This window comes from Oncorhynchus keta, chromosome 2 (genome assembly GCF_023373465.1).
Source record: "Oncorhynchus keta strain PuntledgeMale-10-30-2019 chromosome 2, Oket_V2, whole genome shotgun sequence".
Lineage (NCBI taxonomy): Eukaryota > Metazoa > Chordata > Actinopteri > Salmoniformes > Salmonidae > Oncorhynchus > Oncorhynchus keta.
The window spans coordinates 24,478,871-24,618,151 of NC_068422.1; the positions used below are offsets into that span (position 1 = coordinate 24,478,871).

A 139,281-nucleotide genomic window follows, 5' to 3' on the forward strand; every position below is an offset into this window, starting at 1 on the left:
TCAACAACAAGTGGGACACAATCATGAAGTGGAACAACATTTATTGGATATTTCAAACTTTTTTAACAAATTAAAAACTGAAAAATTGGGCGTGCAAAATTATTCAGCCCCTTTACTTTCAGTGCAGCAAACTCTCTCCAGAAGTTCAGTGAGGATCTCTGAATGATCCAATGATGACCTAAATGACTAATGATGGTAAATACAATCCACCTGTGTGTAATCAAGTCTCCGTATAAATGCACCTGCACTGTGATAGTCTCAGAGGTCCGTTAAAAGCGCAGAGAGCATCATGAAGAACAAGGAACACACCAGGCAGGTCTGAGATACTGTTGTGAAGAAGTTTAAAGCTGGATTTGGATACAAAAAGATTTCCCAAGCTTTAAACATCCCAAGGAGCACTGTGCAAGCGATAATATTGAAATGGAAGGAGTATCAGACCACTGCAAAGCTACCAAGACCTGGCCGTCCCTCTAAACTTTCAGCTCATACAAGGAGAAGACTGATCAGAGATGCAGCCAAAAGGCCCATGATCACTCTGGATGAACTGCAGAGATCTACAGCTGAGGTGGGACACTCTGTCCATAGGACAACAATCAGTCGTATATTGCACAAATCTGGCCTTTATGGAAGAGTGGCAAGAAGAAAGCCATTTCTTAAAGATATCCATAAAAAGTGTTGTTTAAAGTTTGCCACAAGCCACCTGGGAGACACCCCAAACATGTGGAAGAAGGTGCTCTGGTCAGGTGAAACCAAAATGGAACTTTTTGGCAACAATGCAAAACGTTATGTTTGGCGTAAAAGCAACACAGGCAATCACCCTGAACACACCATCCCCACTGTCAAACATGGTGGTGGCAGCATCATGGTTTGGGCCTGCTTTTCTTCAGTAGGGAAGAAGGGAAGATGGTTAAAATTGATGGGAGGATGGATGGAGCCAAATACAGGACCATTCTGGAAGAAAACCTGATGGAGTCTGCAAAAGACCTGAGACTGGGACGGAGATTTGTCTTCCAACAAGACAATGGTCCAAAACATAAAGCAAAATCTACAATGGAATGGTTCAAAAATAAACATATACAGGTGTTAGAATGGCCAAGTCAAAGTCCAGACCTGAATCCAATTGAGAATCTGTGGAAATAACTGAAAACTGCTGTTCACAAATGCTCTCCATCCAACCTCACTGTGCTCAAGCTGTTTTGCAAGGAGGAATGGGAAAAAATGTCAGTCTCTCGATGTGCAAAACTGATAGAGACATACCCCAAGCGACTTACAGCTGTAATCGCAGCAAAAGGTGGCGCTACAAAGTATTAACTTAAGGCGGCTGAATAATTTTGCACGCCCAATTTTTCAGTTTTTGATTTGTTAAAAAAGTTTGAAATATCCAATAAATGTCGTTCCACTTCATGATTGTGTCCCACTTGTTGATTCTTCAGAAAAAAATACAGTTTCATATCTTTGTTTGAAGCCTGAAATGTGGCAAAAGGTTGCAAAGTTCAAGGGGGCCGAATACTTTCGCAAGGCACTGTACATAGCATTCCTCCTCATGCCATGGTGATTTTTTTTGGTAGCCTGTCTAGTGCCTGCACAGTGAACTCACTGTATCATGATTCCATTTTAATCCTTCAAAAATATAAATATTTAATCTGAGCATTATTAGTGCCAATGATCTAAAGGTACATTTACATTTAGTTCATAATCAAATAAAGTGTATTGTTGCTTAACAATACATAATCTAACACATTTTTCTGTGTTAAATTGTAATTTATGTATAATGTGCATCTGGTTTCCTCCTGGCTTTGTATTCTTATTGTGCAATAACTTCTGGATTTATCTCATTTTGAACAGCAATGCCTTAAATGTTCAATTCAGCTATTTTGACTTTATCAAATCTTTTCTGGGTAACAATTAAGTACCTGATTTATTTTTAAATTAAAATCGTAAAAAATAAACAAATAGCTTCTTAGCAAAGAAAAACCTCTCGAACAAGGATTTTGCTAGGAGTGGTTTGAATGGGCAAGGTAAAACTGATAATTAGCTGTTATTGACAGAGAGTTTTGTAACTCTTTTCTTATTGGTCTATTAACTACTTTACTGCATGTGTTACCATGAAAGGCCAAAACTCCCTCCCACCAAAACAGGCAGAAATTTCAGCTGGACTTTTCAAACATCTCTTACACTAAAAGGGCATTATCATTTCATGGTAACACATGCAGAAAAAAAAAAAAATATATATATATATATATATAAACCACAGAAAAATCTTGTTTTTGACTGCTCTAGGCCTTTAAGATGGAGTTAATTGGAATTTTTCCAAATTAAATAGCTTTTGGGGTCTTGGCTATTTCACAGCACTTGGACACAGTTCACATACACTACATGACCAAAAGTATGTACAAACATGCTCGTTGAACATCTCACTCTAAAATCATGGGCATTAATATGGAGTTGGTCCCCCCTTTGCTGCTTTAACAGCCTCCACTCTTCTGGGAAGGCTTTCCACTAGTTGTTGGAACATTGCTGCGGGGACTTGCTTCCATTCAGCCATGAGCATTAGTGAGGTTGGGCACGGATTATGGACGATTAGGCCTGGCTCGCATTCGGCGTTCCAATTCATAGGGTTGAGGTCAGGGCTCTATGCAGGCAAGTCAAGTTCTTCCACACCGATCTCAACAAACCATTTCTATATGGACCTCACTTTGTGTTCAGGGGCATTGTCATGCTGAAACAGGAAAGGGCCTTCCTCAAACTGTTGCCACAAAATTGGAAGCACAGAATTGTCTAGAATGTCATTGTATGCTGTAGCGTTAAGATTTCCCTTCACTGTAACAAAGGCGCCTAGCCCGAACCATTATTCCTCCTCCACCAAACTTTACAGTTGGCACTATGCATTGGGGCAGGTAGCGTTCTCCTGGCATCCGCCAAACCTGGATTCAAGCATGATTCATCACTCCAGAGAATGCATTTCCACTGCTCCAGAGTCCAATGGTGGTGAGCTTTACACCACTCCAGCCGACACTTGGCATTGCGCATGGCGATCTTGGGTTTGTGTGCGGCTGCTTGGCCATGGGAACTCATTTCATGAAACACCTGACAAACAATTATTTTGCTGACGTTGCTTCCAGAGGCAGTTTGGAACTCAGTGTGTGTTGCAACTGAGGACACAATTTTTATGCGCTACATGCTTCAGCATTCGGCGGTCCCATTCTGTGGACTACCACTTCGCGGCTGAGCTGTTGTTGCTCCTAGACGTTTCCACTTCACAATAACAGTACTTACAGTTGACTGGGGCAGCTCTACCAGGTCCGAAATTTGATAAACTGGCATCCTATTACAGTGCCATGTTGAAAGTCACTGAGCTCTTCATTAAGGCCATTCTAATGCCAATGTTTGTCTATGGAGATTGCATGGCTTTGTGCTCGATTTTATACACCTGTCAGCAACGGTTTTTGGCTGAAACAGCTGAATCCACTAATTTGAAGTGGTGTCCACATGCTTTTGTGTCTATAGTGTACATTCCTGCTTATGAACTTAAAAGAAAAGTAAAGGCAGGTTGTAAGCTGACTGGTATATACAAATGTTTATTGTGTTACTGTGAGTACACTAGTCTAAAACTGTGCACTATTTCAGTTTAAAACTAAATGACACATTTTTAAAGTAGATTTATTTATCTTTGAAATGTAATCTCAATAAACAAAATGAGTTCTGATCCACAATCATTGTAGACTAATCATAACATGTTTAGCTATGCATGATATTTTCTGACTCTCCAGGGGTGTAGAAATTCTCAGGCTAACACATCCTCCAGTCGCAGCAGTAGCCACAACTGGCCCATCTCTGGCCTGCGCTGGGTGGGAGCCTCCAAGGAGCTCCTGCATGGGGGCCTCAACCTGTTCCCCGTCAATGACAGCGTGAGGGGACGCTGCTCCAGTCCAGAGAAGGATGCTGAGCAGATCGAGGAGGAACAGCTTGAAGACGTGAGCATACTCTTCTGTTGACCTTATCTGTCTCATTGTTGTCTTTGATTTGATTCGATTTTCTTTAGATTTTGAGGTCTCACTTTGTTGACGTCCCACTTATTGGGTATATTGTCTCCAGAGGTCAAGATCAAAAGCTTGTACTTAAGCTGCTGAAAGCTACAGATTTCAACTTGTTCCTTTCTCTCCCTCTTCCTTCTCTCCCTCCCTTCTCCCAGGATGGTTCTGTCCATTTCTCTGAGGGAGAGGGGATGCCCAGGAGGTTCAGGCATGACAGAGGAGACATCCAGGAGGACAGGAAACTGCAGCGATGCAGAGCTCAGCAAGCAGGGCCCAGTCCCCAGTCCCCCCCACATAGCACTGAAAAGTTTGCTAGCTCCGGGAAACGGGTCCAAGCTGGGGCTGCCGACAGGACCTCGTCACACGATTCGGTCATCTCCAAAGTGCCCTTAAGAGTAAATCTGCACGCCCTATGATATAATGTATTCCATTTGTTTTTCAAACTTCAATTCCTACTAGTGCTAAAATGCAAGTCCCATGGTATAGAAGCTTTGTGGTAGAGGTGTCCCATCATTTTTCATTTTGTATCCAGGCCAAGTTCTTTCTGTAGGTCGCTCTGTTGAGATACAGGCTCATTTGTACTCTAATTGTGTTTTTCCCCACTTAGCTACAGATCAAAGTTTGCGGCCAGAGGGGCAGTCTGGGAATCAGCATTGCAGGAGGGAAGGGCTCTCTGCCTTACAAGGAGCGTGATGAGGTCAGCCTTATCGCAGGAGCAGCAGTGCTGTCAGACTTGATGCGACACTGCTGCAACTCCAATCGAAGCACCACCTCCTGCATTATAACCATAGCTAATAATAATATCTGTGGAGTGGCATTTATTAATGGCAGAAATGTTAGCCAGCAGTAATATAGCAGAATATTTACTTAAGTAGTTGATATTACATTTCAGTGGTAGGTCTCAGCTGACTTATTTAAGAAGCACGAGAGATGCAGACAAATCCAGATTCAGATTATTGGAGGCGCAGTGAAACCACAGTTGATTAAAAAATGTCCTTTGATCATGTTCACTATTTAAATGCCAGTTGTTGTACTTCTACTAGTGTATATTTTCCTTTTTCAGGGCATCTTTATTTCCAGAGTGTCGAAAGGAGGGCCATCAGAAAAGGCGGGGGTCCACATTGGAGACAGAGTACTGGAGGTTGGACCCAAACATCCTCCCATGTTTATAGTCCCTGTAGTTTTAGCCGTTATGATTATTTACATGTAGGTCTTTTGACCACCATATGATAAATCACCAGCCCACATCCCCTCCATACCAGGCTTAGTAAAAGAGGCCATTGCAATTCACCTCCTGGCCAGCGGAGGGCGCCATTAGATGGACACAAACTTTTGGCTGCAGTGTTAGACAGCCTCTTTTTCTGCATGTACAGTGAGGGAAAAAAGTATTTGATCCCCTGCTGATTTTGTATGTTTGCCCACTGACAAAGAAATGATCAGTCTATAATTGTAATGGTAGGTTTATTTGAACAGTGAGAGACAGAATACAACAAAAATCCAGAAAAACGCATGTCAAAAATGTTATAAATTGATTTGCATTTTAATGAGAGAAATAAGTATTTGACACCCTCTCAATCAGAAAGATTTCTGGCTCCCAGGTGACTTTTATACAGGTAACGAGCTGAGATTAGGAGCACACTCTTAAAGGGAGTACTCCTAATCTCAGTTTGTTACCTGTATAAAAGACACCTGTCCACAGAAGCAATCAATTGATTAGATTCCAAACTCTCCACCATGGCCAAGACCAAAGAGCTCTCCAAGGATGTCAGGGACAAGATTGTAGACCTACACAAGGCTGGAATGGGCTACAAGACCATCACCAAGCAGCTTGGTGAGAAGGTGACAACAGTTGGTGCGATTATTCGCAAATGGAAGAAACGCAAAAGAACTCTGTCTCCCTCTGCCTGGGCTCCATGCAAGATCTCACCTCATGGAGTTGCAATGATCATGAGAACGGTGAGGAATCAGCCCAGAACTACATGGGAGGATCTTGTCAATGATCTCAAGGCAGCTGGGACCATAGTCACCAAGAAAACAATTGGTAACACACTACGCCGTGAAGGACTGAAATCCTGCAGTGCCCGTCTGAAGTTTGCCCATGAATATCTGAATGATTCAGAGGACAACTGGGTGGAAGTGTTGTGGTCAGATGAGACCAAAATGGAGCTCTTTGGCATCAACTCAACTCTCCTTGTTTGGAGGAGGAATGCTGCCTATGACCCCAAGAATACCATCTCAACCGGTCATAAATGGAGGTGGAAACATTATGCTTTGGGGGTGTTTTTCTGCTAAGGGGACAGGACAATTTCACCGCATCAAAGGGACGATGGACGGGGCCATGTACCGTCAAATCTTAGATGAAAACCTCCTTCCCACAGCCAGGGCATTGAAAATGGGTCGTGGATGGGTATTCCAGCATGACAATGACCCAAAACACACGGCCAATGTAACAAAGGATTGGCTGTTTTCTGTCTCTCACTGTTCAAATAAACCTACCATTAAAATTATAGACTGATCATTTCTTTGTCAGTGGACAAACGTACAAAATCAGCAGGGGATCAAATACTTTTTTCCCTCACTATATAGGCTACTGTTACAACAAAGTTATGCTGGTTTGTAGAACAAACAATATTTTGCTCTTAAAGCAAGTATACACAAATATCTATATCTAGAGAGTAGATATCAATATATGAGTGATACTGATATTGGTCAAATAATTGACCTTTCATTGGCACTACAAATGAAATGTCAAACTCTTAGATCAAATGTGGATATGAATTGTGGGCCCATAAATATACCTGTTTATTTTCAGTGAATGCACATTTTGATGCGATAGCTTCTATTACCCACCCTTGACCCTTGACCCCTGCTTCTACTTTTGTTGGCATCCAACCGGACCATTTGTCACTTGTCCATCCAGGTCAATGGCCTGGACATGCAGCAGGTCAGCCACCATGAGGCTGTCACTGTCCTGAGGAATGCTGGGAGCTGCATCAAGATGAAAGTCATGAGGGAGAGGACTATCCCGCGCCTCCATGCCTGCCGGGCCCAGCAGGAAAGCACTGTTGCCGTCACCGCGGAGACTGACATTCTCATGAGCTGGCAGCTTGTTGACCTGGAGGATGGACGCCAGCGACCCAAGGCCAAGCAGCCAGGTTCGGAGCCCTCTGTGGATTGTGACCTGACCAAGAGGATTGCGGCTGGAATCTGTAACGGCAATGGAGGGGTGAGTGGAGTTGACCACTAATGGCTCTAACTATAATTGTGTTGACAAAATAAAGGTGAGGCAGAACAGAATCATTTTAGGTTGGATATTTCACAGGTATCAGAAAGTCCTCAAGATGTCCTTTTAAAACGACTCCATTATTATACTGTCTTGTGTTCTCTGAAAATTCTCTCCAGCTAGGTTATGGTTTTCATTATTGTTCGTGTCTTTGTTTCTTTTCAGTCTGATCTGCAGAGCGATCTTAATTGGTCCTTCTTAAAACGAGAACCGGAGGTCTCGTTTAAAAGCAATGCACTTCAAGTGTTGAAAAATACCATGACGGTAAGCAAAAGGATCTCCTCAGGGGTCAAAAATATATGTCCTTTCCTCACCCTCTCTCCTTTATCTGCACTAGTCTGGAAAAACTGACAAGGTGAAAGCCAGCTAGTGGAAGCTCATCATTAGGCTGGTTTTCACCTGGTCAAGTCTTTAACAACCAGTCCAGTTAATGGGAAGGAGACTAAGGCAGGACAGATTATGATATATTTTTTTAAAGACTTTCTGATGCACATAGCTGTGGGAAGTAGGGGTGCTGGGGGCACCCCCTAATAAATGTAAATGATCTTGCCAAAATGTGTCAAAAAATATTTTCCACAAAACTCCTGTCTGAACAGTCATTAAGAAAACAAAAATACTACACCAGAGAGCGTAATTCAGCTACAGAGGTTCAATAGCTTCTAAAAAAATTGCTGTGGATTAAGTTTTATCACAAACACTTACAGGCGGGAAGGCCACAATTTGGGCAGTACGAGCGTTAAATGTAGAACAGCTTGTTGCATTGTGGCCATAGACACAATCCATACAATGATTTTGGAACCTCTAACCCTGGCACTGACTGTTAAACTGATGGGTACACTAGCAATAGCTGCCAGTCCTGACTTGAATGGGAACTGCCATCTATGGATTATATTTGTATGGCTGTCAGTTTGCCCTTCACACTTTTCAAAATACAATAGCGAGAAAAACAGACCTACTGTTTGGAAAGCAAATGACTACGAATCTGTCAATTCTAAACAACGTTTGAGCTATTCTGAGTGAGCAGCACTGTTTTTCAAAGTAGCTTATCTTGATATATTGGAACAAGTGAAAGTTTATTTGTAGCATACTATATACAGTATATATCAGGATGTCCGATAGGAGACAGACCAGTCATGCATATGCATCGGGTGCGTAACCCATTAGGGAGTACACCTATGCCGCCATCAATAAACAAGTCATATTGGCCAAATAAGCCACGTCCTTAAAAACAGCCTTTAACAAATTACAGAAAGACTATTCCTTGTTTCAATTGCGGCCATTCTGACCTTGAGCAAGTCAGTTAACCCCCAATAATAACTGCTCCCTGGGCGCTGATGACGTGGAAGTTGATTAAAGCATCCCCTCTCTGATTCGGAGGGGTTGGGTTAAATGCGGAAGACGCATTCAGTTGTGCAACTGACTAGGTATGCCCTTTCCCTGACATTTGTTTGTTTTTACATTCCTAAAACAATAATTGTCCACCTCATGGTTCAGCTGTCAGAGATTTGAGCACTAAATGCATCAAGACATTATAGGCATATTTCTTTACCTTTATTTAACTAGGCAAGTCAGTTAAGAACATTTTCTTATTTTTTCTATAGGCTTAGGCATCCACTGTATGATATTAATCTAAAAAATAATATATATCAAACCCACAAATGCTGATGCTCCAGATACTCAACTGTATTGTATTGCTTCTTTAATCAGCACAACCATTTTCAGCTGTGCTAACATATTTGCAAAATGGTTTTCTAATGATCAATTAACCTGGTTGCTGATAATGGGCCTCTATAACTATGGAGATATTCCATTAAAACCGTCCGTTTCCAGCTACAATAGTCATTCATATACAACATTAACAATGTCTACACTGTATTTCTGATCAATTTGATGTTATTTTATTGGACAAAAAATTTGATTTTCTGTCTAAAACAAGGACATTTCTAAGTGACCCCAAACTTTTGAACGGTAGTGTATATAAATAAATGAAGAGAAGCCCAGAGAGAGAGATATGCAACGACACCTGCATGCATTTCTTAATCCATGTCAGATAGGCTATACAGATATGGGCATGAAGAAGGAGGCTAATTTGTTCATCAAAATATTATATTGTTAGATTGAGGACTACCAGAGTTATTCCTATAAACTTTCTTCCTCACCTCAAGTTCAACTGTCGGAGTCAGTTGGAGGGGAAGTGTGCACTGCCTTCATATCATAGGCCTGCAGTATAATAGGCTAATAACCATACCAAACCTTCACAAAAGTTTCTAAACTTTATTGGGGTAATATCAAAAGTAAGTCAAGACTTTGTTCATAGTGAAAATACGAGCAGGATATTATATTGCGGCAAACACAACATTACAGTTGAAACTTCATTTGACCAAAGAAAATATCCCAAAAGAATAAAACAAAACATATTTTGCTTTTTTAGATTTAGGTTATTAAGTAGGCCTTCAATAATAACAATGATATACAATAATAATAAATACAATAAATTGTATCCTACCTGAATAGTGAGTCACACAGTAGTAGCCCGCATTTGGCCATTTGTGTGGTATTAAAAAATATTCTGCTAATGTCGTCGATCCTGTAAATGACGTAGAATTGGATGAAATGCGTTTATAAAACGCAAAAAAAAATCCAGGCCCTTCTAAAAATAAAAATAAACATTTTTTTAAATGTCTGCTGAGCTACATGCCCGCCCCCTCCAGCATCTCCCACCTCAACACATCGTCCCACCGTGTCTATGCTGATGCAATCTTTGCAACTCGTCAGTCATCTCAGTGTCCCTTAGATGTACACTCTTGTTGAATAATTCATCATTTACAGTATTAGCACTATCAAGCGCCCTTAACGGGATTCTTCACTTCAAATGTTTGTCAGATGTGTTCTAAGCTCATAAGTGGTGTAATATCAAGTTTAGGTCATGTCTCACACCATCTGTTGTTTAGATCCTATTATAGTATACCTCAAGCCCAGATGAATCGAAAAGATACACACCGTCAAATATCCACATTTTATTCAGTGTGTCTTTTCCATTCATTTGGGATTGGGGTGTAAATTTAGACAACAGATAGTCAGATGTGGACTCATCACAACAATTGTGAAATGTCAGTATGCCTTCAAACTAACTCATTTTATTTCCCACCCATTAATGTTCAATTTCTGGGCAATTTCCTGCTAGATACCTCGGATTATCCTCACCCACCCCTCCACCTCAGACGAGGATGTAGAGCCCTTGACACAGGACCCTGGCAGTGAGCCATTCGAGGACTTTGAAGATCCTGACAGCCACATCCACTCTGAGTGCTTTAACAGTGCGCTCTATCCCCCCTGACCACATAACTAAAGTTTGCAATGTTGAAAACAACTGACTTGTTATCCACAATCCACTGGGCACAGATGTTCAACGTGTAGTTTTGATTTACATTTGGTTGAGTTGTAAAATCAACAAAAAATGTCACCATGTCATTGGATTTAGGTTAAGAGTTGGGTGAAAAAAATAAGAAATTCCCTTAAGTTGATGACTTTTTCCAATCAGTTTTCCACATTGATTGAACGTCAACATATTACATTTTTTTGGTTGAAATGATGTGCGAACTGTCTTTCTCCTGTCTTTTGTATAGATTGACTTGTTTAAAAAATGATATTCCAGCTAAAGATTTGTTTACATGATTAAGAAACTAGTAAAAATGTCCTTGCACTGCTATTTTGGGATGATTTACACCACTGTTTTGTTGAATTAATGTTGATGGCTGCTACAGTAAATGTTAAGACCATGGCAGGAATTAACTCATTAACTTGTGCCAAAACTCTTTGTTTTGGCACAACAATAGACTTGTTTTGCATTGCATCAGCCATGTGGGAGACCAACCACAATGAATCAAGACAAAAATAGTATTGTTACACTCCAGCTTCTCTGTTTCTGAAAGGGAGATTCACAAAACAAATGATAGTTATTTAGAGGAAAAATATCTGTACGACACTTAAAATCTGTTGTGCACTTTCAATTTAGAGGTTTGTGTTCAGTTGGGCAAAGTGTTATTCTTCTAGCTACCTCTACCAATGAGCCACTGAAGCAGATGTTTTGGCAAATGTTATGCCCCCCTAGCCACGAGAGAGATGTCCTTTTACTCTCCCCAATAGGAGCTTAGATAAAATGTCACATGAGTGACTATACAGTGGGTGTGTCCTTGCCGAGGCTCTGGAGACAGTCTGAACCCTGACCCCCTTCTCCTAACACCTGCAACCCAATGCTGTCTTTTCACCTGGTGGAAATATTTCTAATGTATGAAAGGCCAGTCAGTCTAATGTCATAACCTCTTAATACTTCTATACTGGTCTGAGTCACTCGGAAAGGAGTATTTCATGTAGTAGTTGTAGTGATGTCTTCAAATGTACTTTGAATTAAGAGAGTGTGATGTTGCGAAACAGATAGCAAATCAATTGATTTCACACTTCTCAGGTTTGATGCCTCACCAATGCCTTTGGTATTCTCACCACCGTGTGTACACGATGGCCACTTCTAATGTTATTTCTAAAAAATTGTGTATGAAGACTCTCGCCTGAGAGAATATTCTTGCTTACTCTTCAGTCCACGCTGAAAAGCACCAATGTTCAGGTTATGATATGTCAGTTGCGACATAAATCATTCTCGGCAGCAAAGCAATAAACCTCAGTCTTCCTTAACATTATTCCATCAAGTCTCTGCTGTCGCTGAAAGGTAACATTAGTATACCAGCAGAGGAGAGGCTTATTGTGGCGATAATGAAAGATTTATGTTGTGCCCACATTTTCTGCAAGAATCTTAGCCAGAGTTTTTAGTTATGCATTGCCTCTGAATAAACATACCTTGTTTACTGATTCCAATCTGTGTAAAAATCAAAGAAAGAATTGTACTTAACTGGATACCTGCTACTGTACTAGAATGTGGAACACTTTAGACCTCACTTTCCTTGTAAGATATGATTTTATTTTGTTCATTCTCACCTTTCTTATATTGCCAAATACTTAATTTCTCAATAAAAAGTTATCTGAAAGTTTTGTTTTGCAAACTTTTTTAAAGCTCTGTGAAACCTGTATTGAGGTAAGTGCAACTCCAAAAGGGTGTACATGTACAAATGACACAGCTACATATTTATGTTCCTCGTTTGAAAGGGACCTTTTATTTGACCTGTGATTAGTTTCTGCTGTGCCGGTGCACCTCTTGGATCCCATTGGCCACAACAGCTTGGTTTTCCCAGCTAGTCTACAGGATGCTCAATACTCTGCTCAAATAGCTGGAGTAGCAAGGTCACGACGCCTTTTTACCTTATCTTCCACACACACATTTTTTAAAACATGTAAAGTGTAAGGGTTTTGACTCTGCAATGCTGTACATGAAATAAACTTGTAAGGGTGGAGCTCCCTGACTTAAATGTAAGATTGACATTTTTTTAAAGAAAGCTGTCATTTCTACTGTATATAAACAGATGGCAGAGTATCATATTACTACAGATTATGTGTGCGTTTGTATTGGATTTAGACGTTATGTAATTACATCTGTTGAAGTGAAAATATACTGAATCTGGTTTAGTGAAACTGTCTTGGGTAGGGTGGAGAAGCAAGCAGGTGTTTTAATAAATTGTTACGGTATGAATCCTGAGACTGATGGGTATAGCAGTGCAAAGTAATTATTGACAGAAAGTTTACAAATTTGATGATAGATCATGTTATTGTTAAAGCATTATTGGTTTAATACATTGTCATTAATTTGTCATTCTCAGAGACTAATGTCTCACAATGACTGATATGTCGAGCAGCACGATGATATGTCTGGACAGACGCTGACTGATGACACCACAAGGGAAGGAAGGGCTGAGACAGAGCTCTGATGTTTTTGTTCACATTTCTTGGAAACAGCTATAGAAAGAATGAAGGTCTGCACTCAGCAATTTGAAGTGGAAAAAAATGTTATCCATATTTCTCAGGAAATACACACCACAATACATCAAAATGCAGTGGAGTGAGGGATAGCCTGTTGGTCAGGGTTATTCCTTAGTGTTCCTTCTGGCAGAAGCAGGTTGCTGTGCATTCATAGTGGTGCCATGGTGCAGAGAACATCCCCACAGCCACATACACAAGATAACATCAATTACTACTGGGTTGGGTTGTTATTTGCTGACACTAACATATCACTTTCTTTCGAATCAAGAAAGTCAAAAACGTATCGCTAAAATTATTTTTGAACTAAATAATGTAGATAACTGGTTCAAAGCAAATAGGTTGTCCCTAAATGGAAAATTATAATTCTATTCCAATTCAAATTGAACCTTTTCCCTCTTTCTTTTCAAATTCAGGTTAATCATTTTCGCCTTGAACTGCCACTGATCTGAACACCCCTTTTCTGTATCAGATTAGGCCAACATTTCCATCACTTACAGAAGTCAGTTTTTCTGAAACAGTCTCTCGGACCACCTCAATAACTGAAACAATTTCAACTCCTTCAAATACAAAATGAAAAAAGATCTACTGGATATTCCATACAATGACTCATCCCAATAATCGTCTGCCGATCTGTCAATGTTGATTTGACCGGAATCGATCTAATTTATTTTTTATCCCTGATACATCATGTTTTTCTTTGTGTAAATCCCCAACTATTTGCTTCTCTGTTTTAATAATCATGATATCATTTTTTGTTTTGCTCTATAAATATTTGAAACTTGCCCTTACAAGCCCCTCAGGTAGTTTTCTTTTGTTTACCTCTCCTGCACATGCACTTTTCACTTGGCTTTTAAACTCACATTGGTCACGTTCTCCTGCTCAGACGTTATGTGCCACGTCATTGACTGTGCAGTCGGGTACCAGATTGGTTTAACATGATGGGGTTAGCTGAAGCGTATAATACCTATCCAGACATTGTAAGATCTGGCGTCAGCATCCTGCATGCGCCCCTTGTCTTGTATTTTCTTGTGTGCAATTTAAAAAAAATAAATGTTGACATATGACTCAAAAGACAAAACCAATCAAAAACTGGATTCCTGGAAGAAGAAAAAAATACCCCAAAGCGAAAGAGCTTGTTTACAATTCATCAGTTGTTTATTTTGGTTTACACTGGTTTTTGTTGAGTACTCCCAATATATTACATACTTTGTTCTTGTAACATACAAACAATTATGTTTTTTGACTGAATACAGTCAGGGTTTGTCCCAGACACAGAAATTAGTTCAGGTAGGAGTAGAAATGAACTCAGTGCAGTGAAATACACCAATCATACTGTATATACTACCTATCAAAATTTTGGGGTCACTTAGAAATGTCCTTGTTTTTGAAAGAAAGTGCTTTTTTTGTCCACTAAAATAACATCAAATAGATCAGAAATAGTGTAGACATGCTAATGTTGTAAATGACTAATGTAGCTGGAAGCGGCTGATTTAAAAAAAACATTTTAATGGAATATCTACATAGGCGTACAGAAACCCATTTATCAGCAACCATCACTCTGGTGTTCCAATGGCACATTGTTTTAGCTAATCCAAGTTTATCGGTTTAAAAGCCTAATTGATCAATAGAAAACCCTTTTGCAATTATGTTAGCACAGCTGAAAACGGTTGTGCTTATTTAAAGAAGCAATAAAACTGGCCTTTAGACTAGTTGAGTATCTGGAGCATCGGCATTTGTGAGTTTGATTACAGACTCGAAATGGCCAGAAACAAAGAACTTTCTTCTGAAACTCGTCAGTATATTCTTGTTCTGAGAAATGAAGGCTATTCCATGCGAGAAATTGCCAAGTAACTGAAGATCTTGTACAATGATGTGTAAGAGGACAAGTACATTAGTGTCTAGTTTGAGAAACAGACGTCTCAAGTCCTCAACTGGCAGCTTCATTAAATAGTACCCGCAAAACACCAGTCTCAACATCAACAGTGAAGAGGCGACTTCGGGATGCTGGCCTTCGAGGAAGAATTTCTCTGTCCAGTGTATGTGTTCTTTTGCCTATCTTAATCTTCTGTTTTTATTGGCCAGTCTGAGATATGGCTTTTTCTTTGCAACTCTGCCTAGAAGGCCAGCATTCCGGAGTTACCTGTTATGCCTTAGACCCCCTCCCCCCAACACCACGTAAAGTATATTTGGTGAAAGATAAAAATCCAACTAAAATTGTAGCTGAGAGAGAACTTAGTGCTTTTGAAATGATACACTATGTGTGGGGCATTAAACACTGTCTGCTGACATCTGGCATTGCACATGTAAACACAATTACTATGACAGAATGGGTAGATGTAATGTACAAATTATGTAGATGTAATGTACAAATTATCTGACATTTAGCAGACGCTTTTATCCAAAGCGTCTTAATCATATTTTACATATGCGTGGTCCAGTAATTTAACTCCCTACCCTGGTGCTTCTAACACCATGCTCTACCAACTGAGCTGCAGAGGATATAGAGTACACACTTCTTCCTCTCATTATATTGCAGTTCCAGTCCTAGACAGGGGGAGGGAAATGAATGGGCAGAGGTGGACAGGGACAGCTGTAACAGGAATGAGGAATGTGACACGCTCAAGGGCTTAAACTCCACTCCAAGGTCTGCTTTCGTTGGCTGGTCAGGAGTGACACGGCCGGGTGGGGGAGGGCACATTTTAAAGCCTAACTTGTTTTGAGCCACCTGATGAGTCATTATTCGGAGACACTCAGTCAGGAGCAACAGTCTGCTGTCTCGATTTACTGTCAGATTTCAGGTGGATTTGACTTGTCATGGGTAGACGAACAGGTCTGCTCTGTCTGCTCTCTCTACTGCCGAATAAACTAAACCAGTTCTACTGCAGATTCACCACCCCATCATCATCTACCACCAACCCCCCACTGTCTTCCCTCCCCTACTCCTCTACAGGCTCCCCTCCCCTCTGTCCCAATAGAGTTCACCAGCTTTTAGTCCTAATACCCAGACATTATTTACCTCTGGTTCGTTCAGCCATCCCTATGGGGAAATTAATGGTGAAAGAATAGAGTTTTGGGATAACCGCAGAAAATAAGGTCTGAGGTTAAAACACAGGCTTAGGAGATCTTATAAGTTTTTTTTATATGAGATATCAGTCAGTTAACATGACTTTTATGAATTAGGAAGCCTTTGTGCTATTTTAAAATTAGAAATGTTTCAAAATTCACAAAAATGACAGTGTAGCCTAGTGGTTAGAGCATTGGACTAGTAACCGAAAGGCTGCAAGTTCAAATCCCCAAGCTGACAAAGTACAAATGTGTCAACTTGAACTTTCAGCCTTTCGGTTACTAGTCCAACGGTCTAACCACTAGGCTACCCTGCCGCCCTGAAAACACCAAAACTATGAAATAACACATGGAATCATGTAGTAACCAAAAAGTTTTAAACATATCAAAATATATTTGAGATTTGAAATTCTTCAAAGTAACCACCTTTGCCTTGATGACAGCTTTGCATTCTCTCAACCAGCTTTATGAGGTAGTCACCTGGAAGGCATTTAAATGAACAGGTGTGCCTTGTTAAAATATAATTTGTGGAATTTATTTCTTTATTAATGCGTTTGAGCCAATCAATTGTGTTGTGACAAGGTAGGGGTGGTATACGGAAGATAACCCTATTCAGTAAAATACAAAGTTCATATTATGGCAAGAACAGCTAAAATAAGAAAAGACAGCCGATCATTACTTTAAGCCATAAAGGTCAGTCAATACAGAACTTGACTGACAGGCAGTCGCAAAAACCATCAAGCGCTATGATGAAACTCTCATGAGGACGGCCACAGCAAAGGAAGACCCACCGTTACCTCAGCTGCAGATGATAAGTTCATTAGAGTTACCAGCCTCAGAAATTGCAGCCCAAATAAATGCCTCATCTCAACATTAACTGTTCAGAGGAGACTATGTGAATCCGGCCTTCATGGTCAATAAAGGACACCAATAAGAAGAAGAGACTTGCTTGGGTCAAGAAACATGAGCAATGGATATGTGGTGGAAATAGACTGGTGGAAAATCTGTCCTTTAGTCTGAGTCCAAATTTGCGATTTTTTGGTTCCATGTCTTTGTGAGACGCAGAGTAGGTGTGTCACACATTCAAAGTCATAGATGCATAGTCACTCATCCTGGCACTGCATATGGTGACGGGTGTCGGTTCTGTTTTTGTCTGTCATGTCTATTTACTTTATTTGGAGTTTTTTTCTCATAATATATCTGTGAAAATGTGATCGCATGTGTGGTTCCCACTGTGAAGCATGGAGGAGGTGGTGTGGGGGTGCTTCACTGTCTGTGATTTATATAGAATTCAAAGCACACTTAACCAGCATGGCTACCTAGTGGGACTATCGTTTGTTTTTCAACAGGACAATGACCCAATACACATCCAGGCTGTGCAAGGGCTATTTGACCAAGAAGGAGAGTGATGGAGTGCTGCATCATCAGATGACCTGGCCTCCGCAATCAAAATCAAATCAAATTTTATTTGTCACATACACATGGTTAGCAGATGTTAATGCGAGTGTAGCGAAATGCTTGTGCTTCTAGTTCCGACAATGCAGTAATAACCAACAAGTAATCTAACTAACAATTCCAAAACTACTGTCTTATACACAGTGGGATAGGGGATAAAGAATATGTACATAAAGATATATGAATGAGTGATGGTACAGAGCAGCAAAGGCAAGATACAGTAGATGGTATCGAGTACAGTATATACATATGAGATGAGTATGTAAACAAAGTGGCATAGTTAAAGTGGCTAGTGATACATGTATTACATAAGGATGCAGTAGATGATATAGAGTACAGTATATACGTATACATATGAGATGAATAATGTAGGGTATGTAAACATTATATTAGGTAGCATTGTTTAAAGTGGCTAGTGATATATTTTACATCATTTCCCATCAATTCCCATTATTAAAGTGGCTGGAGTTGAGTCAGTGTGTTGGCAGCAGCCACTCAATGTTAGTGGTGGCTGTTTAACAGTCTGATGGCCTTGAGATAGAAGCTGTTTTTCAGTCTCTCGGTCCCAGCTTTGATGCACCTGTACTGACCTCACCTTCTGGATGATAGCGGGGTGAACAGGCAGTGGCTCGGTTGGTTGTTGTCCTTGATGATCTTTATGGCCTTCCTGTAACATCGGGTGGTGTAGGTGTCCTGGAGGGCAGGTAGTTTGCCCCCGGTGATGCGTTGTGCAGACCTCACTACCCTCTGGAGAGCCTTACGGTTGTGGGCGGAGCAGTTGCCGTACCAGGCGGTGATACAGCCCGCCAGGATGCTCTCGATTGTGCATCTGTAGAAGTTTGTGAGTGCTTTTGGTGACAAGCCAAATTTCTTCAGCCTCCTGAGGTTGAAGAGGCGCTGCTGCGCCTTCTTCACGATGCTGTCTGTGTGAGTGGACCAATTCAGTTTGTCTGTGATGTGTATGCCGAGGAACTTAAAACTTACTACCCTCTCCACTACTGTTCCATCGATGTGGATAGGGGGGTGTTCCCTCTGCTGTTTCCTGAAGTCCACAATCATCTCCTTAGTTTTGTTGACGTTGAGTGTGAGATTATTTTCCTGACACCACACTCCGAGGGCCCTCACCTCCTCCCTGTAGGCTGTCTCGTCATTGTTGGTAATCAAGCCTACCACTGTTGTGTCGTCCGCAAACTTGATGATTGAGTTGGGGGCGTGCGTGGCCACGCAGTCGTGGGTGAACAGGGAGTACAGGAGAGGGCTCAGAACACACCCTTGTGGGGCCCCAGTGTTGAGGATCAGCGGGGTGGAGATGTTGTTGCCTACCCCCACCACCTGGGGGCGGCCCGTCAGGAAGTCCAGTACCCAGTTGCACAGGGCGGGGTCGAGACCCAGGGTCTCGAGCTTAATGACGAGTTTGGAGGGTACTATGGTGTTGAATGCTGAGCTGTAGTCGATGAACAGCAATTTGATTGTGATTGCAGTGTGATTGCGATTGCGGCGTCTGTAGACCTATTGGGGCGGTAAGCAAATTGTAGTGGGTCTAGTGTGTCAGGTAGGGTGGAGGTGATATGGTCCTTGACTAGTCTCTCAAAGCACTAGAATGGTCTAGAATGGTCCAAACACACCAAGACAGTCGTGAAGAGGGCATGAAAAACCCTCACGAATGTTTCATCACCACCTGGAACGGCAAATGCACCGCCCACAACCGCAAGGATCTCCAGAGGGTGGTGCAGTCTGCGCATCAACGGGGGCAAACTACTTGCCCTCCAGGACACCTACAGCACCCGATGTCACAGGAAGGCCAAAATGTTCAAGTACAACAACCACCTGAGCCCGGTCGCCCCGCTACCATCCAGAACAGGTCGGTACTGGTGCATCAAAGCTGGGACCGAGAGACTGAAAAACAGCTCAAGCCCATCAGACTGTTAAACAGCCATCACTAACACAGAGAGGCTGCTGCCTACATACAGACTTGAAATCATTGGCCATTTCAATAAATGGATCACTAGCCACTTTAATAATGCCACTAATAATGTTTATATATCTTGCATTACTCATCTCTTATGTACAGTGGGGAGAACAAGTATTTGATACCCTGCCGATTTTGCAGGTTTTCCTACTTCCTACTTACAAAGCATGTAGTCTGTAAATTTTATCATAGGTACACTTCAACTGTGAGAAACAGAATCTAAAACAAAAATCCAGAAAATTACATTTATGATTTTTAAGTAATTAATTTGCATTTTATTGCATGACATAAGTATTTGATCACTTACTAACCAGTAAGAATTCCAGCTCTCACAGACCTGTTAGTTGTTCTTTAAGAAGCCCTCCTGTTCTCCACACATTGCCTGCGTTAACAGCACCTGTTTGAACTCATTACCTGTATAAAAGACACCTGTCCACACACTCAATCAAACAGACTCCAACCTCTCCACAATGGCCAAGACCAGAGAGCTGTGGAAGAACATCAGGGATAAAATGTAGACCTGCACAAGGCTGGGATGGGCTACAGGACAATAGGCAAGCAGCTTGGTGAGAAGGCAAAAACTGTTCACGCAATTATTAGAAAATGGAAGAAGTTCAAGATGACAGTCAATCACCCTCGGTCTGGGGCTCCATGCAAGATCTCACCTCGTGGGGCATCAATGATCATGAGGAAGGTGAGGGATCAGCCCAGAACTACACGGCAGGACCTGGTCAATGACCTGAAGAGAGCTGGGACCACAGTCTCAAAGAAAACCATTAGTAACACACTACACCGTCATGGATTAAAATCCTGCGGCGCTCGCAAGGTCCCCCTGCTCAAGCCAGTGCATGTCCAGGCCCGTCTGAAGTTTGCCAATGACCATCTGGATGATCCATGGGATAAGGTCATGTGGTCTGATGAGACAAAAATAGAGCTTTTTGGTCTAAACTCCACTCGCCGTGTTTGGAGGAAGAAGAAGGATGAGTACAACCCCAAGAACACCATCCCAACTGTGAAGCATGGAGGTGGAAACATCATTCTTTGGAGATGCTTTTCTGCAAAGGGGACAGGACAACTGCAATGTATTGAGGGGAGGATGGATGGGGCCATGTATCGCGAGATCTTGGCCAACAACCTCCTTCCCTCAGTAAGAGCATTGAAGATGGGTCGTGGCTGGGTCTTCCAGCATGACAACGACCCGAAACACACAGCCAGGGCAACTAAGGAGTGGCTCCGTAAGAAGCATCTCAAGGTCCTGGAGTGGCCTAGCCAGTCTCCAGACCGGAACCCAATAGAAAATTGCCCAGCGACAGCCCCATAACCTGAAGGATCTGGAGAAGGTCTGTATGGAGGAGTGGGCCAAAATCCCTGCTGCAGTGTGTGCAAACCTGGTCAAGAACTAGAGGAAACGTATGATCACTGTAATTGCAAACAAAGGTTTCTGTACCAAATATTAAGTTCTGCTTTTCTGATGTATCAAATACTTATGTCATGCAACAAAATGCAAATTAATTACTTAAAAATCAAACAATGTGATTTTCTGGATTTTTCTTTTAGATTCATCTCTCACAGTTGAAGTGTACCTATGATTAAAATTACAGACCTCTACATGCTTTGTAAGTAGGAAAACCTGCAAAATCGGCAGTGTATCAAATACTTGTTCTCCCCAATGTATATATTGTGTTTTATACTATCTATTGCATCTTGCCTATGCAGCTCTGTCATTGTTCATCCGTATTTTTTTATGTATATATTCTTATTCCATTCCTTTACTTAGATTTGTGTGTATTAGGTAGTTGTTGTGGAATTGTTAGATTACTTGTTAGATAATGCTGCACTGTCGAAACTAGAAAGACAAGGATTTTGCTACCCTCGCAATAACATCTGCTAACCATGTGTACGTGACCAATAAAATGTGATTTAATTTGTGCTGACCCCAGTAAAAGCGCTGATGGAGGCGTCGGAGGGTTTTTGGGACCGCAAAATGTCCAGTCCCTACTCCTCCATGCATGCCTTGGAGCACAGCCTCCCACAGTACTTTGGGGACCACCACCTCTCCTCTCCTGTACCTGACTCCTTCCATGCTCGTTGTAGCACGCCATCAGCCAGCCACAGATCCTCAAACTTTGACCACAGCCCTCCACCTCTTCCAATGGTGGCCTTTGCTGCTCCTCCACCCAGCGGCCCCCGGCCTGTGTACCTTCGAATCCAAGCTGTATCACAACCGGCCGTGATTGGGAGTCCCATAGGGCGGTGCACAATTGGCCCAGAATCGTCCGTGTTAGGGTTTGGCTTGGGTAGGCCGACATTGTCAATAAGAATTTGTTCTTAAATAAAGGTAAAATAAGTATTTGAAGTGTTTGATGGACTCCACTACCGTGAGGAGCTCTCGCCGAGTGACACGCTTGTGTTTGTTGAATGTTTTGCTGACGTACGCCACCACTCTCCTGTGCCATCCCAGGCTCACAGAGAGACATGCCATGGAATTAGCCGGGGGAATGTAACACAAAGAGGTGCTGGGGGAAAGTCTCACACAGATGTGGGGGAGGGGAGCAGCCATTGGTCTGCTGTCTTATAGTCTGAGTATGGTGGTCATTGGGCTGTGTGAATGTGACAGAGGGGGCCATGGTGAATGCGGGCCTAACCTGAAAGATTAGTGTGCCGCCGTCTAGGTCTTTCTGGCAGCCTGTGCTCCTAAGAAAGTCAAACTCCAGGATACAGGGGTCCTGCACACCATCCACCATCCACACAGGACGATGCATAGTCCTGCCCCCTACTGTAAGAGTCATTATTCCCTTCCCTTTCATAGGTGCCAGCTCACCTGTGATCGTTTGGAGCTACACAGTTGTGGGCTCGAACTCAGTCCAACCTGGTACAATGTCCACCCTCACCCGGCTTACTGTGGACACAGTGTCCACCAGGGCAGAGCAGGGCACCCCCTCCACAGCGACAGGGAAGTCCCCAACACAGGTCCAGCCCACCAGAACAACAGACTCAATCCGCATGCAGTCGTCTGCTTCTGGGGCAAATTGAGTCTTGGTCACCCGACTGTGTCATTGGGCTCCTCCTGGCAATGTTGGGGTTTGGGAATGAAAGCCAGGGGTCTGCACCGCCCTGTCTATGCGGACCCTGAGCCCTCTGACAAGATATTAACTGTGGCTGGTATTAAATCAAATGCAGACAATGCATTTTAAGATAGAACTTGCAAAAGTATGTTTGATTGGCACAGCACCTATGCCAATCAAACATTTCTGAAAGCACTATCTGGAAAGACACTATCAGCCATTGATTGAATACCGGTTGTGTTTTAAAAATGTTTATTTATTTTTGTTGCTGTAATTTATAATTCAACATCTTGCAGCAGTAGAGAAAGGGAGAGAAAATCATATGTAGCCACAGTCTTTGGTGTTCAATGGAATGTACTGAAGTATCAGTTGTGTATCAGTGTTTGTGCCAAGTTGAAGTCTTTCCTTGTAAGTTAGCTATGGTCTCATGATAAACCCAGCCTTACTTGGCAATGGAGAAGATAAGAGAGCATGAAATAAACAAGGCTATTTCTGTCTGCCAACATTAAAGGGAGGAGTGGACACCTGCTCGTTGAACATCTCATTCCAAAATCATAGGCATTAATATAGAGTTTGTCCCCCTTTGCTTCTATAACAGCCTCTATCCACTCTTCTGAAAAGGCTTTCCACTAGGTGTTGTAAGATTACTACAGAGACTTGCTTCCATTCAGTCACGAGCATGAGTGAGGTCGGGCCCTGATGTTGGGCAATTAGGCCTGGCTTGCAGTCAGCGTTCCAATTCATCCCAAAGGTGTTTGATGGGGTTGAGGTCAGGGCTCTGTGCAGGCCAGTCAAGTTTTTCCACACCTATCTCGACAAACCATTTCTGTACGGACCTCGCTTCGTGCACAGGGGTATTTTCATGCTGAAACAGGAAAGCGCCTTCCCCAAACTCTTGCCACAAAGTTGGAAACACAGAATCAACTAGAATGTCATTGTGATGCTGGAGCATTAAGATGTCTCTTCACTGGAACTAAGGGGCCTAGCCCGAACCATGAAAAACAGCCGCAGACCATTATTCCTCCACCACCAAACTTTACAGTTGGCAATATGCATTGGGGCAGGTAGCGTTCTCCTGGCATCCGCCAAACCCAGATTCGTCCGTCGGACTGCCAGATGGTGAAGAGTCTTTCATCCTGCCAGAGACCATGTTTCCACTGCTCCAGAGTCCAATGGCGGAGAGCTTTACACCACTCCAACCGATGCTTTGCCCTGCACATGGTGATCTTAGGCTTGTGTGCGGCTTCTCAGCCATGGGAAACCACTTCATGAAGCTACCGACAAACAGTTCTTGTGCTACTTCCAGAGGCAGTTTGGAACACGGTAGTGAGTGTTGCAACACTCACTACGCACCTCAGCACTTTGCGGTCCCATTCTGTGAGCTTGTGTGGCCTACCATTTCTTCGTGGCTGAGCCATTGTTGCTCCTAGACATTTCCACTTTTCCACTACAATAACAGCACTTACAGTTGACCAGGGCAGCTCTAGCTTTGACGAACTGACTTGTTGGAAAGATGACATCCTATGACGGTGTCATGTTGAAAGTCACTGAGCTCTTCAGTATGGGCCATTCTACTACCAATGTTTGTCTATGGAGATTGCGTGGTGGTGTGTTCGATTTTATACACCTGTCAACAATGGGTGTTGCTGAAATAGACGAATCCACTGATTTTGAAGGGGTGTCCACATATTTTTATAGTCAACTGCGAATTTGCAAAAGCTTACAGTATTTTGTCAGCTCTTATATGTAGCATAGTAAAATACAAAGCTGTGTCAATTCAGAAAAATGACTAATAAAGCCAGTACTCCCAATATAAGCAAGTTGGTGGCATGGCATCATTGTGCTACCTAATGAAATGAAAGACCATGGATTGCGGTGCCATTTATTTATACCAGCATGATCCAGCTCTCTTAACTGTGAGTAAGGAACTGTAATCATTTACTTCATGTTCATTTCCTCAGGACTTTTTAATGATCCAGTACAAGTGCAATGCTTCAATATTAAACACTCAGTCTTTGTTCAGTTGTAATTAATACTGTATGCTACACACACTTCCTCATCATTTAGCTTTTTGAAGTTATGGGGTAAGGGAACAGATTAATTGGATGGATAAAAGGGAGACCGATAGAATGAATATACATTTATTTCGTTTTGACATAGATAGTACAGAACATGTTTTTATTACTAAATTGAGGGGAAAAATTCACTTGTCTGCATTTATTCTCTGTTCCTTGCTCATTCAGCCAACAAATATTAACTGTGAGCTCTTAAAATGTGAACAGGGCAGGGCTCTTTTCTCCCGCCTACATATTCGTACAGTCTGAATGAAGCTTCTGTTCTGATGCATTCCATTTTGAGAACTACATCCCAAAAGTAATTTGGAAAAACACACAGCATTATTCTCTTGAGCAGCTTTGGGCTTATTTCATGCAGCTCCGACCAGAATAACTGAAGCAGGCAGAAGGTAAACCACATCTCAGGTCTTCTTTACTCCATTGCAAGATCTTTTTAAAATGTTAAAAATAAATACTTAATAGGTATAACTAATCACGGTAGGTGTATTACTAGTGTGCGACAGTGCTACAGCAATCTAAGTTAACCTTCAACTCATATCATTTGATTTGAATTGTTATTGAATATGAAGATCATGGACATAAGATGAGAAGAAAAACGTGTTCTGTAATAAACAAAAACACTTGGTTCCTTTCTCATTTTGTAACGAGTTTCCTTCTCTTCTTCCGAAGAGGAGAGGCGAAACGGATCAGAGGACCAATACGCGGCGTGGTAATTTTCCATGGTACTTTTTTAATGCTTTAAGGTACACATGAACAAACTAACAAAACAAGAAATGTGAAAACTCAAATTACAGTCCTATCTGGTGCACACACAGAGACAGGAAACAATCACCCACAAACACACAGTGAAACCCAGGCCACCTAAGTATGATTCTCAATCAGAGACAACTAATGACACCTGCCTCTGATTGAGAACCATACTAGGCCGAAACATAGAAATTCCCAAAACCTAGACAAACAAACATAGACTACCCACCCAACTCACACCCAACTCACGCCCTGACCATACTAACTAAACACAAAACACAGAAAATAAAGGTCAGAACGTGACAGTACCCCCCCCCAAAGGTGCAGACTCCGGCCGCAAAACCTTGACCTATAGGGGAGGGTCTGGGTGGGCGTCTGTCCGCGGTGGCGGTTCTGGCGCGGGACGCGGACCCCACTTCACCCTTGTCTTTGTCCGCCTTATTTTCCGCCTCCGTGGCTTTCTCACCATGGCAACCCCTCTCAATGACCCCACTGGACAGAGGGGCAGCTCGGGACAGAGGGGCAGGGGCTCTGGACAGAGGGACAGGGGCTCTGGACAGAGGGACAGGGGCTCTGGCGCCTCTGGGCTGAGGGGCTCTGGCGCCTCTGGGCTGAGGGGCTCTGGCGCCTCTGGGCTGAGGGGCTCTGGCGCCTCTGGGCTGAGGGGCTCCGGCAGCGGCGCCGGACAGGCGGGACGCTCCGGCAGCGGCGCCGGACAGGCGAGAGGCTCCGGCAGTGGCGCCGGACAGGCGGGAGGCTCCGGCAGCGGCGCCGGACAGGCGGGACGCTCCGGCAACGGCGCAGGACAGGCGGGACGCTCCGGCAGCGGCGCCGGACAGGCGGGACGCTCCGGCAGCGGCGCCAGACAGGCGGGACGCTCCGGCAGCGGCGCCGGATGGGCGGGACGCTCCGGCAGCGGCGCCGGACAGGCGGGAGCACCTGCAGAGAGGAGACAGAGAGACAGCCTGGTGCGTGGAGCTGCTACAGGAGGCAGCGGCGCCGGACAGGCGGGATGCTCCAGCAGCGGCGCCGGACAGGAGGGACGCTCCGGCAGCGGCGCCAGACAGGCGGGACGCTCCGGCAGCGGCGCCAGACAGGCGGGACGCTCCAGCAGCGGCGCCGGACAGGCGGGACGCTCCGGCAGCAGCGCCGGACAGGCGGGACGCTCCGGCAGCAGCGCCGGACAGGCGGGAGGCTCCGGCAGCGGCGCCGGACAGGCGGGAGGCTCCGGCAGCAGCGAGGCTCCGGCAGCGGCGCCGGACAGGCGGGAGGCTCCGGCAACGGCGCCGGACAGGCGGGACGCTCCGGCAACGGCGCAGGACAGGCAGGACGCTCCGGCAGCGGCGCAGGACAGGCGGGACGCTCCGGCAACGGCGCCGGACAAGCGGGACGCCCGGCAGCGGCGCCGGACAGGCGGGACGCTCCGGCAGCGGCGCCAGACAGGCGGGACGCCCGCAGCGGCGCCAGACAGGCGGGAGGCTCCGGCAGCAGCGCCGGACAGGCGGGAGGCTCCGGCAGCGGCGCCGGACAGGCGGGAGGCTCCGGCAGCGGCGCCGGACAGGCGGGAGGCTCCGGACAGGCGGGAGGCTCCGGCAGCGGCGCCGGACAGGCGGGAGGCTCCGGCAGCGGCGCCGGACAGGCGGGAGGCTCCGGCAGCGGCGCCGGACAGGCGGGAGCACCTGCAGAGAGGAGACAGAGAGACAGCCTGGTGCGTGGAGCTGCTACAGGAGGCAGCGGCGCCGGACAGGCGGGACGCTCCAGCAGCGGCGCCGGACAGGCGGGAGGCTCCGGCAGTGGCGCCGGACAGGCGGGAGGCTCCGGTAGCGGCGCCGGACAGGCGGGAGGCTCCGGACAGGCGGGAGGCTCCGGACAGGCGGGAGGCTCCGGCAGCGGCGCCGGACAGGCGGGAGGCTCCGGCAGCGGCGCCGGACAGGCGGAACGCTCCGGCAGCGGCGCCGGACAGGCGGGAGCACCTGCAGGGAGGAGACTGAGAGACAGCCTGGTGCGTGGGGCTGCCACAGGAACTACCAGGCTGGGGAGACTTTCAGGAGGCTTGGTGTTAGGAGGAGCCTGAAAGACCGGGCTGTGGGGAGCACTGGAGCTCTGGTGCGCAACCTTGGCACCACTTCCCCAGGCTGGACAACTACTCGAGCCCGGACCCTCAAGAGTGCAGGCACAGGTTGAACCGGGCTGTGGGTAAGCACGGGAGATCTAGTGCTTACTACACGCACCTCTCCCCTAGGCTCCACTCCCACAGTTGCCCGGTACGAGCGGAGCGCAGGCAGAGGACGCACTGCACCCTCCCAGCGCCCCGGAGACACAGCACGCAGAGCCGGCGCAGGATAACCTGGACCAAGACTGCGTACCGGCGACCAGACCCGCTGAGCAGGCACCATACGCCCTGGCTCAATGCCCACACTCGCATGGCACTCTCGGGGCTGCCCTATAGCGCACCGGGCTATGGACACGCACTGGCGACACCGTGCGCTCAACCGCATAACACGGTGCCTGACCAGTAATGCGCTGCTCATAATAAGCACGAGGAGTGAGCTCAGGTCTGCTACCTGGCTTAGTATCACACCTCGTGTGCCCCCCCCCAAAAAAAATTTGGGGCTGCCTCTCGTACCTGTCGCACTGCCGTGCTGGCTCCTCATATTGCTGCCGCTCAGCTTTCGCTGCCTCCAGCTCTGCTTTGGGGCTGCGATTTTCCCCAGCCCGTGCCCAGGGTCCCTCTCCGTTCAGTATCTGCTCCCATGTCCAGGAGTCCTGTGATGGTGGCCTCTGTTGTTGATGCTGCTGCTGCTGTCGTCGCTGTCCTTTACCACGCCGCTTGGTCCGATTTTGGTGGGTGATTCTGTAACGAGTTTCCTCCTCTTCTTCCGAAGAGGAGAGGCGAAACGGATCAGAGGACCAATACGCGGCGTGGTAATTTTCCATGGTACTTTTTTAATGCTTTAAGGTACACATGAACAAACTAACAAAACAAGAAATGTGAAAACTCAAATTACAGTCCTATCTGGTGCACACACAGAGACAGGAAACAATCACCCACAAACACACAGTGAAACCCAGGCCACCTAAGTATGATTCTCAATCAGAGACAACTAATGACACCTGCCTCTGATTGAGAACCATACTAGGCCGAAACATAGAAATTCCCAAAACCTAGACAAACAAACATAGACTACCCACCCAACTCACGCCCTGACCATACTAACTAAACACAAAACACAGAAAATAAAGGTCAGAACGTGACACATTTACAGGTCTCAGAAGAAGTCTCATGCAAGCTTCTATCTTATACGTTTGTGCCGGTGCTGAAGACATTGCCAGTTAAAAGCACGGTCACGGAGGCTGTGAGAACAGGACTACTTAAAAGAAAACCCAAGGTGGTACCTGCCAACCACTTCCGTCAGTCACTTTTGTGTGCTCTCTCATCAATTTCTATGCATAAATACAAGCATGTTTAACATTTCAAATAATGTCCCTGTCAAACACAGGAGGTTGGTGGCACCTTAATTGATGAAGACAAGCCCGCGGTAACGGCTGGAGCGGAGTCAGTGGAAGGGTATCAAATACATCAAACACATGGCTTGATGCCATTCCATTTGCTCCGTTCCAGACATCATTATGAGCTGTCTTCCCCTCAGCAGCCCCCACTGCAGTGTCAAACATTATTAACAATGCACCAACTGAAAAGGAGGAACTTGTGATTAAGTCAATACAGCTACTTCAAATGTCAAGTGAAATGTCACAAGTTTATCAGATCAGAAAGAAATAGAAAATGTGTTTGACCTATTTCATGTTTGCACTATTTCCATAGTGGTCTCAAACTTTGTCTATAGCTTTTGTTGAATTTCAATGCACCCGATTAAGCAATGACCATGTTTAATTAGCAACCTCAGTTGTCAATTAGTCAGTCAGTGAGAATCATTTTTTTGAGTGAATCTTTCACACATTTGGAATTTTCAATGCTCTTCAATTACTTAATCAAGCACTCAGTTGGTGAAATAATTTAGTTCAGGCAATCATGAAGCAAGTCTGTTGGCTCTGTAGTGTAGGAATTGACTGCACAATGAAAGGGACAGAATTGCATCATGCTTGTTTTACATGAGGTGTGATTGTGAACTATATCCTTTTCTTAGGCAGGTAAATGCAGAGGAAATGGCTCAATGTGGTAGGGGCCCATTACCATAGATACAAATGTGAAGAGTTCAAACACTCTGTCTCTTTTCTTTACCGTGGTAACAAACAGAACACAAGTTATTTATTCAGAGTCCTTAGGATCTTAGAGGTGTAGAGTGGGGTCCAAAAGGATTGACACCCTTGATGAAGATTAGCAAAAATGACTGAATAAAATAAATAATTAAAATACTGAGCTATATTGTATGGTACATTTTTTGGTAATTATATTATTTTATGCTAATACAATCGCTCAGACTAATATATTTAGTTTAACAAGTAATAATTTCTGTTCTCAAAAAGGTAGGGGTCAAAATGATTGGCCCACCCTGTTTTCAATACCTTTCACTTTGCGAGTATAATGGCACGGAGCCTTTTTCTAAAATATTTTGAGTTGGAGAACACCCTGGGAGGGATCTTAGACCATTCCTCAATGCACAATCCTTCCAGATCCTTGATATCCTTTGTCTGAGCTTATGAACTGCCCTCTTCAATTCAAACCACATGTTTTCAATGGGTTTCATGTGCAGAGAATTTAAATTTTCTAGCCAATAAACCATTTCTTTGTGGATTTTGAAGTGCTTGGGGTTATTGTCTTGCTGGAAGATCCACTTGCTGCCAAGTTTTAACCTCCTGGCAGAGACAAACAGGTTTTTGGCCCAGGACCAGTGGAAGCAAAATTGTCCCATAAAATCAAAGATTTTATTATTATTATTATTTTCTGCTCATGGATTCTTATTTCGACGCCAAACCCACCAATGGTGTGCTTGGCCAACAACCTCGATTTTCCTGAGAGGTGACTCCTATAATTATATCAGTTAAGCTCTTACTCAATCAGTGAGGCATTTGATAGTGCATGAGTATAGTACACTATATATGTATACACACCGGGGCCTCCAACTCCTATTTCTATTCTGGTTAGAGACAGTTTGTGCTGTTCTGTGAAGGGAGTAGTACACAGCGCTGTTCGAGATCTTTAGTTTGTTGGCAATATTTCTCATAGAAGCCTTAATTTCTCAGAACAGGAAAAGACTGACGTGTTTTCAAAGAAAGTTCAGTGTTTCTGGCTATTTTGAGCCTGTAATCGAACCCACAAATGCTGATGCTCCAGATACTCAATTAGTCTAAAGAAGACCATTTTTATTGCTTCTTTAATCAGAACAACAATTTTCAGCTGTGCTAACATAATTACAAAAGGGGGGTAAAACACAGATGTTTCGGCATCACTGTGTAAGTGTGCACAGTGACGCCGAAACATCAGTGTTTTACCCAATAAATTACTGGAAGTTTACAGTACCAGTCAAACGTTTGGATACACCTACTCATTTAAGGGTTTTTCTTTATTTTTTTTACTATTTTCTACATTGTAGAATAATAGTGAAGACATCAAAACTATGAAATCATTATTTAAACAAATGGAAATTCCTCAAAGTAGCCACCCTTTGCCTTGATGACAGCTTTGCACACTCTTAGCATTCTCTTCAATTAACAGGTGTGACTTGTTAAAAGTTAATTTGTTGAATGTATTTCCTTCTTAATGAGGATGTCAGGGACAAGATTGTAGACCTACACAAGACTGGAATGGGCTACAAGACCATCGCCAAGCAGCTTGGTGAGAAGGTGACAACAGTTGGTGCGATTATTCGCAAATGGAAGAAACACAAAATAACTGTTAATCTCCCTCTGCCTGGGCTCCATGCAAGATCTCACCTCGTGGAGTTGCAATGATCATGAGAACGGTGAGGAATCAGCCCAGAACTACACGGGAGGTTCTTATCAATGATCTCAAGGCAGCTGTGACCATTGTCACCAATAAAACAATTGGTAACACACTACGCCGTGAAGGACTGAAATCCTGCAGCGCCCGCAAGGTCCCCCTGCTCAAGAAAACAATATACATGCCCGTCTGAAGTTTGCCCATGAATATCTGAATGATTCAGAGGACAACTGGGTGGAATTGTTGTGGTCAGATGAGACCAAAACAGAGCTCTTTGGCATCATCTCAACTCGCTGTGTTTGGAGGAGGAATGCTGCCTTTGACCCCAAGAATACCATCCCCACCGTCAAACATGGAGGTGGAAACATTATGCTTTGGGGATGTTTTTCTGCTAATGGGACAGGACAACTTCACCTCATCAAAGGGATGATGGACGGGGCCAGGTACCTTCAAATCTTGGGTGAGAACCTCCTTCCCACAGCCAGGGCATTGAAAATGGGTCGTGGATGGGTATTCCAGCATGACAATAACCCAAAACACACGGTCAAGGCAACAAAGGAGCGGCTCAAGAAGAAGCACATTAAGGTCCTGGAGTGGCCTAGCCAGTCTCCAGACCTTAATCCCATAGACAATCTGTGGAGGGAGCTGAAGGTTCGAGTTGCCAAACGTCAGCCTCAAAACCTTAATGACTTGGAGAAGATCTGCAAAGAGGAGTGGGGCAAAATCCCTCCTGAGATGTGTGCAAACCTGGTGGCCAACTACAAGAAACATCTGACCTCTGTGATTGCTAACAAGGGTTTGCCACCAAGTACTAAGGCATGTTTTGCAGAGGGGTCAACTACTTTTTTCCCTCATTAAAATGCAAATCAATTTATAACATTTTTGACATGCGTTTTTCTGGATTTTGTTGTTATTCTGTCTGTTCAAATAAACCTACCATTAAAATTATAGAGTGATAATTTCTTTGTCAGTGGTCAAACGTCAAATCAAAAACTTTTTTTCCCTCACTGTATATCCATCCTGCCATGCCCTTCTAAAATCTTCGAAAGCAAAGTTAACGAACAGATCACTGACCATTTCGTGACCACACAATGTTTTCTTGCCTCACATCATTATTTGGAAACGGTATATTGATGATATTTTTGTTCTATGGAGGGGTGATGCAAAACAGCTCCAGGCGTTCCATGCTTTTCTTAACTCCTGTTCTGAGCATCTGAGATTTACTATGCAATCTGATACACGTCTAATCCGTTTTCTTGATCTTCTGATCTTATGTGAAGATAATGTTCTATACATTGATCTTCACAGGAAACCTACTGATCGTAACAGTTTGTTGAGGGCTGATAGTTGTCACCCACTTCCCTTAAAAAATAGTTTGTCCTACCGCCAATTCTGGCGAATCAAAAGAATTTGCAAAAAACAGTCCGATTTCCACAGAAATATGGCTGAGACGCAAAGAAAGTTCAAGGAGAGGGGCTACAAGAATGATCAGATCAATATTGCCATTGAGAAAATTCAAAACAAAACGAGACATTACCTTTTTCAAGGTCAGTCTCGCAAAAAGACGCATTCTTGCGTTTTAACTACCCGCTATTCAAAGTGCTCTGAACAAATTAAGGGAATTGTTCACAAACATTGGCACATCCTAAAATCCGATGATAGTCTCGGTAATGTGTTTTCGGACCTTCCCTTGGTCATATTCTCACGGGGCAGAAATCTCAGAGACCAATTGGTAAACTCTGATTTACCACCCCAAGATATTCCTGAACAACGTCTATTTGCGCCCCTACTGGATGGAAATTACAAATGTAATGGCTGTGCTCAATGCAATGGCACTTATAAATTTAGAGCCTTCAAACACCCACAAACAGGGAAATCGATCCCAATAAAAGGTGTTATTACGTGCTCCACTAAGGCAGTTATTTATCTTATAACTTGTCCTTGTGGTAAAAATTATGTAGGTAAAACAAAGCGCGAATTAAAAGTACGTATCTCAGAGCATCATAGCACCATTAGGTGTAAAAACGAGGGGGTGACCGTGATAATGTATTGTTAAAACGAGAGGCTGCCTGGATCTTTAATTTAAAGACCCTTGCGCCCTTCGGTCTCAACGTAGACTTTGATCTGAAGCCATTCTTGTGATTATTGTGACTTTGCCATTGTAATTGTGTGTAAACTTGTATAGTCAAATTAATCTATGATCGTATGCTATCCATTTGTTTGTATGCTGTTCTTTGTATGACATCTTAATATTTGATTATTAACCAATGATATTAGGCCACTCCTGGCCATGATTACAGACACCTGTGTCTTTTGACACTATATAAACAAGTCATCCCGCAGTGTTTGTGATTATACCCTGATGAAGACAGCTTGGCTGTCGAAACGTTGGTATTACATTTTTGCATCTGAGCTCCAAGAGTGTGCGGCTCTCTTTTATTTTTAAGTTTCTACTCCGCTAGCCAGCGTTTCTTTTTCTTCTAGATCACTGACCATTTCGTACCATCTCCACTATGCAATCTGGTTTCCGAGCTGGTCATGGTCAATCACTGCATTCTTATTGGCAGACTCAATAGCCTTTGTTTCTCAAATGACTGCTTCGCCTGGTTCACCAACTACTTCTCAGACAGAGTTCAGTGTGTCAAATAGGAGGGCCTGTTGTCCGGACCTCTGGCCGTCTCTATGGGGGTGCCACAGGATTGAAATCTCGGGCCGACTCTTTTCTCTGTATATATCAATGATGTAGCTCTTGCTGCTGATGATTCTCTGATCCACCTCTATGCAGGCGACTCCATTCTGTATACATTTGGCCCTTCTTTGGACACTGTGTTAACAATCCTCCAAATGAGTTTCAATGCCACACAACACTCCTTCTGTGGCCTTCAACTGTTTTTGACTGTACTTATGTTAATCCCATGTGTAACTCTGTGTTGTTGTTTAAGTCGCACTGCTTTGCTTTATCTTGGCCAGGTCGCAGTTGTAAATGAGAAATTCTCTCAACTGGACTACCTGGTTAAGTAAAGGTGAACAAAAAAATATGGGACCAAATACTTTTGACTAATTTAACACACATGAATGTGTCTGATAGAAACAAACTGAACTTGTCCCAATAGTTTTGGTCCCCTAAAATGTGGGGACTATGTATAAAAAGTGCAGTAATTACAAAACAGTTTATCCAATATCTATGTACAGTAAATACACTCAAATTAAGTCTGAACTTTGACCTCATAGTCATTGTGTCATTTCAAATGTGTCACTGTCCCAATACTTTTCTAGCTCACTGTATATGCCTGTAGCAGACACTTTTATCCAATGTGACTTAGTTGCACGTGCATACATTTTATGTATGAGTGCCTCGGGGACTCGAACCCACAATCCTGGCAGTGCAAGCACCATGCTCTACAAACTGAGCCATACAGAACCACTTGAGGCCCACTTGACAAAGGAATAAAACTACGCAGATTTAGTTTAATACGGTATGTGAATGCGCTTTCATTCTCTCACCTGCATTAAACCAGAACCTTTCCCAAATCAATAGGGAAGGCTAATCTCTGCATTATGTACTGTATGTTGTGTCAGTCGATGTTTCCATCTCAATCTATATTGCTTTCACAGGCAATTGATGGTCAAGTGGATAAAGGAGATTCACAGGGCCCATTGGACAGGTGTATGAAAGAGGACACACATTGAGGAATCTGATTCCTAAGACACAGTGTACTTGTAGAATAAATAATTTTGTAAATATATTTTATGGACCTTAAAGTATTGTATACTTTGAACTATCACATAAAAATACCAGAAAAATGTACACATTTTATTGATTCACATTTAAATGCATTTCCCTTTGAGGAAAGTGAGAAAGTGTACTTAGAAAAGTCCATTGCTTTCTCTGAAGTGTTCTGAATGGATGTTGCTGAGCAGTCCCTCAGATGATTAGCGGAAAACAATTGTCAGTTCTAAAGTGCTCACTTCTATTTTAAGTGGTCCTCCAAAGCATATCTTGCAGGACTATAGTAACTTGATGATAAAGGCCATAGTTTTAGAGCAAAGTTACTATAGCCTTGCCTATATGCCGCAAGAATGCAGATTTATCTGCTGGTTCTCTCCACAGGTGTGTTCCCCTGCACATTTGCGACAGCAGTCAGAAGATCTGTACGCTGTCATTGACGAAGTGTTAGAGGGCCCCATGCCAATGGTGAGTTTTGTACTGATCTGCACTAACTTGAACCAAAATGACAGAGATCAAATTCTCTTTTATGATTTATTTTGCCATATCTCAGCACAAAACGTCCCCTGCCCTCGCATATCCCAGGGAATCAAAGGAAAAAGTTGCACCAAAGGTATGTAAGAAGAACTCACAGCAATAAGTAGAATAGAATAGAAGTTTATTTTTCCAGAAGGAACTTCAGTTGTGGTAAGTGGGATTAGATAAAGATAAAGACACGGTATGTAGTGAACCTATAAACAGCAACATTCACACATACAAATGCTTACAAGGTATATATACAAAATAAATATGTCACACAAATACATTTAATTTAAACACAGTGCTAATGTGGGTACAAAACTGTTAGTGGCTCTCTTGGTTTTCGGAGAGCCTGCACCCAGATGGCACAACTGCATATTTACTGTTCAGTGGATGTGTTAACCAAAATGATTTCTTTATCCCTCTTACATGTAAATGTCTCGTACACATGTATTTAATCTCTTATCTCAGACTTTGTTCAAATTGTCATGGATACGTTACTGGAAAGCAATAATGTTATAGCAAAAATACATGTGTTCTCATATTGTCACGCCCTGACCTTAGAGAGCTGTTTTATTTCTCTATTTGGTTAGGTCAGGGTGTGGGCATTCTATGTTTTGTTTTCTATGTTTCTTTATTTCTATGTTCTGGCTGGGTATGGTTCTCAATCAGGGACAGCTGTCTATCGTTGTCTCTGATTGGGAATCATACTTAGGTAGCCCTTTTCCCCTCCTTTGATTGTGGGTAGTTGACTTTTGTTAGTGGCACTATGGCCCTGTAAGCTTCTCGTTCGTTCGTTCGTTCGTTCGTTCGTTCGTTCGTTCGTTCGTTCGTTCGTTCGTTCGTTGTTTTGTTGGTGACATTTTAAATAAAAGGAAAATGTACGCTTACCATGTTGCACTTTGGTCCACTTCTTTCGACGGCCGTGACAGAAGTACCCACCACCAAGGGACCAAGCAGCGTGGCCAGGAGGAGCAGGGATACTGGGCCCGGGAGAAGAGAGAATGGAGGACATCTTAGACATGGGAGGTTATGGCAGGGGACAAGACCCTGCCATGGTAACAGGCTGAAGTAGAGAGGGAGGAACGACTTCGCTACCAGGAGTCACGGCAACAGAGCAGGCACGAGAGGCAGCCCCCTTCCAAAAATTGGGGGGCACACGAGGAGTTTGGCTGAGTCAGGTTGGAGACCTGAGCCAACTCCCAGTGCTTACCGTGGCGAGAGTCGTACTGGTCAGGCACTGTTTTATGCGGGTGGAGCGCACGGTGTCTGCAGTGCTCATTCACAGCCCGGTACGCTACCTTCCAGCTACCCGAATCGGCCGGGCTAGAGTGGGCATCCAGCCAGGTCGGAGGGTGCCAGCTCAGCGCATCTGGCCGCCAGTACATTTCTACGGTCCAGGATATCCTGCGCCGGCTCTGTGCACTCTGTCTCCGGTGCGTCTGCACAGCCCAGTGCATCCTGTGCCCCGCACGTGACGGGCCAAAGTAACCATCCAGCCAGGACGGGTTGTGCAGGCTCTACGCTCAAGACCTCAAGTGCGCCTCCACAGCCCAGTGTATCCTGTGCCTGCTCCCAGAGCCAGGCCTCCTGTGTGTCTCTCCAGCCCAGTGATGATCCATGGCACGAAGCCTCCAGTGATGATCCATGGCACGAAGCCTCCAGTGATGATCCATGGCACGAAGCCTCCAGTGATGATCCATGGCACGAAGCCTCCAGTGATGATCCATGGCACGGAAGCCTCCAGTGATGATCCATGGCACGATGCCTCCAGTGATGATCCATGGCACGATGCCTCCAGTGAGGAGTCATGGCACGAAAGCCTCCAGTGAGGAGTCATGGCACGAAAGCCTCCAGTGATGATCCATGGCACGATGCCTCCAGTGAGGAGTCATGGCACGAAGCCTCCAACGACGGCCTCCAGTCCGGAGCCTCCGGTGACGCACTATTTGGGTTCATTGTCAGTCATTGGGACGTAAAACTAAATGTGTGAGTATACATTTTTGTTTTGTTCCCTTAGTTATAAACTACACATCCCAAAATAAATGAGAATACTTGTTACTGTGCATCTGGAAATCCAAACTTGCTCCCTAAAGAACAACTAAATAAATCTGGTGGCCACATGGGAATACACCATATCTTTGTTGATGACTATTTACTGTCTGTAATTGAATGACTAAACAATGTATTATTCACTCCTTCTGATACTGTAATGTGTTTCTTTGTGATTTTTTTCATTTCTCAAATGCGTTTGTAGAAAATAAATTAATAGAAATATCCGGACAAAGATTGTCCTCTTGAGTTTGATATACAGGTTATGTACATGAAAAGCGAACAATAACAACTATATTTTGTTGCAAAAAACACATGCACTTAGGGTAGGAGGTATTTTTGAGAAGGGGATTTAGTCAAGCTTTCTGGTTGGAGACCTGTGGAGGATTTAGGCTTTTATGATACCCTCACGGTGGGGATGTTCCACCCCCTCTAAGTCTTAATGCCCAGGCCAGGGCCTGGCTGTTCTGCTGCCCTAGGCAAGACCAAAAAATGCCCCCCTCCTATACTCCCTCAAATCTAATCCCAGTAAGCAAAATTACATCTAAAATTTGTATTTTCCAGACGTTGAAGTTAGGTTCATTTTAGGTTCTGGATGAAAGGTGAAAAAAAAAGTGTTTTCCGGACATTGAAATCAGGTTTATTTTTGGTTCTGAATGAAAATATGAATTTTCCGGATGTTGAAATAGGTTCATTTTTGGTTCTGAATAAAAGTTTAAACAGATGTCATTTATATAAGTATTTTTTCTTTTACCAAATCAAGGCTGGTCTAGACCAAATCTGAACCAAATATAGACGTTCAGACCAAAAACTTAGTCCGGCGACATTGAAATCAAGACTAGTCCTGACTGCACCAAATCTGGACCAAATATAGAAGTCTGTTTGGGCCAAAATCAAGGCTGTTTCAGAACAGAACAAATCTGAACCAAACACAGACGTCTATGACTGGCTCAAGCCGGTCCCGACCTCACAAGAAAAAGGCATCTGGTCTGAACAGGACCGAAAGAAGACGTCAGCGTCAGTCCTTGCGTACTGAATGTGTAGCCTAGTGTTATCCCGCAATGGAATTTAATCAATGCCCATCCATGTGGTAGGCCTACAGTTTGTAAAACAGGCAGTTGCATTGGCTTTATTAGTAATGATTCCTGTGACTAATCAATTTGGCTATTAAAGCTCTTGAGTATCTCCTACCCAACTTTATCAGGAGTTATCCTGAGCCTATTTGCAATGATAATCAATGTGTTTACACGTCTTGACATGCAGAAGTATTTCTTTTTCACTATGATAAGCTCATTGAAAATGTATGGATACAAACTTGAAACCGCTGATCATTACAATTTAGTCCCCAGGGTGAAACTCCTGGACAGCAGCTGTGAGTAGCTTGATTGTCCATTTCATATTGTCCATTTTACTTTGACCCGCCCTGTGTTTAGGATATGGTCTTCGCTAACATGTTGTTATGGTGCAACGTTTTAGCGTCATATCCAGTTTCAAATCAACCATTCAGGCGAAGCACTCCTCCTGTAATGGAGAGCTTCTCATTTAGTCATCAGGAAAACAGTTGTTGTCAGTCTATTACAAACCTTGGAGAAGAGGGATGAAACCATAAGGAAGGAGATTTATCACAGGAGGGATGGGCGGAGATGGGACCAAACACTATCTGCCAGGCATTGGGAAAACCGCACCTAAATGTAATCAATGTAGGCAGCTTTCAGACGAAACTGACCTTTTGAAACTGGGGCAGCGCCAAAATGAGATGAATGCTTCAGAAACAGGAATGCAAGTGGGTGCAGTAGCTAGACAAAAGCAATTTCACACTCACCTCAGGGCATTTTTTCAACCACTTGCATGGGAAATATGTTTGGGCTTGGCGGTATGCCTCCGGTTGACTGAGTGAACAATACAAAGAAAACTAGGCCTTTCCTCCACTAAACTAAATACGTTTACATCTCTTTAAGTCATTTTGGCAAATACATAAAGAAGATTTTTTAATTGAGGAAACTGGAAACGTTCTGGAACACTTGTCAGCTAATAAATAAATGGGTCAGAGTCTGCATCATTCCATCTTAATAACTTTGCATTCCTTAATTTTGAAGTAACAGCACATGTCCCCCCTTCTGATCCCCCTTGTTTAGTTCTCAGACAGTTGTTACCTTGAATTCCTGTCTCACATTCCATTTCTAATCCCCAGTGTGTCCAACCCATCTAATTCAAAGTGCTAAAAGCTCTCAAACTTTCAACTCATGGTTCTAAAAGGTTACCATGGTGAACATGTTCTTATTTGACACATCCTTTGACGACAACACAGCACGATGAGATAGAGGTGAGAACGTAAGGGTACAGTGTATGTGCAGAAGGAAGGACCATACATTATAGTCGTCAGCAATTAAGAGTAATAATTTAATTTCCTACTGGATATATTTTGCACTGGCAGAAGCCACAAGTACAACTAAGCCTTATAAATGAATCCTACCATGTGTATCGAAAATGATACTGTTAAAAATAAAATAACCAAAGATTGTATAATGCTGACTAAAATGTCTGTCCTAGATATTTGTTTTGATCTGAATAGTTTATCCCTAATAACGTAGTATTAGAGTCAGCATGAAAACACTATCACAAATATATGAGGGCAATATCACTGAGCACTTCCAAGTATATAGTGTCAAGGTGAAAACACGCTTTTGAAAAACATCAGGGATGGTTTTGAAATGTCAATTTTCAATTGAAGCGGCTCGGACACAAAGCAAGGCTGTAAAAGTCATCAAGAAATGCCAACAACAAACAAAGTCTAAACAGAGAGGATCATTTCGGAGAATGTAGTATAACACTGAACATGAAACACAGTATGAAGTTTAAAGTATTTGTACATATGTGACTGATGTGAAATGGCTAACTAGTTAGCGGTGGTGCGCACTAATAGCGTATTGATCGGTAGCGTCACACGCTCTGAGACCTTGAAGTAGTGGTTCCCCTTGCTCTGCAAGGGCCGTGGATTTTGTGGCGCGATGGGTAACGATACTTTGTGAGTGACTGTGGTTGATTTGTACAGAGGGTTCCTGGTTCGAGCCCAGGCTGGGGCAAGGAGAGGGACGGAAACTATACTGTTACACATACACTTAGACATTGAGTGGGTTCTGCCACAAAAATCTCTGATTTGACATTTCATGGTATTTGTCATTACAAGGTATTCGCATAACTTTTTTTCCCCCATGCATACAACAATGTCTGCATACTCAGACTTCTCACTTAAATGTACACCTTGGTTACAGACCATAGGAACCCTAGACTTAGCATGAGTAGCAATATCAATAGGCTAGGTAGGTGGTTTAGTAACATTTGGGGTCTCGTCCGGGATGCACTGTATATACTGGGTATACCAAACATTAGGAACACCTTAGTAATATTTAGCTACCCCCGAGTTCCCCACTGTCAAACACTTTCCACAGGGATGCTGGCCCATGTTGACTCCAATGCTTCCCACAGTCGTGTCAAGTTGGCTGAATGTCCTTTGGGTGGTGGACCGTTCTTGATGCAAACGGTAAACTGTTGAGTGTGAAAAAAAATATCAGCATTGCAGTTCTTGACACAAACCAGTGTGCCTGGCACCTACTACCATACCCCCATTCAAAGGCACTTAAATCTTTTGTCTTGCCCCTTCACCTTCTGAATGGCACACATACACAATCCATGTCTCAATATTCTTAAGGTTTAAAAATGGTTCTTTAACCTGTTGCCTCCCCTTCAGCTACACTGATTGAAGTGGATTTAACAAGTGACAATAACAGATCATAGCTTTCACCTGGACTCATCATTCTGTATACTCCGTGTACTTTTTCATGTTTGATATCAATTAAAGTATTGGTTTCCAAATTTTGTCCACTGGGTCTGGTAATCATTTGGGCCTTTATTATAAAACAAATAAGTCACACGGAGATCCTTAAAACCATGGGTCTTCATTCGCTCCCTCACAACAGCTTAATTGTTATTTGCGGCACGCTTTTCTTTTAATCTATTGAATAAATCTAGTTTTATTCATCTGATCATACATCATTCAGCAAAATAACCACTGATTCATTACACTAGCGAGCATTAAATCATTACAGTCAAGCTGCAGGTACATTAACTCTTAAGGTAATTATACACTGAGTAGAGGCACAGGTAAACAGATTAGTCAACTGGAGGCCAATGTTTTGATACAGCGAACATCTCTTGAAGGGTATTTGTGCTATTAGGAATTCCCCAATTCGTAGTGTTGTTCCATTTTGCGTGGTGTCCACTGTCCTAGTCCCCCCAAGGCAGAATAATCATTAGTGAGAATACAGTTATGACTCAAGATGCAAAGAAGGGTATGGATCACATTTCTAGGTCACAGACAGGTGTTTCCAACATACTCATAGATCATGTATGCTCTTAGGCAAAAAGGTGCCGAGTAGAATCATATAGGTTTCTTCAGTTTGTCCCCATAGGGGAACCCTTTTTTGTGCTAGGTAGAACCCTTTGCAGAGGGGGTTCTTCATATAATCCTCTGTAAATGGTTCTACCAAGAACTCTTATCATCTAAAGGTTCTTCCTAGAACCCTCTGAACAGTTCCTCCAGCCTTATTATGCTTTAAAATGAAACTCTTTATGACAATTCATTACATACTTGTATATCTCAAGGTAGACTTTAACACGGTGGTGTGACTTACAGGCCTGATTATGCTTGCTCGCAAAGTGAAATGTAATTCCTATTTGAGAAGTCCGTCACTGGCCGCGTTTGACAGACATGCACAGGCACACAGAGAGAGAGCCTGCTCCGTTGTCAATTACGTTAGCAATGTGGGTAGACACAAGTTAACAACTTCGCTATCTTACATAGATTACACACTTTATTCTTACCTCCCGTCAGCAACAGTTTATGACATACAGACAAGCGTTTAGGTAAAGCAACGTTAATTGTACTTCATGTTATGGATGAGCGCGCTGTTTGTTTGGTTCTGTTCCTCTCTCTCCATTTCTGTAGCTTCCTGGTATGCTGGTATGAGGACGAGAGCTACGGCAATCAAGCTGGCTTTGTAGAGCCTGTCCGGAATGGCTCGTTCATGTGAATGGGCGTATTGGAAGACACCATGTCGGTAGGGATGGGATTTTGTAAATGTGTTATAATGTATCATGAGAAACGGATTACAAAGGTGCAATGTACATCATTCATTATGCTTAGCTGAGTGGAAAATATAGGCTTTGATGATGGTAATTACCTAATTAATTAGTGTTTAATATGTTCTGATGGGAATGGCTTCACCTACAAAAGGAGCCTCTCTTTCAGTTCAAAGGGACCCTTTTGGATTGAGCTGTTGATGGAGCAGCATTGTTTTTAGCTGTCCCATAATGTACATTTTTGATGGCAGTACTGTTGTTTTTCTTCCGGATTCACTATGTATATAAACACCCTTGCACAGAAGTACTTTTTCGGCTCCACCATCTTTTTATTTGATAGAGGTTAGGTTTTTCAGTTTCAGTTTAGGTTTTTCAGTTTAGCCTTCCGGCCTACTCTACATGTCACTATTGGAATCAAGCGAGAGTGAGGATATCCAACAATTGGAACATTTAATCACCCACAACCTGCATTCAGAATGACTGCCAGAGTAGGGAAGATTGATAGTCTCATCTATCTAAATCTAAACTGGAGCGATCATTTCAATAACCGTTGCTATTTGACCAACTACTAAAATGTATGTTATTTATCTTTGTATAGCATAACATTAATCAACCAATCAATGTACATTGATTAAACAATCAGATATTGAACAAACCATTCTGAAAATCAACATGCTATAGCATGCTGGGAAATATGATAATGATTGGTGTGGTTTTGAGTGTTTTACTCTACCACAAAGCAAAAATTACACAATCACACTCAACTTTGGGTATTAATAGTAATACCGGGGTTATTTTACACCACAAAGTGTTAAGTTAATTTAACTTCTGAAACAACACTAGAAATGTTCCACTGAAAATCAACACTAGGTTAAACTGGCCAATTTGCTGTGTACAGTACTATACAATACACTGCTGGTTCACTAATATTCCCTTCTATTCTCCTACTCTCTTCTCAATAAAATCACAGAATATACTGATTTGAAAGACAGAAATCATGGCAAAGATATCAATTATGTCAGTACTTTATATGAACAATGATTAAGGGATACTTGCACAAATATTCCCACATACAGTTTAAAACATCACACTTGTCTTTTTAAACTTAAATATTACTCATACTCCTGATGTTAAAGTTTAAACCCTGAGGTAAACACTAACGCACAGGCACTATTTAAAAGATTGGCTGGATTCACTTTCACTTTGATCTTGTTGTTCTGTTCTCTGTCCCTGGTTTTACTCTGGATGCCAAAACCGAAAGTCTACTCACCCCATTGTGACAATCCATGAGAATGAGGACAGACTTTAAGACACTTAACACTCAATTATTAATTTCATACTTTAATGAATGCTCTCCAGACGAGTCCCCGCTGACCTTGCATTGACATTACTTCCTGTTGTCATTTGATGTTTACTTCCTGTAGCTGTCATTTGCAGTTTCGATATAGCATTATGAGTTGGGAGTGCTTCTTCCCTCAGATGCGTTACAGAGGTTTTGTTTACTTTTACAAACTGGCTGCTTGGCCGAATTCTCTGGACATTTCATCCCATAGCTAAACAATCGAACCTTCGGAGCATGTGGGGATTCTCTACTTTACATTAAAACAATGTATGTAGCTGCAGCTCCTTCCGCTGCCACTTGCCCCTTGTTTCTGTTCTCACTCACCCTGCACATGATCGTATGTCTTTGTCTGGTGTACAAACTTCAACAAACTGTTGTAACAATAAACAACCTTTCTCTGTTGTAAATATAATTTAAAAAACAATCAAAATAACCGGCCACACACATTGTATTCCATGTGCGACAGACTGATCACTTGAATTGACCAAACACTGGCTCATGGCCAACGGTTAAAATGTCGCCTACACATGCAGAATGTTTGGCTGCGAATTTGCTCAGGAATAAACACTGTACATAATTTGAGAAGATCTAAGTGCACATTCCTATGAAACTGATTGTGATCAAATGGTTGACGTGCAGATGCTGCATGAATTATTTTACTGGTAAAATGTGAAAATTATACAGTAATTCACAGTTAGTAAAGTGAGAAACATGAAAGGAGGGTGAGCAGCAGTTACAGTTGAAGTTGGAAGTTTACATACACTTAGGTTGGAGTCATTAAAACTTGTTTTCAACCACTCCACACATTTCTTGTTAACAAACTATAGTTTTGGCAAGTCGGTTAGGACATCTACTTTGTGCATGACACAAGTAATTTTTCCAACAATTGTTTACAGACAGATTATTTCACTTATAATTCACTGCATCACAATTCCAGTGGGTCAGGAGTTTACATACACTAAGTTGACTGTGCCTTTAAACAGCTTGTAATTCCAGAAAATTATGTTATGGCTTTAGAAGCTTCTGATAGGCAAATTGACATCATTTGAGTCATTTGGAGGTGTACCTGTGGATGTGTTTCAAGACCTACCTTCAAACTCAGTGCCTCTTTGCTTGACATCATCAAAAAATCAAAATAAATCAGCCAAGATCTCAGAAAAAAAAAATCTGGTTCATCCTTGGGAGCAATTTACAAACGCCTGAAGGTACCACGTTCATCTGTACAAACAGTAGTATGCAAGTATAAACACCATGGGACCACGCAGCCATCAAACCATCAGGAAGGAGACGACTCCTAGAGATGAATTTACTTTGGTGTGATAAGTACAAATCAATCCCAGAACAACAGCAAAGGACCTTGTGAAGATGCTGGAGGAAAAAGGCACAAAAGTATCTATATTCACAATAAATTAGGCCTATATCGACATAACTGGAAAGGCCTCTCAGCACTGCTCCAAATCCGCCATAAAAAAGACAGACTACGGTTTGCAACTGCACATGGGGACTGATGCAGGAGGGACTGATGCACTTCACAAAATAGATGGCATCATGAGGGTGGAAAATTATGTGGATACATTGAAACAACGTCTCAAGACATCCGCCAGGAAGTTAAAGCTTGGTCGCAAATGGGTCTTCCAAATGGACTATGACCCAAAGCACACTTCCAAAGTTGTGGCAAAATGGCTTAAGGACAACAAAGTCAAGGTATTGGAGTAAGGATGCCTACAAACCATGACTCAGTTACACTAGCTTTGTCAGGAGGAATGGGCCTAAATTCAACAAATTTATTGTGGGAAGCTTGTGGAAGGTTACCCAAAACATTTGACCCAAGTTAAATGATTTAAGGGCAATGCTACCAAATGCTAATTGAGTGCATGTAAACTTCTGACCCACTGGGAATGTGATGAAAGAAATAAAAGCTGAAATAAATCATTATCTCTGCTATTTTTCTGACATTTCACATTATTAAAATAGAGTGGTGATCCTAACTGACTAAGACCGGACATTTTTACTAGGATTAAATGTCAGGAATTGTGAAAAACTGAGTTTAACTTGTTATAGCTGCAATCCCGCTAACGGGATCGATATGACAACTACCAGTGAAAATAGAGGGCGCCAAATTCAAACCACAGAAATCTCATAATTACAATTCCTAAAACACACATGTCTTATATCATTTTAAAGTTAATCTTGTTGTTAATCCTACCAAAGTGTCCAATTTCAAATATGTTTTTCAGCAAAAGCACTACAAAAAGCAGAAATAGAGATAAAAATTCATCACTAACCTTGAAAAACATGCATGTTTTGTTTGATAAGGTTCATATTTATATAAAAAAATCTGAGTTTACATTGACGTATTAGATTCACTAGTTCCAAAAACATCAAGTGATTTTGCATAGCCACATCGTTTCAACAGAAATACTTATCATAAATGTAGATGATAATACAAGTTATACACATGGAATTATAGATATACCTCTCTTTAATGCAACCGCTGTGTCAGAATTTTTTTAAAGCAACCTATGCAATAATCTGAGACGGAGCTCAGAACAGTAGCCAAATTAGCCGCCATGTTGTAGTCAACAGAAACCAGAGAATACATGATACATTTTTCCTTACCTTTGATGAACTTCATCAGAATGCAGTCCTAGGAATCCCAGGTCCACAATAAATGCTTGATTTGTTCGAAAATGTCCGTTATTTATGTCCAATTAGCTACTTTGGTTAGCGCATTTGGTAAACAATTCCAAAGTCACAATGCGCGTCCACTATAACGTGACAAAATGTCCAACAGTCAGTAGAAACATGTCAAACGATGTACTGAATCAATCTTTAGAATGTTGTTTACATATATCTTTAATAACGTTCCAACCGGAGAATTAGAATGACTTCAAATGAGCGGTGGAACGCAGGTGCTTCCCCTGTGAACGCGCATAGTGAAAGCATGGTCAACTAGTGGCAGTGGTGACTATTTCCTGTCTCATTCGACCCCCCTTCACATTAGAGTCATTAGACAAAGTTCTATTGACTGTTGACATCTAGTGGAAGGCGTAGGAAGTGAAAACTCATCAATATCTCTGTAATTCCAATGAGAGCTTGGTTGAAAATCTGCCACCCCCAGAAAAAATACAAACAGGAAGTGGAATTTCTCAGGTTTTTGCCTGCAATATGAGTTCTGTTATACTCACAGACATAATTCAAACAGTTTTAGAAACTTCAGTGTTTTCTATCCAATACCAATAATAATATGCATATATTAGTAACTGAGACTGAGGAGCTGGCCGTTTACAATGGGCACCTTTTCATCCAAGCTACTCAATACTGCCCCTGCAGCCATAAAAATATAAATGCATTTGGCTAAGGTGTTTGTAAACTTCTGACTTCAACTTTACATGGAGGTATTTTTTGTCTCTATGACATTCAGAGGCTGAGCTACGACGTTTAACTGTTTGCTTTGAATGTGAATTAGAAGTCATCCTGTTCTATGTGTGACCGACCGCATTGAGTTGGTCTATGTAGCAAAATTTGAAATTGTATTTTTTTTACATTGGATAAAAACACATACACAGAGCTACAAAATGGTATATCATACTCTGCATTTAAGGAACAATGGGAAAGTAATTATGGTTTGAAAATAGATAAACTTAGAACCTCACTTTTGAGAAAATGGTCTTTGAATGTTTTGGTGCCTACTGATGAGCTCTTCTTTGTCTACACCCATTAAGCATCGTTCACACCCTCTTAAACTTTAGCCCACCCATCTCTTTAAGGTTTTGTCTGAGCAATCCCTCTTAGCAGCAGCAGTCAAGCATACGAGCTAACTGGCTAACATTGACTAGCTACTTAGACACAAATGAGAGAACAGCTCACTGAAAGTTTGATTTGATCTGACCATTTTACTCATCCTAGCAGAGCCAGTTAGGCTGTTATGTTATCCAGAGCGTTGGTGACTGCAACTGTGCTGCTGGCAACAATATACGTTTTTTTGGTGATGTTTACTGACACCGGTCATATTCAATGGGTATTGAGCGTTCGTAAATTCATCAGTTATTCTGCACGCTGGCACACTCAGACGAGAGTGTTCTGAAATCGGAGTAGATCGCCAGAGCAAATTTACCAGCTATGTCTATCAACAGTTGTCGCAGTGACATTCTATTGAAATGGTTACTTGCATAGTGGAGTCTTTTGTTAAGACATGTGGCTTGATGGTATACCAGTAGAGGTATATGTGACTGACCGGCTCAAATCAGTCATATGTAGCAAAATATGAAATGTGTTTACATTGGATAAAAGTAGAGACTCAGAGCTACAAAATGGTATATCATACACTGTGCGAGGAGCAATGGGAAAGTTATTCTGCTTAGAAAGTTGATAAACTTGTTCAACTCACTTTTGATAAAATGGCCTTTGAATGTTTTGGTACCTACTGGAAAGCTCTCCTTTGTCTACACCCATTCAGCATTGTTCACACCCTCTTAAGCCAGCCCCAACCATCTCTTTAATGATTCACATGTGAAGTCATGTGCTAAACAGTGAGTAGTGTAGTAAAGATTAAGATTAAAAGTGGTAAAAGTAGTAGCCTACAATAAGAGGTAAACAGAAAGTGTCCGTATAAAAATATTTAGATTACGATTAACCAGACACACTTGTCTTAATTGATGGGTCATTTGAAATGCTATATCCCCCAGCCACATGTTGCCAAGTGGATGGGTCTCTACAGAAGGTGTAAACTGTACAGCCAAATGGTTACTTGCGTAGTAGCAATATCAGAAATAGACAGTGTCAATATGAATAAAATATACAGTATGTACAAGAACAATATCAATATCAGTGATAGATGAGTTAGTTATATGCATACAATCAGGGGTAAAGTGGCTGAGCAGCTAAAGATAGCATCAGCAACATACAGTGTGTGTGTTAGGAGAAAGTCACTTGAATAGAGGCACTGTAGATTGTGCTGATGACTGGTCCATCTGAACCATGCACGAACAAGGGAATCTATATTCGAAGAGCCTGTTTCTGTCCTGTCCTTGACTTTGGTGCAGGGCATGTGATGTCCATGATCTTTTTGAGAACTCCATGATCTTCTCAAAAACCTAAGTTTGTCTAGCTGTGTCCTGTCCAGGTGGTGCTTGTACAGGCAGACCATCTATGGGAGGAAGGATGTCAGCGTTGCGCAGCAGCTGAAACCTTGTCCTGACTGAGTCAGAACGCTCCTTGGCGACAACAACACCAGGCTCCAGAGCATTGAAGCTGTAGAACAGGAAATAACAACAACAAAAAATAGAAGACATTACAACCTTGCACTACATCAATTCACCTCCCAAGTTTAGATAAGAAGAATAACCTCATACAACGCAATGAAAATGATATTCACATGATGTGCTGGTACTGCTTGAACAGTGGCAGCGGCCTGAAGTACGGAGTCAGGTGTTGTTGCCAGCCATAGTTTTCCACCAGCACCGTACCATCCTCCAGTCCAAACAGCTGTGGGATCTTGACCCCTGTCACAGTGCTGTCCTTCACAACACCAGCAATCTCAGACAAAGTGTTCACTCTGGTCTTTCTGAAGCGCTGCTTGATGAGGCCGAAGCACCAGTCGGGGGCAAACTTGGTGTGGCCTGTGATCAGGTAAGTGAAGGTCCAGACTGTAGTGGAGCTTAAGCATGGTCCACCAGGCACAATACCAGAGCACAAACTTGTTCTTGTTTTGGCCACTGCAATTATCACAATTAAGGTCCACACGTGTTTCCCCAACTCCATAGTTGGTGAAGAAATGGTGCATGTAGTTGATGACCGCGCTTCTGCCTTTGCTAGATGACGTGCCTTCATCAATTAAGTAGTTGCTTCACAGCAGACACCAAACAAGCCACACTTGTGAGGAGTTAAAAAGTAGATGGGACCTGGCTGTATGGGTCAGAAGGATAGTGCACCTGCAAACAACAAAAGAACATAAAATTAATGAAAAGAAAATGTACTATAAAACATATTTTTTTATGGATCATTATCAGGTAAGTTTCACTTACCTACAAATGTGCAGAGCATCAGCACTGCATACAGAAACATCATCTCGGAAACTGGAAGTTAAAATGAAAACATGAAATAATGTGAGATCAATAAAAGTAGTGCCTATCATGGAGGTCAATGATTAAATAATGAAAGTGTGTTGTTTATGCTTTACATTCCAAGTGTTGTCATCGATTCTTGTAGAGACGCCACACTGCTGCTTTTGTCACATGGGATTGCAGCAGCTCTCCACCAAAGTGTTTGTGTCCTGGGATGGCGTCCTGGTAATACTATTGTGTTATCCTCTGCGTAGTTATTGATGAAGTTCACAATTTGCTGCAAGTCCTCATGCTTCAGGTGTAACCTGTGCTTGCTTGAGCCAGCTCTATTTTTGATGGTAGGCATTAGACCATTATCCTTGTATGACTGGTGGAGGAGAGAAAGGCTTGTTCTACTGATGCTGAAAGGCAAATTCCAGATACAAATATGTTGCCATTATTATACAATAGATTGCCATAATCACCGTCAGACATACCTGGCTAACTTGATGGGTCATGTAATCATCTGGCGAGGTGGAGTCTTTTGTTTAGACATGCTAGCTGAACAATGAACCATAATCCTAATCCATAGAGTACTAGCAATACGAACAGATTGTCATAGCTAAAGTTAACCAAATAGGTTCAATGTTAGCTAGCTAACATTAGGCTATAACTGGCAACATGAAATGGCATTCTGAGATTAAATTACTACACACAGATCATAAATGTAATGTTAGCTAACGAGCCAGCCATCTAACATCAGCTAGTTTACGTAAACTCACTCACTTTTGTACATCGCCTTGGTCCGTACAATTGACCTTCTTTTAGCGCCCCCAAAAACGTAATAGTTCCAGATCAACTGTAATGTCAATACCATTTTAAAGCACACTTTCTCCCCTTTCCAACAAGATAAATGACACGACCTAAATGCTGCCCGTTTCTGCATGATTCAAGAAGGCAATGAGCCCCGTTGAGTCTTTGTAAAAATGGCAGGTGGGGAAGCGAAACTAATGCATGATAGTGAGAAGGAGAGATGTTGTGTGGGAAAATTGCTTTTTTTCACTCGATCTGTCCAACTTATCACCTTATCGTCTCTAAAAATGTAAATAAAACACTACAAAGAGTTTATATAATGTGTAATTACATACCTATTTGAAGGTTTGTGTCGAATTTGAATCGGGTTTTTAGGATGGTGCTAAAGTGATCTTCAGAGGTAAACAGATTTTTTGAGAGTCGTTATCGCTTGCAGTGACGACGCAAAATATGACTAGGTATCCCCCTCTTACCCCCGTCACTGTCCATTTCTTGTTTTTAAACGATGAGAGAACTGCTACACCTGGTGGAGAGAGATTGTAAGACAGAAATAATTGCTTTATGCGTGCTGTACGTTACAGCATGACACGTCATGAGGTAACTGAGGGTCCGTTTTTTTTCAACTTTTCGCCAATACTATAGAGCCATTACCATGTCGATCAACGCTTGAATAGAAATTTAGTTCATACCTCAGATTTTGATGTCAACACAGTCGCTACAGTCCCATTAGTTTTCTTGTGTTGCGGTTGCGCACATTTGTATGGAATGGTGTGAGTTTACGTTAGCTAACAGTAAGATTTAACTTTGGGTCTTTTGTTCAGACATTTAGCTAGATAGCTAAACAATTAACCATAATCCCAATCCACAGAGTACTAGCAATACAAACCGATTGTCATAGCTAGCTAAAGTTAACCAAATTGGTTCAATTAAAAACGTATCATATCTGAAACTGTAGCTAGACTCTTACCCGTATACATGGATGAATGCTTCACGGCAGACTGCAACCCCTTTCATTAAATAAGACGTCCTGTGTTGTTTCCATTTTGTTTGTACAGCTTGCTTGGCCTGTTGTTGTGTCAAGTCACTCTGGTTCACACTGACCGTGTGCAATGCCATAAGAATCATCTTAAGCTTTAACCTCCACCCAAACTCTGACCATTTTAATCGCCCTAGCAGAACTGGTTAGGCTGTTTTCATGTTATTCAGAGCATTGGTGACTATAATTGTGCTCCTGTCAACAATTTAATTAAGCTTTTTTTGCAGACGTTCACTGACACCGGCCATATTCAACCGGTGTTGAGCATTTGTAAATTCATCAGTTATTCTGCACTCTGGCACACTCAGCTGAGAGTGCTCTGAAACAGTTTTTGCAGGGACATTCTATTGAAATGGATACTTGAATAGTTGAGTCTTCTGTTAAGTTTTACTATAAAATAAAAAATGTTAAAAGCCATGTTAGACAGGATTACCTACACAAACTGACCAGCTCAAATAGACAGAAGCGTGCTATATGGCAGACCAATCCAAACATCTCTCGGCATGTCCAGCCCACTCATTATCTCAGCCAATCATGGGTAGCGGGAAGGTTGCTCACTTTTTCTGTGGTTTAACCAACTAGACTCATAATTTAACAATTTTATTAATATTTACATATGGCATAGAAGTTTGTTGTTAAGGCACATGAGCCTTCGAGAAGGCATTTCTGCCCAAAAACCCATTTAGATTTTTGTATTATTTTACATTCAAATGGTTCTCCTGTGAAGTGCTGACCCGTGACATGTGCCTTGTTTCCTGAAACAGCTCACAGACTTTTTTAATATACTCAAAAATCCATTATTAGCCTGTTTTAATTACTTAATTAATTAAATGGTAGACTTAGGTACTCAACAAGAATGTCTGATTTCATTACTACTAAAACAGGACCCAGGTGGTAAGTATAAAGGTTCAGTCTGTTTAAAAAAAACTGGAGGCCTCTTACACTTCAATATTGTGATGCAAAAATCCTGGTGAAATGTACAGCTCGAAGAATAAAAAAGGTTTCACCAGATATTGTTCATCCTTATCAGACACTGAACATTTTTTTTACATGGACAGTATTTTGGAGATAATATACAATAATTACTTGAAACAATTGAACATTATGAAACATCATTGGGGCGGCAGGGTAGCTTAGTGGTTAGAGCGTTGGACTTGTAAACGAAAGGTTGCAATTTCAAATCCCTGAGCTGACAAGGTACAAATATGTCGTTCTGCCCCTGAACAGGCAGTTATCCCACTGTTTCTAGGGCGTCATTGAAAATAAGAATTTGTTCTTAACTGAATTGCCTGGTTAAATAAAGGTAAAACAAACAAAAAAAGATACCAGGCCTGGTCTTCATAGCATATTTTGAAAATGCGTTTCATAAAGTACAACTAGAATTTATATGTAAATTCCTGGATTACTTTAATTTCGGTAAATCTCTTATACAATGTGTTAAAGTTATGTACAGCAACCCTAGATGTAAAATAGCAAATAATAGTTACTTCTCAGAAAGAATTGAGCTTTTAAGAGGAGTAAAACATGACTGTCCGTTTTCTCCATATCTATTTATTAAGTCTATTGAAATGCTAGCTAGTAAAATTAGATCCAACAAGAACATCAAGGGGCTAGAAATCCAGGGGATGAAAACAAAAGTGTCAATGTATGCTGGTGATTCAAGTTTTTTCTTAAGTCCGCAATCCGGATCCCTGCACAGTCTCATTGAAGATCACTGTTCTAGCCTCTCTGGGCTAAAACCTAATTATGACAAGTGTACCATATTATGTATTGGATCGTACTTACAGATGGCATTCAAGTTTATTATTAAGGCACATCTTCCAGAAGGCATTTCTGCCAAAAAAAAACACATTTAGATTAAAAAACAAACAGTTTACATTCAAAGGACTCTCCTGTGAAGTCGTGACCAGCGACAAATCAAATCAAATTGTATTTGTCACATACACATGGTTAACAGATGTTAATGCGAGTGTATCAAAATGCTTGTGCTTCTAGTTCCGACAATGCAGTAATAACCAACAAGTAATCTAACTAACAATTCCAAAACTACTGATGATATAGACTACAGTATATACGTATGCATGTGAGATGAATAATGTAGGGTAAGTAACATTATATAAGGTAGCATTGTATAATGTTACTTACCCTAGATTATTCATCTCACATGCATACGTATATACTGTACTCTATATCATCGACTGCATCCTTATGTAATGCATGTATCACTAGCCACTTTAACTATGCCACTTTGTTTACATACTCATCTCAAATGCCTAGTTTACTGAAACGAGTCACGTGGGAGTCGGATGCAATCATTCAATTGAGCTATTCACTTTCTGAAAACTACACAATTCATAGGCAGTAAAAAAAAAAATATCATAAATATAAGATTGTTCATAATACGATATTAAGCATACAGTATTTCTGTCAGGAAAATAGCATACAATCTGGACAAAACTTTGCCTTCAATTATTATTATCATCATCATGAAATAGCCTACCTAACAATAGATGTTAAACTATGTAGAATTGCAGAAAATGTATTTTTCATACATCAACATTTTCTTTCGACCTTCATAAAATAAAGCTTTTGGTTGTGCATTTAAAATATCTCAATAAAGAAATGTGTTTCTCCGACTTTGCCCTTACTCTAATGTACAATTGTCCCCCAACAACCCAAGCTTAGAACTGACGAATCAATATTACTTAGAAAAATCCTTCTGGTGAAAGAAAACCTGAAAATTAAGTACACACATTTTAAATGACATATTAGTGTAGGCAAGAGCCAAAAAAGACTAGACATTTTTATAAGCAGCCTTTCCCTAAAAATGACATACTATGCACTAAGGTTTTACAGCAAACTCAGCTTATTACACCTGCTTCTGCTATTGATGTTCATAGGTCACATTGTGGGTAAACATACAGTGCATTCGGAAAGTATTCAGACCCCTTGACTTTTTCCACATTTTGTTACGTTACAGCCTAATTCTAAAATTTATCAAATAGTTTCCCCCCCTTCATACACAATACCCCATAAGGAAAAAGCAAAAACAGACTTTTGGAAATGTTATAACAAATAAAAAACTGAAGTATCACATTTTATTCAGACCCTTTCCTCAGTACTTTGTTGAAGTACCTTTGTCAGCGATTAAAGCCTTGAGTCTTCTTGTGTATGACACTACAAGCTTAACACACCTGTATTTGGGTAGTTTCTCCCATTCTTCTCTGCAGATCCTCTCAACCTCTGTCAGGTTGGATGGGGAGTGCCGCTGCACAGCTATTTTCAGGTCTCTCCAGAGATGTTCGATCGGGTTCAAGTACGGACTCTGGCTGGGCCACTCAAGGACATTCAGAAACTTGTTCCAAAGCCACTCCTGCGTTGTCTTGGCTGTGTGCTTATGGTCGTTGTCCTGTTGGAAGGTGAACCTTTGCCCCAGTCTGAGGTCCTGTGCAGGTTTTCATAAAGGATCTCTCTGTACTTTTCTCTGTTCCTCTTTTGCTCGATCCTGACTAGTCTCCCAGTCCATGCCACTGAAAAACATCCCCACAGCATGATGCTGCCAGGTTGCCTCCAGAAGTGACGCTTGGCATTCAGGCCAAAGAGTTCAATCTTGGTTTCATCAGACCAGATAATCTTGTTTCTCATGGTCTGAGAGTCCTTTAGATGTAATGTTCCTTTTACTGAGGAATGGCTTGTGTCTGGTCACTCTATTATAAAGGCCTGATTGGTGGAGTGCTGCAGAGATTGTTGTCATTCTGGAAGGTTCTCCCATCTTCACAGAGGAACTCTGCTGCTCTGTCAGTGACTATCGGGTTCTTGGTCACCTCCCTGACCAAGGCCCTTTGCCCCCGACTGCTCAGTTTGGCCGGGCGGCCAACTCTAGGAAGAGTCTTGGTGGTTCCAAACCACTGTCTTCTTGGGGACCTTCAATGTTTCAGAAATGTTTTAGTACTCTTTGAAAGATCTGTACCTCGACACAAACCTGGCTCAACCTCATGGCTTAGGTTTTGCTCTGACATGCACTGTCAACTGTGGGACAGGTGTGTGCCTTTCCAAATCATGTCAAATGAATTGAATTTACCACAGGTGGACTCCAATCAAGTTGTAGAAACCTCTCAAGGATGCTCAATGGAAACAGGATGCACCTGAGCTCAATTTATAGTCTCATAGAAAGTATTTGAATACTTTATGTAAATAAATAAAAATGTCAAAAACCTGTTTTCGCTTTGTCATTATGTGGTATTGTGTGTAGATTGCTGAGGAAAATGTTTTATTTAATCAATTTTGGAATAAGGCTGTAACATAACATGTCGAAAAAAATCAAGGAGTCTGAATACCTTCCAAAGGCACTGTAGATAGGGATGTAGGTAGGGATAAAGTTAGGCAACAAAATAGATAATAAACAGTATCTGATGAGTCAAAAAGTTAGTTCAAAAACGGTCAATGCAGATAGTTAAATAGTTAACCAAATTGCTACCTGGACTAACTATTTAGCAGTCTCATGGCTTGGAGGTAGAAGCTGTTCTTATAGGACTTTTTGAGGGTCTGAGGGCCAATACAAAATAATTTCAGTCTCCTAAGGGGGAGACCCTCTTCACAACTGTGTTGGTGTGTATAGACCATGATAGAACCTTTATGATGTGGACACCGAGGAACACTACAGCCCCATCAATGTGAATGGGGCGTGCTCAGCCCGCCGTTTCCTGTTGTCCATGATCAGCTCCTTTGTCTTGCTGATGTTGAGGGAGAAGTATTTTTCCTGGCACCACACTGCCAGGTCGTTGACCTCCTCCTTATAGGCTGTCTCATTGTCGTCTGTGATCAGGCCTACCACTGTTGTTTCCTAAACAAACTTAATGATGGTGTTGGAGTCGTGCACGGCCACACAGTCATGGGTGAACAGGAGTGGATTAAGCACGCACACCTGAGGGGCCCCGTGTTGAGGTTCAGTGTGGCAGATGTTTCGCCTTTGTAGGAAGTCCAGGATCCAGTTGCAGAAGGAGGTTTTCAGTCCCAGGGTCCATAGCTTAGTGATGAGATTGGAGGACATTAAGGTGTTGAATGCTGAGCTGTAGTCAATGAACAGCATTCTCACATAGATGTTCCTCTTGTCTACGTGGGAGAGGGCACTGGAGTGTAATAGAGATCTGTTGGGGCGGTAGTCAAATTGGAGTAGGTCTGGGATGAGGGTGTTGATGTGAGCCACGACCAGCCTTTCAAAGCCATTTCATGGCTACAGATGTGAGTGCTATGGAGTGATAGTCATTTAGACATGTCACCTTGGCGTTCTTGGGCACATTGACTATGGCGGTATTACAGATTGTTCCAGGGAGAGGTTGAAAATGTCAGTTTAGACACTTGCCAACTGGTCAGAGCACGCTCTGAGTACGCGTCCTGTTAATCTGTCTGGCCCTGCGGCCTTGTGTATGTTTACCATAGGAGGTTGGTGGCACCTTTAATGGCGGAGGACACGCTTCTGGTAATGACTGGAGAGGAATGAGTGGAATGGTATCAAATAGAATACATCAAACACATGGGTTCCACGTGTTTGATGCCATTCCATGCACTCATTCCCAGCCATTATTATGAGCCGTCTTCCCCTCAGCAGCCTCCAGTCCACTGTTGAAAGGTCTTATTCACGTCGGCTACGGAGAGCGTGAAAACACAGTCATCCAGAACAGATGGACCATATGCGGACTGTGTTATATGCATGTGTCCCTGGAGACAGCAACCTTACCTCGGTCCAGGGCCAGCTCAGTCTTGATTCCTTGGTCCCTCAGCCCAAGTGGGTAATTGTTTTTTCAGTTTATGGTGATGACAATAAACATATTGTAGTTATATCAGGGGATTGCCCCAGCTGGGACTCAAACCCAGGTCCAGGAACTCTCAAACCAACACCTTAACCATTACACCAAGAGATTGTTAGGTGTTTGGTTGCTACAATATTCAAAAAGGGAACTACTGTTTACATCTGTCGTATCCTGTGCACGTGACAAATAAACATTGATTTGAACTACAAAAAAAACATACCCAAAACTAAAGACCTAAAACTAAAAACCTAAAGCGCAATAGGGACATCAAACTCCATCAGTCTTACGGCTCTGTAAGCTCCCACACTCTGATTTCCCGTACCTGTGTGCACACTTAACAAAACCTCCTGACACAGCACAGCACCTGACCCGGTTGCTGCTGCCACCTGGGTATGGAGTGTGGAAGTGTAGCGTATTATGGCCCATCAGAGAGGAAGAGGCGGAGTGCGAGGCTTCACTCTCGTCCAAAATAAGCCCAATGCGTTTCCATGGGCTTATTTTGGACCTAAGCTTGTTGCCTTTGGGACAACGACTCCCATTGTTAGGGTGGAGACATGAGCATCTCGTCATTATATACAGATCTCTGGCTGTGTTCATGACAAGTGGGAAACTTTGAAAATACTGTAAACTGGGAGCAACAAGTGTGCATTCACGTGCTTTGAAATCGGTGAGAGTGCCGATTTCCTAATGGAAAACAAGCTGCTCAAATTATAGTGTTAAAAAAGCATATAAATAGATTGGTTTATATTAATGATATTTTGTCATTGCATTTAACTGCTGAAAATGCTGTTACCAAGGTAATTTCCTTATTAGGTCTCTGAGTTCAACATGTGGGAGAAGTCGGAGAACAGGGATGATAGACAACATTACCACTATTAATTACGAGTTGGAGGGGGGTTTAAGTGGATTTTTCCCAGTCGTATGCTCGTATATACGAATTTACAAGATGTCATGAATGCAGCATAATTGTGCTCATAAGAACTTAACTACCTTACTTCTTCCATAACACTGGCAACATACTGTATGTCTCAAACTATCCCTTAGTTCACTAACAATTCATTAACCTCCTTTGATGCAGAAGGATCGTGTTTGGGAACCCTGAGCACATCCCTTCTGAATAGGCCCCAAATACATTTTAGTCTAGACTTTTTAGTAAATGTAATACTCTTCAACATAAGTACTAATCAGATACACACTGATTATATATAATGTATAATCTGTTCTTGTAACTTATTTTAGGTTAGCAATGGCATAAATACTCACTGTGCCATATGAGTCACTGATCTTGTGTTAATGAAATGCCAACCTAATGTATTCGGTCAATTTAGCAGTAGTGTCAATTTATAAAACATATACATATACAGTACATAACCATTTTTGTCACTTAGCAAACCATCAACCTGGCACAACGCTCTCTTTTAACCGCTAGACTACCTGCCGTATATGCTAGACAAGTTTAATGATGTATACACAGGTGACTACCAAAATAATGGAAAGGCTTGAGTATGAGGGATACAAAGTATTGTATATTGAAAGCAAGTACCTGAGTTATTTAAACAATTAACATCCTATCATGCTTAGGGTCATGTATAAAAATGCTGGGCAGGACATTATTTTGGCCATTATTTTGGCTACCATGACTATGCTCCATAGGATGACAATGACCCCATCCACAGGGCACGAGTGGTCACTGTATGGTTTGATGAGCTTGAAAACTATGTAAACAATATACCATGCATCTGTCATCAGATCTCAACCCAAATTAACACTTATAGGAGATTCTGGAGCGTTGCCTGAAACAGTGTTTTCTACCACCACCAACAAAAGACCAAATGTCGCATCCCTCCAATACACTTATAAAATCTATGCCAAGGTGCATTGAAGCTGTTCTGGCTCGTGGTGGCTCAACTCCCTATTAAGACACTTTATGTTGGTGTTTTCTTTATTTTGTTAGTTACCTGTACATGCTTAGACATGTTCCATTTGGTGAGATGTTTGGCCGAGTGCGACTGACGTAACCAGGGAGGATCCTCTTTGGTAGTCCACACCCCCTCCTCTAAACTTCTCTCAACCAAGTCTATGGTTGAAATGAGCCCTTCCCCTTCCAAAATTCTAAAGATGACAGGTGTAGGTGCACCCCCGCAAAATCGTGATTCATCCAAATAATCAGTGACGCAAAAACCAGCACACCGGTAATATTTTTCCTCATAATCCTCTTATCCCACAGCTTCCTGACAGACATAACATTTTGTTACAGATGTTAGGAGAGACTATTAGTATTTTAAAATAATAATCGTCCCTACCACGTCGTCCATTATTTACAGGTAACATACAGACCGTCTGTGTTTGTCCCATACCTAAATGTCATAATAGGGATACATACATTCTGGTGTGGAGTCCCACAGCTCTATTGTGCTTACATCAGAGTTGATAATGACAACACCTGTCAGGGCATGCTCAAGCAAGAGTCAGACCCAGATTCCCTGCCAGTCAGAGATAAGGATAACATCATAGCAGGGCTTGCATTTCCCAGGGTGACTCAGGGCAGCTTCAGGGCAAAAACTCAGAGTTAATAATAAAATATGCACCTTACATGGCCTAATTAAGACTACAACCACTTCCAGATTATGTCTGAACAATGCAAGATCATATTTTGTCCTCCCTGAGTCCTTTCCTGTTCAGCATTGGGGAACTTACTACCAGAGGCATTTCGGACACACTATGAGCGTTCATGTACTGTATGTAACCTGTTATGTAAATGTCAAGACACAAAGACATGGGTTTGTGGACGAAAATGCAGATCTTGTCTGATTCACTGTCTTAGGGTGGAACATGAATTTCTGAAGAAGTCAAGATGTTATGCTTTGAATTTTACACATGCGTTCAATGATAATTCATTGGAACCTTATGACTGACAAGATTCAAGGTGACGGTAGTAATTATATCTTTGCCATGTACAGTGGCATCTTTGTTTTGTTTTTTAGCAAAAAAACCTTTTCTATCTTTATCTCAATGTATTCATGTCATAGATGGGAAAAACAACAACAACATAAAGTCAACAATTGTTTCAGTTGAAAAATTTGTATTCTACAAAATGTATCAATTTTAAGCCTACTATTGTTTTAGCCCAAACAAAACATCCAACTGTGCCAGAAATGTAATACTTCAGAAAATCCACTACAACCTGTAACGCTCGTCCTCTTCTTCTGATGATGAGTAAGAGAGATTGGACCAATTTGCAGCGTGGTAATGTCCATTTTAATGTGTCAAACTGAACACTACAAAATACAAAATAACAAAGTGAAACAAACAAAACAGTCCCGTGTGGTAACAAACACTAACACGGAAAATAATCACCCACAACTCAAAAGTGAAACCAGGCTTCCTAAGTATGGAGAAGCATACCAGGCCAAACACAGAAATCCCAAATCATAGAAAAAGGAACATAGACAACCCACCCGACTCACGCCCTGACCATACTAAACAAAGACATAACAAAAGAACTAAGGTCAGAACGTGACACAACCATGCTATCCACCAACTAACGCCCCAGGCATCAACACAATCCTTATCTGATAATAGATAGATAGAAAATAATAGATAGTCTGTTCGATTAGTAGTGTGATGATTAATTATGAAGAGAAATAACGAGCAGGATCATTGGAAAGTATTCATACCCCTTGCCTTTTTCTATATTACAGCCTTATTCTTAAATGGATTATATTGTTTTCTTCCCTCGTCAATCTACATACAATACACCATAATGACAAATCAAAAACTCAGTTGAAGCACTTTTGGCGGCAATAACAGCTTATATACTGTAAACAGGTGTGTGCCTTTCCAAATCATTTCCAATCAAGTTGTAGAAGGATGATCAATGGAAACAGGATACACCTGAACTCATTTTTGAGTCTCATAGCAAAGGGTCTGAATACTTATGTAAATAAGCCATTTCTGTTTTTAATTGTTAAGAAATGTACAAACATTTCTTAAAACCTATTTTCACTTTATCATTATGGGGTATTGTGTGTAGATTGAGAATAGCTGTAACTTAACAAAATGTGGAAATCAAGGTGCCTGAATGCTTTCCGAATGCACTGTAGATAGGCAGACAGTCAAAAGACAAAGCAAGCTGTTAGTCATTAAATATATGTGTTCTACGTAAGTAGCTCAGTAAAATGGAATTAAGGCGAGTCACTGAAATCCAGCCAATTTACTGAAAGAGCAGCCTGTCGAGCTCACTGAGTGTCCTTGTCAGGAGTCAATGTGTTGCACTATATTTTATTTTGTCACCAACAAAAAAAACATTTGGCCTCCCCAGATGAGTTAATTTAACCAACTCTGAATGACGAAGTAAGCATTTCACTGTAAGGTCTACTTGTATTCGGCGCATGTGAGTAATAAAATGTGATTTGATTTGATCACACAGCCCACATAGGCATTTATCCCTGGAGCTCAAGCTGTCTAATGAGTTTAGAATGCTGACGAAACTGCTCAGTTTCTCAGAGAGATCGGATCATTTAATTATTTGAAATATGTTTCAAATACATTGCATTTTTTGAAATTACCTCAGGAAGCGTTTTTAGTTTTAGGCATCATTTAAATGATAAGGTTTTAATACTTCTCAGATACTAGTATACATTTCATACAGCGTTAATAATTAAACTATTTAATTTTGTTATTTATAAAATGCTCTATTAGCTAGGTTGATATAATGAATGGAATAAAGACCCCCTCAGATCTTTTCTATTTCTGACCAGGCACCAGTGATGAAAGTGTCACATGTGCTCCCTCTCCGGCCTCTAGATCACCAGGACACTCACCTGGACTCCATCATCTCCTTAATTACCTGCCCTATATATGTCACTCCCTTTTGTTCCTTCCCCAGGCGTCATTGTTTCTGTTCCATGTCGGTGCGCTGTTCGTGGTTCTTATTTTGTTCATTATGTTTTCATTTATTTATTAAAACGCTCACTCAATGAACTTGCTTCCCGACTCTCAGCGCACAGTGTTACAGAATGACGCCTCACCAAAGGGAAGCATCCGGGAGTGTTTTTTCTTGTTTTGGAGGTGATGTGGGTCCTGGTGTCAAAACCGGAGCTACCTGGGAGGCTCGATGGGCTCCTGCGCCTCAACGGGCTCCTACGCCTCAGGCTCGACGGGCTCCCACGCCTTGGCATGCTCGACGGGCTCTCGCGCCTCGGCGTGCTTGGCGGGCTTGGCGAGCTCTCGTGCCTCGGCGGGCTCTCGCGCCTCGGCCTGTTCGGCGGGATTTCGCGCCTCGGCCGGTTCGGCGGGCTCTCGCGCCTCGGCAGGTTCGGCGGGTTCTCGCGCCTCGTCCGGTGGGCTCTCACTGTCACGTGTGCTCCCTCTCTGGCCTCTAGGTCACCAGGCTTTTCATTATGGTGCACACCTTTCACCATCGTTACACGCATTATGACACTCACCTGGACTCCATCTCCTTGATTAACTGCCCTACATATGTCACTCCCTTTGGCTCCTTCCCAGGTGTCATGGTTTCTGTTCCTGTTTCATGTCAGTGCGCTGTTCGTGTTTTCTTGTTTTGTTTATTCACTCCTTGAACTTGCTTCCCGACTCTCAGTGCACAGAGCTACAGAAAGACTGTGGCTGCTTGCTGTATTCAACAGCTTTTCAGTTAGCTCCAGCTACACTTATGTAAATGGTAGAAGAGCTGTGAGTTGTTCCATTTAACTTTTACCATGCTAAAATTACAAACCTAATAGAAAACAAAAGGGGCACAGGAAGTGGGGCAGCACTGTAGGAAAATCCTGTGAATCTGATTGGAGTGCAATGTTTAAAACATATGTTTCCCTTCCATGCTCCCCTTGCTGAATCTGGAGAGGCAACTTCTGACCACAAAGAGATCATGTCAATACTAGCCTTATCACAGTGTTTCTGGTTACACAAGAATGACAGTCATGTTGACTGGATTTTATCTGCTTGGGATGGGAACACATTTTTGAAATGCTTTGAATTGTTGGGTCAACAGAAACCCAATCCCTTAACTATGGGATATACTGCAGGTATAGCTTAGTACAAAATAAACTCTTACGAATAGCATCGGACTACAAATAACATTAGTATTATTTCCTAATTATTTACTACTTATCATAACAAAAATACTGAGGTTTTCATGAGGTCTGCATACATGTGTCAAATGCACAGCAGGTTAAATAGCTGAACTGTCCACTTTAGCCTGTAATCCATGGCTTCTGGTTGGGGTATGTATGTTCAGTCACTGTGAGGACGACGTCATCACTGCACTTATTGATGAAGTCAGTGACTGATGTGATGTACTCAATGCCACCAGAAGAATCCTGGAACATATTCCAGTCTGTGCTAGCAAAACAGTCCTGTAGTTTAGCATCTGCTTCATCTGACCACTTTTTTATAGGCTGAGTCACTGATCAAATCAAATCAAATCAAATGTATTTATATAGCACTTGTTAGATCAGCTGGTATCTCAAAGTTCTGTACAGAAACCCAGCCTAAAACCCCAAACAGCAAGCAATGCAGGTGTAGAAGCACTGTTTGCTAGGAAATACTTCCTAGAAAGGCCAAAACCTAGGATAGAAACCTAGAGAGGAACCAGGCTATGAGGGGTGGACTGGGGACAGCAAGGAGTCATCATGACGGGTAGTCCTGAGGCATGATCCTAGGGCTCAGGTCCTCTGAGAGAGAGAATGGAAAAAAAGAGAAAGAGAGAATTAGAGAGAGCATACTTAAATTCACACAGGACATCGGATAAGACAGGAGAAATACTCCAGATATAACAGACTGACCTTAGCCCCCCGACACATAAACTACTGCAGCATAAATACTGGAGGCTGAGACAGGAGGGGTCAGGAGACACTCTGGCCCCATCCGATGATACCCCCGGACAGGGCCAAACAGGCAGGATATAACCCCACCCACTTTGCCAAAGCACAGCCCCCACACCACTAGAGGGATATCTTCAACCACCAACTTACCATCCTGAGACTAGACCGAGTATAGCCCACAAAGATTTCCGCCACGGCAGAACCCAAGGGGTTGCACCAACCCAGACAGGAAGACCACGTCAGTGACTCAACCCACTCAAGTGACGCACCCCTCCTAAGGACGGCATGGAAGAGCACCAGTAAGCCCGTGACTAGGGTTAGAGGCAGAGAATCCCAGTGGAGAGAAGGGAACCGGCCAGGCAGAGACAGCAAGGGCGGTTCGTTGCTCCAGTGCCTTTCTGTTCACCTTCACACTCCTGGGCCAGACTACACTCAATCATAGAACCTACTGAAGAGATGAGTCTTCAAAAAAGACAAAGGTTGAGAACGAGTCTGCGTCTCTCACATGGGTAGGCAGACCATTCCATAAAAATGGATCTCTATAGGAGAAAGCCCTGCCTCCAGCTGTTTGCTTAGAAATTCTAGGTACAATTAGGAGGCCTGCGTCTTGTGACCGTAGCGTACGTGTAGGTATGTACGGCAGGACCGAATTGGAAAGATAGGTAGGAGAAAGCTCATGTAATACTTTGTAGGTTAGCAGTAAAACCTTGAAATCAGCCCTTGCCTTATCAGGAAGCCAGTGTAGGGAGGCTTACACTGGAGTAATATGATCAAATTTTTGGGTTCCAGTCAGGATTCTAGGAGACGTATTTAGCACTAACTGAAGTTTATTTGGTGTTTTATCCGGGTAGCCGGAAAGTAGAGCATTGCAATAGTCTAACCTAGAAGTATCAAAAGCATGGATACATTTTTCTCCATCATTTTTGGACAGAAAAGTTCTGATTTTTGCAATGTTACGTAGATGGAAAAAAGCTGTTCTTGAAACAGTCTTGATATGTTTGTCAAAAGAGAGATCAGGGTCCAGAGTAATGCCGAGGTCCTTCACAGTTTTATTTGAGACGACTGTACAACCATCAAGATTAGTTGTCAGATTCAACAGAAGATCTCTTTCTTTCTTGGGACCTAGAACAAGCATCTCTGTTTTGTCCGAGTTTAAAAGTAGAACGTTTGCAACCATCCACTTCCTTATGTCTGAAACACATGCTTCCAGTGGGGGCAATTTTGGGACTTCACCATATTTCATTGAAATGTACAGCTGTGTGTCATCCGCATAGCAGTGAAAGTTAACATTATGTTTCGAATGACATCCCCAAGAGGTAAAATATATAGTGAAAACATTTGTGGTCCTAAAATGGAACCTCGAGGAACACCGACATTTACAGTTGATTTGTCAGAGGACAAACCATCCACAGAGACAAACTGATATCTTTCCGACAGATAAGATCTAAACCAGGCTAGAACTTGTCCGTGTAGACCAATTTGGGTTTCCAATCTCTCCAAAACAATGTGGTGATCGATGGTATCAAAAGCAGCACTAAAGTCTAGGAGCACGAGGACAGGTGCAGAGCCTCGGTCTGACACCATTAAAAGGTCATTTACCACCTTCACAAGTGCAATCTCAGTGCTATTATGGGGTCTAAAACCAGACTGAAGCATTTCGTATACATTTTTTGTCTTCAGGAATTTTGTCTTCAGTGCTTCCTGCTTTAATTTTTGCTTGTAACCATGAGTCAGGAGGATATAATTATGGTCAGATTTGTCAAATGGAGGGCGAGGGAGAGCTTTGTAGACGTCAATGTTTGTGAAGTAAAGGTGGTCTGGAGTTTTTTTCCCTCTTGTTGCACATTTTACATGCTGATAGAAGTGAGATAAAACTGATTTAAGTTTACCTGCATTAAAGTTCCCGGCCACTAGGAGTGCCGCCTCTGGATGAGCGTGTTCCTGTTTGCTTATACAGCATTCGTCTGTAGTGGTATGTAGACAGCCAAGAAAAATACAAATGAAAACTCTCTAGGTTACAGCTTACTTCCTTAGATGTCGTGCACCAGCTGTTGTTTACAAATATACATAGGCCGCTACCCCGTGTCTTACCAGAGGCTGCTGGTCTATCCTACCGATAGAGTGTGTCACCCGTCAGCTGTATGGTATGAATGTCGTCGTTCAGTCACGACTCGGTGAAACATAAAATATTACAGTTTTTAATGTCCCGTTGGAAGGATATACGTGCTCATAGTTCGTCCTGTTTATTTTCCAGCGATTGAACGTTGGCTAACAGTACCGATGGCAAAGGCAGATTAGCCACTCGTCGCCTGATCCTCACAAGGCACCTCGTTTTCCTTCCGCAAAATCTCAGTTTCGTTCCCCTGCGAATGATTGGGATAAGGGCCTGTTCGGGTGTTTGAAGTATATCCTTCCCGTCCGACTCATTAAAGAAAAATGATTTGTCCAATTCGAGATCAGTAGTCGCTGTTCTGATGCCCAGAAACTCTTTTCGGTCATAAGAGACGGTAGCAGCAACATTATGTACAAAATAAGTTACGAACAATGCAAAAAACAAACAAAATAGCACAGTTGGTTAAGAGCCAATAAAACGGCAGCCATCCTCTCCGGCGACATCACAAGTTCAATGGGAGCTCTTGGCTGACAATTACAGGAAACCTTTTTGCATCTCCACTCCTCAAGTAATCCAAAGCCGCTGCAGAGCAGCTCTCTGTTAACTACTGTTCAATACCTAGCAATATATATGTTTGGGATAACAAATTTAAAAACACTGAATCAGCTGATTTAAGAGAAGGTACTATTTACCAATTTATGTAGAATCTTACTGACTGTGTACCCAGATACATAGGTTACTTTCCAATAATCATTAGCATACTGCTTAGAATGAAGCCTATGTATTGGCCTAACAGACCTGCTACACTGGATGTGCTACTTACGCTGAGCATGAGCAGCGATTGACACGCTCTCATTGTTGTCAATGAACACTTTCTACACTGGCTGCATTAGCAGGGTTGGTCTGAAGCATAAAATTACTCTCTGGTTCGTGTTTCAAGAATTTGTCATGTAGCTCGCGCACAAGCTCGCTCTGACAATTACTGTGGACACATCCTCAAGTGCTTTAAGGGATATAGGGGCTAGACCTTTATTTGAGATTCAGGCTTCCAATGTCCATTTCCTCGACGCAAGTCCTGCTTCATTGGTTCCTAGGGGGGTGATGAGAAGAGACATGGATTTCACTTTGAAGTTTCATGAAGGATATTCTAGCAATGTGTGACTGTATGAAAAGGCTATGTGATGTCCATGTGTTACCCTGGATGTAGACAGAGGGATTTTAATTCCACAGTACACATATTGCACATACTAACAACTAAATATATCTGTTACTTGAGAATAGTGTAGGATGATTGTATAAATGAAATACTGCGCATTTGGAAAGTATTCAGACCCCTTGACCTTTTCCCAATTTCTTATGTTACAAATGATTATATAATGGATTAGATTGTATTTTCCCCCATCATCATTCTACACACGATACCCCATAATAACAAAGCAAAAACAGGTTTTCAGAAATGTTTGCAAATTTAAAATATAACATGGAAATATCACATTTACATAAGTACTCAGACCCTTTACTCAGTACTTTGTTGAAGCACCTTTGGCAGTGATTACAGCCTTGAGTCTTCCTGGGTATGACGCTACAAGCTTGGCACACCTGTATTTTGGGAGTTTCTCCCATTCTTCTCTGTAGATCCTCACCAGCTCTGTCAGGTTGGACGGGAAGCATCGTTGCACAACTATTTTCAGTACTCCAGAGATGTCAAATAAAATAAAATAAAATCACATTTTATTGGTCACATACACATGGTTAGCAGATAACAAGTAATCAAAAAATGTTCACAACAACTACAAGTGTAAAGGAATGAATAATATGTATGTACATATAAATATATGGATGAGTGAGGGCCACGCGGCATAGGCAAGATGCAGTAGATGGTATAGAGTGCAGTATATACATATGAGATGAATAATGTAGGGTATGTAAACATGATATAAAGTGGCATTGTTAAAAGTGACTAGTGATACATTTATTACATCAAGTTTTTAATAATTAAAGTGGATAGAGATGTGAGTCAGTATGTTGGCAGCAGCCACTTAATGTTAGTGATGGCTGTTTAACAGTCTGATGGCCTTGAGATAAAAAGCTGTTTTTCAGTCTCTCGGTTCCAGCTTTGATGCTCCTGTACTGAACTCACCTTCTGGATGATAGCAGGGTGAACAGGCAGTGGCTCGGGTGGTTGTTGTCCTTGATTATCTTTTTGGCCTTCCTGTGACATCGGGTGCTGTAAGTGTCCTAGAGGTCAGGTAGCTTGCCCCCGGTGATGCGTTGGGCCGACCGCACCACCCTCTGGAGAGCCCTGCGGTTGCGGGTGGTGCAGTTGCCGTACCAGGTGGGGATAACGTCCGACAGAATGCTTTCAATTGTGCATCAGCAAAGTTTTGTTAGGGTTTTAGGTGCCAAGCCAAAGTTATTCAGCCTCCTGAGGTTGAAGAGGTGCTGTTGCGCCTTCTTCACCATACTGTCTATGTGGGTGGACAATTTCAGTTTGTCAGTGATGTGTACACAGAGGAACGATGTGGATAGGGGGGTGCTCCCTCTGCTGTTTTCTGAAGTCCACATTTGTCAAGGACAGGCAGTGTGTTAAGGATAGACCGTGTGTGACATAGTTCTAGTGTTTTAGACGTTATCATCACATTACAAAGAAATTCTAAGGTGGTTACAGTGTACTAATGAGATCATGAACAATGTTCTTTCAAATTTTTGGGCAACTTCCAGTGAGGCTGTAGGCCTACCAACGAAACCAATGGAGCAAACATTTTCACAGGGAAATAGGTTAAGATGTTTATGATATAGCCTACAGTAGCCTATATGTGGTGTTCAATGCAGGCCTCCAGTACATTGCATGAGACTTTTAAGAACGTTTTTACATTTGTTATTTATTTATTTTTTATTTCACCTTACCTTTATTTAACCAGGTAGGCAATTTGAGAACAAGTTCTCATTTACAATTGCGACCTGGCCAAGATGAAGGAAAGCAGTTTGACACAGAGTTTCACATGGAGTAAAACAAAAATTCAGTCAATAATACAATAGAAAAATAAGCCTATATACAATGTGAGCAAGTGAGGTGAGATAAGGGAGGTAAAGGCAAAAAAGGCCATGGTGGCGAAGTAAATACAATATAGCAAGTAAAAAAAAAAAAAATACAGTAGGGAAAGAGGTAGTTGTTTGGGCTAAATTATAGATGGGTTATGTACAGGTGCAGTAATCTGTGAGCTGCTCTGACAACTGGTGCTTAAAGTTAGTGAGGGAGATAAGTGTTTCCAGTTTCAGAGACTTTTGTAGTTCGTTCCAGTCAATGGCAGCAGAGAACTGGAAGGAGAGGCGGCCAAAGGAAGAATTGGTTTTGGGGGTGACCGGAGAGATATACCTGCTGGAGCGTGTGCTACAGGTGGGTGCTGCTATGGTGACCAGCAAGCTGAGATAAGGGGAGACTTTACCTAGCAGGATCTTGAAGATGACCTGGAGCCAGTGGGTTTGGCGATGAGTATGAAGCGAGGGCTGGCCAACAAGAGCATACAGGTCGCAGTGTTGGGTAGTATATGGGGCTTTGGTGACAAAAAGGATGGCACTGTGATAGACTGCATCCAATTTATTGAGTAGGGTATTGGAGGCTATTTTGTAAATGACATCGCCGAAGTCAAGGATCAGTAGGATGGTCAGTTTTACAAGGGTATGTTTGGCAGCATTGAAGGATGCTTAGTTGCGAAATAGGAAGCCAATTCTAGATTTAACTTTGGATTGGAGATGTTTGATGTGAGTCTGGAAGGAGAGTTTACAGTCTAACCAGACACCTAGGTATTTTTTATTTCACCTTTATTTAACCAGGTAAGCTAGTTGAGAACAAGTTCTCACTTGCACCTGCGACCTGGCCAAGATAAAGTATAGCAGTTCGACACATACAACAACACAGAGTTACACATGGAATGAACAAAACATACAGTCAATAATACAGAAGAAAAAAATAAAACAAAGGCTATATACAGTGAGTGCAAATAAGGTCAAATAGGTCAAATAAGGGAGTTAATGCAATAAATAGGCCATGGTGGCGAAGTAATTACAATAAGGAAATTAAACACTGGAATGGTAGATGTGCAAAAGATGGGTGTGCAAGTAAATAAATACAGTATGGGGATGAGGTAGATAGATGGGCTGTATACAGATGGGCTATGAACAGGTGCAGTGATCTGTGAGCTTAATGTGAGTCTGGAAGGAGAGTTTACAGTCTAGCCAGACACCTAGGTATTTGTAATTATCCACGTATTCTAAGTCAGCGCCATCCAGAGTAGTGATGCTGGATGGGCGGGCAGGTGCGGGCAATGATCGGTTCAATAGCATGCATTTAGTTTTACTTGCGTTTAAGAGCAGTTGGAGGCCACGGAAGGAGAATTGTATGGCATTGAAGCTCGTCTATAGGTTAGTTAACACGGTGTCCAAAGAAGGGCCAGAAGTATACAGAATGGTGTCGTCTGCGTAGAGGTGGATCAGATAATCACCAGCAGTAAGAGCAACATCATTGATGTATACAGAGAACAGAGTCGTCCCGAGAATTGAACCCTGTGGCACCCCCATAGAGACTGCCAGAGGTCTGGACAACAGGCCCTCCGATTTCACACACTGAGCTCTATCAGAGAAGTAGTTGGTGAACCAGGCGAGGCAATCATTTGAGAAACCAAGGCTATCGAGTCTGCAGGTGAGGATTTAGTGATTGACAGAGTCTAAAGCCTTGGCCAGGTCAATGAATACGGCAGCACAGTATTGTTTCTTATCGATGGCGGTTAAGATATCGTTTAGGACCTTGAACATTATGAAGGACCGTGGGCCAAATAGGTGACAGTACATTGCATTCTAGGATGCAAGAAACCACTTTACAAAATAAAGTAATTATTATTACCCATACAGAGAATTAGACAATGTTGGCTACCCCTCTTGCTATTGGCTTATTCACATATTCAAGCCTGTCTCAAAATACAACACTGTCCCTTTAATTAAGACATAAGCTTTTTACCTGACTGACTTTTTAAAGAAATGTAGCCTACACTTTTGTGCTCTTGTGGGAAGCAGTAACTCCCATTTCCTGTCCTACACTTTTCTATAACTGGACTAATAACTCACTAACTAGCAAAGAATATCAACTAATGTTCACACGCCAGGCTTTGCTCTCTGATCTGAACTGATCTGAAAAGCGCATTCACTCGTGGGTGATTGAAAGACCGCTCGCTGGTGGTCTACAATACCCCCACCCCATTTCTTCTGTTTGGCTCATGTCTAAGTCATGAAGAACATACAGTATTTTCACTTATGTGAAACATATTCACACATCAGACAGAACTAGTGTGGTACAGGTGTTCTCCAGCAATCCCCAGTACCATCAATTCAGCTTGCAAGGGGGACTAAACAAAGGCAGTCGAGAATGACCTGGGTTGGGTTGTATTGTGTAGACACTGTCTAGACATAACAAATGCTTACATTTATCATTTTTATTCAGTACACAAACACTCACAATGCTTATACTATATACACTGAGTGTAAACAATATTAGGAACACCTGCTTTTTCCATGACATAAATTGACCAGGTGAATCTAGGTGAAAGCTATGATCCATTATTAATGTCACCTGTTAAATCCACTCCAATCAGTGTATATGAAGGGGAGAAAACAGGTTAAAGAAGGATTTTCAAGCCTTGAGACAATTGAGACATGGAATGAGTATGTGTGCCATTCAGAGTGTGAATGGGCAAGACAAAATATTTACGTGCCTTTGAAAGGGGTATCGTAGAAGGTGCCAGGCATACTGGTTTGTGTCAAGAATTGCAATTACTCTGGGTTTTTCACACTCAACAGTTTCCAGTGTGCAGTTCTTAATTTGTCAATTGGGAGGTGCACGAACAAAAAGTGAACCGAGGGGGGGTGACCTGGGGGGGCTCTGGGGTACCAGAATGCATGAAAAAAAATCACCTATATAGTAAAGCATTGGGTGCATTATCATCACTTTTGCATTCTGGCATAGAGCAGTAGAGTAGAGGCTCTTGCAGTAGTTGCACACATGGCGAAAATATGACCTTTTAATAACACATTTCACAAACGTATATATTATTTTAGAAGCCTGGAGACTTTAGCTGTCACACCATGACCTTAGTTATCTTTGTTTTCTTTATTATTTTGGTTAGGTCAGGGTGTGACGAGGGTTGTTTGTTTAGTTTTTGTATTGTCTAGGGTATTTTGTATGTCTAGGGGTTTTTGTAAGTCTAGGTGTTTATATGTATATGGTTGCCTAGATTGGTTCTCAATCAGAGGCAGCTGTTTATCGTTGTCTCTGATTGGGGACCATATTTAGGTAGCCATATTCCTTGGGTATTTTGTGGGTTATTATTCTATGTTTAGTTCCCTTCACGGTTCGTTGTTTTGTATAGTTTGTTCAGTGTTCTTTCTTTATTAAAGAAGTATGTACGCTTACCACGTTGCGCCTTGGTCTCCTCCGTACAACGACTGTGACATTAGCAGAATAGGCCTATGTGTGTGAACACATATTGTACAATATGAGGAGGAAATTATAGTCCTAAAAAAGCTTTCCAGTCTCACTGACTCAACCAATGATGCATAGTAGCCCACTCACAGGTGATGTTAATCGCTCTTGTCTTACTTTGTAAAACAATGCTGTTCGCTCAATAGCCTATTTGGGAATTGATACCGTGGTAGCGTACAGACAGCTAGATTAGTCTTCTCTTTTTAGCAGGATCCAACCTGTGTTTTCATGCGATTGTAATTGAAATATTCTGAAAGGCCTGTTTTTGCTGCATCTTGTGCACTGGCAGATTTGCAGCGCAATCGTGTAGATATGCCTTCTGATAGGGCTACACACAATCCACAGCTATTTAAAAAAAAATAGGTTATTGATCCTCTGTGGCTAAGTTATAAGCCTACTCTTGGTGTAGCCTAGTATTTTTGAATTAGTTCATTTCTTTATGAACAGACAGCAGTAATTCTATAACTTTGGCAAATGTATTTCAATTTATCAGGGATACTGCCGCATCTCCAGCACCCTTCCCGCGGCTATGATTCTATAAGGAAATCAATTATGAAGTGCAACCCTGGAGAGCTGAAGGTTGCAGACTCTTGTCTATCAGAGCAGAGAGAGGAAGAGAGATCATATAAAGAGAATCTTATTCTAGTTCTGTGAGAGATAGGCCTACAGATAGGCTTCTCTCTCTCGCCAGAGCAATGGCCAGACTACAATGTTGCGTAAAAACATATAAGCTAAACCCGGCCGGCACAACAGAAATCAATTCTTAGAATATCAGGCACATATTTACATTGCATTTTTTAGGGGGCAGGAGAATTACAGAGGAGTCAAATTGAATTAACGCTGGTTGCTTTTATAATAATTTTTACATTGCAAACAGTGATGCCATGAGAGGTACTGGATCCTGGCAAATGGGTTCCGAAACCAAACAGCCCTTAACTTGAGGCGCCAGATCCTGTTCTGGCAGAATCCGGTTAAAATGAAGCACTGCCCATGTGTGTCAAGAATGGTCCACCACCCAAAGGACACCCAGCCAATTTGAAACAACTGTGAGAAGCATTGCAGTCAACATGGGCCATCATCCCTGTGGAAGGCTTTCGACACCTTGTAGAGTCCATGCCCCGACGAAATGTGGCTCTTCTGAGGGCAAAAGGGGGTACAACACAATATTTGGAAGGTGTTCCTAATGTTTTGTACACTCAGCATAAATGTAATCAAATTAGTTAGCATGCACTGTTAAAGCTTACGTACATATTGCCATATTATAAAACGTGTAAAGGCTCCTTTAAATTGGATAGAAAAGACTATCAAAACCTCCATTGTCTACATCACACAATTGAACTTTGAACTCTCAAAGAAGAAGAGGTGGGTGTGGCTACCTATCTGAAACAGGTTTATGGCAGCCCCTGTGCTGTGAGCAAGTTTAAAGCCTGAGCTATTTGCATGTGAACTGGAATCCACACCCTCCATCCACAGAGTGCTTCTCATGTTGAGACACCTCCTTGTCTTTGTTACTTTCAGTTGGCAGATATAAGCTTTTCCTCCAATACGGCTTAACAGTCAGCAGAATACATTGAAAGATGCCGGACTGGGATTTATTGGGAAACTACAAGATACATTTTCTATAACTCATACTTTTAATGTAAGTAACTGCTATAGAGTTTAACATTAGACTGTTGTGACATGGAATGTAGAATATGCTTTCAAATAATTCAGTGGACTATGAACAAATAACGATAGGCATATGAGCTAAGTTGCATAATAATGTGCATAATCTCTATTCATTTACATATTTTGTCATAAAAAGTAATGTTGAGGAAATATAATATACAATCAACTGGACACATTGCATCATCACACAATAGCAGTGAAAGGCAGATTCCAAAACATTGGTTTAAAAGCCCAATAGGGAAAACTTGACTAACTTTACTAAAACTAGGAATAGAAAACAATTTTGTTTGTCACATGCTTCGTTGTAACGAGTGCTCTGAGAGTCGGGAAGCAAGTACAGGGAGTGAGTGTTTTAATAAATAAACAAAACAAGAAACAAGAAACCTAAACACACCGATATGAAACAGAGTAAATAACATCTGAGGAAAGAAGCAAGGGGATTGACAGATATAAGGAAGATAATCAAGGAAGTGACGGAGTCCAGGTGAGTGTCATGAGGCACATCAACAGCATCATCCCAGAAACCCTATACCCACTCCAATTCGCATACCACCCCAACAGATCCACAGATGATACAATCTCTATTGCACACCACACTTCCTTTCACACCTGGACAAAAGGAACACCTACGTGAGAATGTTGTTCAATGACTACAGCTCAGCGTTCAACACAATAGTGCCCTCAAAGCTCATCAATAAGCTAAAGACCCTGGGACTAAACACCTCCCTCTGCAACTGGATCCTGGACTTCCTGGCGGGCCGCCCCCAGGCGGTAAGGGTAGGTAACAACCCATCCACCGCGCTGATCCTCAACACAGGGGCCCCTCTGGGGTGCGTGCTCAGCCCCCTCCTGTACTCCCTGTTCACTCATGACTCCACAGCCAGGCACGACTCCAACACCATCATTACATTTGAAGATGACACACAGTGGTAGGCCTGATCACCGACAACAAAGAGACGGCCTATAGGGAGGAGGTCAGAGACCTGACCATGTGGTGCCAGGACAATAACCTCTCCCTCAACATGATCAAGATCGGATCAGGAAAAAGGAGGACCAAGCACGCCCCCATTTTCATCGACGGGGCTGCAGTGGAGCTGGTTGAGAGCTTCAAGTTCCTTGGTGTCCACATCACCAACAAACTAACATGGTCCAAGCACACCAAGACAGTCGTGAAGCGGGCATGACAAAACCTATTCCCCCTCAGGAGATTGAAAAGATTTGGCATGGGTCCTCAGATCCTCAAAAGGTTCTAAAGTTGGACCATGGAGAGCATCCTGACTGGTTGCATCACTGCCTGGTATTGCAACTGCTCAGCCTCCGACCGCAAGGCACTACAGAGGGTAGTGCAAATGGCCCAGTACTTCACTGTGGCCAACATTCATGCCATCCAGGACCTCTATATCAAGCGGTGTCAGAGGAAGGCCCTAAAAACTGTCAAAGACTTCAGCCACGGCAAGCGGTACCGTAGGGCCAAGTCTAGGTCCAAGACGCTTCTAAACAGCTTCTAACACCAAGCCACAAGTCTCCTGAACATCTAGTCAAATGGCTACCCAGACTATTTGCATTCCACCCCCCCACCATCCGCACCACTGCCACTCTATGCATAGTCACTTTAATAACTCTAACTACATGTACAACTGAAGTCGGAAGTTGACATCCAATTAGGTTGGAGTGATTAAAACTCATTTTTCAACCACTCCACATATTTCTTATTAGAAAACTATAGTTTTGGCAAGTCGGTTAGGACATCTACTTAGTGCATGACACAAGTAATTTTTACAACTATTGTTTACAGACAGATTATTTCACTTATAATTCACTGTATCACAATTCCAGTGGGTCAGAAGTTTACATACACTAAGTTGACTGTGCCTTTAAACATCTTGGAAAATTCCAGAAAATTATGTTATGGCCTTAGAAGCTTCTGATAGGCTAATGTATATCATTTGAGTCAATTGGAGGTGTACCTGTGGATGTATTTCAAGGCCTACATTCAAACTCAGTGCCTCTTTGCATGACATCATGGGACAATCAAAAGAAATCCGCAAAGATCTCAGCAAAGGAATTGTAGACCTCTACAAATCTGGTTCATCCTTGGGACCAATTTCCAAACGCCTGAAGGTACGAAAGTATAAACACCATGGGACGACGCAGTTGTCATACTGCTCAGGAAGGAGACACATTCTGTCTCCTAGAGATGAACGTACTGTGGTGCGAAAAGTGCATATCAATCCCAGAACAACAGCAAAGGACCATGTGAAGATGCTGGAGGAAACAGGTACAACAATATCTATATCCACAGTAAAACGAGTCCTATATCGACATAACCTGAAAGGCCGCTCAGCAAGGAAGAAGCCACTGATCCAAAACCGCCATAAAAAAACAGACTACAGTTTGCAACTGCACATGGGGTCCTTCTGTAGCTCAGTTGGTAGAGCATGGCGCTTGTAACGCCAGGGTAGTGGGTTCGATTCCCGGGACCACCCATACGTAGAATGTATGCACACATGACTGTAAGTCGCTTTGGATAAAAGCGTCTGCTAAATGGCATATTACTATATTAAGATCATACTTTTTGGAGAAATGTCCTCTGGTCTGATGAAACAAAAATAGAACTGTTTGGCCATAATGACCATCGTTATGTTTGGAGGAAAAAGGGACTGACTTACAAACCGAAGAACACCATCCCAACCGTGAAGCACAGGTGTGGAAGCATCATGTTGTGGGGGTGCTTTGCTGCAGGAGGGGCTGGTGCACTTCCCAAAATAGATGGCATCATGAGAAGGGAAAATTAAGTGGATATATTGAAGCAACATCTCAAGATCAGTGAAGATGTTAAAGCTTGGTTGTAAAATGGGTCTTCCAAATGGACAATGACCCCAAGCATACTTCCGAAGTTGTGGCAAAATGGCTCAAGGACCACAAAGTCAAGGTATTGGAGTGGCCATCACAAAGCCCTGACCTCAATCCTATGGAAAATGTGTTGGCAGAACTGATAAAGTGTTTGCGAGCAAGGATGCCTACCAACCTGAATCAGTTACACCAGCTAGGCCAGGAGGAATGGGCCAAAATTCCCCCAACTTATTGTGTGAAGCTTGTGGAAGGCTACCCGAAACCTTTGATCCAAGTTAAACCATTTAAAGGCAATGCTACCAAATACTAATAGAGTGTATGTAAACTTCTGACCCACTGGGAATGTGATGAAATAAAAGCTGAAATAAATAATCTCTCTACTATTATTCTGACATTTCACATTCTTAAAATAAAGTGGTGATCCTAACTGACCTAAAAGAAAGGGAATTCTTACTAGGATTAAATTTCAGGAATTGTGAAAAACTGAGTTTTAATGTTTTTGGCTATGGTGTATGTAAACTTCCGACTTCAACTGTACATACTACCTCAACTAACCGGTGCCCCCACACATTGACTCTGTACCAGCACCCCCATATATATATATATATATATTTTTTATGCTGCTCTTTAATTGCTTGTTACTTTCATCTCTTATTTTTATCCATTTTTTTACTGCACTGTTGGTTAGGGGCTCGTAAGTAAGCATTTCACTGTAAGGTCCACACCTGTTGTATTCGGCGCATATGACTAATACAATTTGATTGGATTTTGATTTGATTTGATTAAGACTTTCCCAAACCGGATACCTTGTTTGTATCCCCGAGGGCAATTTAACTAATCGCAGAGACACTTGGAGCAGACTTTTAGTCCAACTCAGGAGGCGCGCACACCACCAACCGCTTCCGAGTATATTACTCGCTAATGTTCAGTCCCTGACGACCTCAGGGCAAGGATTTCCTTCCAGAGAGACATCAGGGATTGTAACATACTTTGTTTCACGGAAACATGGCTCTCTCAGGATACACTGTCTGAGTCCATTCAGCCAGTTGGGTTCTCAGTTCATCGCGCAGACAGGAATAAATATCCCTCTGGGAAGAAGGGAGGGGTGTATGTTTCATGATTAACTTCTCATGGTGTGATTGTGATAACATACAGGAACTCAAGACCTTTTGTTCACCCAACGTAGAATACCTCACAATCAAATGCCGACCGTATTACCTCCCAAGATAATTCTCTACGGTTATAGTCACAGCCGTGTATATTCCCCCTCAAGCCGATACCACGATGGCCCTCAAGGAACTTCACTGGACTTTATGCAAATTGGAAACCACATATCCTGAGGCCTCATTTATTGTAGCTGGGGATTTTATCAAAGCAAATTTGTGGAAAACGTTACCAAAGTTTTATCAACATATTGACTGTAGTACTTGCGCTGCTAGAACACTCGAACAATGCTACTCCAACTGCCTACAAGGCCCTCTCTTCGGTAAATCTGATTGCGACTCGATTTTGCTCCTACCTTCCTGTAGGCAGAAACTCAAACAGGAAGTTCCCGTGCTAAGGACTATTCAACGCTGGTCTGATCATAATCCATGCTTCAAGATTGTTTTGATCACGTGGATTGTGATATGTTCTGGGTAGCCTCCGAGAACAACATAGATGAATATACTGATATGGTGACTGAGTTTATCAGGAAGTGAATAGGAGATGTTGTACGCACTGTGACTATTAAAACCTACCCTAAACAGAAACCGTGGATAGATGGCAGCATTTGCACAAAACTGAAAGCGCAAACCATCGCATTTACCTATGGCAAGGTGACTGGGAATATGGCCAAATACAAAGTGTAGTTATTTGCTCCGTACGTCAATCAAACAGGTAAAACATCAGCATAGAGACAAAGTGGAGTCGCAATTCAACGGCTTAGACACGAGACATATTAATCAACAAGTCTGTACAAGCTGGGCCAGCTGCAGTTAGTAGTTTAGAACACAGTGTGCTTCTGACAACATGAACACCTATTTCTGATGTGTACATTCTGACAGCTAGAATGTCTATGTATTGAAATGAGCTAATTACATAGTTATTGATTAACCAAAAAACAAACTAAGGGAAACTATTACAACATAACACTACACATGTCATTCCACGAATTGAGTGCCTTTTGGTTAGTTAAACTATGTAAAAAATAAATATTTAAAAACGTAATTTATTTCACCTAATTTAAACATTCTGTCATAAATGTTCAATTTAATAAAAAAACATGTTTTCCCATCTCAATAGGTTAAATGAAGATACTATAAGGGACTAATCAAGTTATATGGTTGACAGAAACTGTGTTGACAATTTCCTCTTAAATCAGTCACAACTCCCCTGGTGATGGGGGAATGGAAGCATGTTGTGTGCAACACGGAGGGGCAATTGAATGCATGCTTAACTTGGTAAAACATGATTAGCCTATCTATCTATGGATAACAGGGTTGATGTGTTGTGCCCACTAAACACCTGAAAATTGCCAAAAATATTAAAACCAACTCACCTGATTTTACAGTATGATTTGAGTATTAGATGTTCAATGTTTGGTTTGAAAACATAATTTAAAAATAAATGTTTTTACCATATTAAAACAAGAGTTTGGTTCACATAACAGGATTAACCACTAATCACATGCAATAAGTACAAATCTTTTAAAGAAGTACTCAGAAATGAATTCCCCAAAACAACAAAACACCTACAGCTTTAGAATGATGGTGAAAACTCTGGGAAATCTTGGGGTTAAGTGGGGTATATTCTTCCTAGAAGTTAGACAAACATGAACCGAGAAAATACTTAAACAGGAATTTTCAGTGAAAACACATTTTATTTCAATGAAAACACTCACTATCACATTGTTTTTCTAACACGTTGCTTCTTGTCCATTTGACTTCCAGCGTCCACCATCTGTAACAGGGCTCGCTTAGCCATTGTGATGATGGAATCCGAACAACTCTCCCTGCTGTCCTCCTTGAAAGGAGAGTTGCAGTCTGAGGATTACATTCATCCCCACTATAAGGAGGCTTATCGCCTTGCTATCGATTCCCTGGTGAATGGTGGCAGAGAGAGCTACCAGGAGTTCCTCAAGGCCGAGCGGATAGGGAGCTTTCTCTCAGAAGATGAACTCCACTTCATCACTACAAATGCCTCACACCCATTGCCTAGCAGCCACACAGAAGAAATCAATGGACCAGCACTGGACACTCCGGCCAGCAAATCCTCAACTGGGACGTACTGGCCTGTGCACTCAGACATAGTAACACCCGACCTGGAGTTAGGATGGCCGATGGTCATGCATGATAAACTCCAAACCAATATAGATCTGCTTTTCCATCCACCCAGACTAAACAGCCCCACCATCAAAGAGGTGATCCGTAAACAGATTCAGGGTGCCAGACAGGTACTGTAATCCTGCAATGCATTGTGTCCACAACAATGGTAATGCTAATGCTTGTTTATGGAGTGCAAATCACAATATTGTATTTTTGAAAGCTGCTGATAGTACCTTTGTGGACTAATAGTAGAAAGCCTCATGTTTAGCTAATATTGCCTGCTCCCCAACTGGGACTGTCTCGTTGTGTGTGAATGTGATAGCTCAAGAATCACAAATGTAAACTATTACAAGACAAAGTGACAAATTCAATAACTGGATTCCTGGCCCCATTTTATTTAATTAACTCCCACAGAAAAATTATACACGATTCCTTTTCACTAGTCAGTAGTGTCTGAGGAGGTCAGGGCAGGTCTATAAAATCAGGTTTTGCAACTTACCTTCATGAGTAAAAGTGTAGGTGCCCTGCAAAAGAAACTGTAGGTTACTTGCGTAACCCCAATTTGATGAAAATGCGAGTGGGATGTGTCACTTAAGGATTGTTAACAAGCCCACCAACATTCTCGACCATGTCTCTCTTCCTTGCGCTCTTGCAAGCAGGGAAAGGTGGTGACAAATATTATTCATATTCTCATAGAATCGGGGTTACGTTTCCTTTGAACGTGTCACTTTAGGCATATGGCCAACACCCGTAATGCAGACATGCTCTCCAGGGTAGTTCCAATAGCCACACCTCTCAGAGGCCTGGACACTGAGGGAGAATGCCCCAGGAAGATGCAATGACATCCAGTCGGTAAAGACTTCAGAAACGTATGAGGGCTGGCCCAACATGCCATAGCGCAAATCTCCCATAAGGAGATGTTTTACAACAGTGCCTAAGAGGTAGCCATACCTCTGGTGGAACGACCCATTCTGGACTGTTACCCGTGCTACTATATTTTCCAATGGAATAGCCCCCACTATCTCAAGATAGCTGTTGGAGGTGCCCAAAAAACACAGAAGTCATTGTCACTCTAGAGCAATACTGTCGCTTTAATCCAATCAAATGCACCAGGCACATTCTGGACACAAACGGTGGAGAAGCTCTACTTCCGTAAACTGGGTGAGAGGTACCCAGGAGGACCCTGGGCAAACTGAAGGCATGAACTCTGGGTTGACAGTGAGTGCAGCCCACTCACCTGCTTTGCAGGCATAGTGCAGACAGTAAAGTGGGTTAGAAAGAGAAGTATTACATCTCCCCGCTTTCCAGCGCCTCAAGAGGCCTCAAGCCCAATAGAAGGGTCCCAGTGATGGAGCTAAAAGCTTGGAGACTGGTTTTGTGTTAGCGACACGCACCATAAAAACGACATACCAGAGGCTGTTACCCTACTGTGCAACTGTCGAGGCCTGTGTAACAGGTGAGATAACAGTTAACTGTTCCTTTAGAGATCTTCACGCTGTCCAAAAAGGTCCTGCAATGAAGCATAGAAACCTTGCAAACAGAGGGTTAGGGTTAGCAAGGGTTATGAATGATCTGTGTACGTTACACCATTTCTCCAAAAAACGCATTGTCTCTTTTTCCAAAAAGTGGACGTATAGGAGGGGTACTGGAACTCTAGATCGTGAAAGATTTTGAGTTTCCCGGCTTGTCGCATTCAGATTTATCCTCCCACTGGTCATCCCCAGAGTACCATGGCTACTGGGTGAGGGTGGCAAGTCTTTACGTATGTTTGGGTCTGCAGATCCCTGCGTAACAATGGCTATCAGGACTGGTTATAAAGCAGGAGAGTGATCTCTGCTAACCAGGGCCTGTGTTAGGTCTCTTCCCTGCCTCGCTCACTTAGAGTAATGGCACCTGGTAGTAAAGAGAAGGTGCGTTACTGTGTTGCTCTTGCACTAGACGGTTAGAGGTGAAAATGCCATAAGGTGAGGGAAATGGTTGGCCATAGTAAAAGGGCAAATGGCAATCTGTCATCTAGCTTTGTATGTCTGAAGAGACCCGAGGGAGAGTGGACATGCTGACTTCCATCCCTGGATAGAACCTGAGAAGGTGCTGAGGTTCCAAGGGGGGTAAGAACACTTGGGGGTAAGAATGCACATCCTCCATCATCCCATGTGAGCAATGTCATGCAAGTGTGCTGTTACAAAGGGAATATTGTTTTCCCCCCAATGCAGATGTTCCTCACCACTGTCGGGCGAGACAGAGATGGGGACGGGCGGCTTATGTTAAACCCGAAAGAGACGGGTAGGGCAAGGAAGCCGTAGCCTTTGCAAACTATCCTCCTCTGCTGCTTAGGGCTGTGCCCTAGGTTGGCTGGCCCATCCTGCCCCCCTTAGGGTAGTTAATAGAGTGGAACTTTGCTGTGGCCACAGCAAAGGACTGTTTAACTCCAGGTTGCCCTGGTTTAAGAGCTTAGCCTGGGTATTGTCAGTCTGCTGTGTTGCCAGGGGTCTTGGGCCAACTTGGTACCCCTGCCATGCTGTGAGGCTGGGGTGAGTTGCAGTGACCAACGGGCTGCCACAGGGCCTGGGTTTGTGGGGCAGGCAGAAGTTGAAGGCTTTGCTTTCTTTCTTACGCATGTCACAAATCTGCCGCTTGGTGTAGCATGTCACACTTCTGCCGCTTGGTGTCGACAGCGGGGTTAACCTCTCTGGGATATGTGGGACGCTAACCAAAGTCTAACTGCCCACACGCGGTTCCCTCCGGCCAGCACTGTGCTAGCTACAGCGCACCTTAGCAAAGCTAGCTGTTAGCTAGCTAATGCAACACTAACATCGCGGCTGTAGTTTGCCCACGTTGCACACCCTAGGTAGTATTAACCTCAAGGCTTCTACTAGCTAGCTTACGCCTACTAAAGCCGAAGAGCTTACGCATTGTTTTTACAACAGGAATCTTAGCATAGCTCTGTTCTGCATAATGGCCACTGCTTCTCCATCCCAAAACAAGCCTAGAAAAGCACTCAAACCCCTCCTCGGCCGGTGGCTGAAAGGGGAGGGGTTAGAGACAGCAAAGCATTTTACAATCTAGAGTCATTTACAATGCTGACAGGAGTTGGGGTTCTCGAGTTCTTCCTGAGCATGTTACCTTCCCAGGCAATGTATGCATTGAAGGTGAAAATCCTTCCCTGCAATCATGGAGGATTAAGCAGAAGAACATGAGGGTTTGAGTGCTTTTCTAGGCTCGTTTAGGGATGGAGAATCAGTGGCCATTAAGCAGAACAGGGCTATATTTCTTGGGTAAATATTCTCTCACGACCGAAGAGCTGTGAGGCTAACCAGTTGGTCTAGTTAACATGAACGAGTAAATGCAGTTTTGAACCAGATGAGAGAAGAGTGCTAGCAATACTGGTACCGTGATTGCAGGTAGTAGTGCTGGTGTGGTTAGCTCGCTCTCCTAGAATTTAGAAAGTCTACAGATCAGTCTGATTTTATTGAGAAATGAGGTCAGCAAAATGGATATGTACATGTGCAGGCATAAACTATAGTTTTACTGTGGTTTCTCACGTGATTTAGACTACATTGTCTAGACTGTACTAGTTACAAGTATTCCAAGTATTAGCCAGATGAGGTGGGTGTGTACTGTACATAGGTAATACTCCCATCCATATGTCAAACCAAGTCAAACCTGTCACAGGGAATATGGTAAACACAGAGTGGCCATAGCTTGTGATCACACACTAAGTCACTCCTTGAGATACTATACAATATATATATATATTTAGATATATATTTTTAAAGGAAGCACAATATGACATATTGTGTATATTATGAACATTTTCCAACCAGGTCTAATAATGATAGGACTCGGACACATATATTGTAATGTTCAGTTTTTTTTTCTGGTGAACATTTACTTTGATATACTGAGTAATTTAATAACCTCTAGTGACTCCCCATCCCGCATGAGGGAGCGTAATCATCAACTGACACATATTAGCATAACGCAACGGACATAAATATTCCTAGAAAATATTCCTATTCATGAAAATCACAAGTGAAATATATTGAGACACAGCTTAGCCTTTTGTTAATCACCCTGTCATCTCAGATTTTCAAAATGTGCTTTACAGCCAAAGCTAGACAAGCATTTGTGCAAGTTTATCGATAGCCTAGCATAGCATTTTGTCCAGCTAGCAGCAGGTAACTTGGTCACGGAAATCAGAAAAGCAATCAAATTAAATAGTTTACCTTTGATGAGCTTCGGATGTTTTCACTCACGAGACTCCCAGTTAGATAGCCAATGTTCCTTTTTCCCCAAAATATTATTTTTGTAGGCAAAATTGCTTCAAAAATTCTTCACGTTTGGCTGAGAAATCGCCTGGAAATTGCAGTCACGAAAACACTGAAAAATATTCCAAATTAGCTCCATAATATCGACAGAAACATGGCAAACGTTGTTTATAATCAATCCTCAATGTGTTTTTCAAATATCTATTCGATAATATATCCACCGGGACAATTGGTTTTTCAGTAGGACCGATTGGAATAATGGCTACCTCTGTATTTTACACCAGAATCACTCTGGGAGCCATCAGGTGACCAGTTGCGCAATGTAGCCGCTTACGGATATTCTTCAACATAAATGCGTAAAACTACGTCACAATGCTGTAGACACCTTGGGGAATACGGAGAAAAAGTAATCTGGTTGATAGCCCATTCACTGCTCAATAGGGACGCATTGGAACGCTTCGCTTTCAAAACATGAGGCACTTCCGGATTGGATTTTTCTCAGGCTTTCGCCTGCAATATCAGTTCTGTTATACTCACAGACGTTATTTTTACAGTTTTGGAAACTTTAGAGTGTTTTCTATCCTAAGCTATCAATTATATGCATATTCTAGCATCTGGTCCTGACAAAATATCCCGTTTACTATGGGAACGTTATTTTTCCAAAAATGATAATACTGCCCCCTAGTCACAACAAGTGACACAAAAAAAGGGATCAAAGCTTTCACCTGGATTTACCTGGTGGGTCTATGTCATGGTACTGTACATAATTTGAACTCTAAAACAACAATTAATAAACATTTTTACACTTTATAAGGGCATGCAGGGTCATGGTAATCACAGTCACAGTAATCACATAAGAGTTCCTGAGCTTACAGCAATGCCTCACAAAAATATTTTAACACTTTATTTGACACTTTTATTGAGAGGGGGATACAGGTACACTACCGGTCAAACGTTTTAGAACACCTACTCATTCAAGGGTTTTTCTTTATTTTTTACTATTTTCTACATTGTAGAGCAGTAGTGAAGATATCAACACTATGACATAACACATATAGAATCATGTAGTAACCAAAAAAGTGTTAAACAATCAACATCAAAATATATTTTATATTTGAGATTCTTCAAATAGCTACCCTTTTGCCTTGATGACAGTTTTGGCACACTCATGGCATTCTCTCAATCAGATTCATGAGGTATTCACCTGGAATTAATTTCAATTAACAGGTTTGCCTTCTTAAAAGTGAATTAGTGGGATTTCTTTCCTTCTTAATGCATTTGAGTGAATTAATTGTGTTTTGACAAGGTAGGGGGGTATACAGAAGATAGCCCTATTTGGTAAAATACCAAGTCCATATTATGGCAAGAACAGGTCAAATTAGCAACAAAGAGAAACGACAGTCCATCATTACTGTAAGCATGAAGGTCATTCAATACGGAACATTTTAAAAACTTTGAAAGTTTCTTCAAGTGCAGTCGCAAAAACCATCAAGAGCTTTGATGAAACTGGCTTTCATGAGGACAGCCACAGGAATAGAAGACCCAGAGTTACCTCTGCTGCAGAGGATAAGTTCATTACAGTTACCAGCCTCAGAAATTGCAGCCCAAAGAAATACTTTACGGAGTTCAAGTAACAGTCACATCTCAACATCAACTGTTCAGAGGAGACTGTGTGAATCAGGCCTTCATGGTCAAATTTCTGCAAAGAAACCACTACTAAAGGACATCAATAAGAAGAAGACACTTGCTTGGTCCTAGAAACACGAGCAGTGGACAGTAGACAGGTGGAAATGTGTCCTTTGGTCTGGAGTCCAAATTGGAAATTTTTGGTTCCAACCGCCGTGTCTTTGTGAGACGTGGTGTGGGTGAATGGATGATCTCCGCATCTGTATTTCCCACCGTAAAGCATGGAGGAGGAGGTGTTATGGTGTGGGGGTGCTTTGCTGGTGACACTGTCTGTTATGTAGTTAGAATTTAAGGCACACTTAACCAACATGGCTACCACAGCATTCTGCAGCAATATGTCAGGTAAGACACTAAACAGAAAACAAGACCCCACAAAACCCAAAAGGAAAATGACAACTTACATATGATCCCCAATCAGAGACAACGATAAACAGCTGCCTCTGATTGGGAACCACACTCGGCAAAGAACAATGAAATAGAAAACATAGACTTTCCCACCTGAGTCACACCCTGACCTAACCAAACAGAGAATAATAAGGATCTCTAAGGTCAGCGCGTGACAACTTTTTTGTTTACTACATGATTCCATATGTGTTATTTCATAGTTTTGATGTCTTCACTATTATTATACAATGTAGAAAAGAGTACAAATAAAGAAAACCCTTGAATGAGTAGGTGTTCTAAAACGTTTGACCGGTAATGTAGGTGGGAGCAACAGTGGGAAGGGTGGACGTGGTGATTGAACCGCCAGTTTCCATTTGGGTGTCATATGTGACATGTGCTTGGGAGTGTTACCACAGCTCTACACAATCCCTCATACTTTAATTCACAAAAGATCCAAAAGGTGGGTCCATCAACACTAAGGTGTTACAATGGTATGCTAATTATTTTAATAAATCATCATGTTAACCATAACCTTTTTTGTTATTTTCCCTTCTTTCCTTACAGGTTATTGCAATTGTAATGGACATTTTTACAGATGTGGATATATTCAAAGAAGTGGTTGATGCCTCCATCAGAGGAACTCCAGTTTATGTGCTTCTGGATGAATTTCATCTGCAAAGCTTTCTCTCAATGGCTGAGAATCAAGACATCCAAATCCCAAAACTTAGGGTACGTTCACATCCTCTGTTACAATGTTAATTCATCTACTTAGAGGTTGATAATCAAAAGTATCGCCTGATCCTCCTCCCATCGTATATACAGTATTGATTTGTCCTTGTTTTTTATTATAACCAAAGAAAACAAGTGACTATCTCGAAGTTATTGAGGGATGATGATGTTTCGGCAACGTGAAAATAAGAATTCCAGCGTATGGTACCTCTGTATCTGATAGATAATGTACTATGTGAGGTGCGGCAGTGGGGAGGATGAAGGTTATTGCAGTGTCTTGTGTTATATACTGTAGATGGATTTCAGAATGAACCTGAACCACTGAAAACTTAATTCTCACTCTATCTTGCAGGGCGAGGCAGTTTACAGGTTGAGGTAGTTATTACCAGAGGTATTTAGGACACAGCCAGAAGAGTTATGCTTTCTTGTCATAGCATTTTACAAGGCTGCAATAAAGCTCTCTCGCTATTTCGGAGAGTCAATATATACTTCATGCGAGAATACTGATAATAATCAGGCTTTGCATAAAGCGGTGTATTACCGTAGAATGGTCTTGCTAAGATGCCACTTTGACTGTCTTGGTCTACAGAACATGAGAGTACGCACAGTGAAGGGGCAGGATTACATCTGTCGTTCAGGAGCTACATTTCATGGAGCAATGGAGCAGAGGTTTCTATTGGTGGACTGCCAAACAGTGGTGTACGGATCATACAGGTAAATGGAACAAGGAGGCCAGTGGTTCAGAATAAGGATTTCCCCATATTGATTCAACTGTTCTTTGGCTATAAATACAATTTACTTTATTGAGTCATTGTGATGTTCTTTCTTTGTATTGTAATTGTGACTATTTGAACAGGTTAAGGATTAAATAGATTGTTTTCTGGCTTTTGACCCCAATCTTATTTGTGTTTAATTATTTTTTTTTTTTTACCTCTGTGATGTAAATAATGCATGGCATATAAGTATGAAAGCTTGGACAATTTAAAGATTTTTAGAAGTTCTGTTCAATGTTACTTTCTGTAGAGACTGTATTTGATTTCTAAGTGGAACACAGAACTTTTCTTGAGATATGAAAACATTTAAGATTGGGGATTTGTGTCTGAAAGGGTTGACTTTTCAAAACGAGTAACAGATAAAGCAATATTAATGTTCTACTTTAGACAGCCAAAGGCTTATCTTTGATAGAAAAATGTGCCACAACATAGAGATTAATTACAGATGCTAAGGGTTGACAGCAGACAATTTATTGATAATGCAAAACTGTTTACCTTAGTTGACCTCGTGCATAGACTGAGCTGAACATGTCTGTTAGAGTTGACATTTGACACTGAAGTAATTGCTGCTCTACGTTTCTTCTACTCCACCCAGCTTCATGTGGTCCTATGAGAAAATCAACCTGAGTATGGTGCAGGTCATAACAGGCCAGCTGGTGGAGTCCTATGACGAGGAGTTTCGAACACTCTTCGCTCGCTCCTCAATGCCAGCAGTTCTCGCCCCTCCCGAGGGTGTGCTACTAGAAAGGAATGGAAGGCATGCTCTGGCAAAGTATGCTTCTCAATCCAGCCAAGCCTTTGAGAGGAAGGACCAGTTGAGACATACCCTGGACACAGTGTATAGAAAAGCCTGTGAGAGACAGATGGGCATGACGAGCCCTATCAGAGAGATGGAGGAGAGACTTTATGAGGAGGAGCCATTTCAACACAGACCCATGGTCAATCATGGTGTGAGTGTTCAAAAACACATCCATCAGTTCCAGTCTGCAGAGACTGCAAACTTCCTGAAAAGACACAGTTATGCTGGGGAGAGACAAGAAGTCTTGCATGTTCCACACAACACAAGGTATGGGGCAAGCAACTGGAATGTGGCTGGAGATGAAGGTTATCACTGTGCCCCGGGAAGAAGCCACTTTTCCAATGCTATGGATGACAATTCTCAGGGGGCACAGATGTACAGAGGTCACAATATTCGGCAGTCCTACCACGGAAATGACAAACACGCCCGCTCCATGCAGCAGAACATACCGACTTTGGAGCACACGGCTAAGTCCTTCTTGCGCACATATAGGATAGAGTCTTACCTCAATAACACTGACACTCCTATTGGGGAATCATGTGATTATCTGGACCAGTATGAAGCTCTGGAAAACAAAGCTAGCTCATTCATTCCCTCCAGAGTTAGGTCATCGCTTGTTTTCAAGTCCACTATTCCAGAGCAACCGGAGACAAACATTTACTCAAAAAACTCTTCCATACGTCAGGTCGATCCCTCTGCAAGGCAAAACAATGCACCGTATTACTCATCAATGCAACGGAATCCAGCAACATCAATGGAAAACAGAATGAGACAGGATGAGTTTATAATGAAGAAGCAAAGTCTGCATATTTTGGATGATCCCAGGAATAACATTGGCTATGGAAGAGACCCACATCAGTCTGTCTATGCCAGCCTGGGCAGAACCAAAGGGGGACTGGTAATCAAAAACCCTGAGCTCCTCCAAGACAACTGGCACAAAAGGCACAGTGTGGCAGACCCAAAGTCCAACATAGACTACAGAGACAATAAAGAGTCCTCCAGTCACATGTATGGTGGAGCCTTTGTGAGGAAACAGTCAGATGGTGGTGGAATAAGAGTGGGTGCACAGAATGGAGGATATTCTTCAAATCTGAATGAGGATCAGAGATCTGTCTCTCAATATGATGTCAAAAGCACAGTGGACATAAAGAGACCCCCTCTTTCCATTTGGAAAGAGCCTCCCTCCAGAACTGTGTCTGCAGCAGCCCTTGATATGAACAGCAAAGAGCCCACTTACAAGTCCACCAGTACAGCACTGGGCTCACCTCGTTTCCTCAAGAAGAGCTCCAAGAAAATCAGATCGTTGCTCAACATACCAGAGAAAAAAGAGGGTTCCCCTCTAACCAAAGAAAATGTCATTCCAAAAGGGGGTGGTAGCTCAGACACCATAGTGACTGAGAAAGAAGAACAAAGACCAAACAGAGAGAGGAAGGTTGCATCGCAGAGTGGCACCGCAAATCCAACCAGATCCCCTACCAGGATAAAGATGGACAAGAACCACTTTGCAGATGATATAGGTAAATCATCAGCCCCTCGTTTCAGCACTGACGAGCTGCAGCAAAACCCTCCTGCCAGAGTTACATCCATTAGGACACAGGGGCAGCCTACTGCCATTGATGAAAGACATGAAAGGGCAAGCCTTGCATCAGGAAACTGGCGTAGCGATCAGGGGGGCAGTAGTCGTTTGTATAGCAGATTTGAGCCTTTCTGCTCATTTGAGAAGAAGCAACCCCACTCTTTACAATCTGCAACAGACCCTGCACCCATACATGCACCAGAGAAGACCAAGAGCATGCACTCTGCTAAAAGTAACTCCAACAATGAACAACACAACCACACTGGCCAGCAGACAACTAGCCACCATGAAAACAAACTGGGGAAATTTATACAAAGAGTAGGGAACTTCATTCACAAAAATAAGTAGTAGATAAGAAAGTTAGCATAGTGAACTAAGCTTACTGGTCGAATGATGACATTCAAAAACGCAATCAAATTGTTGACAGATTGGAAACAGTGTACTGCACCATTAAACTTGAAAACTGTTCACATGAATAGCTGACATTCTTTCAGGTCTATTTAGAGCAATGGAAAACTGATCATTACTTCAATTAAATATCAATGTTTTGATTATTAGTAACACTTTCTACGAGGCACAAACATACAAGCAGGGTCTGGGACAAGGTATCACGGACAGTGAACTCAAGTCAGAGGACCACAGCTGAAGTCAGACCAGCAGAACTGGGTCAGCAGCACAGTCAGGTGAACAGGGGACAGGGATAGCCAGGTATCGTCAGACCAGATATATATTTATATATATATATAGAGGGGCAAAAAAGTATTTAGTCAGCCACCAATTGTGCAAGTTCTCCCACTTAAAAAGATGAGAGAGGCCTGTAATTTTGATCATAGGTACACTTCAACTATGACAGACAAGATGAGAAAAAAAGTTCCAGGAAATCACATTGTAGGATTTTTAATGAATTTATTTGCAAATTATGGTAGAAAACAAGTATTTGGTCAATAACAAAAGTTTATCTGAATACTGTTATATACCCTTTGTTGGCAATGACAGAGGTCAAATGTTTTCTGTAAGTCTTCACAAGGTTTTCACACACTGTTGCTGGTATTTTGGACCCATTCCTCCATGCAGATCTCCTCTAGAGCAGTGATGTTTTGGGGCTGTTGCTGGGCAACACGGACTTTCAACTCACTCCAAAAACGTTCTATAGGGTTGAGATCTGGAGACTGGCTAGGCCACTCCAGGACCTTGAAATGCTTCTTACGAAGCCACTCCTTCATTGCCCGGGCGGTGAGTTTGGGATCATTGTCATGCTGAAAGACCCATCCACGTTTCATCTTCAATGCCCTTGCTGATGGAAGGAGGTTTTCACTCAAAATCTCACGATACATGGCCCCATTCGTTCTTTCCTTTATACGGATCGCCCAAGGGGACCAGTCGTCCTGGTCCCTTTGCAGAAAAACAGTCCCAAAGTATGATGTTTCCACCCCCATGCTTCACAGTGGGTATGGTGTTCTTTGGATGCAACTCAGAATTCTTTGTCCTCCAAACACGACGAGTTGAGTTTTTACCAAAAGGTTTTATTTTGGTTTCATCTGACCATATGACATTCTCCCAATCTTCTTCTGGATCATCCAAAATGCTCTCGAGCAAACTTCAGACGGGCCTGGACATGTACTGGCTTAAGCAGGGGGACACGTCTGGCACTAAAGGATTTGAGTTCCTGGCGGCGTAGCTTTGTTACTTTGGTCCCAGCTCTCTGCAGGTCATTCACTAGGTTCCCCCGTGTGGTTATTGGATTTTTGCTCACCGTTCTTGTGATCATTTTGACCCCACGGGGTGAGATCTTGCGTGGAGCCCCAGATTGAGGGAGATTATCAGTGGTCTTGTATGTCTTCCATTTCCTAATAATTGCTCCCACAGTTGATTTCTTCAAACCAAGCTGCTTACCTATTGCAGATTCAGTCTTCCCAGCCTGGTGCAGGTCTACAATATTGTTTCTGGTGTCCTTTGACAGCTCTTTGGTCTTGGCCATAGTGGATTTTGGAGTGTGACTTTTTGAGGTTGTGGACAGGTGTCTTTTATACTGATAACAAGTTCAAACAGGTGCCATTAATACAGGTAACGAGTGGAGGACAGAGGAGCCTCTTAAAGAAGAAGTTACAGGTCTGTGAGAGCCAGAAATCTTGCTTGTTTGTAGGTGACCAAATACTTATTTTCCACCATAATTTGCAAATATATTCATTAAAAATCCTACAATGTGATTTTCTGGATTTTTTTTCTCATTTTATCTGTCACAGTTGAAGTGTACCTATAATGAAAATTACAGGCATTTACAGGCCTCTCATCTTTTTAAGTGGGAGAACTTGCACAATTGGTGGCTGACTAAATACTTTTTGCCCCACTTTATATATATTTTATGACATGGAACAACTTTAATTCAACCAGTTTTCAGTCTAAGACGAAAAGAGAAAAGCTAAAAGAGTGTGTTTGTGTGTGTGTGCGTGAGCGAATGTGTGTGTGTGTGTGTGTGTACACTGCAGTGAGGAAAACACTGAACAGAATTTGTTAAATCTTATTTGCTCCTCGAGTCCATAATCTGTTACATCAAATGGATGAGCCTCATAGAAAGTGTTATCAGATATTTATTTTTTCAAACCTAAAACTAGATCAGCTACTCGAAGGCTGTGATGAGAGACTAAAAGTTAACTGTGTTAGATAGGATCGATTCATTTATTAGGATTTATGGTACAGTAGCTTAATTTCCATATGAAACACATTAACTGTCATCATTCAATTTTAAAAGATCACAATAAAGCTGTGATCACAGACAGTGGAAAATATTTTGTCACAATATTAGATAAACATGTCCAGGATCTACAGTGTGTACATGTACATGATTGGGTGAATGAGTTCATTTTTTTAACCTTTATTTAACTAGGCAAGTCAGTTAAAGAACAAATTCTTATTTTCAATGACAGCCTAGGAACAGTGGGTTAACTGCCTGTTCAGGGACAGAAACACAGATTTGTACCTTGTCAGCTAAGGGATTTGAACTCGCCACCTTTTGGTTACAAGTCCAATGCTCTAACCACTAGGCTACCCTGCTGCCCTAGTTTTTGACATTATTTGACAAAATATGCTTGAATAAAGTTATATTTTGTTCTACTGTTCTACTGTGGCTGCATATGGCTGCATATGTGTTGCGGATACAGGTGTTGTGAGAAATGTAATGGTATTATGATGGGACAATTTTAGGGAAATGTACATTGTATGTCTTTTTAAATATAGTTGCTTTTTCCAAACAAATGTCATTGTGTTTCCTTTGATCTGTTTCTGTATGTAACATAGACCTACTGGGCAGCAAGGTTATAATAGATTTGTGTTTTTATATTAGGGTTTACTTCTAGTAGTTTTAAGATTTTTATTAGAAATTCTGCTTACAGATAATCTTTATTAGTTTTTATTGAGTTTAAGTTTCATCAAAACATTTCAATATAATTTTTATAAGCTTAAGTTTAAGTTTTAGTGTTAGGGACAGAAAGTAACCTATGTGTGGGAGGCTGGGAAACATTTGTGTTGTTTAGTTTTTGTTTTTTTGTCTCTTCTTGCCACTGTGGGGTAGTAATGCATAAGGTGATGGGTCAGGTCATAGGTTAAGTTAGGATTAAAGGTAAACTAAGTGAGATGAAGTAGATCAGTGGTCACCAACAGGTCGATCGCGATCTTCAAGGCATTCCTAGGCGATCACCAAACATTTCTGTAGAAAAGCCAATGATAAAGACATACAGGATTGCGTTCCTTTTTTTTCCCTTGTGTTGCGTTTTTTGCGGTAGGCATATTTGATTCAGAAGCCCTGCGCACCGGGTAGGCAAAGAGATCCCATTTTTAACCACTTAATTTGTCTGAAAAGACAAACTGCCTACCCGGCAGACTGGGAGATCTGTGGCTAAATGAGTGTGCCTACTGCCCTAGCTAATCGGATAGCTCAAATCACTGTGTCTCCCTACAGCTGCCACAACCCCAGCCACAGCAAAGTTTGATACTAGCCGGCGTGAGATTTAATAACTTTTAAAACTATGACCAGAGAGAGACTGTCAAAGAATACAGCAAAGAGCTGCTGTTTTTGAGTGCGTTCATGTAAAATCAAATCAAATCAAATGTTATTGGTCACATACACATCGTTAGCAGATGTTAATGCGAGTGTAGCGAAATGCTTGTACTTCTAGTTCCGACAGTGCAGTAATATATAACAAGGATTCTAACAATTCCCCAACAACTCCCTAATACACACAAATCTAAAGGGGTGAATGAAAATAAGAAAAAAGAAAAAAGAAACGTCCTCTCACTGTCAACTGGGGCCGCAGGGTAGCCTAGTGGTTAGCGTGTTGGACTAGTAACTGGAAGGTTGCAAGTTCAAGGTACAAATCTTTTGTTCTGCCCCTGAACAGGCAGTTAATCCACTGTTCCTAGGCCGTATTTGAAAATAAGAATTTGTTCTTTAACTGGCTTGCCTAATTAAATAAAGGTAAAAAATAAACTGCATTTATTTTCAGAAAACTTAACGCGTGTAAATATTTGTATGAACATAACGGAATATTTCCTTGGAGAATGGCCCTAGCCCTCACCCTCCAATCCAACAGGTCCCAGACCTGAATTGAGATTCGGCCTTTTCGCTGGCCATGGCAGAACACTGACATTCCTGTCTTGCAGGAAATCATGCACAGAATGAGCAGTATGGCTGGTGGCATTGTCATGCTAGAGGGTCATGTCAGGGTGAGCCTGCAGGAAGGGTACCACATGAGGGAGGAGGATGTCTTCCCTGTAACACACAGCATTGAGATTGCCTGCAATGACAAGCTCAGCCCGATGATGCTTTGACACACCACCCCAGACCATGACGGACCCTCCACCTCCAAATCGAGAGCTCCGACTTTCCAACCTGAAGTTCACTGACGTTGTCACGTATACTCCTTCTCCGGCGCTCAAGGTCACCAGGCTGCTCATTATTATGCACACCTCGAATCAAATCAAATTCCAAATCAAATCAAATGTTATTGGTCACATACACATAGTTAGCAGATGTTACTGTGAGTGTAGTGAAATGCTTGTGCTTCTAGTTCTGACAGTGCAATAATATCTAACAAGTAATACAACAATTCCACAACAACTACCTAATACTCACAAATCTAAAGGGATGGGATAAGAATATGTACATATTAATATATGAATGAGCAATGACCGAGCGGCATAGGCTAGATGCAATAGATGGTATAAAACACAGTATACACATATGAGATGAGTAATGTAAGATATGTAAACATTATTAAAGTGACTAGTGATCCATTTATTAAAGTGGCCAATGATTTCGAGTCTGTATGTAGGCAGCATGATCAAATCATGATGACTTCATTGATCTTCAGGTCGTAGCTCTAGAAAGAGGCCGGATTTGCAATTCCGAGTTGGATGCCCATACAAAACGTATTTTTCCAGTCGGAGCTCGTTTATTCCTGACTTCCCAGTTGTCTTCAACTCACTGAAGTCAAGTTTTCGCAGTTCCGAGTTAGTTGTTTTGAGCACGACACAAATCATGCTTCGTTGACGGCATGGCCAATGTTGAATGTTTATCATTTTAAACTAGGAAAAGAGCCCCTTAATCCCAGATTTAGGACCACACAGCCATTGTCACTGATTCCAAACCACCCATTGTTGAATTTGCAACTTGTTGTGTAATGTTTATGAGGACCGATACATTTTATATATAATTTCTCTTCATTATTTCTCTACATACAACAAGGATTTAAAAGGATTTGCCAGTAGATTGTCAACCTGATTCATGATGATGACTACAAGCTAAGATTTTGAAAGTATGATGTTGACATGATCAGTCCAATCAAAGCTACTGTACATATTTTACATCATTTTATCTGTGGCTAATGACCTTGAGCCTTCTTGGATGGGCACTTATAATCTAACTCTATGGAAGCACCCAAGGGGCTACAATTTTTGAGGTCTACCCTTAGACTTTGCGGTGACGTAGTGTCTCCATGAGTGACAGAACACTGAGCCAATCACGGCGCAACACTCTTGTATTTTCTGCTGGCTTGCCCCACCACCACAAATAGCACTAAACTAGGCTGAAACACCTGCATTTTGGAGAAGCCTTACTCAAGGAAACAAAAAAGAGACCATGTTTGTATGCAACTTTATTAACACAATGTTATATTTTTGGGGAATATTTTCCGTGCCTATGAAGTGTATCCCCTGTGATATGCATGCTAATACTTTTCAGTCTGTTTCCTTTCAGGGCTGGATTTTATTTGAATGTTACCACCCACCATTGTTTACTACTCAGAAACACCTGCAAAATTCTTCTTCTTCGTGAGTTGCGACTGAGCTGAGCAATATAATAGATAATCTTTGGCTGAGCCAATGCTTTTCACCGTAGCCTACACCTGGTCGTCTGAGCTATGGAGCAAATTCAAATAGGGGATGCATACTTATGTTTTTTGCATCCAAAGTGTATTGGATAATTTGTCAAGTTTAACAATGATTTTTGCTAGTCCGTATTTAAAAAATTGCTTGGGATGTGATTGCATTTTGGAACCCCGCTACCCCCGTCGCCCCAAGATTAATGGTTTTGAACACTCTCCACTGACTTGATTGGTGCGCTCGAAATCACAAGTGTCTACCAATAAAAAAGCACCCGCAAACTGTTGTATCCATTTTGTGCTGTTACATTTTTATTGATGTTTCGTTTCGTGTCTGATATGCTCAGGGTGCTGTTGCATATCATTTGCGGCGTGCATCATGAGCAGTCATTTTAGTCTATCATTTCACTTCATTTAGCTGTGAGAACCCATATTAGCTTGGGTTGACTTGGCATGGGCTGACTGCCAGGAGCCTCTACCAAAGGATGCACCGTGTCCATTACATTGTAGAAAAACGCACCTCTTGTCCACTCCGTTCAATAGGCTATCCATATTACTGAAGCTTCATCTTATTCTTTCTATTTCTATGGCGGATTCCAGGCCGCAATTTATAGAACATGCCAAAACATTGGAGATAACAATAGATGACAAAGTCAAATATATACTAATTTCCCTTATTCATCTGTTGCAAAGTGTTCCCTAATGCTTATGACAAATACATCTCCAGAACCAGCCATAGTCTAGCCAGCTGGCTAATCTTTGAATACATTGTAGCAACAACAGATAACATTAACTAGCTAGATAAGGTTAGCATGCTAACTAGCTACACTGACAGCTGTCAGTGCTCTACTTGTTATTTCTTCACTCCACTTGGAAATCACCACAATGTTCCCACCCCCAATTCATGAATATCTATTAGCAGCCTGTGTCATTCTTCGGAGGTGGAACCTAAACGAGAATTTCCACTATAGTTCAGGAATTACATAGAAATAGGGGCAGCATTGCCCTCTGGTGGGGCCTTTAAAGCTAAATTCCTACAATTCTACACATTTTGCCATGACTTATGCCATGTTATTATCATATCTGAATGAGAATGACTAACAAAATCTATGGGGGCCACCTGAAGGTCAGGGCCCCTGAGCACGTGTCCGGTTAGTATTCGGTCATGATTACTACAAGTTTAGATAGCTGGCTAGACTAACTACCAATCTAAAAATGTACATGGCTCATTGTCAGGTAATTGAGTGACTGACATAACAAGAGAAACTGCTGATGCAAAACCAAATTTCGAAATTGCACCTGGTGTATTTTACTATTCCAACTCTCAATAGTAAGTTGAGACCCAGACCCAGAGTTCCAAAGCGACTGCTTATGTCGCTTAGGCCTGGAGCTGGCCTTGGGTGTCAAAGATAGTTGCAGTATAGTTTCAGGTTTTCAAATGGTTTTGTTAAGACCTACATAACCAGGTGAGGAGAGTTCCCAACTAATCAGTGAGCTGAACTGATCAATCAGGTACAAGGGAGGAGTGACCTTGCAGACACTCGGACCTCCGTGGAATGAGTTTGACACCTGTGGTCTAAAGTTACCGTATGCCTTCTTTGCAGTTCATTCCTGTCAATGATTCAATTGTTATTTCTTAAAGTGTAGAATGTATTCTTTGTTCCGCTGAACCTTTCTGTAATGGGAACCATATTTCAACACAATCTCATTCCCTTTGACATGCTTTGTCTCTGACAGTTCTGTCTTGCCACTAATTTTAGCTTCATGCACAGTAACTACAAGCTCATGCATGTTACTGATATATATGTACATAAAAAAAGTCTTCATAAACACATGAGCTTGTAGTTACACAATATGTTTACATTTAACATATTGTGTAGTAAATATTTACTTAAATTTTTTTTCTTCTGTGCATCGCATTGCGCTGCATTCATGTAAATATAAATAAAGCTTGATTTGTTTCGATGTTTGTTTCCCCTTGGCATTTTACAAATTATCACTATGATTCCTACCTTAGCACCGCCCTATCAAGATCTATGTCACATTTATTTACAAGTCAAATTTCATTCTCTCAACAGCTGATGTCTACCCCAAGGTGTATCACATCTGTTTCTTCATTGCCACATACTTTGCGCCGCTCTGTCTTATGGTTCTGGCATACATACAAATATGTTATACGCTGTGGTGTCAACAGGTATCTATGTAAATTCATGTTTGTGAACAATAACATACATTTGCACTGTTTATTGGCAATATGGCTATTTGTTTGCTGATTCTCCAAATATATTTCTTGATCATGCAGTCACCAAGTTATCAGTGTCAATTATGCTTGTAATTATTTGACAATGCACTCTCAGATCATGCACCCCACTGTTCAGATCCATCCCATTGAGTGTTTTAAAAGTTTTCTGTTTTAATGAGTCTGTCAACCAAGAGACAACAGTCTGATGTTCTGTGGGTTGTGTGTTCTGTAAACAGATTCCTGGGATGTCATCTGTGCTGCAGAGGAAGCAAAAGTCTCTCCAGGGTTCCAGTTATCCTCCAGGACCTGGGGAGTCAGTCAGTGTCCGGACCAGCACAGTGTCCGCTGAGATCGAACAGGTTCGGTTCCCAGTAATCCCTGGTAAACATTGTGTTTACAGAAAAAGGTGATCACATACTGAGAACTCATCTGTAAACATTAAATTAGCATAGATCAGATATGTTCTAATCTATATCAACACGATAAGCAAACATGTGTTTGATGTCTGACACTCAGGATGCATATTACTTGCTAGTTATTCAAAGAATTAAGTAGAATTTAAAGTTGGCTGAACTCTAATATTTGTTACTCCCCTCCATCTAGTAAATATGTACACTTGCAAACACCTGTCAATAAGCTATAATTCTATTTACAGTTTCAACACACTTCATTTAACAGTCTGGTGTCATTATTTATGAGGTCTCACTGATGTTACCTTGTCATTGCAGAGTGCTTGGGATGTTTAAGAACACAAACAGCAGATAGACTGTGTAGGCCTGGTTCATGTTCTCACATTGGCTGATATATGCCAACAGTGCTGCAAATCCAATCATCTATAACTTTTTAAGTGGTGAGTTTCTGGCTCATCTCAATATACACTGAGTGTACAAAACACAGCAGGGGTTCAGAAACAGCAGGGGTTCAAACTTAAGAACCCAGTTCCTACATTTGAATATAGAAATAGATTTTATCAACCAAAACTATGCTACATTTTATCTCTGGGACCCTCAGGATGACAAATCAAAGCAAGATTACTTAAACAGGGTATGGTTTGTAGGTGCCAGGCACACCAGTTTGAGTGTGTCAAGAACTGCAACGCTGCTGGGTTTGTCACACTCAGCAGTTTCCCATGTGTATCAAGAATTGTCCACCTCCCAAATGACATCCAGCCTATCCAACACAGCTGTGGGAAGCATTGGAGTCAACATGGACCAGCGTCCTTGTGGAACACTAGAGTCCATGCCCTGACGAATTGAGGCTGTTCAAGGGGCAAGAGGGGGGTGCAACTAAATATTAGGAAGGTGTTCCTAATGTTTTGTACACAGTGTACTTCATGATTTTATTGCCCCATCTGCTGGACAGTACAACATATCACAAACTTAGAGGGGAGCTTTGGAAGTAGGCTTTGACGTTCCAGCATAAAGTGCTCAATCTATTGTAATGGTTAAAAACCTAGTACTGTAGTGGTAGAATTAACAGAATTGCCTGATTTGAATTCATTAACAAAGTGCCATTATGGATTAAAATGTATTGCTCTTCACATACTTTAGATTTGAATTAAATTATTTAAAATCCATTATTTCAATTCAAATGTGAATAATAACTAAACTTAGGCCTCAATATAATAATTGCAAATAAAGGAAAACTGTACGTACTGTCAACTGTACTGTAGAATCCCCTAGAGTCTATGTCCGCACCCACATAGAAATCTAATTAGGATCATAACGAGCTTCAATGCTAGTAAAAGTAAATGTATGCTCTTCAACCGATCGCTGCCCGCACCCGCCCGCCCGACTAGCATCACTACTCTGGACGGTTCTGACTTAGAATATGTGGACAACTATAAATACCTAGGTGTCTGTCTAGGCTGTAAACTCTCCTTCCAGACTCATATAAAGCATCTCCAATCCAAAATTAAATCTTGAATTGGCGTTCTATTCCGCAACAAAGCATCTTTCACTTATGCTGCCAAACATACCCTCGTAAAACTGAATATCCTACTGATCCTTGACCTTGGCGATGGATGCAGTCTATCAGAGAGCCATCCGTTTTGTCACCAAAGCCCCATATACTACCCACCACTGTGACCTGTATGCTCTTGTTGGCTGGTCCTCGCAACATGTTCGTCGCCAAACCCACTGGCTCCAGGTCATCTATAAGTCTTTGCTAGGTAAAGCTCCGCCTTATCTCAGCTTTCTGGTCACCATAGCAACACCCACCCGTAGCACGCGCTCCAGCAGGTATATTTCACTGGTCATCCCCAAAGCCAACACCTCCTTTGGACGTCTTTCCTTACAGTTCTCTGCTACCAATGACTGGAACAAATTGCAAAAATCACTGAAGTTAGAGACTTATCTCCCTCACTATCTTTAAGCATAACCTGTCAGAGAAGCTTACCGATCGCTGCAGCCGTACACAGCCAATCTGTAAATAGCCCATCCAACAAACTACCTCATCCCCATATTTTTTTGGTTTTCCTGCTCTTTTGCACACCAGTATTTCTACTTTCACATCCTCATCTGCACATCAATCACTCCAGTGTTAATTGCTAAATTGTAATTACTTCGCCACTATGGCCTATTTATTGCCTTACCTCCTTACTTCATTTGCACACACTGTATACAGATTTTTCTAGTGTGTTATTGACTGTACGTCTGTTTATCCCATGTTTACCTCTGTGTTGTTGTATTTGTCGCACTGCTTTGCTTTATCTTGGCCAGGTCGCAATTGTAAATGAGAACTTGTTCTCAACTGGCCTACCTGGTTAAATAAAGGTGTATTTTTTAATTTTTTAATAAAGTAATTCTCCATCAGCTCTGTTAAAGTGTGTCTCAATCCTCTGCATCCGCCGATATTGGCCTTCTGCATCTGTGGTGGAAGGTGGCAGTGCACCAGCGGTATTAGTCAGACCAGGAGACATCCCGAAAATTGATCTTATCACAAATGTCTGTACAGTCAGAATTGTTTGGGCTTGTTAGGTTCCCCAATAAGAAACCAAAATTCATGCTCAACAGAAAAAGAGAACTAACAAACTGACAACCCAAATTGAACAGGAGGGGTTTTAAAATGGGTTCTGAAAGGCATCCATGGAGTGCTGGCCAGGCAACTCCAGTTGGGTCTTAAAAGGTCACCATAATGTGCAACCTCTGGATTTGCCTGTTATCAGACAAACTAACAGAATAAAAATGGGGAGTGAAAACAATAGTGGAGCAAACACAAACAGAGGAAAACAAAGGTAATATGCTCTGTTCAATGACCTGAAGCACTAAACAGTGGTGTAGTTCTTCCAACATCTATTTTTCCACCTGAAGCACTGGGCAACAGCTCTTAAATATCAGTTATTCAAGCAGAGGTGAAAAACCCATCTGACTAACGAGGACAACAGCTGCAGCACATCCTGATCAGCTAAGCTGATTCTAATCAGTACACCACACCCAAATAGAACCAACCACGAAATCGAAACTGAAATAGATAGAAATTATTAGAAACTAATATGACCCCACTATGGAAAGCTGAGACTCTCACGAGCACAGTGGTTTTCCTCCACGACCCCCACAAGATTCACGGGACTCATCTTAAGTTGGTACTGCAGATGTCCCAACTTCTGTCTGTAGCACCAGCATGGTTTGGCCTACAAAAACGAATCAAAAGCGTTGACTCTCACGATGTTTTGCTCTACGACTCCCACAAGACTCACAAGACTCGTCTGAAGGTAACCCAGTACTGGGCCGAAAGATGTATGGAAGTGAAAAGGGCATTTCCACGTCAAAGGTATATGGGTCATTCCACGTTAAAAATAAATACAAAATCCTGAGCTTTCATTTATCTCAGATATAGGACAGACACTTCAAAACATACTTCCTGTTGCTTCATTGAAAAAATGTATTTAACTAGGCAAGTCAGTTAATTAAGAACAAATTCTTATTTACAATGACGGCCTACTGGGGAACAGTGGGTTAATTGCCTTGTTCAGAGGCAGAACGACAGAGTTGTACCTTTTCAGCTCAGGGATTCAATCCAGCCATCTTTCGGTTACTAGCCCAATGCTCTAACCACTAGGCTTCCTGCTGTCCCCTAATAGCAGTAAGGCTAAATTCAATGTTTCAACAAATAATTTGTATCTACAGCGGTCGTAAAATTCTAAATCAAATAGCTAAATGATCCTTGGTCTTAAAACCAGTGGAGGCTGGTGGGAGGAGCTATAGTAATGGCTGGAATGGATCAAGTATATAGAAACACGTTTGAGTCCGTTCCATTTATTCCATTCCAGCCATTACAATGACCATGTCCTCCTATAGCTCACCCAACCAGCTGACTCTGCTTAACCCCCATAAGGCTCAACTTTGTGCTTTTTTCCACAGGGTAACTTAGAGTGGAATTCAAAGCAGCATTTTTCGGGGAAGCATTAACTTTACCATTATTGACTAACCAGGTTGTCTGGGCTATTGTTTCAATGACTGTGTCACGACTTCTGCCGAAGTCGATGCCTCTCCTTGTTCGGGTGGTGCTCGGCGGTCGACGTCGCCGGTCTTCTAGCCATCGCCAATTCATTTTTAATTTTCCATTTGTCTTGTCTTGTTTTCCCACACACCTGGTTCTCATTTCCCTCATTATGTGTTGTCAAATCAAAATCAAATCAAATCAAATCAAATTTTATTTGTCACATACACATGGTTAGCAGATGTTAATGCGAGTGTAGCGAAATGCTTGTGCTTCTAGTTCCAACAATGCAGTGATAACCAACAAGTAATCTAACTAACAATTCCATAACTACTGTCTTATACACAGTGTAAGGGGATAAGGAATATGTACATAAGGATATATGAATGAGTGATGGTACAGAGCAGCATACAGTAGATGGTATCGAGTACAGTATATACATATGAGATGAGTGTGTAGACAAAGTAAACAAAGTGACAGTTAAAGTGGCTAGTGATACATGTATTACATAAGGATGCAGTCGATGATGTAGAGTACAGTATATACGTATGCATATGAGATGAATAATGTAGGGTAAGTAACATTATATAAGGTAGCATTGTTTAAAGTGACTAGTGATATATTTACATCATTTCCCATCAATTCCCATTATTAAAGTGGCTGGAGTTGGGTCAGTGTCAATGACAGTGTGTTGGCAGCAGCCACTCAATGTTAGTGGTGGCTGTTTAACAGTCTGATGGCCTTGAGATAGAAGCTGTTTTTCAGTCTCTCGGTCCCAGCTTTGATGCACCTGTACTGACCTCGCCTTCTGGATGATAGCGGGGTGAACAGGCAGTGGTTCGGGTGGTTGATGTCCTTGATGATCTTTGTGTATTTAACCCTCTGTTTCCCTCATATCTTTGTGTAGTATAGTTTATTCTGTTTCATGTTATGCGCACGTTAGTCTGTTGCGCTGGGTTATGTTAACCCGTATTGTTATTTCGTGTTCTCTTTGCCCTGTGTTTTTGGTTCGCCTAAATAAAAGGCTCTGTTGGCTACACCATATCTGCTCTCCTGCACCTGACTCCCTTACAACCATTTACGCATACCTGACAGACTGAATATACCTGTCACGGTTTTCATGTGGTGAAGGAGAGTCGGACCAAACTGCAGCGTGTATATTGCGATCCATGTTTAATCACACAATGTAAACACGAATAAACACAAACACTACAAAACAATAAATGAAACGAAAACCAAAACAGCCTATACTTGTGTCAACTAACACAGCACAAGGACATCAAGACACTCAGGACAATCACCCACAATACAACCAAAGAATATGGCTGCCTAAATATGGTTCCCAATCAGAGACAACGATAACCACCTGCCTCTGATTGAGAACCACTTCAGACAGCCATAGACTAACCTAGAACACCCCGCTAAGCTACAATCCCACTATCTACACACCACAATACAAAAACCCATGTCACACCCTGGCCTGACCAAATAAATGAAGAAAAACACAAAATACTAGGACCAGGGCGTGACAATACCCATCTCTTACATCATTATCCGCTAACGTTGAGAAAATCAAAGTGGAGACAATACTGCGTTTTCTTATACTACTCATTTATTAGTGATGTTTGTATTTCACCCTGTCTTAAACATATTTTGTCATGTCAGTAACCATGAGTTTGACAACTTTCAACATCTTACATTAGAATTAACTTACATTTCTCTCAGAATATTCCAAGTAAAAGTTACCAAGTGATTTCCTTTAATAACACAGGGCATGAAATTTTTACTCAGCCTGCTCAAGACTAGACATAGACTAGACATAACATAGTCAATTTAAATCCAGGACCCTCAAATTTGTATGATATGTTATGTTTGGTATGGTTACATAAGACCGAAGGTTATTTAACGCAACAGTGAAAGTAGGGTGGATGCATTTAGCTAATTAGCAACTTTGCAACTACTTACTAGTTTTTAGCTACTTTGCCACTACCTAGCATATTAGCTAACCCTTCCCCTAACCTTAAACCATTAACCTAACTCCTAACCCTAACTTTAAGCCATAAACCCTAGCCTATCTAACGTTAGCCACCTAGCTAACGTTAGCCACATCAAATTGGAATTTGTAACATGTCATGTTTTTTGAAAATTCGTAATATATCATAAATGATGGACATCCACCAATTAGTACAGTACATACTAAACTCAGCAAAAAAAGAAAAGTCTCTTTTTCAGGATCTTGTCTTTCAAAGATAATTAATAAAAATCAAAATAATTTCACAGATCTTCATTGTAAAGGGTTTAAACACCGTTTCCCAAACAATTCATGAACATGCACCAGTGGAACGGTCGTTAAGACACTAACAGCTTACTGACGGTAGACAATTCATATCACAGTTATGAAAACTTAGGACACTAAAGAGGCCTTTCTACTGACTCTGAAAAACACCAAAAGAAAGATGCCCAGGGTCTCTGAACATCTGTGTGAACGTGCCTTAGGCATGCTACAAGGAGGCATGAGGACTGCTGATGTGGCCAGGGCAATAAATTGCAATGTCCGTACTGTGAGACGCCTAAGACAGCGCTACAGGGAGACAGGACGGACAGCTGATCGTCCTCGCAGTGGCAGACCACGTGTCACAACACCTGCACTGGATTGGTACATCCAAACATCACACCTGCGAGACAGGTACAGGATGGCAACAACAACTGCACGAGTTACACCAGGAACGCACAATCCTTCCATCAGTGCTCAGACTGTCCGCAATAGGCTGTGAGAGGCTGGACTGGGGACTTGTAGGCCTGTTGTAAGGCAGGTCATCACCAGACATCACTGGCAACAACGTTGCCTATGGGCACAAACCCACCGTCGCTGAACCAGACAGGACTGGCACAAAGTGTTCTTAACTGACGAGTCGCGGTTTTGTCTCACCAGGGGCGATGGTCGGATTTGCGTTTATTGTCGATGGAATGAGCGTTACACCGAGGCATGTACTTTGGAGGTGGAGGGTCCGTCATGGTCTGGGGTGGTGTGTCACAGCATCATCGGACTGAGCTTGTTGTCATTGCAGGCAATCTCAACACTGTGCGTCACAGGGAAGACATCTTTCTCCCTCCAACATGACAATGCCACCAGCCATACTGCTATACTGCCATCAGTGTTCTGCCATGGCCAGCAAAGAGCCCGGATCTCAATCCCATTGAGCACGTCTGGGACCTGTTGGATCGGAGGGTGAGGGCTAGGGCCATTCCCCCCAGAAATGTTCGGGAACTTGCAGGTGCCTTGGTGGAAGAGTGGGGTAACATATCCCAGCAAGAACTGGCAAATCTGGTGCAGTCCATGAGGAGGAGATGCACAGCAGTACTTAATGCAGCTGGTGGCCACACCAGATACTGACTGTCACTTTTGATTTTGACCCCCACTTTGTTCAGGGACACATTATTCCAATTCTGTTAGTCACATGTCTGCGCAACTTGTTCAGTTTACATCTCAGTTTTTTAATCTTCTTATGTTAAGATTGCTGAAAATAAACGCAGTTGACAGTGAGAGGAAGTTTCTTTTTTTGCTCCGCTTATACGAAACATAACGTATCATACTAATTGTAGTGTCTCAGACTCACATTTACTATTTTACATTTAACCCTAGGTCCAAACAGCTGCACCTCAAACTCTAATTCACTAATCTGTGTAATTACCCATAACCTCAGAGGTATAAGTACTTATCCTAGAGCCCTCCTGCAAGTCAGACTGCCTTTCAACTGACTTAATAGCGATTGGCACGCAACAGGAGATATCGCAGCTGCAGAGATCGGAGCTGTCCCCTTGAAGAGGTCCTAACTGAAAGGGAAGAGATAGTGTTACCATGCAGCGAACGACAGGTGTGAAAACCACGGTGGTAATTTGTGAGCATTTAAAGTACGACTGTGGTTTGAGATATTTTTTGCTTCTTTTCACTGAGCTTCAAATGGGTGAATAAGGGACAAGCTTTTCTTGATAGCAGAAACTACTACTTCTGTGATAGCTGACCTATTTAGACAGTCTGAAGCTTCCTACTGAAGAGTAGCACAAGTGGTGAAGTTACCTTATTTGACGATTATAACTATAAAAGTAGCACTTACTCGAACCCTTATTTTTCAATTCATGACAGTGGAGGGTCCTGTCTGCAACAGATGACAATCTGCCTCCACAATGAGGTCTGCAAAGGGCACGTGGTTCCTTTTGTGCAAGCGTGTTCAGCTGGTCTGCCATATAACATTGCAGAGATGGTTGTCCTCTATGAATGCGACCCAGAGGATCAGGATGGTATGCATATTAAGGGGGGTCTGCACAGTGGCATATGTGGAGAACATTTGGAGGAGGTCAGGACCAAGATCTGTCTGGAAATCTTTGACAACTGCCTGGGGGAAGCGCTCTGCAGGTCTGTATTGGACAATCATGATAAAACATTTCTATAAGGCTGCAGGTGATTTCTCTGATGTTTCCATGTAGACATTGTAGTACCTGCCTGGGTGTTTTTTTTGTGTGACTTGTTATGTCTACAGTATTTACTTTTTAAATTCACAGAAAAAAATGAGAATAATGGTAGAGCGAATGACTTATTTAAACTTTTATTTATTACATCACATTCCCAGTGGGTCAGAAGTTTACACTCAATCCTGAGCGGTATGACAGCTGTGTGGTCCCATGGTGTTTATACTTGCATACTATTGTTTGTACAGATGAATGTGGTGCCTTCAGGCGTTTGGAAATTGCTCCCAAGGATGAACCAGACTTGTGGAGGTCTACAATTCTTTTGCTGAGGTCTTGGCTGATTTCTTTTGATTTTCCCATGATGTAAAGCAAAGAGGCACTGCGTTTGAAGGTAGGCCTTGAAATACATCCACAGGTACAACTCTAATGGATTCAAATGATGTCAATTAGCCTATCAGAAGCTTCTAAAGCCATAACATAATTTTCTGGAATTTTCCAAGCTGTTTAAAGACACAGTCAACTTAGTGTATGTAAACTTCTTATCCACTGGAATTGTGATGCAGTGAATTATAAGTTAAATAATCTGTCTGTAAACAATTGTTTAAAAATTACTTGTGTCATGCAAAAATATATATGCCATTTAGCAGACGCTTTTATCCAAAGCGACTTACAGTCATGTGTGCATACATTCTACGTATGGGTGGTCCCGGGAATCGAACCCACTACCCTGGCGTTACAAGTGCCATGCTCTACCAACTGAGCTACAGAAGGATGTCCTAACCAACTTGCCAAAACTATAGTTTGTTAACAAGAAATTTGTGGAGCGGTTGAAAAATGAGTTTGAATGACTCCAACCTAAGTGTATGTAAACTTCCAACTTCAACTCTATATGGTCAATATACCGCAGCTAAGGGCTGTTCTTACGCACAATGCAACGTGGAGTGCCTGGATACAGACCTTAGCCGTGCTATATTGGTATACCACAGCCCCCGAGGTGCCTTATTGCTATTATAAACTGATTACCAACGTAATTAGAGCAGTTAAAATACATGTTTTGTCATATCCGTGGTGTACAGTCTAATATACCACGGCTGTCAGCCAATCAGCATTCGGGGCTCGAACCATCAAGTTTATAATTTTGCATATGTACTACTTGTTGTAGTAGTCCTGTTGGCAGTCGTTATTGTTTTTCGCAGACGGTAGTGCAATATATAAATAATAGAATACAGTGCAGAATATTTCGAATGCAGAGAGGGAACCCCCTGATAAGAATTGGGTTGTAACTTTCTGACCCTGTTGACACGCAAACATGCTTGTATCTGTGTATATATTGTGTGTATGATGATGGTACAGTATGCAGTGGTATTTTTATTTTATTTTATTTTGTTCAACCTTTATTTAACTAAGTCAGTTAAGAACACATTGTTATTTACAATGACGGCCTACCCTGACCAAACCCTGATCCGGACGATGCTGGGCCAATTGTGCGCCGCCCTATGGGACTCCCATTAATGGCCGGTTACTATGCTGACTGAAATCGAACCAGGGTCTGTAGTGATGCCTCTAGCACTGAGATGCAGTGCCTTAGAACGCTGCACCACTGGAGCAAAACAATCTGTGCCCCGACCGGGAATCGAAGCCGGGTCGAAAGAATGGGAATCTTCCATGATGCCACTACACCAGTGGCGCTTACGGTATACGTTTTACGATAATGCAAATCTTGTCTAATTGAAATTAGTTGGTATCTAATGTTTTTTTTTACTTAGTATTCTAAAATGCCAAAACATGACTCAGTTTTAAGATAATTTTGTGCAGTTAAAACAAATGAACGGTCATAAGCCTAGCATGCTTGCTTCTGTGAGTGTATAACACAGCGGCATGGTTTACACGATTACTCCTGGAAAAAGGTGATAGCACTCTCGTAAGTGGTGTGGAAGTGACATACAACTGGTTAAATCAATGATGGTCAATGATGGTAATGATGGTCAAATAGTGACTCTTCCCTATTGAGTGATGTTTTTTCCCTTGCCTCCATTGTCACTCCAATACTGTAGAGCTGATTCAGCCTAATTATAAGAAAAATAATGAAGAATCCTTACAGCCCTATTTCAGCTGTTTTATACCTGGTATTTTATGAAGTAAAAAGTACCTTGTAGCTTGCATTGCTACTTATTTCAAAGAGAAATAAAGTGCTATGTTTCGTCTTTCAAAGAAAATAAAAAACCTTGTAAGTAGCAGAGTGTAAAATAAATGAATAACCATCCCATTTTCCCAAGGGAGCAAAGACAACAAGATATTTGTGGTATTATACAATACGTGTAATGTATTACCATTAGTTAATTCTATTTGCAATATGCTAGCTGGCTACATGTATACAGACTGTGTTGGAGAATTGCATAATTAGGTTGATATATGAGGGTTGATGTTGGTATGTAGCAGATGTTTATGTTTAAGGTCATGTCTTTGCCCTGTCTCATGTCTGATAAGATGCATTGCTTTGTCATGTCCCCCTTTTCATTGAACCACAACACCTTAATCCAGATGTCTACAAAATGTATGATGTGCCTCTTTAAGCTCCTTTTAAGCAATGGGGATAAAACATTATATTCTAACTTTCATAAAACAATTTGGTAAAGCGTATTAAATGATGATTGTATGTTTTATCCTGTGATCAAGGATATAACCTTACAGGAACATATGTACAGGGTACCAAATGTATTACTTGTCTCAAGTAAAATAATCATTAAAGTAATACAATATTGTCGCAAAATTACAATAACAATGCTTTCATGTTGGTGAAAGGTTGGACTGAAGGGGCCAATATGCAGGCAGCACTTTAGGCAAACACAGAGTTTAGAAGGTCATGTGTGATCCGAAATCTACAGTAATCTTGCTCTGTAAACAACTTTGTTTAATCAACCTTTATTATCGTTATGTAATAAGCATGTTGGATTCACCAAGTTACCTTGGTTTGCAAAAACAAAATTACTTTTCTAACTATTTATTAGCTATTAACTATTAACTCTTCATTTAATTTATCATATATATGTCACTCTTCTTGAACCCATAGAATAAAGGCACTACATACATTCAATATATTACTTATTATTATAGCACTTTGTCACTCAATACATAATACTCACACAATACATAATACTACAGTACATTCATTACTATTAAAAAGCAAATTAATAAAATACTTTACTCATGGATATTGACATTTGCTCAACTTATCTGCAAGAGTAAGGCGTTTAAAAAGGAGGACTGTCAAGTGGAAGGGAGGTTAAATGCTTTGTTATACAACAAAGTTCATGTCGGGATTTAATTTACCAATATTTGATATTGTTCAGTATTCTTATAGATATTGGCAGGCCTACTTCTACCAAAAGTAGCAGATGAGATGCTTCACCAGCTAAAATACCTTTGTCCCTTCTGACTATTGCAAATACAATAGTTCAACATAAAGCTGCCAACTACTGTCCATTTAACTCTAAAAAAATACAATTAATGAATGACCTTATCCAACTTATGGAATGGGGTCATGCACTGGTGAGAAGGATGAAGAGAGAGAAAACAAATACATATTTCACATGTGAAGGCAGACATACTTCCATCTTGACAGAGCAAGCGACTTAGGAAATGAAAATACATTTTGAGGGAGATAATGATCGACCCACACTGGTTTTAAACCCAGCAGGACTCCCTTAACCCTCTCAGGTCCCCTTGTCTAATTGTAACCACATTGAGCTGGAAATGAATGGGAAGAGTCCCCAAACAGAAACATCATGAATAACTTTCACAACTTAGTGAGGAGTCATCTCTTTTACCTCCTATCAGACAGTGATACAAGTTATTCGGTTTGAAAAGTTTACAGTTATTTCTTGAATTTAAGTAGGCCTTATCCATTAACACTTTAATAAAGTGCCTCTGCTAAATGGATACACATTTTTGTCCAAAAAATGAAGTATAGTGCACTTTGTATTGTATAATTTGCTATCTATATGCAGCATGAAAAGGAACAATGTTCAAAAGGACAAGGTGTCAAGTATTTATCTTCTTCATGCGGCAATGCACAGAGTGATCGCCTCTTGCTTGGGCTACCTTGGAGTTGGTCTTGCGGTTTAAGGCTTTGCAGATGAAGTCACCTGCCTCGATTACTTTGGAGAGATCCACTCCCTGGAATGAAAGAAACAAGGGATCAAAGAAGAGAAAATGGCACCCTGCCAGCAGGGGGAGCAATTGCAAAAGAAACAGTTGTGGAAATGGAAACAGCAGGCCTACACAAACACATGAAAGTTATGCAGAAACCACTTTATGTACAACACATTTGAACAAGAAATCTATCCTATGAATGAAGCTTTCTCAGATGAAGGGGGAGGGGAGGTTCACTAGGGATTGCAAAGCCGATTGCAAGGCTATTTTCAGGTAATGTGAAGCAACACTCACGGTTTTAATGCCCATCCCATGGAGCATATAGAGAACATCTTCTGTTGACACGTTGCCAGAGGCCCCCTGGGCATATGGGCACCCTCCCAAACCTGCTACAGACGAGTCCACTGTACAAATCCCCATCTGAGGTAGACACATACACACAGGAGAGACATTCAGCAACCACACGCACAGGGCACGCAGAAGGTAAAATCCCATGCAGAACAATGTCCCCTGTTTCCCTGTATTGTAATGTGTTGGTATAGTGTGCCCTGCCAGGGTTGCGTTTTTTTTATGGGCAGTTAGGAGAAATGTGGTCTTCGTTTCTTTGAGGTGAGCGGGCGCAACAGCCTAGTGTCCCCCCACAGTTCAGCTTACTCATCCTCTTTGCCATACTAAAGCAGTGACACATCATTTGCGGCATGTTTTTGGTAATAGCAGACTTTGTAAATGCACAAAGTTCCGTATTGTTGTGTCATGTTTTCTGATCCTTTTTTTCTGCACACCTCACAAAATATACATTTGTGTACATACATTTTTGTTACTAGGCACAGCGATCTTCATATACATCAAGTGTTACTCAGTTGTAACTACACTACTCTTGTTACAATCCATTCACTGGATAATTAGCCTTCTCCCTATGGTACGTTTCTAAATGGGTAATTCCAAAGGTGTGTGTTACTAAGCTTTGAAAAAGGGGTTGTTTAAATTCAAGGCTATAACTCAATTTCAATGACACCCTCTGATGTCCTTGAATACAATGTCTCAGTCTTTTCCATGTCCTGAATAAATAGAGCACACCCATATGTAAAAATAATCACTTCTAAAATGTATTTCTTGTTTTGTTTAACGTCTCCGACTTCAATTTTGTTCATGCACAATGTCCACAATAAAAGTAATTGTCATAGAGAGTTCAACTTTCTGTGGGGAAATGCTTTTTACAGCCTGGCTACCAAGTGTCTGGCCTCCATATGAGAATTAATGATGCGTTGTGGGTTGTTCCCCTGCATGTCTGCGCTTTTGTTGGACCACAGTACCAAACAGCCAGAAAATCTTGCTTAGCAAGGGATAGGCTTACTGTTTTATGGTTGAACTTCGGTGTTGCAGGGGAAAAAAAGCTTTATCGTTGTAAAACATTCCCAAAACATCCACCTCATGTGGTCCTGTGGAGAAGAATCCGTATAAAGAGCACAAAAAGGCATAGCGACATGTTGTCCCTTCAGAGATAAGCAAAGAAGACAGTAGGCCTCTGAGAGAGACAGTTATTAATTTCCAAGTTATGTAGACTACAAAATAGTTGAATCAATGTTGATTCAGCATAATTTATCAATGCATTGTGACATGCAATCTACATGGAAAATACATTGGATTTGAAAAATGTTTTGAGGGTGAAATTTCAACCACAGGATTATGTCAACATTGTAACCAATGTTCAACATAGACAACCCTTGTATAAAATGTTGAATTAGTACTTTTGAAACAACATCAGATCTCCAAAGTTACATCCACTATCAGAACAAAATAGGCTTGGCAGCACTTCCTACTGGAGAGTTGACATGTCTACAGCTATTCATTTGGCTCCCATCCAATGATTGAACACAGCCCAAGTTAGCTTTGATATTTGTCAATGACTACTACCAATGTGCTATCGTGAGAATGGTTATTGAGAGATCTCTCAATGACTAAATATATTCACTGTTGCTATCTAAGTCACTCCATAATGTAAAAATTATTTATAAGTCATATATAATCAATGATACCATTTAGGCCTATATAGCATTTGAAAAGAAATCAACAGCTATTGTTTCAGTTCAACCCAGGGTTCAACTACAAATAGACAATACATATAGGCCTAAGGTTTCAAACCTTGGTTGATTTCACATTTAATTTTCAAATTAATCATTAATATGTTGGATTCACATCTCCATGCAGAGAGATGGAGCACAGCTTGCTTTTCATTGTAATCAGAGGGCTAATATTAATACGATGCATGCCAGTCTCTCTTGGCTAAGAGTTGAGGAAAGACTGACTGCGTCATTTCCTGTTTTTATAAGAAACATTAATGTTTTGGAAATTCAAAATTGTTTACACAGTCAACTTACACACAGCACTGATACACACACTTACCCCACCAGACATGCCACCAGGGGTCTTTTCACAGTCTCCAGGTTCAGAACAAATTCAAGGAAGCGCACAGTATTATACAGAGTCATGAGTGCATGGAACTCCCTTCCATCTTATATAGTGCAAGTGAACAGCAAACCTGGTTTCAAAAAACGAATAAAGCAGCACCTCATAGCATAACGCCTTTCCCCATTTCAAATCAAATCAAATTGTATTTGTCACATGTGCCAAATACAACAGGTGTAGTAGACCTTACAGTGAAATTCTTACTTTCAAGCCCTTAACCAACAATGCAGTTTTAAGAAAATACAAAAAAAAAAGTAAGAGATAAGAATAACAAATTATTAAAGAACAGTAGTAAATAACAAAAGCGGGGCCATATACAGGGGTACTGGTGTTAAGGTCAGTGAGGTAATATGTACATGTAGGTAGAGTTATTAAAGTGACTATGCATAGATAATTACAGAGAGTAGCAACAGCGTAGAAGGGGGGGCAATGCAAAGTCTGAGTAGCCATTTGATTAGCTGTTCAGGAGTCATTATGGCTTGGGGGTAGAAGCTATTTAGGAGCCTCTTAGACCTGGACTTGGCACTCCGGTACCGCTTGCCTTGCGGTAACAGTGAGAACAGTCTATGACTAGGGTGGCTGGAGTCTTTGACAATTTTGACACCGCCTGGTATAGAGGTCCTGGATGGCAGGAAGCTTGTTCCCGGTGATGTACTGGGCCGTACGCACTACTCTCTGTAGTGCCTTGCAGTCAGAGGCTGAGCAGTTGCCATACCAGGCAGTGATGCAACCCGTCAGGATGCTCTCGATGGTGCAGCTGTAGAACCTTTTGAGGATCTGAGGACCAGTGCCAAATATTTTCAGTCTCCTGAGGGGGAATAGGTTTTGTTGTGCCCACTACATGATTGTCTTGGTGTGCTTGGACCATGTTAGTTTGTTGGTGATGTGGACGACAAGGAACTTGAAGCTCTCAACCTGCTCCACTACATCCCCGTCGATGAGAATGGGGGCATGCTCAGTCCTCCTTTTTCTGTAGTCTACAAGCATCTCCTTTGTCTTGATCACATTGAGGGAGAGGTTGTTGTCCTTGCACAACACTGTCAGGTCTCTGACCTCCTCCCTATAGGCTGTCTCATCGTTGTCGGTGATCAGGCCTACCACTGTCATCAGCAAACTTATGGTGTTGGAGTCGTGCCTGGCCGTGCATTCATGAATGAACAAGGAATACAGGAGGGGACTGAGCACATACCCCTGAGGGGTTCCCATGTTGAGGATCAGCGTGGCGGATGTGATGTTACCTACCCTTACCACCTGGAGTGGTATCAGGATGTCCAGGATGGAGAACAAGTGGAGAACATGTCTGTCAACGATTCTTAGACACCATCATCATTCCTATCCTTAAGTTCAGCCCCATCAGGATGTCCAGGATCCAGTTGCAGAGGGATGTGTTTAGTCCCAGAGTCCTTAGCTTAGTGATGAGCTTTCAGGGCACTATGTTGTTGAACGCTGAGCTGTAGTGAATGAATAGCATTCTCAAATAGGTGTTCCTTTTGTCCAGGTGTGAAAGGGCAGTGTGGAGTGCAATAGAGATTGCGTCATCTGTGGATCTGTTGGTGCAGTATGCAAATTGGAGTGGGTCTAGGGTTTCTGGGATAATGGTGTTGATGTGAGTTCTACTATTCGGGAGTCATTTAGACAGGTTACCTTAGTGTTCTTGGGCACAGGGAATATGGTGACCTGCTTGAAACATGTTGGTATTACAGACTCAAACAGGGAGAGGTTGAAAATGTCAGGGAAGACACTTGCCAGTTGGTCAGCGCATGCTCGGAGTGCACTTCCTGGTAATCTTACTCACATCGGCTGCGGAGAGCGTGATCACACAGTCGTCCGGAACAGCTGATGATCTCATGCATGTTTCAGCACTACTTGCCTCGAAGCAAGCATAGAAGTTATTTAGCTCGTCTGGTAGGCTTGTGTTACTGGGCAGCTCTCGGCTGTGCTTCCCTTTGTAGTCTTTAATAGTTTGCAGGCCCTGCCACAACAGACGAGCATCGGAGCCGATACGGTACGATTCGATCTTAGTCCTGAATTGACGCTTTTCCTGTTTGATGGTTCACCGGAGGGCATAGCAGGATTTCTTATAAGCTTCCGGGTTAGAGTCCCACTCCTTGAAAGCGGCAGCTCTACCCTTTTAGCTCAGTGCGAATGTTGCCTGTAATCCATGGCTTCTGGTTGGGGTATGTATTTACAGTCACTGTGGGGACGAAGTCCTCGATGCACTTATTGATAAAGCCAGTGACTGATGTGGTATACTCCTCAATGCATTCGGAAGAATCCCGGAACATATTCCAGTCTGTGATAGCAGAACAGTCCTGTAGTTTAGCATCTGCTTCATCTGACCACTTTTTTATAGACCGAGTCACTGATGCTTCCTGCTTTATTTTTTTCCTGTAAGCAGGAATCAGGAGGATATAAATCTAGTCAGATTTTCCAAATGGAGGGCGAGGGAGAGCTTTGTACGCGTCTCTGTGTGTGGAGTAAAGGTTGTCTAGAATTTTTTCCCTCTGGTTGCCCATTAAACACACTGATAGAAATTAGGTAAATTGAAGTCCCCGGCCACTAGGAGCGCCGCCTCTGAATGAACGTTTTCCTGTTTGCTTATGGCGGTATACAGCTTCTTGAGTGCGGTTTTAGTGCCAGCATCGGTCTGTGGTGGTATGTAGACAGCTACGAAAAATACAGATGAAAACTCTCTCGGTAGATAGTGTGGTCTACAGCTTATCATGAGAAACTCTACATCAGGCGAGCAAAACCGTGAGACTTCCTTAGATATCGTGCACCAGCTGTTGCTTACATAAATGCATAGGCCCCCGCCCTGTGTCTTACGGGGCTGCTGTTCTGTCCTGCCGATAGAGTGTATAACCCAACAGCTGTATGTTCTTTATGTCGTAGTTCAGCCACTACTCAGTGAAACATAAGATATTACAGTTTTTAATGTCCCGTTGGTATGATAAACGTGCTTTCAGTTCGTCCCAATTATTTTCCAGCGATTGAACGTTAGCTAGCAGAATGGAAGCCATGGGCAGATTAGCCACTCGTCGCCTGATCCTCACAAGGCACCTTGATTTCTTTCTGAGAAATCTGGGCTTGGTCGGGTGTCTGGATTATATCCATCCTGTCCGACAGTTTGAGGTGAGCAGTTGATGTCCAGAAGCCCTTTTCAGTCATAAGAGATGGTAGCAGCAACATTATGAGAAGATGGCAGCCTTCCCCCCAGCAACCATTACTGCCCCATGTGACCTACTTGTCGTTTGTATGTACTGACAAGTATGTGTAACTGATAGATGCACACACACACTACATTGAGGGAAAAAAGTATTTGATCCCCTGCTGATTTTGTACGTTTGCCCACTGACAAAGAAATTATCCGTCTATAATTTTAATGGTAGGTTTATTTGAACAGTGATAGACAGAATAACAACAAAAATATCCAGCATGTCAAAATGTTATAAATTGATTTGCATTTTGATGTTGGAAATAATTATTTGACCCCCTCTCAATCAGAAAGATTTCTGGCTCCCAGGTGTCTTTTATACAGGTAACGAGCTGAGATTAGGAGCACACTCTTAAAGGGACATTTAACATTTCAATTCTTAATATGTAGACAAACTGGAATTAAAGCCAGACTTGTCAGTGGCACAAAATAAATACCTCCTTCAATTGTTGATACTTGGTTGCGTTGACAACTAAACACAATTCAATATAACTTTTGCAATACAGTAAATAGTCTATTGAGTTGTCAACATGTTAACAAAGCATATGTTGGATTCACCTCTCGAGCTAAACCAAGAATTCAAGTTATAGAATAGGATTAAGCTAGTGACCCAGATGAAACTATCCAAGCATTAGAAATGTTGATATTTGGTTATGATGCCAACCGTATTTATTCAACCTTAAAGTGAGTAACATCTATGGCCACATTTTGAAGTTAGCCTACTGTAACTATAAATGTCTTATGTAATCATAGTGTATGTTCAAGATAGCATGCAAAGGTCGCAGGTCTGTGGAGATCTTTACAATTGCTATAAAATTTTGTGCAGAATCTCGAACAGAATTGACCATTGGCACTATATGTAGGCTACTTTTAATATAATCTCAACTGCAATCCAGGTCATGTATTTGATTGTGCTATTAGATGAAGCACAGTGATAACACATTACATTGTTGTATACTGTAAATACAAAATATCTGACATTGTATTCCCATTTGAAATTTGTTGTGGTTTTAAATAGTTGAATGCACAGTGATAACACATTTAGATGACAACTAAATCAAAAATCAGACATTGTTTTTCATTGGAATTTGGCTTTGCTTTTAGATGGTTGAAAGCATAGTGATAACACATTGGGAATTCAACCAACTTCTGGCTGACCAATGGCTCAACCAAATATTACCCCAATTTCCACATTTAAATGACGTGGTGTGCCCAGTGGGATTTGCCTTCAACCCACTTTGCTAATTCGTCTTCCATTAAACGTTAACCTTGTCATTCAGAAAAAGATTGTGAGCTTGCTTCATCCAAAATGTTGATGTCATAAAAACATCTTCAGTCTGGTAGATAAGTTTAATTATTCTTGTCGAATACCTTTACGTTTCATTAAGACATTATGAACCATAGAGAAGTTTTACCAGATGTTTATTCTCATATCACAGGATATGCTGTTGTTTTTAGGTTGGCTTTTAAACATGATTTATATGCTCCAATAGAGAACCTGAGTTTTATACAGTTATCAACAGCCACGTGATAAAAACAGCTTCACTTGTTACTTTCAGGATGGGGGAAAACGACTATATGATATGCCTCTGAGGACCTCGGGCCTCAAAGCTATCGGGTTATTTACAACAGCCTCGGATCCTTGCTTCTTCATCGGGACAAATTATGAAGCCAAGCATCTATTTTTCAGAAGCATCGCAGATTAAGATATCCGCAAGGTTTTCCACATAACAGCAACCGTCAGGAGAATATTAAAGACGTTTTCCTGCTTCCTTGGCAGAACCAGATGTCAGAGGATCCCATGATGAGACAAAATTAACTTGCTTATCCTCCCACTGACCCCGCTGTGGCACGGGGACACATCAGACTGAAACCATGAAGGACTTCTGTCCTTGAGGGACAGACCCAAACAAACAAAAATAATGGAAGCACCGTTCGTTCTCTGACTAACGGTCATAATTGGTGCCTTTTCTCAGAGAAAAGGGTCTATTTTATCCAGGGGCTGTCTCAGCCGCCTGTAATTGCTGTTTGTGTTGGCTAAAGTGATCCACTCCGGTGTGCACTGCGCAAGAGATTTCCAGACCTTAGTTAACTCCAGGGCAGGATATTGTATTGGGCAGACTTTTTTGTTGTGTAAACACAGAGTTGTAATTTACCGTGCCAAACCTCTCGCATTCTGCCGCTAACTGCGAGAGTGCCAGATGGTCTCCGGTGGACCAGGGCACACCAAGAGCACAGCAATCACTTTCGACAGTACGTCTGATTCCTGCTGCTATATGGGACGAAATACGCACAGGGACTGGTGGTCAGAAGGTCCAAATTGCCAGCATTCAATTAGCCTCTCACAGCTCAACAACCAGATGTGAACTGGCTGTTAAAGAGCCACATTCAGTGAGCCGTGGAGGTATAAAAACAATGCATTCCTGACAAAATAAACTTTATGGTGTGCTCTGGCTGTTCACATCACATGATATGGGCTTATATACTGTAAGTGAACAACTTGAGAGATGGCCACACTCTTACCCAGTATCGTTTGTTTTAAGTGTGGCCGTGCGTCAGTTGGGGCAGAATGGGTATGTTCATTGAAGGGTTTGAGGCAGCAAGGTTTCGCCAACTCAGCCTTGACATTTCTCTACATAAACTGTGGAACTGAAGGAGATTGTATTCAATGGTAGCTTGCAAGGCTGACACATTTCTAACCTGGGGCAGCCCTTTCCAGCAATAAATAAATCCTGCCACTGTAAAGCCACAACCTCTTCCTTGATATTTGTGGCTAATAGGGAGGTAGACAAAAACATAAATGGATTACTCAGAAGACCTTAAAGCATGAAAACCATCTATTGTCTTGTTTGACTATGGAGGTCATTGGCCAAGTAGAGACCACGCTCTTAAAGAAAGCACCTCTTACATTATAAACCACTCAAAGCATTTGACTACCAAGGTTTGTACAGTAAGCTGAAGGAGTAATTCAAACTAAATGAATACAAATTTTGCCTCATGGGCTAAACCACGTCCTGTGCCAATCTATCCTTGTTGTTTGTAGAGTTTACTTTAATATGCGTTCTTTTTAGAATATTAAAATACACATTTTCCACCTTGGGATGCAGCAAGTACTTCATGTTAACATAAGGTTACTCTTTAATAAGGCACCATTTATTCGTGTGTTCGTGCTCTAAAGAGACCATGCAAAGGGGAACGTTTTCTTGGGCCTGGATTCAATCCATATCGCGGAAGTATCATGGAAGATCCTCATTAAAATGTAAAGATAAATTCCGATTGAGCAGCCATACTGTATGCAGCGTTTGGCGTAAATACAGTCAGCGTTTAGCATGAATGCAGTCAGCGTTTAGCGTAAATGCAGTCAGTGTTTAGCATGAATGCTGTCAGCGTTTAGCATGAATGCAGTCAGCGTTTAGCATGAATGCAGTCAGCGTTTAGCATGAATGCAGTCAGCGTTTAGCATGAATGCAGTCAGCGTTTAGCATGAATGCAGTCAGCGTTTAGCGTAAATGCAGTCAGCGTTTAGCATGAATGCAGTCAGCGTTTAGCGTAAATGCAGTCAGCGTTTAGCATGAATGCAGTCAGCGTTTAGCGTAAATGCAGTCAGCGTTTAGCGTAAATGCAGTCAGCGTTTAGCATGAATGCAGTCAGCATTTGGTGTAAATGCAGTCAGCGTTTAGCATGAATGCAGTCAGCGTTTAGCGTAAATGCAGTCAGAGTTTAGCGTAAATGCATTCTCCGGGAACGCTGGAACATTGCCATTAAATCAATTAAGTGGATCTTCCTTGATACTTCTGTGATACGGATTGAATCCAGCCCTTGATGCTAAGCGCACACGGAGAGGAATATTTTCCACCAAGTTACTGGCCTCATTGTGGTCACCTGGCACATACACTGACTCCTGCACCACAAGCCTATTCTAATAAGCTAATATCCTCAGCAGGCAATTAAATGGGAGTTCCTTGTAGTCTGTCATGTTGGCAATGTTGCCAGATCACGAGACATTTTTAGGGAAAGGTTAAAGTATTGTCATATGACGTGCTGTTGGCTAGCTAGCTATAGCACTAAACATGCTTATGAACATCGCCAAGACAGTTCCAAATTATTGTTTGAAGAGTCATTAACATTCACCTAATGTTAACACTCATTATTCCAGGGGTCTTTGCTCCTTGACCTATGAGTAAGGCTTTCGTAATCAACCATGAAACCACATGAATGGACCTGTCTAAATGTTTAGTCACTTTGTTGAAAATTGGCTGAGTTGTTTACCACTGACAGGTCTTTACACCCATCTCACTTCACTTTCATGACGCTCAACATTAGACCTACACAGCTCAAATGTAATATCCTCTGGATTGTATGGGTTAACTCAAAACCATAGGTTTTATTGGACAACGTGCCTGTTTGATTTGTCATGACCACGGTTATGAAACATTATCATTCTAATTTCAATTTTGTCTCTGTCACTAGTGGTTCCAAAACACTTTGGTTCTGGGACCATTTGGGAGGTTTCTTGTAAACCACAAGTGAACATAAACATCTCTATCCAGGACCCCGGCAAAAATCACTACCAAGCAGGAATTAGCTACAACCCATTAGTGGGTCTCTCAAGTCACCATTTGTAAAACACTCATCTAGAGTATTTAGATGTATTGGACAAGATGGAATAGTGTCCCTTACTGATCCACTTACACCCATTATCAGAATAGCATCCATACTTGCCACTAAATATTTAGAGAGAGTCACAAGATTAAAACCCTGTCAATGAGCTTTGGCTCAGACTTGTTTTGCTTAGTGTAGAGGAGCTAACCATGAGTACAGATGTAGGATCTTAATTTGATCTATATTATCACAGCAAAAGTAATCCTTATTATATTATTATTATATAGAAACAGAATGTTTAGTCCATAATGTTGCTTGATCGGTGGTTAGGCTATTAGGTGGCCAAAAGTAGTCTACATGAAAAGTGAAATACTGTTAATATAACCATGTGTTAGTGTGGGTTTTCAGTGAATTTATGTAAATCACAAAGCTCATCCGCATTTCCTGCGGTGCAGGAAAATTCTCAGCAAGATCCTACATCCGTAAGAACAGGTCTGAATTCTCAGCCAAGAGCGTCTGGCGACACTGAGTTCTATCAATAGCCCAGCAGTCAGCTGCAGTTTACATGGAAACGTTGGGCCGGATCAAATCTATTTCCCAGCAAAGTCTGAAAAATAAAGTACATACTTTCTCATTGTGTGACCCACCAAAGGTGGGTTCGTAACAAAGCCCCCCAGAACTTCCCCCCAAAAAGGTACAAAGAGCATGGAATGTCTTTATCATGAACAAAAGCAGAGGTAACACGGTTCTGACAGGGGATGGTGGAATTCATTTCTCTCCCAGTTGGTGGTGTGGACAACTGGCACTCAGTAATGAAAAGTCTATGATAACATCTTTCATTTCCACTGAGGTTGTTGAGATGGGAGGAGGACAAATGGTTGTCTAAATATCCATGCCTGTTATTATTTTCAGTGGTCACGGGGCAGCTGTGATAAATCAATTTCAATGTGATCCACAGAAAGGAATTTCACCCACCCTCTGGTTCTTCTCACCCCTTGTCAAAAGTGCCCAACATTAGGATCTGTTGTAACACAATTTTTAAATACAAAGCAGAATGCTGTTTGGTGAACATGCACAATTCTTTGAACATGGAAGTAGATAAATTAATAAGTAAAGCCATGAACCAGTGCTAAAAGTTATGCAGACGTTGGGTTACTTAGGGTAAGAGGGATTGCAACACAGCATTGAAAATGGTCATAGATTTTCTTAAAGGAGAAATCTGCGGTTTAAACAATAACAAAGCCACTGATTTTGTAAATAGCTGAGGGACGGGGCTGGCGAAATGTTCAAATTCATAGACGGAGTTATGGAAGCAAGAACTGACCATCCATGAAATCAAAATTATAGTTTTAACCATCTTTTGAGGCTATAGAGTGTGTGTTTACAATGACTTTCTTTACAAATAAATTAGTAAAACAAGCTTATATTTTGTGTTCTGATGAGGTAAGTTAATTGAACTAAGCTCATTATGCATTTATAAGTTATATTCTTCAAGAATTAATAGCTATATATCATTCATTTAAAATTCCCCAAATGGATGTAGCAATCACACATTTCCCCTTTAAGTGGTTAATTCCTTTTTCTTGACGTTTAGATTTTTCTCTTTTTGAAATGTCTTATACACTTGACCGTGACTCACATTTCTCAATGAATCCAGCGATAGTCACTGCAACCTCCCTGGCTCAGTTACATAGTTGCTGCTGAGGACGGGTTTCTTTCGCATTCTCCATTTGCCATGTGTTTCTTAGCAGGCCAATGAAAGGATCATTTTCCCTTTGCCCTTTAAGTGCAGCATTGTCAGATAGTTCAACAACCAAGCGACAGATGAGTTGGGAGCCCCTCAGGGCTGGCCCATCTCCCCCTCGCACTCAGTACCTTTGTCAAGGCCAGGGCACTGTCATGTGAAACAGACACCGAATAGGTAAGCCTTTGTGTGAACCCCCTCACATCTGCTGACCCACCCAGCCCCCAAAGAGCATCCCTCCACTGCCGAGGATGACAAACTGGGAGACAGAGCACAATGGGTGCCCCAGAGAACTGATACAGCCATGTCTACATTACCGCTAGTTTATGTCCCGACTGAATCTCAAGTTATAGGTTCACTCCAGAGAGGTGGTGAAAAACACCATAGAAAGAGGGCTATTACAGGAAGCTTTTGTACAATTTAATTAGATTTTGTGGTCTAAGGAAAGGATGAAGCTTTATTAATGATCCGTGAAAGACTCTTTTAATCTCTTTAATGTAGGTGCTGGTAATAAGAGAGCCAGTGGACGTATCTTATGTTCATTATGATTCTGGGATTTTTTGGGGTGGGCAGTTTTTGTATTATTTTCCTTTGTTGGGGACTCCCAGATCATGTTCCCAATTCCAAATTGAGTGATTTGTCTCTCCTATTTTCATATGTCATATTGTAATAGACACCTTTGTTTTTGTTATTTATGAATATATTTTCCGTCACGCAAACAATGCTTCCTCAATTCTCACATAAAACTGAGCACATAAGTTTGGCACACAAAATAGGATACCATCTATGACCGACCACTTGATAATGTCACACTACCACATTGTTACTTACCATGCAGCCTTTCTCAAAAATGTTGCTAGATTTGAGTGAAACCCCACTTTATCAGGGTCTCTAAAAATAACATGATTGACAAACCATATTGTGCCTTACTGTCAGTGGTTACCTGCAGTGCGGTTAGGATGTTGGCCAGGGCCTGACCGTAAGTGTCATGGCAGTGAACGGCCAGAGCGCTGCTGGGTACCTCCTTCTTGACGCTGTGTAACATCTTGGCCATGGAGCCTGGGGTGCCCACGCCGATAGTATCCCCCAGAGACACCTCGTAGCAGCCCAGTTCATACAACCTCTTCACCACCTATAGCCAAGAATAGAGCAACTTAACAAAACAAGTCCCTTGGACATACAGGAGAAACAGACAGGAGCTCATAGCTACAGCATTACAGACATCTGAATGTTTTCTCTTTGTCTAGAAAAGGAAATGGGTCCTTATGGGGATTTGACATTGTTTAGATTACATGTACACATATAAAGTAGGCAATGCAGAAATTGTGTCTTACCTCTGCAACTTTAGTGGATTCAACGGGTCCCTCATATGGACATCCTAGTGCACAAGAAACATATCTAAAAGAAAACATACATGGGTCATAAACACACATGGCATATATTAATACATGGGTCATAAACACACATGGCATATATTAATACATGGGTCATAAACACACATGGCATATATTATTAATACATGGCTCATAAACACACATGGCATATATTAATACATGGGTCATAAACACACATGGCATATATTAATACATGGGTCATAAACACACATGGCATATATTAATACATGGGTCATAAACACACATGGCATATATTAATACATGGCTCATAAACACACATGGCATATATTAATACATGGCTCATAAACACACATGGCATATATTAATACATGGGTCATAAACACACATGGCATATATTAATACATGGGTCATAAACACACATGGCATATATTATTAATACATGGGTCATAAACACACATGGCATATATTAATACATGGCTCATAAACACACATGGCATATATAATACATGGGTCATAAACATGTCAACTTTGGCAAATGTCACAAAGTGAATTGTACTAAAATGTAATCTCTCTCTTGTCAAAAACTCATATCATTTATTCTGTCTGTCATTAGAATTATGGTAGAGCATAAAATGAACAGCTCTTTTTTTCTCGATTCACTAGCCGCTAACTGCCAGAGCAATATAGACTTCACATTTTATATCAAATTGGTGTTGAATATCTTGTTATATGTTCCTTATGTTGTTGACAGTAGTAATGAGAAATGATGCAGGGGGATGAAGTCAAACTATATGTCTATTCCATATGTGTAGGAAATGTTCACCGCTTGAAATAGTGGACAACATGTGAAAAGTAGAAAATGTTTCTCTTGGGCTCTCGGTCGTTAGACGATACTTCAGTTTGTAACCGGAATTTCCAGCAAGTTCTAGCTGGACTCCAGGGAAGGGAGTGCTGCCCTAACCATCTCCAACAGCCGGCATTAAATCACATTTGCCAGAACGCCTGTGTCAAACTGATGCGTTGCCATGTCAATGTGCAGTTGTTTGGGTGAAAGGGGTGCTACTGTACCACTGAATTTAAACATGCTTCATGTCTGCGGTTCTGTACTGTACATCTGGACTTGTAGTTGTAGTAACACATAGAGCGATGCAGTGCGCATCTGGAACTTCGCTTATTAACCTATTATTTCTGGAGTCATTTAACGCTGTGTTCCTTTGCTAATAGAGAGAGTAACAATAGGCCTCTGAAACATTTCACTGTAGTGTTTTCAATGTCTCAAATTGTTAATGTAAACATACACTATTTCACAACACACCTGCGAAGTGAACACACATGTTTAACTAACTATTTTGTTTATCATCAACATCAACTCTTGCACTGATAACTTGATTGTAATTTGAGTAAAGAAATTGCATTTTGCATTGTTCATGGTTGATATCAGCTATAGAGCCTATGGAATGAATGCAAGATGTTAAAGTCAAATCGTTTTACTCTGGTGAAGAAGCAAGTGAGGAATGATACAAACCCACGGACTGGAATCTGTCGTTGTTTGGCAGTGCAAATGACTTCCTCGAACCTCAGAATGCTCTCATCTATAGAGCAGTTGATGTTTTTCCTACTGAAGGTCTCAGATGCAGACCCAAACACAGCCACTTCAGTAGCACCAGCTGCAACCTTCAACAGGACAGAAGGTTGAAGTTGCAACGGATATCAATTCTTTAGATATAATATTATGCAACACACAATCACTGTAAAACGTTTCCATTAATCTCAGGCATAAAGTGTACTCAGCTTTGATGTAGCACTATATATATTAACAGTAGTCATATTGGGGGAGCCTGGGAAGATATCTGTTCATTTTGAAGAGTGTGATTTCTTGCATGAATAATGAAATGCTTACAGCATCCTGAAAGCCATGCATGTTGGGTGTCAGAACTGGATAACGAACATGAGAAGATCTGTGGATGGCTTGAAGTACTTCAGTGTGGTCCGCCATCTGGACAACAGACAAAAGCATAAGCATGTTTACAAAACATATCAACAAAGTATAGTCTCTTCCCATAGCTGCTGGTGAAGCGCCCTGCAACTGGCAAGTGAGACTAGTATGTAAAACTTATATTTACCAGAAGCTCATATAGAACTAGAGCTAGCTGTTCCACAGCATATGTCTCAATACTCAATACTAACACAGTCATCTGTAGTTTATTTAATTAGGTGAGATGTTTTATATTTTACATTTGCGAACAAAATAAAGCTGCATGGAATAGGCCTATATCTCAGTGTCACAATGCTTTGCTTTATCTTGGCTAGGTCACAGTTGTAAATGAGAACTTGTTCTCAACTAGCCTACCTGGTTAAATAGAGTTGAAATAAAAAATAAATAAGAAGGATATCCCCCCCAAAACATCTGCGGGTCTAGGGAATAACTGTGATGATGGAGAAGCAGGTTTCCCCTCCGTAGTCCTGGGGAGAACAATAAGAGCCTAATAAAATCACTCAGCACACTTTCTGGGCACACAAAGAAGAGTTATTACCTGCGGTACCCACTTTGAAGACACAAAACTGGTGGCCTCGATCACAGGCAGGCCTGTTTCTGAGAGCATGTCTATCAGCTGGATTTTGACTCCTGTTGGAACCATTTCCTGGAAAACAATGACATGGAGACCAGCTCTTTCAGGATCTGATTCTGATCCCCTCTCAAGATTGGAGGTATATGTGGAGTGGACATCTGGGCAATTCAGCTGCAATGTCTTTGCAATCAGAGTAATTTACAGCACTCACCTGCTACTTGTACTTATTCCAAACATATTTCCTACAATTACAGCGTGTACTACCCCCAGAGTTTCACTTTGTCCTCATGTCAATCTGTACAGCCACAGCAGACTTGAATATGGGAATGATAAATTTGTGACATACTATACTCATACTAAACATTCAACATATGAGCCATCTGGTAAAATTTTGTCATGTTTCCCATAGATTTCAAGGGCAGTTGGTGTTCATTTGATCAATCACTTTTTTGAGAAGAAAATGTGAAACACATGCCTTGGGTAATCATAGAAAAATAATCCATATGTTTAAGGGGATCATCAAATCAACCAGGAATCAATCAAAAGGATTGTTACATAATACAAAACTAAATGTGGGCTTGCCACAAAGGAAGTAAGCTTTCAGCTTTCAGATGTCATATTGAGTTTGTAATGGTGTAGTGTGTAGTGAACATAAATCATTTGTAGGGGAGACCGGGGTTGTTTTCACACGTTTTACTCTCATGTGTATTTCTCAGGACCAATATATCTTACAATACTCTTTTCAATATTAGAAAGACCAAGGTCTTGGGTTGAAATGGGAACATTTTTATCCTCATATCTTATACCAACTTGGAGTTATTTGCCATCAAACACACTGTCAATTTCTGAAAAGTAGACCCATTGCTGGGTTGGATGGCACACTATGGGGTTGGTCGTCACAATGTTTGCTAGTAGCTTATTCATTTTGCAACAGGAAATAAAGCAATAAACAGAGCCTTAGAAATAGCCTTTCTTTGATTGAACGATATTCCTAACAAAATTTAGCATTTATGCCTTAAGAATAACATGACATTTTGAGTAAATTTGTGTATGCATGTTCAGCTTTTATGCATGTGTGTGTGTGTGTGTGTGTGTGTGTGTGTGTGTGTGTGTGTGTGTGTGTGTGTGTGTGTGTGTGTGTGTGTGTGTGTGTGTGTGTGTGTGTGTGTGTGTGTGTGTGTGTGTGTGTGTGTGTGTGTGTGGTTTTGTAACAGAAAAAATATGTGTTTGAAAGAGAGGCAATGAAGGGAGCTCTTTATAGCACAAGCACAAAAAAAGCTTGGAATTTATTGTATACTGGCAGCACTATGTTGATAGTGACAACCAACCCCATATTCCAGGTGACAACCATCCCCTGAGACACAGGGCCATAACTAGGATTTTTGTTTTCGTGAGGTCCAGAAGGGGGGGACTGTCTCAGCCTCACCACTGAGCGTCACATCACTGTCTGTCTCAGGAGCCTACTCTCTTTAAAGCAATGTTATTATTAGAACTTAGTAGTGTATTTTTTGCTCCTGCTGAGGTAGGCTCCGTTTAACGTTAGCTTCTTATTTAATTCTTCTAGCTAGAAATACTAACCAGAGACCTTCAATGTTACTGCAATAGAAGTATCTGCTGGCAGATAGCCACCTGACTGATATATCTATAAGTGACTATTTACCAGTTGGGCACTTTCTGAGAGTCTGTAGGGATGTCTATAGACACGTCAGGAGTCACGGGACGGCTTTAAAATTGCCTTTCGTCCGACATCCCGCAAACACACTGTCAGCAGCATCTCTAGACTAGTTGCCTATTGAGCTGACTGAGAAATGAGGTAGTTTATTTCAGGTCACCCTCGACCTGTGCAGCGAGAGGGCTTAGTTAGACGCTTGAGAGAGTGGTGAATGTGCTGCTAAAAAGGCAAATCTGGGAGGCAAATCCAGGGGACGCAGGCGAACATAACGAACAAACCAGTGTTTATGATTCCACTCGTTTGGAAAGAGGCAGACACGATTAGATCTCAGTCAGATCAAGAGTATAAGAAATCTGCCCTTTGATCAACGCTGGAGCAATAATTAGATGTTGACTCATAATTGCTTTTCTTCATGGTATACATTTTTTTATTGTGCACAATATATATATATATATATATATATATATTATATATATATAGTTTAAATGTATTTGGCTAAGGTGTATGTAAACTTCCGACTTCAACTGTATATATATATATATATATATATATATATATATATGAAAAGTCAGAAGTTTACATACACCTTAGCCAAATACATTCAAACTCAGTTTTTCACAATTCCTGACATTTAATCCTCGTAAAAAGTCTCTGACCTAGGTCAGTTAGGATCACCACTTTATTTTAAGAATGTGAAATGTCAGAATAATAGTAGAGAAAATGATTTATTTCCGTTTTGATTTCTTTCATCACATTCCCAGTGGGTCAGAAGTTAACATACAATTAGTATTTGGTAGCATTGCCTTTAAATTGTTTAACTTGGGTCAAACATTTCGGGTAGCCTTCCACAAGCTTCCCACAATAAGTTGAGTGAATTTTGGACCATTCCTCATGACAGAGCTGGTGTAACTGAGTCAGATTTGTAGGCCTCCTTGCTCGCACACACTTTTTCACTTCTGCCCGCAAATTTTCTATAGGATTGAGGTCAGGGCTTTGTGATGGCCATTCCAATACCTTGACTTTGTTGTCCTTAAGCGATTTTGCCACAACTTTGGAAGTATGCTTGGGGTCATTGTCCATTTGGAAGATCCATTTGCGACCAAGCTTTAACTTCCTGACTGATGTCTTGAGATGTTGTTTGAATAAATCCACATAATTTTCCATCCTCATGATGTTATCTATTTTGTGAAGTACACCAGTCCCTCCTGCAGCAAAGCACCTCCACGACATGATGCTACTACCCCCATGCTTCATGGTTGGGATGGTGTTCTTCTGCTTGCAAGTCTCCCTCTTTTTCCTCCAAATATAACAATGTTAATTATGGTCAAACAGTTCTATTTTTGTTTCATCAGACCAGAGGACATATCTACAAAAAGTATGATCTTTGTCCTCATGTGCAGATACAAACCGTAGTCTGGCTTTTCTATGGTGGTTTTGGAGCAGTGGTTTCTTCCTTGCTGAGCTGCCTTTCAGGTTATGTCGATAGGACTTGTTTTACTGTGGATATAGATACTTTTGTACCTGTTTCCTCCAGCAGCTTCACAAGGTCCTTTGCTGTTTTTCTGGGATTGATTTTCACTTTTCGCACCAAAGTATGTTCATCTCTAGGAGACAGAACGCGTCTCCTTCCTGAGTGGTATGGCGGCTGTGTGGTCCCATGGTGTTTATACTTGAGTACTATTGTTTGTACAGATGAACATGGTACTTTAAGACGTTTGGAAATTGCTCCCAAGGATGAAACAGCCTTGTGGAGGTCTACAATTGTTTTTCTGAGGTCTTGGCTGATTTCTTTTGAGTTTCCCATGATGTCAAGCAAAGAGGCACTGAGTTTGAAGGTAGGCCTTGAAATACATCCACAGGTACACCTCCAATTGACTCAAATGATGTCAATTAGCCTATCAGAAGCTTCTAAAGCCATGACATCATTTTCTGGAATTTTCCAGGCTGTTTAAAGGCACAGTCAACTTAGTGTATGTAAACTTCTGACCCACTGGAATTGTGATACAGTGAATTATAAGTGAAATAATCAGTCTGTAAACAATTGTTGAAAAAATGACTTGTGTCATGCACAAAGTAGATGTCCTAACTGACTTGTCAAAACTATAGTTTGTTAACAAGACATTTGTGGAGTGGTTGAAAAACTAGTTTTAATGACTCCAACCCAAGTGTCTGTATACTTCCGACTTCAACTGTATATATATATATAGTACCTGGATCAAACAGCGAATAATAAAAAAAACGGCCATGGTGAGACAACCAACCCCAGTCTCCCCTAAATGAACATGAATTATTTGGGTGTTCATGGGTGGTGGGGGTTCTGTGTATTGTCAGATGGGTGACTGTGACTAAAAGATTTACCTTTTCATTTTGAAGTCCGTCTCTCGGCCCGACTTCAACAATTTTAACATACTCTGGGTATTCATGTGTTAAAGCTCGCTAAAAACGGAAAAATTAAAATAAAGAGTAATGTTAGATGTTGAACATATCATTTTTAGATCTGTTGTCACAAACAATAATCAATCAATCAATCAATCAAATGTATTTGATGAAGTCCTTTGTACATCAGCAGATGTCACAAAGTGCTTTACAGATACGCAGCCCTAAACCCCAAAGAGCAAGCAATCCAGATGCAGAGGCACGGTGGCTAGGAAAAACGACCTAGAATGCAGGAACCTAGGAAATAACCTAGAGAGGAACCAAGTTCTGAGGTACAGCCATTCCTCTTCTGGCAGTCTCTTCTGGCTGTAGCACTAACACATGATTATTTGTACCTTCAACTCTGTTTCTCTTCTCCCATAAGGTGTGTTACAACCTTAATCCCTTACGCCAGAACAATTGAGCTTCAGGTCACTGCTGGCGCTTTAATAATGCATGAAATATTTTCTTTAAACTGTCAAATGTGTGTCAGTTTTGAGTATCTAAATGTATCTGGTCAATTTGACAGTTGACAACAAAACCAGTCTACCAACAGCAATATTACAGAGTTTGGGATGTTATACCTGACTAGTAACTCATCTAACTATAGTAGAGGGAACAGATGTGCGGACGAGCGGAAGTAAAAGGGTTCTCACTTGATACACTCTCTCTATCTGACAATAAAAATACTTCAAACAGACAATGTGGGAGGAACAGAATCCTGCTTTTAGGCCTCAAGTCAACAGTGGCACAATACTAAACAGATTGGTTATTACTTAATAGGCACACTAATTATTTTATATGCTCTTATCGTGACAATGGAATTTATTCCGAAATAGAGCATTTGCAAAATGTGATGTCACTAAATATATTACCTGTTTCTACGTCCCTGGCTGATTTCCCCTCTCTGTCCTTTCACATGTCCCCGCCCTGCACCCTCCCTTTATGTCATGAGTGAGTCATGTGCGCAGAGCAGCAAAAGCAAGACAACAACCCCCACCTTCTCCTCCTGCAGCCAGCGTGCTAGCCATGGATAATCCTGGATTAGTTCCTCGTAGCTCAGGCAGTGCTTCACCGTGGTGGGAAAGTTACCCATCTGAAAGGCTCCCGTTCGACCTGTAGAGCTCCCCCAGGGTCATCTAGCTCCGACACCCGCAGTGATGGATCTTTACGTTCGACTGAATCGACTGAAACAAATATACGTGTTGGAGTACTCTGATCAATATGCTCACGCATGCAGGCGGGGTGGATGACTGAAGGCCTGGGTGCCACCCTCACTAAAACAATCACATTAGAGGACGGCAGCTGAGAGCAGAGAGCCGGGAGTGACTCAGCAGTTGCTATGGCAGCCGCATCCCTAGCAGGGAATGGATGGAGACTGAGAGAGAGGAGCGAGAGGAGAGAGAGAGAGTCAACGAGAGAGAGGGAGAGATACTAAAAGAGGGGGTGAGACAGAGTGGCACATGGATGGGATGGGAGGGTCAGTGGCTAGGTAGTTCACTGGGGACTGAAGTGTGAGCAAGTGTTTTGTCTGGACTAGCCTGACAGTGTTACAACCGACTGTGTGTGAGCTGAGCAGTCAGAAAGCGCTCAAAGGGGGAAGTACATGCTTGCAGAGTCTCTGGGCTTTAGAATAAGAACAGTCACACACTGCTTATTCTAGGTCCCTCACTTCCCCGTTTCAGGATGAAATCTAAGGCTTCAGGGAAACAGGCTGCTTTGATTGATCTCCTGTGACTGAAACAGCTGAAGGTTTTCCATTGCCAGGCGTGCCAGTAGCTGCCAATGTCAACGTCGTAGCGTAATAAAATCCCCTTGTAAAGCCGGGGCACAATTTACCAGAGAAAGACCCATTCTTCCTCACCCAGATGTTAACAATAGAGAGGCTTAATGAAGTCCTAGAACTGAACTCTTTCACCACAATAAGCTGCCCTGCGATGAGAGACCCCTACCCCCCACTCAGGGGGAGAGAGGGAACTTGTATGACCGTCCTATGAAAGGTCTCCAGGTCTCTTTGTGTCACTGGGCTCCCAGGTTTATGTCCATCACTTGTCACCTCCCTAAATTTGAAAACTCCCTCATGGCAGATCATTTAGAATCCCGCCCACAACCTTCTTCCAGGCCACTGAAAATAGGAAAAGGTTTCAAAAGGGAATGCCAACCCTGCCATGTTCGCAGATGGTTTCCATGATAGGTGCATAAATCACTGTTAAATAGGGAGTAAGAATTGAAATTAAATTGAAAGGTTACTATTGTCATTTTAGTCAACTCAATCAAAACAGTTTGGCTGTAGGTTTACTATTCTGTGGAGTCTCTGTGGCAAGAATGAGGACACGTACATTTCCTTTAAAAACTCACACCACTTTTGCTTTTTCCAAATTTTGTTGTGTTACAGCTTGAATTTTAAATGTTTTTAATTGAGATTTTGCATCACTGATCTACACACAATACCCCATAATGTCAAAGTGGAATTATGTTTTTAGAAATGTAAAGAAATTAATTAAAAGTGAAAAGCTGAAATGTCTTGAGTATTCAATCCTTTTGTTATGGCAAGCCTAAATAAGTTCACGAGTAAAAATGTGCTAAACTTGTGTGCAATAATAGTGTTTAACATGATTTCTGAATAACTACCTCATCTCTGTACTCCAGACATACAATTATCTGTAAGGCCCCAATCTTACTGAAACTTATTTAACTTTTTGCCCTCTCCCTACTGGTATACCTCTACTACTCTCACCACTCCTCCCCTTTAACCCATTTTCCTCTACTTTCTTCATTGCCTCTGCATATGACAACTTCTGCTCTACTCTAACCCTGGAAACCTCAACCTGCCTCTCTCGCACGGGACATTTTGATCCCCAGCTCTATGGGCACCCCTACAATAAACACATTCCACAACTTCCCCAATTCTACACATTCTTTGTCTCATGCCCTTATGCACATTTCTCACACCTTGGACCCTCCCTCCTACACACTGCTGCCACATGCTCATAAGCTTGACACCTGTAACATCGAGCAGTGAATTTCAAACACAGATTCAACCACAAAGACCAGGGAAGTTTTCCTATCAGTTACAGAGTTTAATGGCTCTGATAGGAAATAACTGACGACGGATGAACAACATTGTTGTTACTCCACAATACTAACATAAATGATAGAGTGAAAAGAAGGAAGCATGTACAGAATAAAATAGACCAAAACATGCATCCTGTGTGCAATAAAGCACTACAGTAATACTGCAAATAATGTACATTTACATTTACATTTAAGTCATTTAGCAGACGCTCTTATCCAGAGCGACTTACAAATTGGTGCATTCACCTTATGACATCCAGTGGAACAGCCACTTTACAATAGTGCATCTAAATATTTTAAGGGGGGCAAAGAAATTAACTTTTTGTCTTGAATACAAAGCATTACGTTTGGGGCAAATCCAATACAACACATCACTCTTCATATTTTCAAGAATGGTGGTGGCTGCATCATGTCATGGGTATGCTTGTGATTGGCAAGGACTAGGGAGTTTTTGTGGATAAAAAGAAGCGGAAGAGAGCTTAGCACCAGCCTGGTCTCATAGACTAGACTTAAATGTAAATCCGGGAAACAGAAATGATTATGATATGTTATGTTTGGTATGGTTAGATAAGACAGATGGTTACTTAAGGCAAAAATGAAAATAGGGTTGTTGGTCTGTGTCGATGGGTGGGCACTTAACACAAACGTCTAGCAACCCAAAGGTTGCGAGTTTGAATCTCATCATGGACCACTTTAGCATTTTAGCTAATTAGCAACTTTTCAAATACTTACTACTTTTTAGCTACTTTGCAACTACTTAGCATGTTAGCTAACCCTTCCCTAACCCTAACCGTAACCCTTTTAGCTAAGCCTTCCCTAACCCTAACCTTAACACTTTTAGCTAACCCTTCCCTAACCCTAACATTAACCCTTTTAGCTAAGCCTTCCCCTAACCCTAACCTTAACACTTTTAGCTAACCCTTCCCCTAACCCTAACATTAACCCTTTTAGCTAAGCCTTCCCCTAACCCTAACCTTAACCCTTTAACCTAATCCTAAACATAACCCTAACCCCTAACCTAGCCACCTAACTAGAATTCATAACATATCATACATTTTGCAAATTCATAACATATTGTGCGTTTCACAAATTCATAACATTTGCACAATTTGCAAATTCGTAACATATCATACGAAATGGGTGATGGACATCCACACATTAATACATACAATACAAAACTAACATATCATATAATATGGAACACAAACGATTTAGGTACCGAATAATATGAAATGCTCTGAGATCAGGTTGTAAGCACAGGTAAAATCCTAGAAGAAAACCTGGTTCAGTCTGCTTTCCAACAGACATTGGAAGACAAATTCACCTTTCAACAGGACAATAACTTTAAACACAAGGAGTTGCTTACCAAGATGACAGTGAATGTTCCGGAATAACCTCGCTGCAGTTTTGCCTTAAATCAGCTTGGAAATATATATCAAGACTTGAAAATGGTTGCCTTGCAATGATCAACAACAAACATGACAGAGCTTGAAGGATTTTTAAAATAATAATGGGCCGATATTGTACAATCCAGGTGTGCAAAGCTCTTAGAGACTTACCCAGAAAGACTCACAGCTGTAATCACTGCCAAATGTGATTCTAACATGTATTGACTCAGGGATTTGAATACTTATCTAATCAAGATACAGATACATTGTTTAATTTTCTATTTAAAGAAAATTGACAAATTCTTCCATTTTGACATAAGAGAGTATTTTGTGTAGATTTCTGACAAAAAAAGACAATTATATCCAGCTTAATCCCACTTTGTAACATACAATACTTTTGATGTAGGTACAGTATCATTATAATGTATACCTGCATTACTACTCCATTTGAGATAAATGCATTAAATTGTAAAGAATTCCCACAGCAATGTGTTATTGCCAAAGCAAGTTTTCAATTCTACTCTATAGTACAATGTTATTATCTGGGGCTTGGACGAATAAGAATTGCCTCTACAGGGTACAATTTCAAAAGGCTAGAGCTGAATCTCTGACAGCTGGAGTAAACTACTTAAGTTCAATGTCCCTAACTGGGCATTTAATGTTTCCCTTACATGAGAGCTATGCAGCTAAAATGAACAGAAATGTAGGCTCATCTTGACAAATGCCAGCTGCTAAGGGTAACTTTTAAAGGGGGGAAATGCCCCTTAGGGGAATCCTTGCTTATTGAAAGCAATGCAGTGCAGGTGAGTGAGGATGTTTTATGTTCAAGATGCATATCAAAAGGATATTAAGATAGCTTTTTTCTTCTTTTTTAAGCAGCTTTTAATGATTCATGTTAAGAAGGAAAATGAGACATTCTTCAGATCTATTGGAAAGTTAATTTAAATCTAAATCTAATTACACATGTTTCAACAATGCTTTCATAGCAAGTATATATATAAATGAATCAATGGATATGTCTGAGCACAGAAGCACATTGGCAGTATGTCAAAACATTTCTGCACTGTTTTACTGGTAATTCCCTTGTGTGTAGAGGATCAATCTCCAGTTTAAATACAAGTCCTATACAGAAATCCCAAATACACCTCTTACCGTAAAAGATAAGGCACAGTAGTCATCTATTAGGGCTAAATTATATATATTTTTATCACCTCACACACTGAAGAGTAATTGATGATACAACTAATGCACATCTTGAATATTCAGGCATATGTATGGTCTGAAAGGACTCCTCCTTTCCAAATGCTTTAATTGATCAATGTTTCTCAACTTGGGTGCCAAAATAAAGATCATTTACTGCCAAGAAGTGTACACAAAACGAAATAAATGAATCTCACAAAACATGATGACTTTTCTTAATTAACAAGTGGTAGGCCTACACTTATGCAACCACTCAGCATAGCATGGGCTAACAGCTATAACACAATATCCTAACAGGAAAAAGATGCATCTGCATTCCTTTGTGTATCTCTTATGCACAATATATTTTAAGCATTAAACTCTTGGAGAACAAACAGATG

The 139,281-nt window shown here is 41.7% G+C and overlaps 3 protein-coding genes and 2 long non-coding RNA genes across 6 annotated transcripts; 2 read left to right on the top strand and 3 right to left on the bottom strand.

The window, feature by feature from the left end:
* Positions 1–2,435: 2,435 nt before the first annotated feature.
* LOC127910393 (protein lap4) lies at positions 2,436–12,331 on the top strand. The gene is made up of 7 exons (XM_052474022.1): positions 2,436–3,974; positions 4,193–4,429; positions 4,642–4,731; positions 5,098–5,175; positions 6,955–7,260; positions 7,483–7,581; positions 10,502–12,331. Exons 2-7 carry the CDS (start codon positions 4,226–4,228, stop codon positions 10,652–10,654), a joined length of 930 nt encoding a protein of 309 aa, XP_052329982.1. The 5' UTR covers positions 2,436–3,974; positions 4,193–4,225; the 3' UTR covers positions 10,655–12,331.
* A 27,863-nt stretch (positions 12,332–40,194) lies between these two features.
* Positions 40,195–44,214, bottom strand: LOC118398383 (uncharacterized). Its single transcript, XR_004828619.2, has 2 exons — positions 42,695–44,214; positions 40,195–41,359 (listed from the first exon to the last, which is right to left on the bottom strand). It is a non-coding gene; the product is annotated as an uncharacterized LOC118398383 (long non-coding RNA).
* A 2,456-nt stretch (positions 44,215–46,670) lies between these two features.
* On the bottom strand, positions 46,671–63,809 carry LOC118361559 (uncharacterized). Its single transcript, XR_004821018.2, has 5 exons — positions 61,182–63,809; positions 50,476–50,760; positions 50,321–50,371; positions 49,672–50,227; positions 46,671–49,547 (listed from the first exon to the last, which is right to left on the bottom strand). It is a non-coding gene; the product is annotated as an uncharacterized LOC118361559 (long non-coding RNA).
* An 11,141-nt stretch (positions 63,810–74,950) lies between these two features.
* Positions 74,951–102,954, top strand: LOC118398386 (protein FAM83B-like). Its single transcript, XM_035793669.2, has 5 exons — positions 74,951–75,123; positions 80,936–81,438; positions 88,213–88,377; positions 88,967–89,091; positions 89,746–102,954. Exons 2-5 carry the CDS (start codon positions 80,974–80,976, stop codon positions 91,871–91,873), a joined length of 2,883 nt encoding a protein of 960 aa, XP_035649562.1. The 5' UTR covers positions 74,951–75,123; positions 80,936–80,973; the 3' UTR covers positions 91,874–102,954.
* An 8,988-nt stretch (positions 102,955–111,942) lies between these two features.
* On the bottom strand, positions 111,943–135,771 carry LOC118398393 (3-hydroxy-3-methylglutaryl-CoA lyase, cytoplasmic-like). Of its 2 annotated transcripts, none has more exons than XM_035793681.2 (9): positions 134,239–135,771; positions 133,182–133,259; positions 129,116–129,223; positions 128,482–128,577; positions 128,107–128,255; positions 126,561–126,624; positions 126,170–126,358; positions 113,495–113,620; positions 111,943–113,224 (listed from the first exon to the last, which is right to left on the bottom strand). In XM_035793681.2, exons 1-9 carry the CDS (start codon positions 134,332–134,334, stop codon positions 113,090–113,092), a joined length of 1,041 nt encoding a protein of 346 aa, XP_035649574.1. In that variant the 5' UTR covers positions 134,335–135,771; the 3' UTR covers positions 111,943–113,089. The 2 variants fall into 2 exon arrangements, with proteins under 2 accessions (XP_035649574.1, XP_035649581.1); XM_035793688.1 differs by lacking the exon at positions 134,239–135,771 and adding an exon at positions 134,114–134,154.
* Positions 135,772–139,281: the final 3,510 nt, after the last annotated feature.

What these genes read in the sequence shown, in the direction of transcription:
- LOC127910393 (XM_052474022.1), top strand. Translation starts at nt 4,226, where the DNA reads ATGCCCAGGAGGTTCAGGCATGACAGAGGAGACATCCAGGAGGACAGG. An exon ending in CTTACAAGGAGCGTGATGAG is followed by an intron (nt 4,732 to 5,097) that starts GTCAGCCTTATC and finishes TTCCTTTTTCAG; the next exon opens with GGCATCTTTATTTCCAGAGT. An exon ending in TTGGAGACAGAGTACTGGAG is followed by an intron (nt 5,176 to 6,954) that starts GTTGGACCCAAA and finishes TTGTCCATCCAG; the next exon opens with GTCAATGGCCTGGACATGCA.
- LOC118398393 (XM_035793681.2), bottom strand. Translation starts at nt 134,334, where the DNA reads ATGGGTAACTTTCCCACCACGGTGAAGCACTGCCTGAGCTACGAGGAA. An exon ending in AATCCACTAAAGTTGCAGAG is followed by an intron (nt 126,359 to 126,560) that starts GTAAGACACAAT and finishes TCTTGGCTATAG; the next exon opens with GTGGTGAAGAGGTTGTATGA. An exon ending in ATGGGATGGGCATTAAAACC is followed by an intron (nt 113,225 to 113,494) that starts GTGAGTGTTGCT and finishes CTTTCATTCCAG; the next exon opens with GGAGTGGATCTCTCCAAAGT.
- LOC118398386 (XM_035793669.2), top strand. Translation starts at nt 80,974, where the DNA reads ATGATGGAATCCGAACAACTCTCCCTGCTGTCCTCCTTGAAAGGAGAG. An exon ending in TCCAAATCCCAAAACTTAGG is followed by an intron (nt 88,378 to 88,966) that starts GTACGTTCACAT and finishes CTTGGTCTACAG; the next exon opens with AACATGAGAGTACGCACAGT. An exon ending in GTGGTGTACGGATCATACAG is followed by an intron (nt 89,092 to 89,745) that starts GTAAATGGAACA and finishes TACTCCACCCAG; the next exon opens with CTTCATGTGGTCCTATGAGA.